A 144,179-nucleotide genomic window follows, 5' to 3' on the forward strand; every position below is an offset into this window, starting at 1 on the left:
GTGGAAAAAACGTACAAAACAAGAAATTGGAGACATCAAGATTTTGGACGAATTTTTTAAGAATTTTCAAATTTTCAGAAAGGAGGTTCCGTATAAGGTCAAAAATTACATACTCAGAACTTCACCAAACTTTGCAGGGATACATTGGATGTCAAGACACGTGGAAAAAACGTACAAAACAAGAGATTGGGGTCATCAAGATTTTGGACGGATTTTTTAGGAATTTCCAAATTTTCAGATGGGAGGTTCCAGATAAGGTCAAAAACTACATACTCAGATCTTCACCAAACTTTGCAGTGATACATTGGATGTCAAGACACGTGGAAAAAACGTACAAAACAAGAGATTGGAGACATCAAGATTTTGAATGAATTTTTTAAGAATTTTTAAATTTTCAGATAGGAGGTTCCATATAAGGTCAAAAACTACATACTCAGATCTTCACCAAACATTGCAGGAATACAATGGATGTCAAGACACGTGGAAAAAATGTACAAAACAAGAGATTGGAGACATCAAGATTTTCGACGGATTTTTTAAGAATTTTCAAATTTTCAGATGGGAGGTTCCAGATAAGGTCTAAAACGACATACTCAGATCTTCACCAAACTTTGCATGGATACATTGGATGTCAAGACACGTGGAAAAAACATACAAAACATAGGATTGGGGACATCAAGATTTTGGTCGAATTTTTTAAGAATTTTCAAATTTTCAGATAGGAGGTTCCATATAAGGTCAAAAACTACATACTCAGATCTTCACCAAACTATGCAGGGATACATTGGATGTCAAGACACGTGGAAAAAACGTACAAAACAAGAGATTGGAGACATCAAGATTTCGGACGAATTTTTTAAGAATTTTCAAATTTTCAGATAGGAGGTTCCAGATAAGGTCAAAAACTACATACTCAGATCTTCACCAAACTTTGCAGGGACACATTGGATGTCAAGACACGTGGAAAAAACGTACAAAACAAGAGATTGGAGACATCAAGATTTTTGACGAATTTTTGAGGAATTTTCAAATTTTCAGAAATGAGGTTCCAGATAAGGTCAAAAACTACATACTCAGATCTTCACCAAACTTTGCAGGGATACATTGGTTGTCAAGACACGTGGGGAAAACATACAAACCAAGAGATTGGAGACATCAAGATTTTGGACGAATTTTTTAAGAATTTTCAAATTTTCAGATAGGAGGTTCCATATAAGGTCAAAAACTACATACTCAGATCTTCACCAAACTTTGCAGGGATACATTGGATGTCAAGACACGTGGGAAAAACGTACAAAACAAGAGATTGGAGACATCAAGATTTTGGACGAATTTTTTAAGAATTTTCAAATTTTCAGAAAGGATGTTCCAGATAAGGTCAAAAACTACATACTCAGATCTTCACCAAACTTTGCAGGGATACATTGGATGTCAAGACACGTGGAAAAAACATACAAAACATAGGATTGGGGACATCAAGATTTTGGTCAAATTTTTTAAGAATTTTCAAATTTTCAGATAGGAGGTTCCATATAACGTCAAAAACTACATACTCAGATCTTCACCAAACATTGCAGGGATACATTGGATGTCAAGACACGTGGAAAAACGTACAAAACAAGAGATTGGAGACATCAAGATTTCGGACGAATTTTTTAAGAATTTTCAAATTTTCAGATAGGAGGTTCCAGATAAGATCAAAAACTACATACTCAGATCTTCACCAAACTTTGCAGGGATACATTGGATGTCAAGACACGTGGGAAAACATACAAAACATAGGATTGGGGACATCAAGATTTTGGTCAAATTTTTTAAGAATTTTCAAATTTTCAGATAGGAGGTTCCATATAAGGTCAAAAACTACATACTCAGATCTTCACCAAACATTGCAGGGATACATTGGATGTCAAGACACGTGGAAAAAACGTACAAAACAAGCGATTGGAGACATCAAGATTTTCGACGAATTTTTTAAGAATTTTCAAATTTTCAGATGGGAGGTTCCAGATAAGGTCAAAAACGACATACTCAGATCTTCACCAAACTTTGCATGGATACATTGGATGTCAAGACACGTGGAAAAAACGTACAAAACAGAAGATTGGAGACATCAAGATTTTGAACGAATTTTTTAAGAATTTTCAAATTTTCAGATAGGAGGTTCCATTAAGGTCAAAAACTACATACTCAGATCTTCACCAAACTTTGCAGGGATACATTGGATGTCAAGACACGTGGGTAAAACATACAAACCAAGAGATTGGAGACATAAAGATTTTGGACGAATTTTTTAAGAATTTTCAAATTTTCAGATAGGAGATTCCATATAAGGTCAAAAACTACATACTCAGATCTTCACCAAACTTTGCAGGGATACATTGGATGTCAAGACACGTGGAAAAAACGTACAAAACAAGAGATTGGAGACATCAAGATTTTGGACGAATTTTTTAAGAATTTTCAAATTTTCAGAAAGGATGTTCCAGATAAGGTCAAAAACGACATACTCAGATCTTCACCAAACTTTGCAGGGATACATTGGATGTCAAGACACGTGGAAAAAACATACAAAACATAGGATTGGGGACATCAAGATTTTGGTCAAATATTTTAAGAATTTTCAAATTTTCAGATAGGAGGTTCCATATAAGGTCAAAAACTACATACTCAGATCCTCGCCAAACATTGCAGGGATACATTGGATGTCAAGACACGTGGAAAAACGTACAAAACAAGAGATTGGAGACATCAAGATTTTCGACGAATTTTTTAAGAATTTTCAAATTTTCAGATAGGAGGTTCCAGATAAGGTCAAAAACTACATACTCAGATCTTCACCAAACTTTGCAGGGATACATTAGATGTCAAGACACGTGGGAAAACATACAAAACATAGGATTGGGGACATCAAGATTTTGGTCAAATTTTTTAAGAATTTTCAAATTTTCAGATAGGAGGTTCCATATAAGGTCAAAAACTACATACTCAGATCTTCACCAAACATTGCAGGGATACATTGGATGTCAAGACACGTGGAAAAAACGTACAAAACAAGCGATTGGAGACATCAAGATTTTCGACGAATTTTTTAAGAATTTTCAAATTTTCAGATGGGAGGTTCCAGATAAGGTCAAAAACGACATACTCAGATCTTCACCAAACTTTGCATGGATACATTGGATGTCAAGACACGTGGAAAAAACATACAAAACATAGAATTGGGGACATCAAGATTTTGGTCGAATTTTTTAAGAATTTTCAAATTTTCAGATAGGAGGTTCCATATAAGGTCAAAAACGACATACTCAGATCTTCACCAAACTTTGCATGGATACATTGGATGTCAAGACACGTGGAAAAAACGTACAAAACAAGAGATTGGAGACATCAAGATTTTGGACGAATTTTTGAGGAATTTTCAAATTTTCAGAAATGAGGTTCCAGATAAGGTCAAAAACTACATACTCAGATCTTCACCAAACTTTGCAGGGATACATTGGATGTCAAGACACGTGGGGAAAACATACAATCCAAGAGATTGGAGACATCAAGATTTTGGACGAATTTTTTAAGAATTTTCAAATTTTCAGATAGGAGGTTCCATATAAGGTCAAAAACTACATACTCAGATCTTCACCAAACTTTGCAGGGATACATTGGATGTCAAGACACGTGGGAAAAACGTACAAAAGAAGAGATTGGAGACATCAAGATTTTGGACGAATTTTTTAAGAATTTTCAAATTTTCAGAAAGGATGTTCCAGATAAGGTCAAAAACTACATACTCAGATCTTCACCAAACTTTGCAGGGATACATTGGATGTCAAGACACGTGGAAAAAACATACAAAACATAGGATTGGGGACATCAAGATTTTGGTCAAATTTTTTAAGAATTTTCAAATTTTCAGATAGGAGGTTCCATATAACGTCAAAAACTACATACTCAGATCTTCACCAAACATTGCAGGGATACATTGGATGTCAAGACACGTGGAAAAACGTACAAAACAAGAGATTGGAGACATCAAGATTTCGGACGAATTTTTTAAGAATTTTCAAATTTTCAGATAGGAGGTTCCAGATAAGATCAAAAACTACATACTCAGATCTTCACCAAACTTTGCAGGGATACATTGGATGTCAAGACACGTGGGAAAACATACAAAACATAGGATTGGGGACATCAAGATTTTGGTCAAATTTTTTAAGAATTTTCAAATTTTCAGATAGGAGGTTCCATATAAGGTCAAAAACTACATACTCAGATCTTCACCAAACATTGCAGGGATACATTGGATGTCAAGACACGTGGAAAAAACGTACAAAACAAGAGATTGGAGACATCAAGATTTTGGAAGAATTTTTGAAGAATTTTCAAATTTTCAGATAGGAGGTTCCAGATAAGGTCAAAAACTACATACTCAGATCTTCACCAAACGTTGCAGGGATACTTTGGATGTCAAGACGCGTGGAAAAAACGTACAAAACAAGAGATTGGAGACATCAAGATTTTCGACGAATTTTTTAAGAATTTTCAAATTTTCAGATGGGAGGTTCCATGTAAGGTCAAAAACGACATACTCAGATCTTCACCAAACTTTGCATGGATACATTTGATGTCAAGACACGTGGAAAAAACGTACAAAACAAGAAATTGGAGACATCAAGATTTTGGACGAATTTTTTAAGAATTTTCAAATTTTCAGAAAGGAGGTTCCGTATAAGGTCAAAAATTACATACTCAGAACTTCACCAAACTTTGCAGGGATACATTGGATGTCAAGACACGTGGAAAAAACGTACAAAACAAGAGATTGAGGTCATCAAGATTTTGGACGGATTTTTTAGGAATTTCCAAATTTTCAGATGGGAGGTTCCAGATAAGGTCAAAAACTACATACTCAGATCTTCACCAAACTTTGCAGTGATACATTGGATGTCAAGACACGTGGAAAAAACGTACAAAACAAGAGATTGGAGACATCAAGATTTTGAATGAATTTTTTAAGAATTTTTAAATTTTCAGATAGGAGGATCCATATAAGGTCAAAAACTACATACTCAGATCTTCACCAAACATTGCAGGAATACAATGGATGTCAAGACACGTGGAAAAAATGTACAAAACAAGAGATTGGAGACATCAAGATTTTCGACGGATTTTTTAAGAATTTTCAAATTTTCAGATGGGAGGTTCCAGATAAGGTCTAAAACGACATACTCAGATCTTCACCAAACTTTGCATGGATACATTGGATGTCAAGACACGTGGAAAAAACATACAAAACATAGGATTGGGGACATCAAGATTTTGGTCGAATTTTTTAAGAATTTTCAAATTTTCAGATAGGAGGTTCCATATAAGGTCAAAAACTACATACTCAGATCTTCACCAAACTATGCAGGGATACATTGGATGTCAAGACACGTGGAAAAAACGTACAAAACAAGAGATTGGAGACATCAAGATTTCGGACGAATTTTTTAAGAATTTTCAAATTTTCAGATAGGAGGTTCCAGATAAGGTCAAAAACTACATACTCAGATCTTCACCAAACTTTGCAGGGACACATTGGATGTCAAGACACGTGGAAAAAACGTACAAAACAAGAGATTGGAGACATCAAGATTTTTGACGAATTTTTGAGGAATTTTCAAATTTTCAGAAATGAGGTTCCAGATAAGGTCAAAAACTACATACTCAGATCTTCACCAAACTTTGCAGGGATACATTGGTTGTCAAGACACGTGGGGAAAACATACAAACCAAGAGATTGGAGACATCAAGATTTTGGACGAATTTTTTAAGAATTTTCAAATTTTCAGATAGGAGGTTCCATATAAGGTCAAAAACTACATACTCAGATCTTCACCAAACTTTGCAGGGATACATTGGATGTCAAGACACGTGGGAAAAACGTACAAAACAAGAGATTGGAGACATCAAGATTTTGGACGAATTTTTTAAGAATTTTCAAATTTTCAGAAAGGATGTTCCAGATAAGGTCAAAAACTACATACTCAGATCTTCACCAAACTTTGCAGGGATACATTGGATGTCAAGACACGTGGAAAAAACATACAAAACATAGGATTGGGGACATCAAGATTTTGGTCAAATTTTTTAAGAATTTTCAAATTTTCAGATAGGAGGTTCCATATAACGTCAAAAACTACATACTCAGATCTTCACCAAACATTGCAGGGATACATTGGATGTCAAGACACGTGGAAAAACGTACAAAACAAGAGATTGGAGACATCAAGATTTCGGACGAATTTTTTAAGAATTTTCAAATTTTCAGATAGGAGGTTCCAGATAAGATCAAAAACTACATACTCAGATCTTCACCAAACTTTGCAGGGATACATTGGATGTCAAGACACGTGGGAAAACATACAAAACATAGGATTGGGGACATCAAGATTTTGGTCAAATTTTTTAAGAATTTTCAAATTTTCAGATAGGAGGTTCCATATAAGGTCAAAAACTACATACTCAGATCTTCACCAAACATTGCAGGGATACATTGGATGTCAAGACACGTGGAAAAAACGTACAAAACAAGCGATTGGAGACATCAAGATTTTCGACGAATTTTTTAAGAATTTTCAAATTTTCAGATGGGAGGTTCCAGATAAGGTCAAAAACGACATACTCAGATCTTCACCAAACTTTGCATGGATACATTGGATGTCAAGACACGTGGAAAAAACGTACAAAACAGAAGATTGGAGACATCAAGATTTTGAACGAATTTTTTAAGAATTTTCAAATTTTCAGATAGGAGGTTCCATTAAGGTCAAAAACTACATACTCAGATCTTCACCAAACTTTGCAGGGATACATTGGATGTCAAGACACGTGGGTAAAACATACAAACCAAGAGATTGGAGACATCAAGATTTTGGACGAATTTTTTAAGAATTTTCAAATTTTCAGATAGGAGGTTCCATATAAGGTCAAAAACTACATACTCAGATCTTCACCAAACTTTGCAGGGATACATTGGATGTCAAGACACGTGGAAAAAACGTACAAAACAAGAGATTGGAGACATCAAGATTTTGGACGAATTTTTTAAGAATTTTCAAATTTTCAGAAAGGATGTTCCAGATAAGGTCAAAAACGACATACTCAGATCTTCACCAAACTTTGCAGGGATACATTGGATGTCAAGACACGTGGAAAAAACATACAAAACATAGGATTGGGGACATCAAGATTTTGGTCAAATATTTTAAGAATTTTCAAATTTTCAGATAGGAGGTTCCATATAAGGTCAAAAACTACATACTCAGATCCTCGCCAAACATTGCAGGGATACATTGGATGTCAAGACACGTGGAAAAACGTACAAAACAAGAGATTGGAGACATCAAGATTTTCGACGAATTTTTTAAGAATTTTCAAATTTTCAGATAGGAGGTTCCAGATAAGGTCAAAAACTACATACTCAGATCTTCACCAAACTTTGCAGGGATACATTGGATGTCAAGACACGTGGGAAAACATACAAAACATAGGATTGGGGACATCAAGATTTTGGTCAAATTTTTTAAGAATTTTCAAATTTTCAGATAGGAGGTTCCATATAAGGTCAAAAACTACATACTCAGATCTTCACCAAACATTGCAGGGATACATTGGATGTCAAGACACGTGGAAAAAACGTACAAAACAAGCGATTGGAGACATCAAGATTTTCGACGAATTTTTTAAGAATTTTCAAATTTTCAGATGGGAGGTTCCAGATAAGGTCAAAAACGACATACTCAGATCTTCACCAAACTTTGCATGGATACATTGGATGTCAAGACACGTGGAAAAAACATACAAAACATAGAATTGGGGACATCAAGATTTTGGTCGAATTTTTTAAGAATTTTCAAATTTTCAGATAGGAGGTTCCATATAAGGTCAAAAACGACATACTCAGATCTTCACCAAACTTTGCATGGATACATTGGATGTCAAGACACGTGGAAAAAACGTACAAAACAAGAGATTGGAGACATCAAGATTTTGGACGAATTTTTGAGGAATTTTCAAATTTTCAGAAATGAGGTTCCAGATAAGGTCAAAAACTACATACTCAGATCTTCACCAAACTTTGCAGGGATACATTGGATGTCAAGACACGTGGGGAAAACATACAAACCAAGAGATTGGAGACATCAAGATTTTGGACGAATTTTTTAAGAATTTTCAAATTTTCAGATAGGAGGTTCCATATAAGGTCAAAAACTACATACTCAGATCTTCACCAAACTTTGCAGGGATACATTGGATGTCAAGACACGTGGGAAAAACGTACAAAAGAAGAGATTGGAGACATCAAGATTTTGGACGAATTTTTTAAGAATTTTCAAATTTTCAGAAAGGATGTTCCAGATAAGGTCAAAAACTACATACTCAGATCTTCACCAAACTTTGCAGGGATACATTGGATGTCAAGACACGTGGAAAAAACATACAAAACATAGGATTGGGGACATCAAGATTTTGGTCAAATTTTTTAAGAATTTTCAAATTTTCAGATAGGAGGTTCCATATAACGTCAAAAACTACATACTCAGATCTTCACCAAACATTGCAGGGATACATTGGATGTCAAGACACGTGGAAAAACGTACAAAACAAGAGATTGGAGACATCAAGATTTCGGACGAATTTTTTAAGAATTTTCAAATTTTCAGATAGGAGGTTCCAGATAAGATCAAAAACTACATACTCAGATCTTCACCAAACTTTGCAGGGATACATTGGATGTCAAGACACGTGGGAAAACATACAAAACATAGGATTGGGGACATCAAGATTTTGGTCAAATTTTTTAAGAATTTTCAAATTTTCAGATAGGAGGTTCCATATAAGGTCAAAAACTACATACTCAGATCTTCACCAAACATTGCAGGGATACATTGGATGTCAAGACACGTGGAAAAAACGTACAAAACAAGCGATTGGAGACATCAAGATTTTCGACGAATTTTTTAAGAATTTTCAAATTTTCAGATGGGAGGTTCCAGATAAGGTCAAAAACGACATACTCAGATCTTCACCAAACTTTGCATGGATACATTGGATGTCAAGACACGTGGAAAAAACGTACAAAACAGAAGATTGGAGACATCAAGATTTTGAACGAATTTTTTAAGAATTTTCAAATTTTCAGATAGGAGGTTCCATTAAGGTCAAAAACTACATACTCAGATCTTCACCAAACTTTGCAGGGATACATTGGATGTCAAGACACGTGGGTAAAACATACAAACCAAGAGATTGGAGACATCAAGATTTTGGACGAATTTTTTAAGAATTTTCAAATTTTCAGATAGGAGGTTCCATATAAGGTCAAAAACTACATACTCAGATCTTCACCAAACTTTGCAGGGATACATTGGATGTCAAGACACGTGGAAAAATCGTACAAAACAAGAGATTGGAGACATCAAGATTTTGGACGAATTTTTTAAGGTTTTTTCAAATTTTCAGAAAGGATGTTCAAGATAAGGTCAAAAACGACATACTCAGATCTTCACCAAACTTTGCAGGGATACATTGGATGTCAAGACACGTGGAAAAAACATACAAAACATAGGATTGGGGACATCAAGATTTTGGTCAAATTTTTTAAGAATTTTCAAATTTTCAGATAGGAGGTTCCATATAAGGTCAAAAACTACATACTCAGATCTTCGCCAAACATTGCAGGGATACATTGGATGTCAAGACACGTGGAAAAACGTACAAAACAAGAGATTGGAGACATCAAGATTTTCGACGAATTTTTTAAAAATTTTCAAATTTTCAGATAGGAGGTTCCAGATAAGGTCAAAAACTACATACTCAGATCTTCACCAAACTTTGCAGGGATACATTGGATGTCAAGACACGTGGGAAAACATACAAAACATAGGATTGGGGACATCAAGATTTTGGTCAAATTTTTTAAGAATTTTCAAATTTTCAGATAGGAGGTTCCATATAAGGTCAAAAACTACATACTCAGATCTTCACCAAACATTGCAGGGATACATTGGATGTCAAGACACGTGGAAAAAACGTACAAAACAAGAAATTGGAGAAATCAAGATTTTGGACGAATTTTTTAAGAATTTTCAAATTTTCAGAAAGGAGGTTCCATAAAAAGTAAAAAACTACATACTCAGATCTTCACCGAACTTTGCAGGGATACATTGGATGTCAAGACACGTGGAAAAAACATACAAAACATAGGATTGGGGACATCAAGATTTTGGTCAAATTTTTGAAGAATTTTCAAATTTTCAGATAGGAGGTTCCATATAAGGTCAAAAACTACATACTCAGATCTTCACCAAACATTGCAGGGATACATTGGATGTCAAGACACGTGGAAAAAACGTACAAAACAAGAGATTGGAGACATCAAGATTTTGGACGAATTTTTGAAGAATTTTCAAATTTTCAGATAGGAGGTTCCAGATAAGGTCAAAAACTACATACTCAGATCTTCACCAAACGTTGCAGGGATACTTTGCATGTCAAGACACGTGGAAAAAACGTACAAAACAAGAGATTGGAGACATCAAGATTTTCGACGAATTTTTTAAGAATTTTCAAATTTTCAGATGGGAGGTTCCATGTAAGGTCAAAAACGACATACTCAGATCTTCACCAAACTTTGCATGGATACATTTGATGTCAAGACACGTGGAAAAAACGTACAAAACAAGAAATTGGAGACATCAAGATTTTGGACGAATTTTTTAAGAATTTTCAAATTTTCAGAAAGGAGGTTCCGTATAAGGTCAAAAACTACATACTCAGAACTTCACCAAACTTTGCAGGGATACATTGGATGTCAAGACACGTGGAAAAACGTACAAAACAAGAGATTGGAGACATCAAGATTTCGGACGAATTTTTTAAGAATTTTCAAATTTTCAGATAGGACGTTCCAGATAAGATCAAAAACTACATACTCAGATCTTCACCAAACTTTGCAGGGATACATTGGATGTCAAGACACGTGGGAAAACATACAAAACATAGGATTGGGGACATCAAGATTTTGGTCAAATTTTTTAAGAATTTTCAAATTTTCAGATAGGAGGTTCCATATAAGGTCAAAAACTACATACTCAGATCTTCACCAAACATTGCAGGGATACATTGGATGTCAAGACACGTGGAAAAAACGTACAAAACAAGCGATTGGAGACATCAAGATTTTCGACGAATTTTTTAAGAATTTTCAAATTTTCAGATGGGAGGTTCCAGATAAGGTCAAAAACGACATACTCAGATCTTCACCAAACTTTGCATGGATACATTGGATGTCAAGACACGTGGAAAAAACGTACAAAACAGAAGATTGGACACATCAAGATTTTGAACGAATTTTTTAAGAATTTTCAAATTTTCAGATAGGAGGTTCCATTAAGGTCAAAAACTACATACTCAGATCTTCACCAAACTTTGCAGGGATACATTGGATGTCAAGACACGTGGGGAAAACATACAAACCAAGAGATTGGAGACATCAAGATTTTGGACGAATTTTTTAAGAATTTTCAAATTTTCAGATAGGAGGTTCCATATAAGGTCAAAAACTACATACTCAGATCTTCACCAAACTTTGCAGGGATACATTGGATGTCAAGACACGTGGAAAAAACGTACAAAACAAGAGATTGGAGACATCAAGATTTTGGACGAATTTTTTAAGAATTTTCAAATTTTCAGAAAGGATGTTCCAGATAAGGTCAAAAACGACATACTCAGATATTCACCAAACTTTGCAGGGATACATTGGATGTCAAGACACGTGGAAAAAACATACAAAACATAGGATTGGGGACATCAAGATTTTGGTCAAATTTTTTAAGAATTTTCAAATTTTCAGATAGGAGGTTCCATATAAGGTCAAAAACTACATACTCAGATCTTCGCCAAACATTGCAGGGATACATTGGATGTCAAGACACGTGGAAAAACGTACAAAACAAGAGATTGGAGACATCAAGATTTTCGACGAATTTTTTAAGAATTTTCAAATTTTCAGAAATGAGGTTCCAGATAAGGTCAAAAATTACATACTCAGATCTTCACCAAACTTTGCAGGGATACATTGGATGTCAAGACACGTGGGAAAACATACAAAACATAGGATTGGGGACATCAAGATTTTGGTCAAATTTTTTAAGAATTTTCAAATTTTCAGATAGGAGGTTCCATATAAGGTCAAAAACTACATACTCAGATCTTCACCAAACATTGCAGGGATACATTGGATGTCAAGACACGTGGAAAAAACGTACAAAACAAGAAATTGGAGACATCAAGATTTTGGACGAATTTTTTAAGAATTTTCAAATTTTCAGAAAGGAGGTTCCATATAAAGTAAAAAACTACAAACTCAGATCTTCACCGAACTTTGCAGGGATACATTGGATGTCAAGACACGTGGAAAAAACATACAAAACATAGGATTGGGGACATCAAGATTTTGGTCAAATTTTTTAAGAATTTTCAAATTTTCAGATAGGAGGTTCCATATAAGGTCAAAAACTACATACTCAGATCTTCACCAAACGTTGCAGGGATACTTTGGATGTCAAGACGCGTGGAAAAAACGTACAAAACAAGAGATTGGAGACATCAAGATTTTGGAAGAATTTTTGAAGAATTTTCAAATTTTCAGATAGGAGGTTCCAGATAAGGTCAAAAACTACATACTCAGATCTTCACCAAACGTTGCAGGGATACTTTGGATGTCAAGACGCGTGGAAAAAACGTACAAAACAAGAGATTGGAGACATCAAGATTTTCGACGAATTTTTTAAGAATTTTCAAATTTTCAGATGGGAGGTTCCATGTAAGGTCAAAAACGACATACTCAGATCTTCACCAAACTTTGCATGGATACATTTGATGTCAAGACACGTGGAAAAAACGTACAAAACAAGAAATTGGAGACATCAAGATTTTGGACGAATTTTTTAAGAATTTTCAAATTTTCAGAAAGGAGGTTCCGTATAAGGTCAAAAATTACATACTCAGAACTTCACCAAACTTTGCAGGGATACATTGGATGTCAAGACACGTGGAAAAAACGTACAAAACAAGAGATTGGGGTCATCAAGATTTTGGACGGATTTTTTAGGAATTTCCAAATTTTCAGATGGGAGGTTCCAGATAAGGTCAAAAACTACATACTCAGATCTTCACCAAACTTTGCAGTGATACATTGGATGTCAAGACACGTGGAAAAAACGTACAAAACAAGAGATTGGAGACATCAAGATTTTGAATGAATTTTTTAAGAATTTTTAAATTTTCAGATAGGAGGTTCCATATAAGGTCAAAAACTACATACTCAGATCTTCACCAAACATTGCAGGAATACAATGGATGTCAAGACACGTGGAAAAAATGTACAAAACAAGAGATTGGAGACATCAAGATTTTCGACGGATTTTTTAAGAATTTTCAAATTTTCAGATGGGAGGTTCCAGATAAGGTCTAAAACGACATACTCAGATCTTCACCAAACTTTGCATGGATACATTGGATGTCAAGACACGTGGAAAAAACATACAAAACATAGGATTGGGGACATCAAGATTTTGGTCGAATTTTTTAAGAATTTTCAAATTTTCAGATAGGAGGTTCCATATAAGGTCAAAAACTACATACTCAGATCTTCACCAAACTATGCAGGGATACATTGGATGTCAAGACACGTGGAAAAAACGTACAAAACAAGAGATTGGAGACATCAAGATTTCGGACGAATTTTTTAAGAATTTTCAAATTTTCAGATAGGAGGTTCCAGATAAGGTCAAAAACTACATACTCAGATCTTCACCAAACTTTGCAGGGACACATTGGATGTCAAGACACGTGGAAAAAACGTACAAAACAAGAGATTGGAGACATCAAGATTTTTGACGAATTTTTGAGGAATTTTCAAATTTTCAGAAATGAGGTTCCAGATAAGGTCAAAAACTACATACTCAGATCTTCACCAAACTTTGCAGGGATACATTGGTTGTCAAGACACGTGGGGAAAACATACAAACCAAGAGATTGGAGACATCAAGATTTTGGACGAATTTTTTAAGAATTTTCAAATTTTCAGATAGGAGGTTCCATATAAGGTCAAAAACTACATACTCAGATCTTCACCAAACTTTGCAGGGATACATTGGATGTCAAGACACGTGGGAAAAACGTACAAAACAAGAGATTGGAGACATCAAGATTTTGGACGAATTTTTTAAGAATTTTCAAATTTTCAGAAAGGATGTTCCAGATAAGGTCAAAAACTACATACTCAGATCTTCACCAAACTTTGCAGGGATACATTGGATGTCAAGACACGTGGAAAAAACATACAAAACATAGGATTGGGGACATCAAGATTTTGGTCAAATTTTTTAAGAATTTTCAAATTTTCAGATAGGAGGTTCCATATAACGTCAAAAACTACATACTCAGATCTTCACCAAACATTGCAGGGATACATTGGATGTCAAGACACGTGGAAAAACGTACAAAACAAGAGATTGGAGACATCAAGATTTCGGACGAATTTTTTAAGAATTTTCAAATTTTCAGATAGGAGGTTCCAGATAAGATCAAAAACTACATACTCAGATCTTCACCAAACTTTGCAGGGATACATTGGATGTCAAGACACGTGGGAAAACATACAAAACATAGGATTGGGGACATCAAGATTTTGGTCAAATTTTTTAAGAATTTTCAAATTTTCAGATAGGAGGTTCCATATAAGGTCAAAAACTACATACTCAGATCTTCACCAAACATTGCAGGGATACATTGGATGTCAAGACACGTGGAAAAAACGTACAAAACAAGCGATTGGAGACATCAAGATTTTCGACGAATTTTTTAAGAATTTTCAAATTTTCAGATGGGAGGTTCCAGATAAGGTCAAAAACGACATACTCAGATCTTCACCAAACTTTGCATGGATACATTGGATGTCAAGACACGTGGAAAAAACGTACAAAACAGAAGATTGGAGACATCAAGATTTTGAACGAATTTTTTAAGAATTTTCAAATTTTCAGATAGGAGGTTCCATTAAGGTCAAAAACTACATACTCAGATCTTCACCAAACTTTGCAGGGATACATTGGATGTCAAGACACGTGGGTAAAACATACAAACCAAGAGATTGGAGACATCAAGATTTTGGACGAATTTTTTAAGAATTTTCAAATTTTCAGATAGGAGGTTCCATATAAAGTCAAAAACTACATACTCAGATCTTCACCAAACTTTGCAGGGATACATTGGATGTCAAGACACGTGGAAAAAACGTACAAAACAAGAGATTGGAGACATCAAGATTTTGGACGAATTTTTTAAGAATTTTCAAATTTTCAGAAAGGATGTTCCAGATAAGGTCAAAAACGACATACTCAGATCTTCACCAAACTTTGCAGGGATACATTGGATGTCAAGACACGTGGAAAAAACATACAAAACATAGGATTGGGGACATCAAGATTTTGGTCAAATATTTTAAGAATTTTCAAATTTTCAGATAGGAGGTTCCATATAAGGTCAAAAACTACATACTCAGATCCTCGCCAAACATTGCAGGGATACATTGGATGTCAAGACACGTGGAAAAACGTACAAAACAAGAGATTGGAGACATCAAGATTTTCGACGAATTTTTTAAGAATTTTCAAATTTTCAGATAGGAGGTTCCAGATAAGGTCAAAAACTACATACTCAGATCTTCACCAAACTTTGCAGGGATACATTGGATGTCAAGACACGTGGGAAAACATACAAAACATAGGATTGGGGACATCAAGATTTTGGTCAAATTTTTTAAGAATTTTCAAATTTTCAGATAGGAGGTTCCATATAAGGTCAAAAACTACATACTCAGATCTTCACCATACATTGCAGGGATACATTGGATGTCAAGACACGTGGAAAAAACGTACAAAACAAGCGATTGGAGACATCAAGATTTTCGACGAATTTTTTAAGAATTTTCAAATTTTCAGATGGGAGGTTCCAGATAAGGTCAAAAACGACATACTCAGATCTTCACCAAACTTTGCATGGATACATTGGATGTCAAGACACGTGGAAAAAACATACAAAACATAGAATTGGGGACATCAAGATTTTGGTCGAATTTTTTAAGAATTTTCAAATTTTCAGATAGGAGGTTCCATATAAGGTCAAAAACGACATACTCAGATCTTCACCAAACTTTGCATGGATACATTGGATGTCAAGACACGTGGAAAAAACGTACAAAACAAGAGATTGGAGACATCAAGATTTTGGACGAATTTTTGAGGAATTTTCAAATTTTCAGAAATGAGGTTCCAGATAAGGTCAAAAACTACATACTCAGATCTTCACCAAACTTTGCAGGGATACATTGGATGTCAAGACACGTGGGGAAAACATACAAACCAAGAGATTGGAGACATCAAGATTTTGGACGAATTTTTTAAGAATTTTCAAATTTTCAGATAGGAGGTTCCAGATAAGGTCAAAAACTACATACTCAGATCTTCACCAAACTTTGCAGGGATACATTGGATGTCAAGACACGTGTAAAAAACGTACAAAACAAGAGATTGGGGTCATCAAGATTTTGGACGGATTTTTTAGGAATTTTCAAATTTTCAGAAATGCGGTTCCATTTAAGGTCAAAAACTACATACTCAGATCTTCACCAAACTTTGCAGGGATACATTGGATGTCAAGACACGTGGAAAAAACGTACAAAACAAGAGATTGGAGACATCAAGATTTTGGACGAATTTTTTAAGAATTTTCAAATTTTCAGAAATGCGGTTCCAGATAAGGTCAAAAACTACATACTCAGATCTTCACCAAACTTTGCAGGGATACATTGGATGTCAAGTGACGTGGAAAAATCGTACAAAACAAGAGATTGGAGACATCAAGATTTTGGAAGAATTTTTTAAGAATTTTCAAATTTTCAGATGGGAGGTTCCATATAAGGTCAAAAACTACATACTCAGATCTTCACCAAACTTTGCAGGGATACATTGGATGTCAAGACACGTGGAAAAAACATACAAGACCTAGGACTGGGGACATCAAGATTTTGGTCAAATTTTTTAAGAATTTTCAAATTTTCAGGTTCCATATAAGGTCAAAAACTACATACTCAGATCTTCACCAAACTTTGCAGGAATACATTGGATGTTAAGACACGTGGAAAAAACGTACAAAACAAGAGATTGGAGACATCAAGATTTTGGACGAATTTTTTAAGAATTTTCAAATTTTCAGAAATGCGGTTCCAGATAAGGTCAAAAACTACATACTCAGATCTTCACCAAACTTTGCAGGGATACATTGGATGTCAAGACACGTGGAAAAAACGCACAAAACAAGGGATTGGGGTCATCAAGATTTTGGACGGATTTTTTAGGAATTTTCAAATTTTCAGATGGGATGTTCCAGATAAGGTCAAAAACTACATACTCAGATCTTCACCAAACTTTGCAGGGATACATTGGATGTCAAGACACGTGGAAAAACGTACAAAACAAGAGATTGGGGTCATCAAGATTTTGGACGGATTTTTTAAGAATTTTCAAATTTTCAGATGGGAGGTTCCAGATAAGGTCAAAAACGACATACTCAGATCTTCACCAAACTTTGCAGGAATACATTGGATGTCAAGACACGTGGAAAAAACATACAAAACATAAGATTCGGGACATCAAGATTTTGGTCGAATTTTTTAAGAATTTTCAAATTTTCAGATAGGAGGTTACATATAAGGTAAAAAACTACATACTCAGATCTTCACCGAACTTTGCAGGGATACATTGGATGTCAAGACACGTGGAAAAAACATACAAATCATAGGATTGGGGACATCAAGATTTTGGTCAATTTTTTTAAGAATTTTCAAATTTTCAGATAGGAGGATCCATATAAGGTCAAAAACTACATACTCAGATCTTCACCAAACATTGCAGGGATACATTGGATGTCAAGACACGTGGAAAAAACGTACAAAACAAGAGATTGGAGACATCAAGATTTTGGACGAATTTTTGAAGAATTTTCAAATTTTCAGATAGGAGGTTTAAGGTCAAAAACTACATACTCAGATCTTCACCAAACTTTGCAGGGATACATTGGATGTCAAGACACGTGGAAAAAACGTACAAAACAAGAGATTGGAGACATCAAGATTTTCGTCGAATTTTTTAAGAATTTTCAAATTTTCAGATGGGAGGTTCCAGATAAGGTCAAAAACGACATACTCAGATCTTCACCAAACTTTGCATGGATACATTGGATGTCAAGACACGTGGAAAAAACGTACAAAACAAGAAATTGGAGACATCAAGATTTTGGACGAATTTCTTAAGAATTTTCAAATTTTCAGAAAGGAGGTTCCGTATAAGGTCAAAAACTACATACTCAGATCTTCACCAAACTTTGCAGGGATACATTGGATGTCAAGACACGTGGAAAAAACATACAAAACATAGGATTGGGGACATCAAGATTTTGGTCGAATTTTTTAAGAATTTTCAAATTTTCAGAAAGGAGGTTCCATATAAGGTCAAAAACTACATACTCAGATCTTCACCAAACTTAGCAGGGATACATTGGATGTCAAGACACGTGGAAAAAACATACAAGACATAGGATTGGGGACATCAAGATTTTGGTCAAATTTTTTAAGAATTTTCAAATTTTCAGATAGGAGGTTCCATATAAGGTCAAAAACTACATACTCAGATCTTCACCAAACATTGCAGGAATACAATGGATGTCAAGACACGTGGAAAAAATGTACAAAACAAGAGATTGGAGACATCAAGATTTTCGACGGATTTTTTAAGAATTTTCAAATTTTCAGATGGGAGGTTCCAGATAAGGTCAAAAACGACATACTCAGATCTTCACCAAACTTTGCATGGATACATTGGATGTCAAGACACGTGGAAAAAACATACAAAACATAGGATTGGGGACATCAAGATTTTGGTCGAATTTTTTAAGAATTTTCAAATTTTCAGATAGGAGGTTCCATATAAGGTCAAAAACTACATACTCAGATCTTCACCAAACTATGCAGGGATACATTGGATGTCAAGACACGTGGAAAAAACGTACAAAACAAGAGATTGGAGACATAAAGATTTTGGACGAATTTTTTAAGAATTTTCAAATTTTCAGATAGGAGGTTCCATATAACGTCAAAAACTACATACTCAGATCTTCACCAAACATTGCAGGGATACATTGGATGTCAAGACACGTGGAAAAACGTACAAAACAAGAGATTGGAGACATCAAGATTTCGGACAAATTTTTTAAGAATTTTCAAATTTTCAGATAGGAGGTTCCAGATAAGATCAAAAACTACATACTCAGATCTTCACCAAACTTTGCAGGGATACATTGGATGTCAAGACACGTGGGAAAACATACAAAACATAGGATTGGGGACATCAAGATTTTGGTCAAATTTTTTAAGAATTTTCAAATTTTCAGATAGGAGGTTCCATATAAGGTCAAAAACTACATACTCAGATCTTCACCAAACATTGCAGGGATACATTGGATGTCAAGACACGTGGAAAAAACGTACAAAACAAGCGATTGGAGACATCAAGATTTTCGACGAATTTTTTAAGAATTTTCAAATTTTCAGATGGGAGGTTCCAGATAAGGTCAAAAACGACATACTCAGATCTTCACCAAACTTTGCATGGATACATTGGATGTCAAGACACGTGGAAAAAACGTACAAAACAGAAGATTGGAGACATCAAGATTTTGAACGAATTTTTTAAGAATTTTCAAATTTTCAGATAGGAGGTTCCATTAAGGTCAAAAACTACATACTCAGATCTTCACCAAACTTTGCAGGGATACATTGGATGTCAAGACACGTGGGTAAAACATACAAACCAAGAGATTGGGGACATCAAGATTTTGGTCAAATTTTTTAAGAATTTTCAAATTTTCAGATAGGAGGTTCCAGATAAGGTCAAAAACTACATACTCAGATCTTCACCAAACTTTGCAGGGATACATTGGATGTCAAGACACGTGGGGAAAACATACAAACCAAGAGATTGGAGACATCAAGATTTTGGACGAATTTTTTAAGAATTTTCAAATTTTCAGATAGGAGGTTCCAGATAAGGTCAAAAACTACATACTCAGATCTTCACCAAACTTTGCAGGGATACATTGGATGTCAAGACACGTGGAAAAAACGTACAAAACAAGAGATTGGGGTCATCAAGATTTTGGACGGATTTTTTAGGAATTTTCAAATTTTCAGAAATGCGGTTCCATTTAAGGTCAAAAACTACATACTCAGATCTTCACCAAACTTTGCAGGGATACATTGGATGTCAAGACACGTGGAAAAAACGTACAAAACAAGAGATTGGAGACATCAAGATTTTGGACGAATTTTTTAAGAATTTTCAAATTTTCAGAAATGCGGTTCCAGATAAGGTCAAAAACTACATACTCAGATCTTCACCAAACTTTGCAGGGATACATTGGATGTCAAGTGACGTGGAAAAATCGTACAAAACAAGAGATTGGAGACATCAAGATTTTGGAAGAATTTTTTAAGAATTTTCAAATTTTCAGATGGGAGGTTCCATATAAGGTCAAAAACTACATACTCAGATCTTCACCGAACTTTGCAGGGATACATTGGATGTCAAGACACGTGGAAAAAACATACAAGACCTAGGACTGGGGACATCAAGATTTTGGTCAAATTTTTTAAGAATTTTCAAATTTTCAGGTTCCATATAAGGTCAAAAACTACATACTCAGATCTTCACCAAACTTTGCAGGAATACATTGGATGTTAAGACACGTGGAAAAAACGTACAAAACAAGAGATTGGAGACATCAAGATTTTGGACGAATTTTTTAAGAATTTTCAAATTTTCAGAAATGCGGTTCCAGATAAGGTCAAAAACTACATACTCAGATCTTCACCAAACTTTGCAGGGATACATTGGATGTCAAGACACGTGGAAAAAACGCACAAAACAAGGGATTGGGGTCATCAAGATTTTGGACGGATTTTTTAGGAATTTTCAAATTTTCAGATGGGATGTTCCAGATAAGGTCAAAAACTACATACTCAGATCTTCACCAAACTTTGCAGGGATACATTGGATGTCAAGACACGTGGAAAAACGTACAAAACAAGAGATTGGGGTCATCAAGATTTTGGACGGATTTTTTAAGAATTTTCAAATTTTCAGATGGGAGGTTCCAGATAAGGTCAAAAACGACATACTCAGATCTTCACCAAACTTTGCAGGAATACATTGGATGTCAAGACACGTGGAAAAAACATACAAAACATAAGATTCGGGACATCAAGATTTTGGTCGAATTTTTTAAGAATTTTCAAATTTTCAGATAGGAGGTTACATATAAGGTAAAAAACTACATACTCAGATCTTCACCGAACTTTGCAGGGATACATTGGATGTCAAGACACGTGGAAAAAACATACAAATCATAGGATTGGGGACATCAAGATTTTGGTCAATTTTTTTAAGAATTTTCAAATTTTCAGATAGGAGGATCCATATAAGGTCAAAAACTACATACTCAGATCTTCACCAAACATTGCAGGGATACATTGGATGTCAAGACACGTGGAAAAAACGTACAAAACAAGAGATTGGAGACATCAAGATTTTGGACGAATTTTTGAAGAATTTTCAAATTTTCAGATAGGAGGTTTAAGGTCAAAAACTACATACTCAGATCTTCACCAAACTTTGCAGGGATACATTGGATGTCAAGACACGTGGAAAAAACGTACAAAACAAGAGATTGGAGACATCAAGATTTTCGTCGAATTTTTTAAGAATTTTCAAATTTTCAGATGGGAGGTTCCAGATAAGGTCAAAAACGACATACTCAGATCTTCACCAAACTTTGCATGGATACATTGGATGTCAAGACACGTGGAAAAAACGTACAAAACAAGAAATTGGAGACATCAAGATTTTGGACGAATTTCTTAAGAATTTTCAAATTTTCAGAAAGGAGGTTCCGTATAAGGTCAAAAACTACATACTCAGATCTTCACCAAACTTTGCAGGGATACATTGGATGTCAAGACACGTGGAAAAAACATACAAAACATAGGATTGGGGACATCAAGATTTTGGTCGAATTTTTTAAGAATTTTCAAATTTTCAGAAAGGAGGTTCCATATAAGGTCAAAAACTACATACTCAGATCTTCACCAAACTTAGCAGGGATACATTGGATGTCAAGACACGTGGAAAAAACATACAAGACATAGGATTGGGGACATCAAGATTTTGGTCAAATTTTTTAAGAATTTTCAAATTTTCAGATAGGAGGTTCCATATAAGGTCAAAAACTACATACTCAGATCTTCACCAAACATTGCAGGAATACAATGGATGTCAAGACACGTGGAAAAAATGTACAAAACAAGAGATTGGAGACATCAAGATTTTCGACGGATTTTTTAAGAATTTTCAAATTTTCAGATGGGAGGTTCCAGATAAGGTCAAAAACGACATACTCAGATCTTCACCAAACTTTGCATGGATACATTGGATGTCAAGACACGTGGAAAAAACATACAAAACATAGGATTGGGGACATCAAGATTTTGGTCGAATTTTTTAAGAATTTTCAAATTTTCAGATAGGAGGTTCCATATAAGGTCAAAAACTACATACTCAGATCTTCACCAAACTATGCAGGGATACATTGGATGTCAAGACACGTGGAAAAAACGTACAAAACAAGAGATTGGAGACATAAAGATTTTGGACGAATTTTTTAAGAATTTTCAAATTTTCAGATAGGAGGTTCCATATAACGTCAAAAACTACATACTCAGATCTTCACCAAACATTGCAGGGATACATTGGATGTCAAGACACGTGGAAAAACGTACAAAACAAGAGATTGGAGACATCAAGATTTCGGACAAATTTTTTAAGAATTTTCAAATTTTCAGATAGGAGGTTCCAGATAAGATCAAAAACTACATACTCAGATCTTCACCAAACTTTGCAGGGATACATTGGATGTCAAGACACGTGGGAAAACATACAAAACATAGGATTGGGGACATCAAGATTTTGGTCAAATTTTTTAAGAATTTTCAAATTTTCAGATAGGAGGTTCCATATAAGGTCAAAAACTACATACTCAGATCTTCACCAAACATTGCAGGGATACATTGGATGTCAAGACACGTGGAAAAAACGTACAAAACAAGCGATTGGAGACATCAAGATTTTCGACGAATTTTTTAAGAATTTTCAAATTTTCAGATGGGAGGTTCCAGATAAGGTCAAAAACGACATACTCAGATCTTCACCAAACTTTGCATGGATACATTGGATGTCAAGACACGTGGAAAAAACGTACAAAACAGAAGATTGGAGACATCAAGATTTTGAACGAATTTTTTAAGAATTTTCAAATTTTCAGATAGGAGGTTCCATTAAGGTCAAAAACTACATACTCAGATCTTCACCAAACTTTGCAGGGATACATTGGATGTCAAGACACGTGGGTAAAACATACAAACCAAGAGATTGGGGACATCAAGATTTTGGTCAAATTTTTTAAGAATTTTCAAATTTTCAGATAGGAGGTTCCAGATAAGGTCAAAAACTACATACTCAGATCTTCACCAAACTTTGCAGGGATACATTGGATGTCAAGACACGTGGAAAAAACGCACAAAACAAGGGATTGGGGTCATCAAGATTTTGGACGGATTTTTTAGGAATTTTCAAATTTTCAGATGGGATGTTCCAGATAAGGTCAAAAACTACATACTCAGATCTTCACCAAACTTTGCAGGGATACATTGGATGTCAAGACACGTGGAAAAACGTACAAAACAAGAGATTGGGGTCATCAAGATTTTGGACGGATTTTTTAAGAATTTTCAAATTTTCAGATGGGAGGTTCCAGATAAGGTCAAAAACGACATACTCAGATCTTCACCAAACTTTGCAGGAATACATTGGATGTCAAGACACGTGGAAAAAACATACAAAACATAAGATTCGGGACATCAAGATTTTGGTCGAATTTTTTAAGAATTTTCAAATTTTCAGATAGGAGGTTCCATATAAGGTAAAAAACTACATACTCAGATCTTCACCGAACTTTGCAGGGATACATTGGATGTCAAGACACGTGGAAAAAACATACAAATCATAGGATTGGGGACATCAAGATTTTTGTCAATTTTTTTAAGAATTTTCAAATTTTCAGATAGGAGGATCCATATAAGGTCAAAAACTACATACTCAGATCTTCACCAAACATTGCAGGGATACATTGGATGTCAAGACACGTGGAAAAAACGTACAAAACAAGAGATTGGAGACATCAAGATTTTGGACGAATTTTTGAAGAATTTTCAAATTTTCAGATAGGAGGTTTAAGGTCAAAAACTACATACTCAGATCTTCACCAAACTTTGCAGGGATACATTGGATGTCAAGACACGTGGAAAAAACGTACAAAACAAGAGATTGGAGACATCAAGATTTTCGTCGAATTTTTTAAGAATTTTCAAATTTTCAGATGGGAGGTTCCAGATAAGGTCAAAAACGACATACTCAGATCTTCACCAAACTTTGCATGGATACATTGGATGTCAAGACACGTGGAAAAAACGTACAAAACAAGAAATTGGAGACATCAAGATTTTGGACGAATTTCTTAAGAATTTTCAAATTTTCAGAAAGGAGGTTCCGTATAAGGTCAAAAACTACATACTCAGATCTTCACCAAACTTTGCAGGGATACATTGGATGTCAAGACACGTGGAAAAAACATACAAAACATAGGATTGGGGACATCAAGATTTTGGTCGAATTTTTTAAGAATTTTCAAATTTTCAGAAAGGAGGTTCCATATAAGGTCAAAAACTACATACTCAGATCTTCACCAAACTTAGCAGGGATACATTGGATGTAAAGACACTTGGAAAAAACATACAAGACATAGGATTGGGGACATCAAGATTTTGGTCAAATTTTTTAAGAATTTTCAAATTTTCAGATAGGAGGTTCCATATAAGGTCAAAAACTACATACTCAGATCTTCACCAAACATTGCAGGAATACAATGGATGTCAAGACACGTGGAAAAAATGTACAAAACAAGAGATTGGAGACATCAAGATTTTCGACGGATTTTTTAAGAATTTTCAAATTTTCAGATGGGAGGTTCCAGATAAGGTCAAAAACGACATACTCAGATCTTCACCAAACTTTGCATGGATACATTGGATGTCAAGACACGTGGAAAAAACATACAAAACATAGGATTGGGGACATCAAGATTTTGGTCGAATTTTTTAAGAATTTTCAAATTTTCAGATAGGAGGTTCCATATAAGGTCAAAAACTACATACTCAGATCTTCACCAAACTATGCAGGGATACATTGGATGTCAAGACACGTGGAAAAAACGTACAAAACAAGAGATTGGAGACATAAAGATTTTGGACGAATTTTTTAAGAATTTTCAAATTTTCAGATAGGAGGTTCCATATAACGTCAAAAACTACATACTCAGATCTTCACCAAACATTGCAGGGATACATTGGATGTCAAGACACGTGGAAAACGTACAAAACAAGAGATTGGAGACATCAAGATTTCGGACGAATTTTTTAAGAATTTTCAAATTTTCAGATAGGAGGTTCCAGATAAGATCAAAAACTACATACTCAGATCTTCACCAAACTTTGCAGGGATACATTGGATGTCAAGACACGTGGGAAAACATACAAAACATAGGATTGGGGACATCAAGATTTTGGTCAAATTTTTTAAGAATTTTCAAATTTTCAGATAGGAGGTTCCATATAAGGTCAAAAACTACATACTCAGATCTTCACCAAACATTGCAGGGATACATTGGATGTCAAGACACGTGGAAAAAACGTACAAAACAAGCGATTGGAGACATCAAGATTTTCGACGAATTTTTTAAGAATTTTCAAATTTTCAGATGGGAGGTTCCAGATAAGGTCAAAAACGACATACTCAGATCTTCACCAAACTTTGCATGGATACATTGGATGTCAAGACACGTGGAAAAAACGTACAAAACAGAAGATTGGAGACATCAAGATTTTGAACGAATTTTTTAAGAATTTTCAAATTTTCAGATAGGAGGTTCCATTAAGGTCAAAAACTACATACTCAGATCTTCACCAAACTTTGCAGGGATACATTGGATGTCAAGACACGTGGGTAAAACATACAAACCAAGAGATTGGAGACATCAAGATTTTGGACGAATTTTTTAAGAATTTTCAAATTTTCAGATAGGAGGTTCCATATAAGGTCAAAAACTACATACTCAGATCTTCACCAAACTTTGCAGGGATACATTGGATGTCAAGACACGTGGAAAAAACGTACAAAACAAGAGATTGGAGACATCAAGATTTTGGACGAATTTTTTAAGAATTTTCAAATTTTCAGAAAGGATGTTCCAGATAAGGTCAAAAACGACATACTCAGATCTTCACCAAACTTTGCAGGGATACATTGGATGTCAAGACACGTGGAAAAAACATACAAAACATAGGATTGGGGACATCAAGATTTTGGTCAAATATTTTAAGAATTTTCAAATTTTCAGATAGGAGGTTCCATATAAGGTCAAAAACTACATACTCAGATCCTCGCCAAACATTGCAGGGATACATTGGATGTCAAGACACGTGGAAAAACGTACAAAACAAGAGATTGGAGACATCAAGATTTTCGACGAATTTTTTAAGAATTTTCAAATTTTCAGATAGGAGGTTCCATATAAGGTCAAAAACTACATACTCAGATCTTCACCAAACTTTGCAGGGATACATTGGATGTCAAGACACGTGGGAAAACATACAAAACATAGGATTGGGGACATCAAGATTTTGGTCAAATTTTTTAAGAATTTTCAAATTTTCAGATAGGAGGTTCCATATAAGGTCAAAAACTACATACTCAGATCTTCACCAAACATTGCAGGGATACATTGGATGTCAAGACACGTGGAAAAAACGTACAAAACAAGCGATTGGAGACATCAAGATTTTCGACGAATTTTTTAAGAATTTTCAAATTTTCAGATGGGAGGTTCCAGATAAGGTCAAAAACGACATACTCAGATCTTCACCAAACTTTGCATGGATACATTGGATGTCAAGACACGTGGAAAAAACATACAAAACATAGAATTGGGGACATCAAGATTTTGGTCGAATTTTTTAAGAATTTTCAAATTTTCAGATAGGAGGTTCCATATAAGGTCAAAAACGACATACTCAGATCTTCACCAAACTTTGCATGGATACATTGGATGTCAAGACACGTGGAAAAAACGTACAAAACAAGAGATTGGAGACATCAAGATTTTGGACGAATTTTTGAGGAATTTTCAAATTTTCAGAAATGAGGTTCCAGATAAGGTCAAAAACTACATACTCAGATCTTCACCAAACTTTGCAGGGATACATTGGATGTCAAGACACGTGGGGAAAACATACAAACCAAGAGATTGGAGACATCAAGATTTTGGACGAATTTTTTAAGAATTTTCAAATTTTCAGATAGGAGGTTCCAGATAAGGTCAAAAACTACATACTCAGATCTTCACCAAACTTTGCAGGGATACATTGGATGTCAAGACACGTGGAAAAAACGTACAAAACAAGAGATTGGGGTCATCAAGATTTTGGACGGATTTTTTAGGAATTTTCAAATTTTCAGAAATGCGGTTCCATTTAAGGTCAAAAACTACATACTCAGATCTTCACCAAACTTTGCAGGGATACATTGGATGTCAAGACACGTGGAAAAAACGTACAAAACAAGAGATTGGAGACATCAAGATTTTGGACGAATTTTTTAAGAATTTTCAAATTTTCAGAAATGCGGTTCCAGATAAGGTCAAAAACTACATACTCAGATCTTCACCAAACTTTGCAGGGATACATTGGATGTCAAGTGACGTGGAAAAATCGTACAAAACAAGAGATTGGAGACATCAAGATTTTGGAAGAATTTTTTAAGAATTTTCAAATTTTCAGATGGGAGGTTCCATATAAGGTCAAAAACTACATACTCAGATCTTCACCAAACTTTGCAGGGATACATTGGATGTCAAGACACGTGGAAAAAACATACAAGACCTAGGACTGGGGACATCAAGATTTTGGTCAAATTTTTTAAGAATTTTCAAATTTTCAGGTTCCATATAAGGTCAAAAACTACATACTCAGATCTTCACCAAACTTTGCAGGAATACATTGGATGTTAAGACACGTGGAAAAAACGTACAAAACAAGAGATTGGAGACATCAAGATTTTGGACGAATTTTTTAAGAATTTTCAAATTTTCAGAAATGCGGTTCCAGATAAGGTCAAAAACTACATACTCAGATCTTCACCAAACTTTGCAGGGATACATTGGATGTCAAGACACGTGGAAAAAACGCACAAAACAAGGGATTGGGGTCATCAAGATTTTGGACGGATTTTTTAGGAATTTTCAAATTTTCAGATGGGATGTTCCAGATAAGGTCAAAAACTACATACTCAGATCTTCACCAAACTTTGCAGGGATACATTGGATGTCAAGACACGTGGAAAAACGTACAAAACAAGAGATTGGGGTCATCAAGATTTTGGACGGATTTTTTAAGAATTTTCAAATTTTCAGATGGGAGGTTCCAGATAAGGTCAAAAACGACATACTCAGATCTTCACCAAACTTTGCAGGAATACATTGGATGTCAAGACACGTGGAAAAAACATACAAAACATAAGATTCGGGACATCAAGATTTTGGTCGAATTTTTTAAGAATTTTCAAATTATCAGATAGGAGGTTCCATATAAGGTAAAAAACTACATACTCAGATCTTCACCGAACTTTGCAGGGATACATTGGATGTCAAGACACGTGGAAAAAACATACAAATCATAGGATTGGGGACATCAAGATTTTGGTCAATTTTTTTAAGAATTTTCAAATTTTCAGATAGAAGGATCCATATAAGGTCAAAAACTACATACTCAGATCTTCACCAAACATTGCAGGGATACATTGGATGTCAAGACACGTGGAAAAAACGTACAAAACAAGAGATTGGAGACATCAAGATTTTGGACGAATTTTTGAAGAATTTTCAAATTTTCAGATAGGAGGTTTAAGGTCAAAAACTACATACTCAGATCTTCACCAAACTTTGCAGGGATACATTGGATGTCAAGACACGTGGAAAAAACGTACAAAACAAGAGATTGGAGACATCAAGATTTTCGTCGAATTTTTTAAGAATTTTCAAATTTTCAGATGGGAGGTTCCAGATAAGGTCAAAAACGACATACTCAGATCTTCACCAAACTTTGCATGGATACATTGGATGTCAAGACACGTGGAAAAAACGTACAAAACAAGAAATTGGAGACATCAAGATTTTGGACGAATTTCTTAAGAATTTTCAAATTTTCAGAAAGGAGGTTCCGTATAAGGTCAAAAACTACATACTCAGATCTTCACCAAACTTTGCAGGGATACATTGGATGTCAAGACACGTGGAAAAAACATACAAAACATAGGATTGGGGACATCAAGATTTTGGTCGAATTTTTTAAGAATTTTCAAATTTTCAGAAAGGAGGTTCCATATAAGGTCAAAAACTACATACTCAGATCTTCACCAAACTTAGCAGGGATACATTGGATGTCAAGACACGTGGAAAAAACATACAAGACATAGGATTGGGGACATCAAGATTTTGGTCAAATTTTTTAAGAATTTTCAAATTTTCAGATAGGAGGTTCCATATAAGGTCAAAAACTACATACTCAGATCTTCACCAAACATTGCAGGAATACAATGGATGTCAAGACACGTGGAAAAAATGTACAAAACAAGAGATTGGAGACATCAAGATTTTCGACGGATTTTTTAAGAATTTTCAAATTTTCAGATGGGAGGTTCCAGATAAGGTCAAAAACGACATACTCAGATCTTCACCAAACTTTGCATGGATACATTGGATGTCAAGACACGTGGAAAAAACATACAAAACATAGGATTGGGGACATCAAGATTTTGGTCGAATTTTTTAAGAATTTTCAAATTTTCAGATAGGAGGTTCCATATAAGGTCAAAAACTACATACTCAGATCTTCACCAAACTATGCAGGGATACATTGGATGTCAAGACACGTGGAAAAAACGTACAAAACAAGAGATTGGAGACATCAAGATTTTGGACGAATTTTTGAAGAATTTTCAAATTTTCAGATAGGAGGGTCCAGATAAGGTCAAAAACTACATACTCAGATCTTCACCAAACGTTGCAGGGATACTTTGCATGTCAAGACACGTGGAAAAAACGTACAAAACAAGAGATTGGATACATCAAGATTTTCGACGAATTTTTTAAGAATTTTCAAATTTTCAGATGGGAGGTTCCAGATAAGGTCAAAAACGACATACTCAGATCTTCACCAAACTTTGCATGGATACATTGGATGTCAAGACACGTGGAAAAGACGTACAAAACAAGAAATTGGAGACATCAAGATTTCTGACGAATTTTTTAAGAATTTTCAAATTTTCAGAAAGGAGGTTCCGTATAATGTCAAAAACTACATACTCAGATCTTCACCAAATTTTGCAGGGATACATTGGATGTCAAGACACGTGGAAAAAACGTACAAAACAAGAGATTGGGGTCATCAAGATTTTGGACGGATTTTTTAGGAATTTTCAAATTTTCAGATGGGAGGTTCCAGATAAGGTCAAAAACTACATACTCAGATCTTCACCAAACTTTGCAGGGATACATTGGATGTCAAGACACGTGGAAAAAACGTACAAAACAAGAGATTGGAGACATCAAGATTTTCGACGAATTTTTTAAGAATTTTCAAATTTTCAGATGGGAGGTTCCAGATAAGGTCAAAAACGACATACTCAGATCTTCACCAAATTTTGCATGGATACATTGGATGTCAAGACACGTGGGAAAAACGTACAAAACAAGAAATTGGAGACATCAAGATTTTGTACGAATTTTTTAAGAATTTTCAAATTTTCAGAAAGGAGGTTCCGTATAAGGTCAAAAACCACATAATCAGATCTTCACCAAACTTTGCAGGGATACATTGGATGTCAAGACACGTGGAAAAAACGTACAAAACAAGAGATTGGGGTCATCAAGGTTTTGGACGGATTTTTTAGGAATTTTCAAATTTTCAGATGGGAGGTTCCAGATAAGATCAAAAACTACATACTCAGATCTTCACCAAACTTTGCAGGGATACATTGGATGTCAAGACACGTGGAAAAAACGTACAAAACAAGAGATTGGAGACATCAAGATTTTGAACGAATTTTTTAAGAATTTTCAAATTTTCAGATAGGAGGTTCCATATAAGGTCAAAAACTACATACTCAGATCTTCACCAAACATTGCAGGGATACATTGGATGTCAAGACACGTGGAAAAAATGTACAAAACAAGAGATTGGAGACATCAAGATTTTCGACGGATTTTTTAAGAATTTTCAAATTTTCAGATAGGAGGTTCCATATAAGGTCAAAAACTACATACTCAGATCTTCACCAAACTTAGCAGGGATACATTGGATGTCAAGACACGTGGAAAAAACATACAAGACATAGGATTGGGGACATCAAGATTTGGTCAAATTTTTTAAGAATTCTCAAATTTTCAGATAGGAGGTTCCATATAAGGTCAAAAACTACATACTCAGATCTTCACCAAACATTGCAGGGATACATTGGATGTCAAGACACGTGGAAAAAATGTACAAAACAAGAGATTGGAGACATCAAGATTTTCGACGGATTTTTTAAGAATTTTTAAATTTTCAGATGGGAGGTTCCAGATAAGGTCAAAAACGACATGCTCAGATCTTCTCCAAACTTTGCATGGATACATTGAATGTCAAGACACGTGGAAAAAACATACAAAACATAGGTTTGGGGACATCAAGATTTTGGTCGAATTTTTTAAGAATTTTCAAATTTTCAGATAGGAGGTTCCATATAAGGTCAAAAACTACATACTCAGATCTTCACCAAACTTTGCAGGGATACATTGGATGTCAAGACACGTGGAAAAAACGTACAAAACAAGAGATTGGAGACATCAAGATTTTGGACGAATTTTTTAAGAATTTTCAAATTTTCAGATAGGAGGTTCCAGATAAGGTCAAAAACGACATACTCAGATCTTCACCAAACTTTGCAGGGATACATTGGATGTCAAGACACGTGGAAAAAACATACAAGACCTAGGATTGGGGACATCAAGATTTTGGTCAAATTTTTTAAGAATTTTCAAATCTTCAGGTTCCATATCAGGTCAAAAACTACATACTCAGATCTTCACCAAACTTTGCAGGGATACATTGGATGTCAAGACACGTGGAAAAAACGTACAAAACAAGAGATTGGAGACATCAAAATTTTGGACGAATTTTTTAAGAATTTTCAAATTTTCAGATAGGAGGTTCCATATAAGGTCAAAAACTACATACTCAGATCTTCACCAAACATTGCAGGGATACATTGGAGGTCAAGACACGTGGAAAAAACGTACAAAACAAGAGATTGGAGACATCAATATTTTGGACGAATTTTTAAAAGTTTTCAAATTTTCAGATGGGAGGTTCCAGATAAGGTCTAAAACTACATACTGAGATCTTCACCAAACTTTACTGGGATACATTGGATGTCAAGACACGTGGAAAAAACATACAAAACATAGGATTGGGGATATCAAGATTTTGGTCAAATTTTTTAAGAATTTTCAAATTTTCAGATAGGAGGTTCCATATAAGGTCAAAAACTACATACTCAGATCTTCACCAAACATTGCAGGGATACATTGGATGTCAAGACACGTGGAAAAAACGTACAAAACAAGAGATTGGAGACATCAAGATTTTGGACGAATTTTTGAAGAATTTTCAAATTTTTAGATAGGAGGGTCCAGATAAGGTCAAAAACTACATACTCAGATCTTCACCAAACGTTGCAGGGATACTTTGCATGTCAAGACACGTGGAAAAAACGTACAAAACAAGAGATTGGATACATCAAGATTTTCGACGAATTTTTTAAGAATTTTCAAATTTTCAGATGGGAGGTTCCATATCAGGTCAAAAACGACATACTCAGATCTTCACCAAACTTTGCATGGATACATTGGATGTCAAGACACGTGGAAAAGACGTACAAAACAAGAAATTGGTGACATCAAGATTTCTGACGAATTTTTTAAGAATTTTCAAATTTTCAGAAAGGAGGTTCCGTATAAGGTCAAAAACTACATACTCAGATCTTCACCAAACTTTGCAGGGATACATTGGATGTCAAGACACGTGGAAAAAACGTACAAAACAAGAGATTGGGGTCATCAAGATTTTGGACGGATTTTTTAGGAATTTTCAAATTTTCAGATGGGAGGTTCCAGATAAGGTCAAAAACTACATACTCAGATCTTCACCAAACATTGCAGTGATACATTGGATGTCAAGACACGTGGAAAAAACGTACAAAACAAGAGATTGGAGACATCAAGATTTTGGACGAATTTTTTAAGAATTTTCAAATTTTCAGATAGGAGGTTCCAGATAAGGTCAAAAACTACATACTCAGATCTTCACCAAACGTTGCAGGGATACTTTGCATGTCAAGACACGTGGAAAATACGTACAAAACAAGAGATTGGAGACATCAAGATTTTCGACGAATTTTTTAAGAATTTTCAAATTTTCAGATGGGAGGTTCCAGATAAGGTCAAAAACGACATACTCAGATCTTCATCAAACTTTGCATGGATACATTGGATGTCAAGACACGTGGGAAAAACGTACAAAACAAGAAATTGGAGACATCAAGATTTTGGACGAATTTTTTAAGAATTTTCAAATTTTCAGAAAGGAGCTTCCGTATAAGGTCAAAAACCACATAATCAGATCTTCACCAAACTTTGCAGGGATACATTGGATGTCAAGACACGTGGAAAAAACGTACAAAACAAGAGATTGGGGTCATCAAGATTTTGGACGGATTTTTTAGGAATTTTCAAATTTTCAGATGGGAGGTTCCAGATAAGATCAAAAACTACATACTCAGATCTTCACCAAACTTTGCAGGGATACATTGGATGTCAAGACACGTGGAAAAAACGTACAAAACAAGAGATTGGAGACATCAAGATTTTGAACGAATTTTTTAAGAATTTTCAAATTTTCATATAGGAGGTTCCATATAAGGTCAAAAACTACATACTCAGATCTTCACCAAACATTGCAGGGATACATTGGATGTCAAGACACGTGGAAAAAATGTACAAAACAAGAGATTGGAGACATCAAGATTTTCGACGGATTTTTTAAGAATTTTCAAATTTTCAGATAGGAGGTTCTATACAAGGTCAAAAACTACATACTCATATCTTCACCCAACTTAGCAGGGATACATCGGATGTCAAGACACGTGGAAAAAACATACAAGACATAGGATTGGGGACATCAAGATTTGGTCAAATTTTTTAAGAATTCTCAAATTTTCAGATAGGAGGTTCCATATAAGGTCAAAAACTACATACTCAGATCTTCACCAAACATTGCAGGGATACATTGGATGTCAAGACACGTGGAAAAAATGTACAAAACAAGAGATTGGAGACATCAAGATTTTCGACGGATTTTTTAAGAATTTTTAAATTTTCAGATGGGAGGTTCCAGATAAGGTCAAAAACGACATGCTCAGATCTTCTCCAAACTTTGCATGGATACATTGGATGTCAAGACACGTGGAAAAAACATACAAAACATAGGTTTGGGGACATCAAGATTTTGGTCAAATTTTTAAGAATTTTCAAATTTTCAGGTTCCATATAAGGTCAAAAACTACATACTCAGATCTTCACCAAACTATGCAGGAATACATTGGATGTTAAGACACGTGGAAAAAACGTACAAAACAAGAGATTGGAGACATCAAGATTTTGGACGAATTTTTTAAGAATTTTCGAATTTTCAGAAATGCGGTTCCAGATAAGGTCAAAAACTACATACTCAGATCTTCACCAAACTTTGCAGGGATACATTGGATGTCAAGACACGTGGAAAAAACGTACAAAACAAGGGATTGGGGTCATCAAGATTTTGGACGGATTTTTTAGGAATTTTCAAATTTTCAGATGGGAGGTTCCAGATAAGGTCAAAAACTACATACTCAGATCTTCACCAAACTTTGCAGGGATACATTGGATGTCAAGACACGTGGAAAAAACGTACAAAACAAGAGATTGGGGTCATCAAGATTTTGGACGGATTTTTTAAGAATTTTCAAATTTTCAGATGGGAGATTCCAGATAAGGTCAAAAACGACATACTCAGATCTTCACCAAACTTTGCAGGAATACATTGGATGTCAAGACATGTGGAAAAAACATACAAAACATAAGATTCGGGTCATCAAGATTTTGGTCGAATTTTTTAAGAATTTTCAAATTTTCAGATAGGATGTTCCATATAAGGTAAAAAACTACATACTCAGATCTTCACCGAACTTTGCAGGGATACATTGGATGTCAAGACACGTGGAAAAAACATACAAAACATAGGATTGGGGACATGAAGATTTTGGTCAAATTTTTGAAGAATTTTCAAATTTTCAGATAGGAGGTTCCATATAAGGTCAAAAACTACATACTCAGATCTTCACCAAACATTGCAGGGATACATTGGATGTCAAGACACGTGGAAAAAACGTACAAAACAAGAGATTGGAGACATCAAGATTTTGGACGAATTTTTGAAGAATTTTCAAATTTTCAGATAGGAGGTTCCAGATAAGGTCAAAAACTACATACTCAGATCTTCACCAAACGTTGCAGGGATACTTTGCATGTCAAGACACGTGGAAAAAACGTACAAAACAAGAGATTGGAGACATCAAGATTTTCGACGAATTTTTTAAGAATTTTCAAATTTTCAGATGGGAGGTTCCATGTAAGGTCAAAAACGACATACTCAGATCTTCACCAAACTTTGCATGGATACATTTGATGTCAAGACACGTGGAAAAAACGTACAAAACAAGAAATTGGAGACATCAAGATTTTGGACGAATTTTTTAAGAATTTTCAAATTTTCAGAAAGGAGGTTCCGTATAAGGTCAAAAACTACATACTCAGAACTTCACCAAACTTTGCAGGGATACATTGGATGTCAAGACACGTGGAAAAAACGTACAAAACAAGAGATTGGGGTCATCAAGATTTTGGACGGATTTTTTAGGAATTTTCAAATTTTCAGATGGGAGGTTCCAGATAAGGTCAAAAACTACATACTCAGATCTTCACCAAACTTTGCAGTGATACATTGGATGTCAAGACACGTGGAAAAAACGTACAAAACAAGAGATTGGAGACATCAAGATTTTGAACGAATTTTTTAAGAATTTTCAAATTTTCAGATAGGAGGTTCCATATAAGGTCAAAAACTACATACTCAGATCTTCACCAAACTTTGCATGGATACATTGGATGTCAAGACACGTGGAAAAAACATACAAAACATAGGATTGGGGACATCAAGATTTTGGTCGAATTTTTTAAGAATTTTCAAATTTTCAGATAGGAGGTTCCATATAAGGTCAAAAACTACATACTCAGATCTTCCCCAAACTTAGCAGGGATACATTGGATGTCAAGACACGTGGAAAAAACATACAAGACATAGGATTCTGGACATCAAGATTTTGGTCAAATTTTTTAAGAATTTTCAAATTTTCAGATAGGAGGTTCCATATAAGGTCAAAAACTACATACTCAGATCTTCACCAAACATTGCAGGAATACAATGGATGTCAAGACACGTGGAAAAAATGTACAAAACAAGAGATTGGAGACATCAAGATTTTCGACGGATTTTTTAAGAATTTTCAAATTTTCAGATAGGAGGTTCCAGATAAGGTCAAAAACTACATACTCAGATCTTCACCAAACGTTGCAGGGATACTTTGCATGTCAAGACACGTGGAAAAAACGTACAAAACAAGAGATTGGAGACATCAAGATTTTCGACGAATTTTTTAAGAATTTTCAAATTTTCAGATGGGAGGTTCCATGTAAGGTCAAAAACGACATACTCAGATCTTCACCAAACTTTGCATGGATACATTTGATGTCAAGACACGTGGAAAAAACGTACAAAACAAGAAATTGGAGACATCAAGATTTTGGACGAATTTTTTAAGAATTTTCAAATTTTCAGAAAGGAGGTTCCGTATAAGGTCAAAAACTACATACTCAGAACTTCACCAAACTTTGCATGGATACATTTGATGTCAAGACACGTGGAAAAAACGTACAAAACAAGAAATTGGAGACATCAAGATTTTGGACGAATTTTTTAAGAATTTTCAAATTTTCAGATAGGAGGTTCTATACAAGGTCAAAAACTACATACTCATATCTTCACCCAACTTAGCAGGGATACATCGGATGTCAAGACACGTGGAAAAAACATACAAGACATAGGATTGGGGACATCAAGATTTGGTCAAATTTTTTAAGAATTCTCAAATTTTCAGATAGGAGGTTCCATATAAGGTCAAAAACTACATACTCAGATCTTCACCAAACATTGCAGGGATACATTGGATGTCAAGACACGTGGAAAAAATGTACAAAACAAGAGATTGGAGACATCAAGATTTTCGACGGATTTTTTAAGAATTTTTAAATTTTCAGATGGGAGGTTCCAGATAAGGTCAAAAACGACATGCTCAGATCTTCTCCAAACTTTGCATGGATACATTGGATGTCAAGACACGTGGAAAAAACATACAAAACATAGGTTTGGGGACATCAAGATTTTGGTCAAATTTTTAAGAATTTTCAAATTTTCAGGTTCCATATAAGGTCAAAAACTACATACTCAGATCTTCACCAAACTATGCAGGAATACATTGGATGTTAAGACACGTGGAAAAAACGTACAAAACAAGAGATTGGAGACATCAAGATTTTGGACGAATTTTTTAAGAATTTTCGAATTTTCAGAAATGCGGTTCCAGATAAGGTCAAAAACTACATACTCAGATCTTCACCAAACTTTGCAGGGATACATTGGATGTCAAGACACGTGGAAAAAACGTACAAAACAAGGGATTGGGGTCATCAAGATTTTGGACGGATTTTTTAGGAATTTTCAAATTTTCAGATGGGAGGTTCCAGATAAGGTCAAAAACTACATACTCAGATCTTCACCAAACTTTGCAGGGATACATTGGATGTCAAGACACGTGGAAAAAACGTACAAAACAAGAGATTGGGGTCATCAAGATTTTGGACGGATTTTTTAAGAATTTTCAAATTTTCAGATGGGAGATTCCAGATAAGGTCAAAAACGACATACTCAGATCTTCACCAAACTTTGCAGGAATACATTGGATGTCAAGACATGTGGAAAAAACATACAAAACATAAGATTCGGGTCATCAAGATTTTGGTCGAATTTTTTAAGAATTTTCAAATTTTCAGATAGGATGTTCCATATAAGGTAAAAAACTACATACTCAGATCTTCACCGAACTTTGCAGGGATACATTGGATGTCAAGACACGTGGAAAAAACATACAAAACATAGGATTGGGGACATGAAGATTTTGGTCAAATTTTTGAAGAATTTTCAAATTTTCAGATAGGAGGTTCCATATAAGGTCAAAAACTACATACTCAGATCTTCACCAAACATTGCAGGGATACATTGGATGTCAAGACACGTGGAAAAAACGTACAAAACAAGAGATTGGAGACATCAAGATTTTGGACGAATTTTTGAAGAATTTTCAAATTTTCAGATAGGAGGTTCCAGATAAGGTCAAAAACTACATACTCAGATCTTCACCAAACGTTGCAGGGATACTTTGCATGTCAAGACACGTGGAAAAAACGTACAAAACAAGAGATTGGAGACATCAAGATTTTCGACGAATTTTTTAAGAATTTTCAAATTTTCAGATGGGAGGTTCCATGTAAGGTCAAAAACGACATACTCAGATCTTCACCAAACTTTGCATGGATACATTTGATGTCAAGACACGTGGAAAAAACGTACAAAACAAGAAATTGGAGACATCAAGATTTTGGACGAATTTTTTAAGAATTTTCAAATTTTCAGAAAGGAGGTTCCGTATAAGGTCAAAAACTACATACTCAGAACTTCACCAAACTTTGCAGGGATACATTGGATGTCAAGACACGTGGAAAAAACGTACAAAACAAGAGATTGGGGTCATCAAGATTTTGGACGGATTTTTTAGGAATTTTCAAATTTTCAGATGGGAGGTTCCAGATAAGGTCAAAAACTACATACTCAGATCTTCACCAAACTTTGCAGTGATACATTGGATGTCAAGACACGTGGAAAAAACGTACAAAACAAGAGATTGGAGACATCAAGATTTTGAACGAATTTTTTAAGAATTTTCAAATTTTCAGATAGGAGGTTCCATATAAGGTCAAAAACTACATACTCAGATCTTCACCAAACTTTGCATGGATACATTGGATGTCAAGACACGTGGAAAAAACATACAAAACATAGGATTGGGGACATCAAGATTTTGGTCGAATTTTTTAAGAATTTTCAAATTTTCAGATAGGAGGTTCCATATAAGGTCAAAAACTACATACTCAGATCTTCCCCAAACTTAGCAGGGATACATTGGATGTCAAGACACGTGGAAAAAACATACAAGACATAGGATTCTGGACATCAAGATTTTGGTCAAATTTTTTAAGAATTTTCAAATTTTCAGATAGGAGGTTCCATATAAGGTCAAAAACTACATACTCAGATCTTCACCAAACATTGCAGGAATACAATGGATGTCAAGACACGTGGAAAAAATGTACAAAACAAGAGATTGGAGACATCAAGATTTTCGACGGATTTTTTAAGAATTTTCAAATTTTCAGATAGGAGGTTCCAGATAAGGTCAAAAACTACATACTCAGATCTTCACCAAACGTTGCAGGGATACTTTGCATGTCAAGACACGTGGAAAAAACGTACAAAACAAGAGATTGGAGACATCAAGATTTTCGACGAATTTTTTAAGAATTTTCAAATTTTCAGATGGGAGGTTCCATGTAAGGTCAAAAACGACATACTCAGATCTTCACCAAACTTTGCATGGATACATTTGATGTCAAGACACGTGGAAAAAACGTACAAAACAAGAAATTGGAGACATCAAGATTTTGGACGAATTTTTTAAGAATTTTCAAATTTTCAGAAAGGAGGTTCCGTATAAGGTCAAAAACTACATACTCAGAACTTCACCAAACTTTGCAGGGATACATTGGATGTCAAGACACGTGGAAAAAACGTACAAAACAAGAGATTGGGGTCATCAAGATTTTGGACGGATTTTTTAGGAATTTTCAAATTTTCAGATGGGAGGTTCCAGATAAGGTCAAAAACTACATACTCAGATCTTCACCAAACTTTGCAGTGATACATTGGATGTCAAGACACGTGGAAAAAACGTACAAAACAAGAGATTGGAGACATCAAGATTTTGAACGAATTTTTTAAGAATTTTCAAATTTTCAGATAGGAGGTTCCATATAAGGTCAAAAACTACATACTCAGATCTTCACCAAACTTTGCATGGATACATTGGATGTCAAGACACGTGGAAAAAACATACAAAACATAGGATTGGGGACATCAAGATTTTGGTCGAATTTTTTAAGAATTTTCAAATTTTCAAATAGGAGGTTCCATATAAGGTCAAAAACTACATACTCAGAACTTCCCCAAACTTAGCAGGGATACATTGGATGTCAAGACACGTGGAAAAAACATACAAGACATAGGATTCTGGACATCAAGATTTTGGTCAAATTTTTTAAGAATTTTCAAATTTTCAGATAGGAGGTTCCATATAAGGTCAAAAACTACATACTCAGATCTTCACCAAACATTGCAGGAATACAATGGATGTCAAGACACGTGGAAAAAATGTACAAAACAAGAGATTGGAGACATCAAGATTTTCGACGGATTTTTTAAGAATTTTCAAATTTTCAGATGGGAGGTTCCAGATAAGGTCAAAAACGACATACTCAGATCTTCACCAAACTTTGCATGGATACAAAACATGTCAGAACACCTGGAAAAAACATACATAACATAGGATTGGGGACATCAAGATTTTGGTCGAATTTTTTAAGAATTTTCAAATTTTCAGAAATGAGGTGCCAGATAAAGTCAAAAACTACATACTCAGATCTTCACCAAACTTTGCAGGGATACATTGGATGTCAAGACACGTGGAAAAAACGTACAAAACAAGAGATTGGAGACATCAAGATTTTGGACGAATTTTTTAAGAATTTTCAAATTTTCAGATAGGAGGTTCCAGATGAGGTCAAAAACTACATACTCAGATCTTCACCAAACTTTGCAGGAATACTTTGCATGTCAAGACACGTGGAAAAAACGTACAAAACAAGAGATCGGAGACATCAAGATTTTCGACGAATTTTTTAAGAATTTTCAAATTTTCAGATAGGAGGTTCCAGATAAGGTCAAAAACGACATACTCAGATATTCACCAAACTTTGCAGGGATACATTGGATGTCAAGACACGTGGAAAAAACGTACAAAACAAGAGATTGGAGACATCAAGATTTTGGACGAATTTTTTAAGAATTTTCAAATTTTCAGAAAGGATGTTCCAGATAAGGTCAAAAACGACATACTCAGATCTTCACCAAACTTTGCAGGGATACATTGCAGGTCGAGACACGTGGAAAAAACGTACAAAACAAGAGATTGGAGACAACAAGATTTTGGACGAATTTTTTAAAAATTTTCAAATTTTCAGATAGGAGGTTCCAGATAAGGTCAAAAACTACATACTCAGATCTTCACCAAACTTTGCAGGGATACATTGGATGTCAAGACACGTGGAAAAAACATACAAAACATAGGATTGGGGATATCAAGATTTTGGTCAAATTTTTTAAGAATTTTCAAATTTTCAGATAGGAGGTTCCATATAAGGTCAAAAACTACATACTCAGATCTTCACCAAACATTGCAGGGATACATTGGATGTCAAGACACGTGGAAAAAACGTACAAAACAAGAGATTGGATTCATCAAGATTTTCGACGAATTTTTGAAGAATTTTCAAATTTTCAGATAGGAGGTTCCAGATAAGGTCAAAAACTACATACTCAGATCTTCACAAAACGTTGCAGGGATACTTTTCATGTCAAGACACGTGGAAAAAACGTACAAACAAGAGATTGGAGACATCAAGATTTTCGACGATTTTTTTAAGAATTTTCAAATTTTCAGATGGGAGGTTCCAGATAAGGTCAAAAACGACATACTCAGATCTTCACCAAACTTTGCAGGGATACATTGGATGTCAAGACACGTGGAAAAAACGTACAAAACAAGAGATTGGGGTCATCAAGATTTTGGACGGATTTTTTAGGAATTTTCAAATTTTCAGATGGGAGGTTCCAGATAAGGTCAAAAACTACATACTCAGATCTTCACCAAACTTTGCAGGGATACATTGGATGTCAAGACACGTGGAAAAAACGTACAAAACAGAAGATTGGAGACATCAAGATTTTGAACGAATTTTTTAAGAATTTTCAAATTTTCAGATAGGAGGTTCCATTAAGGTCAAAAACTACATACTCAGATCTTCACCAAACTTTGCATGGATACATTGGATGTCAAGACACGTGGAAAAAACATACAAAACATAGGATTGGGGACATCAAGATTTTGGTCGAATTTTTTAAGAATTTTCAAATTTTCAGATAGGAGGTTCCATATAAGGTCAAAAACTACATACTCAGATCTTCACCAAACTTTGCAGGGATACATTGGATGTCAAGACACGTGGAAAAAACATACAAAACATAGGATTGGGGACATCAAGATTTTGGTCAAATTTTTGAAGAATTTTCAAATTTTCAGATAGGAGGTTCCATATAAGGTCAAAAACTACATACTCAGATCTTCACCAAACATTGCAGGGATACATTGGATGTCAAGACACGTGGAAAAAACGTACAAAACAAGAGATTGGAGACATCAAGATTTTGGACGAATTTTTGAAGAATTTTCAAATTTTCAGATAGGAGGTTCCAGATAAGGTCAAAAACTACATACTCAGATCTTCACCAAACGTTGCAGGGATACTTTGCATGTCAAGACACGTGGAAAAAACGTACAAAACAAGAGATTGGAGACATCAAGATTTTCGACGAATTTTTTAAGAATTTTCAAATTTTCAGATGGGAGGTTCCATGTAAGGTCAAAAACGACATACTCAGATCTTCACCAAACTTTGCATGGATACATTTGATGTCAAGACACGTGGAAAAAACGTACAAAACAAGAAATTGGAGACATCAAGATTTTGGACGAATTTTTTAAGAATTTTCAAATTTTCAGAAAGGAGGTTCCGTATAAGGTCAAAAACTACATACTCAGAACTTCACCAAACTTTGCAGGGATACATTGGATGTCAAGACACGTGGAAAAAACGTACAAAACAAGAGATTGGGGTCATCAAGATTTTGGACGGATTTTTTAGGAATTTTCAAATTTTCAGATGGGAGGTTCCAGATAAGGTCAAAAACTACATACTCAGATCTTCACCAAACTTTGCAGTGATACATTGGATGTCAAGACACGTGGAAAAAACGTACAAAACAAGAGATTGGAGACATCAAGATTTTGAACGAATTTTTTAAGAATTTTCAAATTTTCAGATAGGAGGTTCCATATAAGGTCAAAAACTACATACTCAGATCTTCACCAAACTTTGCATGGATACATTGGATGTCAAGACACGTGGAAAAAACATACAAAACATAGGATTGGGGACATCAAGATTTTGGTCGAATTTTTTAAGAATTTTCAAATTTTCAGATAGGAGGTTCCATATAAGGTCAAAAACTACATACTCAGATCTTCCCCAAACTTAGCAGGGATACATTGGATGTCAAGACACGTGGAAAAAACATACAAGACATAGGATTCTGGACATCAAGATTTTGGTCAAATTTTTTAAGAATTTTGAAATTTTCAGATAGGAGGTTCCATATAAGGTCAAAAACTACATACTCAGATCTTCACCAAACATTGCAGGAATACAATGGATGTCAAGACACGTGGAAAAAATGTACAAAACAAGAGATTGGAGACATCAAGATTTTCGACGGATTTTTTAAGAATTTTCAAATTTTCAGATGGGAGGTTCCAGATAAGGTCAAAAACGACATACTCAGATCTTCACCAAACTTTGCATGGATACATTGGATGTCAAGACACGTGGAAAAAACATACAAAACATAGGATTGGGGACATCAAGATTTTGGTCGAATTTTTTAAGAATTTTCAAATTTTCAGATAGGAGGTTCCATATAAGGTCAAAAACTACATACTCAGATCTTCACCAAACTATGCAGGGATACATTGGATGTCAAGACACGTGGAAAAAACGTACAAAACAAGAGATTGGAGACATCAAGATTTCGGACGAATTTTTTAAGAATTTTCAAATTTTCAGATAGGAGGTTCCAGATAAGGTCAAAAACTACATACTCAGATCTTCACCAAACTTTGCAGGGACACATTGGATGTCAAGACACGTGGAAAAAACGTACAAAACAAGAGATTGGAGACATCAAGATTTTTGACGAATTTTTGAGGAATTTTCAAATTTTCAGAAATGAGGTTCCAGATAAGGTCAAAAACTACATACTCAGATCTTCACCAAACTTTGCAGGGATACATTGGTTGTCAAGACACGTGGGGAAAACATACAAACCAAGAGATTGGAGACATCAAGATTTTGGACGAATTTTTTAAGAATTTTCAAATTTTCAGATAGGAGGTTCCATATAAGGTCAAAAACTACATACTCAGATCTTCACCAAACTTTGCAGGGATACATTGGATGTCAAGACACGTGGGAAAAACGTACAAAACAAGAGATTGGAGACATCAAGATTTTGGACGAATTTTTTAAGAATTTTCAAATTTTCAGAAAGGATGTTCCAGATAAGGTCAAAAACTACATACTCAGATCTTCACCAAACTTTGCAGGGATACATTGGATGTCAAGACACGTGGAAAAAACATACAAAACATAGGATTGGGGACATCAAGATTTTGGTCAAATTTTTTAAGAATTTTCAAATTTTCAGATAGGAGGTTCCATATAACGTCAAAAACTACATACTCAGATCTTCACCAAACATTGCAGGGATACATTGGATGTCAAGACACGTGGAAAAACGTACAAAACAAGAGATTGGAGACATCAAGATTTCGGACGAATTTTTTAAGAATTTTCAAATTTTCAGATAGGAGGTTCCAGATAAGATCAAAAACTACATACTCAGATCTTCACCAAACTTTGCAGGGATACATTGGATGTCAAGACACGTGGGAAAACATACAAAACATAGGATTGGGGACATCAAGATTTTGGTCAAATTTTTTAAGAATTTTCAAATTTTCAGATAGGAGGTTCCATATAAGGTCAAAAACTACATACTCAGATCTTCACCAAACATTGCAGGGATACATTGGATGTCAAGACACGTGGAAAAAACGTACAAAACAAGCGATTGGAGACATCAAGATTTTCGACGAATTTTTTAAGAATTTTCAAATTTTCAGATGGGAGGTTCCAGATAAGGTCAAAAACGACATACTCAGATCTTCACCAAACTTTGCATGGATACATTGGATATCAAGACACGTGGAAAAAACGTACAAAACAGAAGATTGGACACATCAAGATTTTGAACGAATTTTTTAAGAATTTTCAAATTTTCAGATAGGAGGTTCCATTAAGGTCAAAAACTACATACTCAGATCTTCACCAAACTTTGCAGGGATACATTGGATGTCAAGACACGTGGGGAAAACATACAAACCAAGAGATTGGAGACATCAAGATTTTGGACGAATTTTTTAAGAATTTTCAAATTTTCAGATAGGAGGTTCCATATAAGGTCAAAAACTACATACTCAGATCTTCCCCAAACTTAGCAGGGATACATTGGATGTCAAGACACGTGGAAAAAACATACAAGACATAGGATTCTGGACATCAAGATTTTGGTCAAATTTTTTAAGAATTTTCAAATTTTCAGATTGGAGGTTCCATATAAGGTCAAAAACTACATACTCAGATCTTCACCAAACATTGCAGGAATACAATGGATGTCAAGACACGTGGAAAAAATGTACAAAACAAGAGATTGGAGACATCAAGATTTTCGACGGATTTTTTAAGAATTTTCAAATTTTCAGATGGGAGGTTCCAGATAAGGTCAAAAACGACATACTCAGATCTTCACCAAACTTTGCATGGATACATTGGATGTCAAGACACGTGGAAAAAACATACAAAACATAGGATTGGGGACATCAAGATTTTGGTCGAATTTTTTAAGAATTTTCAAATTTTCAGATAGGAGGTTCCATATAAGGTCAAAAACTACATACTCAGATCTTCACCAAACTATGCAGGGATACATTGGATGTCAAGACACGTGGAAAAAACGTACAAAACAAGAGATTGGAGACATCAAGATTTCGGACGAATTTTTTAAGAATTTTCAAATTTTCAGATAGGAGGTTCCAGATAAGGTCAAAAACTACATACTCAGATCTTCACCAAACTTTGCAGGGACACATTGGATGTCAAGACACGTGGAAAAAACGTACAAAACAAGAGATTGGAGACATCAAGATTTTTGACGAATTTTTGAGGAATTTTCAAATTTTCAGAAATGAGGTTCCAGATAAGGTCAAAAACTACATACTCAGATCTTCACCAAACTTTGCAGGGATACATTGGTTGTCAAGACACGTGGGGAAAACATACAAACCAAGAGATTGGAGACATCAAGATTTTGGACGAATTTTTTAAGAATTTTCAAATTTTCAGATAGGAGGTTCCATATAAGGTCAAAAACTACATACTCAGATCTTCACCAAACTTTGCAGGGATACATTGGATGTCAAGACACGTGGGAAAAACGTACAAAACAAGAGATTGGAGACATCAAGATTTTGGACGAATTTTTTAAGAATTTTCAAATTTTCAGAAAGGATGTTCCAGATAAGGTCAAAAACTACATACTCAGATCTTCACCACACTTTGCAGGGATACATTGGATGTCAAGACACGTGGAAAAAACATACAAAACATAGGATTGGGGACATCAAGATTTTGGTCAAATTTTTTAAGAATTTTCAAATTTTCAGATAGGAGGTTCCATATAACGTCAAAAACTACATACTCAGATCTTCACCAAACATTGCAGGGATACATTGGATGTCAAGACACGTGGAAAAACGTACAAAACAAGAGATTGGAGACATCAAGATTTCGGACGAATTTTTTAAGAATTTTCAAATTTTCAGATAGGAGGTTCCAGATAAGATCAAAAACTACATACTCAGATCTTCACCAAACTTTGCAGGGATACATTGGATGTCAAGACACGTGGGAAAACATACAAAACATAGGATTGGGGACATCAAGATTTTGGTCAAATTTTTTAAGAATTTTCAAATTTTCAGATAGGAGGTTCCATATAAGGTCAAAAACTACATACTCAGATCTTCACCAAACATTGCAGGGATACATTGGATGTCAAGACACGTGGAAAAAACGTACAAAACAAGCGATTGGAGACATCAAGATTTTCGACGAATTTTTTAAGAATTTTCAAATTTTCAGATGGGAGGTTCCAGATAAGGTCAAAAACGACATACTCAGATCTTCACCAAACTTTGCATGGATACATTGGATATCAAGACACGTGGAAAAAACGTACAAAACAGAAGATTGGACACATCAAGATTTTGAACGAATTTTTTAAGAATTTTCAAATTTTCAGATAGGAGGTTCCATTAAGGTCAAAAACTACATACTCAGATCTTCACCAAACTTTGCAGGGATACATTGGATGTCAAGACACGTGGGGAAAACATACAAACCAAGAGATTGGAGACATCAAGATTTTGGACGAATTTTTTAAGAATTTTCAAATTTTCAGATAGGAGGTTCCATATAAGGTCAAAAACTACATACTCAGATCTTCACCAAACTTTGCAGGGATACATTGGATGTCAAGACACGTGGAAAAAACGTACAAAACAAGAGATTGGAGACATCAAGATTTTGGACGAATTTTTTAAGATTTTTTCAAATTTTCAGAAAGGATGTTCCAGATAAGGTCAAAAACGACATACTCAGATCTTCACCAAACTTTGCAGGGATACATTGGATGTCAAGACACGTGGAAAAAACATACAAAACATAGGATTGGGGACATCAAGATTTTGGTCAAATTTTTTAAGAATTTTCAAATTTTCAGATGGGAGGTTCCAGATAAGGTCAAAAACTACATACTCAGATCTTCACCAAACTTTGCAGTGATACATTGGATGTCAAGACACGTGGAAAAAACGTACAAAACAAGAGATTGGAGACATCAAGATTTTGAACGAATTTTTTAAGAATTTTCAAATTTTCAGATAGGAGGTTCCATATAAGGTCAAAAACTACATACTCAGATCTTCACCAAACTTTGCATGGATACATTGGATGTCAAGACACGTGGAAAAAACATACAAAACATAGGATTGGGGACATCAAGATTTTGGTCGAATTTTTTAAGAATTTTCAAATTTTCAGATAGGAGGTTCCATATAAGGTCAAAAACTACATACTCAGATCTTCCCCAAACTTAGCAGGGATACATTGGATGTCAAGACACGTGGAAAAAACATACAAGACATAGGATTCTGGACATCAAGATTTTGGTCAAATTTTTTAAGAATTTTCAAATTTTCAGATAGGAGGTTCCATATAAGGTCAAAAACTACATACTCAGATCTTCACCAAACATTGCAGGAATACAATGGATGTCAAGACACGTGGAAAAAATGTACAAAACAAGAGATTGGAGACATCAAGATTTTCGACGGATTTTTTAAGAATTTTCAAATTTTCAGATAGGAGGTTCCAGATAAGGTCAAAAACTACATACTCAGATCTTCACCAAACGTTGCAGGGATACTTTGCATGTCAAGACACGTGGAAAAAACGTACAAAACAAGAGATTGGAGACATCAAGATTTTCGACGAATTTTTTAAGAATTTTCAAATTTTCAGATGGGAGGTTCCATGTAAGGTCAAAAACGACATACTCAGATCTTCACCAAACTTTGCATGGATACATTTGATGTCAAGACACGTGGAAAAAACGTACAAAACAAGAAATTGGAGACATCAAGATTTTGGACGAATTTTTTAAGAATTTTCAAATTTTCAGAAAGGAGGTTCCGTATAAGGTCAAAAACTACATACTCAGAACTTCACCAAACTTTGCAGGGATACATTGGATGTCAAGACACGTGGAAAAAACGTACAAAACAAGAGATTGGGGTCATCAAGATTTTGGACGGATTTTTTAGGAATTTTCAAATTTTCAGATGGGAGGTTCCAGATAAGGTCAAAAACTACATACTCAGATCTTCACCAAACTTTGCAGTGATACATTGGATGTCAAGACACGTGGAAAAAACGTACAAAACAAGAGATTGGAGACATCAAGATTTTGAACGAATTTTTTAAGAATTTTCAAATTTTCAGATAGGAGGTTCCATATAAGGTCAAAAACTACATACTCAGATCTTCACCAAACTTTGCATGGATACATTGGATGTCAAGACACGTGGAAAAAACATACAAAACATAGGATTGGGGACATCAAGATTTTGGTCGAATTTTTTAAGAATTTTCAAATTTTCAGATAGGAGGTTCCATATAAGGTCAAAAACTATATACTCAGATCTTCCCCAAACTTAGCAGGGATACATTGGATGTCAAGACACGTGGAAAAAACATACAAGACATAGGATTCTGGACATCAAGATTTTGGTCAAATTTTTTAAGAATTTTCAAATTTTCAGATAGGAGGTTCCATATAAGGTCAAAAACTACATACTCAGATCTTCACCAAACATTGCAGGAATACAATGGATGTCAAGACACGTGGAAAAAATGTACAAAACAAGAGATTGGAGACATCAAGATTTTCGACGGATTTTTTAAGAATTTTCAAATTTTCAGATGGGAGGTTCCAGATAAGGTCAAAAACGACATACTCAGATCTTCACCAAACTTTGCATGGATACAAAACATGTCAGAACACCTGGAAAAAACATACATAACATAGGATTGGAGACATCAAGATTTTGGACGAATTTTTTAAGAATTTTCAAATTTTCAGAAAGGATGTTCCAGATAAGGTCAAAAACTACATACTCAGATCTTCACCAAACTTTGCAGGGATACATTGGATGTCAAGACACGTGGAAAAAACATACAAAACATAGGATTGGGGACATCAAGATTTTGGTCAAATTTTTTAAGAATTTTCAAATTTTCAGATAGGAGGTTCCATATAACGTCAAAAACTACATACTCAGATCTTCACCAAACATTGCAGGGATACATTGGATGTCAAGACACGTGGAAAAACGTACAAAACAAGAGATTGGAGACATCAAGATTTCGGACGAATTTTTTAAGAATTTTCAAATTTTCAGATAGGAGGTTCCAGATAAGATCAAAAACTACATACTCAGATCTTCACCAAACTTTGCAGGGATACATTGGATGTCAAGACACGTGGGAAAACATACAAAACATAGGATTGGGGACATCAAGATTTTGGTCAAATTTTTTAAGAATTTTCAAATTTTCAGATAGGAGGTTCCATATAAGGTCAAAAACTACATACTCAGATCTTCACCAAACATTGCAGGGATACATTGGATGTCAAGACACGTGGAAAAAACGTACAAAACAAGCGATTGGAGACATCAAGATTTTCGACGAATTTTTTAAGAATTTTCAAATTTTCAGATGGGAGGTTCCAGATAAGGTCAAAAACGACATACTCAGATCTTCACCAAACTTTGCATGGATACATTGGATATCAAGACACGTGGAAAAAACGTACAAAACAGAAGATTGGACACATCAAGATTTTGAACGAATTTTTTAAGAATTTTCAAATTTTCAGATAGGAGGTTCCATTAAGGTCAAAAACTACATACTCAGATCTTCACCAAACTTTGCAGGGATACATTGGATGTCAAGACACGTGGGGAAAACATACAAACCAAGAGATTGGAGACATCAAGATTTTGGACGAATTTTTTAAGAATTTTCAAATTTTCAGATAGGAGGTTCCATATAAGGTCAAAAACTACATACTCAGATCTTCACCAAACTTTGCAGGGATACATTGGATGTCAAGACACGTGGAAAAAACGTACAAAACAAGAGATTGGAGACATCAAGATTTTGGACGAATTTTTTAAGATTTTTTCAAATTTTCAGAAAGGATGTTCCAGATAAGGTCAAAAACGACATACTCAGATCTTCACCAAACTTTGCAGGGATACATTGGATGTCAAGACACGTGGAAAAAACATACAAAACATAGGATTGGGGACATCAAGATTTTGGTCAAATTTTTTAAGAATTTTCAAATTTTCAGATGGGAGGTTCCAGATAAGGTCAAAAACTACATACTCAGATCTTCACCAAACTTTGCAGTGATACATTGGATGTCAAGACACGTGGAAAAAACGTACAAAACAAGAGATTGGAGACATCAAGATTTTGAACGAATTTTTTAAGAATTTTCAAATTTTCAGATAGGAGGTTCCATATAAGGTCAAAAACTACATACTCAGATCTTCACCAAACTTTGCATGGATACATTGGATGTCAAGACACGTGGAAAAAACATACAAAACATAGGATTGGGGACATCAAGATTTTGGTCGAATTTTTTAAGAATTTTCAAATTTTCAGATAGGAGGTTCCATATAAGGTCAAAAACTACATACTCAGATCTTCCCCAAACTTAGCAGGGATACATTGGATGTCAAGACACGTGGAAAAAACATACAAGACATAGGATTCTGGACATCAAGATTTTGGTCAAATTTTTTAAGAATTTTCAAATTTTCAGATAGGAGGTTCCAGATAAGGTCAAAAACTACATACTCAGATCTTCACCAAACATTGCAGGAATACAATGGATGTCAAGACACGTGGAAAAAATGTACAAAACAAGAGATTGGAGACATCAAGATTTTCGACGGATTTTTTAAGAATTTTCAAATTTTCAGATAGGAGGTTCCAGATAAGGTCAAAAACTACATACTCAGATCTTCACCAAACGTTGCAGGGATACTTTGCATGTCAAGACACGTGGAAAAAACGTACAAAACAAGAGATTGGAGACATCAAGATTTTCGACGAATTTTTTAAGAATTTTCAAATTTTCAGATGGGAGGTTCCATGTAAGGTCAAAAACGACATACTCAGATCTTCACCAAACTTTGCATGGATACATTTGATGTCAAGACACGTGGAAAAAACGTACAAAACAAGAAATTGGAGACATCAAGATTTTGGACGAATTTTTTAAGAATTTTCAAATTTTCAGAAAGGAGGTTCCGTATAAGGTCAAAAACTACATACTCAGAACTTCACCAAACTTTGCAGGGATACATTGGATGTCAAGACACGTGGAAAAAACGTACAAAACAAGAGATTGGGGTCATCAAGATTTTGGACGGATTTTTTAGGAATTTTCAAATTTTCAGATGGGAGGTTCCAGATAAGGTCAAAAACTACATACTCAGATCTTCACCAAACTTTGCAGTGATACATTGGATGTCAAGACACGTGGAAAAAACGTACAAAACAAGAGATTGGAGACATCAAGATTTTGAACGAATTTTTTAAGAATTTTCAAATTTTCAGATAGGAGGTTCCATATAAGGTCAAAAACTACATACTCAGATCTTCACCAAACTTTGCATGGATACATTGGATGTCAAGACACGTGGAAAAAACATACAAAACATAGGATTGGGGACATCAAGATTTTGGTCGAATTTTTTAAGAATTTTCAAATTTTCAGATAGGAGGTTCCATATAAGGTCAAAAACTACATACTCAGATCTTCCCCAAACTTAGCAGGGATACATTGGATGTCAAGACACGTGGAAAAAACATACAAGACATAGGATTCTGGACATCAAGATTTTGGTCAAATTTTTTAAGAATTTTCAAATTTTCAGATAGGAGGTTCCATATAAGGTCAAAAACTACATACTCAGATCTTCACCAAACATTGCAGGAATACAATGGATGTCAAGACACGTGGAAAAAATGTACAAAACAAGAGATTGGAGACATCAAGATTTTCGACGGATTTTTTAAGAATTTTCAAATTTTCAGATGGGAGGTTCCAGATAAGGTCAAAAACGACATACTCAGATCTTCACCAAACTTTGCATGGATACAAAACATGTCAGAACACCTGGAAAAAACATACATAACATAGGATTGGGGACATCAAGATTTTGGTCGAATTTTTTAAGAATTTTCAAATTTTCAGAAATGAGGTGCCAGATAAAGTCAAAAACTACATACTCAGATCTTCACCAAACTTTGCAGGGATACATTGGATGTCAAGACACGTGGAAAAAACGTACAAAACAAGAGATTGGAGACATCAAGATTTTGGACGAATTTTTTAAGAATTTTCAAATTTTCAGATAGGAGGTTCCAGATGAGGTCAAAAACTACATACTCAGATCTTCACCAAACTTTGCAGGAATACTTTGCATGTCAAGACACGTGGAAAAAACGTACAAAACAAGAGATCGGAGACATCAAGATTTTCGACGAATTTTTTAAGAATTTTCAAATTTTCAGATAGGAGGTTCCAGATAAGGTCAAAAACGACATACTCAGATATTCACCAAACTTTGCAGGGATACATTGGATGTCAAGACACGTGGAAAAAACGTACAAAACAAGAGATTGGAGACATCAAGATTTTGGACGAATTTTTTAAGAATTTTCAAATTTTCAGAAAGGATGTTCCAGATAAGGTCAAAAACGACATACTCAGATCTTCACCAAACTTTGCAGGGATACATTGCAGGTCGAGACACGTGGAAAAAACGTACAAAACAAGAGATTGGAGACAACAAGATTTTGGACGAATTTTTTAAAAATTTTCAAATTTTCAGATAGGAGGTTCCAGATAAGGTCAAAATCTACATACTCAGATCTTCACCAAACTTTGCAGGGATACATTGGATGTCAAGACACGTGGAAAAAACATACAAAACATAGGATTGGGGATATCAAGATTTTGGTCAAATTTTTTAAGAATTTTCAAATTTTCAGATAGGAGGTTCCATATAAGGTCAAAAACTACATACTCAGATCTTCACCAAACATTGCAGGGATACATTGGATGTCAAGACACGTGGAAAAAACGTACAAAACAAGAGATTGGATTCATCAAGATTTTCGACGAATTTTTGAAGAATTTTCAAATTTTCAGATAGGAGGTTCCAGATAAGGTCAAAAACTACATACTCAGATCTTCACAAAACGTTGCAGGGATACTTTTCATGTCAAGACACGTGGATAAAACGTACAAAACAAGAGATTGGAGACATCAAGATTTTCGACGATTTTTTTAAGAATTTTCAAATTTTCAGATGGGAGGTTCCAGATAAGGTCAAAAACGACATACTCAGATCTTCACCAAACTTTGCAGGGATACATTGGATGTCAAGACACGTGGAAAAAACGTACAAAACAAGAGATTGGGGTCATCAAGATTTTGGACGGATTTTTTAGGAATTTTCAAATTTTCAGATGGGAGGTTCCAGATAAGGTCAAAAACTACATACTCAGATCTTCACCAAACTTTGCAGGGATACATTGGATGTCAAGACACGTGGAAAAAACGTACAAAACAGAAGATTGGAGACATCAAGATTTTGAACGAATTTTTTAAGAATTTTCAAATTTTCAGATAGGAGGTTCCATTAAGGTCAAAAACTACATACTCAGATCTTCACCAAACTTTGCATGGATACATTGGATGTCAAGACACGTGGAAAAAACATACAAAACATAGGATTGGGGACATCAAGATTTTGGTCGAATTTTTTAAGAATTTTCAAATTTTCAGATAGGAGGTTCCATATAAGGTCAAAAACTACATACTCAGATCTTCACCAAACTTTGCAGGGATACATTGGATGTCAAGACACGTGGAAAAAACATACAAAACATAGGATTGGGGACATCAAGATTTTGGTCAAATTTTTGAAGAATTTTCAAATTTTCAGATAGGAGGTTCCATATAAGGTCAAAAACTACATACTCAGATCTTCACCAAACATTGCAGGGATACATTGGATGTCAAGACACGTGGAAAAAACGTACAAAACAAGAGATTGGAGACATCAAGATTTTGGACGAATTTTTGAAGAATTTTCAAATTTTCAGATAGGAGGTTCCAGATAAGGTCAAAAACTACATACTCAGATCTTCACCAAACGTTGCAGGGATACTTTGCATGTCAAGACACGTGGAAAAAACGTACAAAACAAGAGATTGGAGACATCAAGATTTTCGACGAATTTTTTAAGAATTTTCAAATTTTCAGATGGGAGGTTCCATGTAAGGTCAAAAACGACATACTCAGATCTTCACCAAACTTTGCATGGATACATTTGATGTCAAGACACGTGGAAAAAACGTACAAAACAAGAAATTGGAGACATCAAGATTTTGGACGAATTTTTTAAGAATTTTCAAATTTTCAGAAAGGAGGTTCCGTATAAGGTCAAAAACTACATACTCAGAACTTCACCAAACTTTGCAGGGATACATTGGATGTCAAGACACGTGGAAAAAACGTACAAAACAAGAGATTGGGGTCATCAAGATTTTGGACGGATTTTTTAGGAATTTTCAAATTTTCAGATGGGAGGTTCCAGATAAGGTCAAAAACTACATACTCAGATCTTCACCAAACTTTGCAGTGATACATTGGATGTCAAGACACGTGGAAAAAACGTACAAAACAAGAGATTGGAGACATCAAGATTTTGAACGATTTTTTTAAGAATTTTCAAATTTTCAGATAGGAGGTTCCATATAAGGTCAAAAACTACATACTCAGATCTTCACCAAACTTTGCATGGATACATTGGATGTCAAGACACGTGGAAAAAACATACAAAACATAGGATTGGGGACATCAAGATTTTGGTCGAATTTTTTAAGAATTTTCAAATTTTCAGATAGGAGGTTCCATATAAGGTCAAAAACTACATACTCAGATCTTCCCCAAACTTAGCAGGGATACATTGGATGTCAAGACACGTGGAAAAAACATACAAGACATAGGATTCTGGACATCAAGATTTTGGTCAAATTTTTTAAGAATTTTCAAATTTTCAGATAGGAGGTTCCATATAAGGTCAAAAACTACATACTCAGATCTTCACCAAACATTGCAGGAATACAATGGATGTCAAGACACGTGGAAAAAATGTACAAAACAAGAGATTGGAGACATCAAGATTTTCGACGGATTTTTTAAGAATTTTCAAATTTTCAGATGATAGGTTCCAGATAAGGTCAAAAACGACATACTCAGATCTTCACCAAACTTTGCATGGATACATTGGATGTCAAGACACGTGGAAAAAACATACAAAACATAGGATTGGGGACATCAAGATTTTGGTCGAATTTTTTAAGAATTTTCAAATTTTCAGATAGGAGGTTCCATATAAGGTCAAAAACTACATACTCAGATCTTCACCAAACTATGCAGGGATACATTGGATGTCAAGACACGTGGAAAAAACGTACAAAACAAGAGATTGGAGACATCAAGATTTCGGACGAATTTTTTAAGAATTTTCAAATTTTCAGATAGGAGGTTCCAGATAAGGTCAAAAACTACATACTCAGATCTTCACCAAACTTTGCAGGGACACATTGGATGTCAAGACACGTGGAAAAAACGTACAAAACAAGAGATTGGAGACATCAAGATTTTTGAAGAATTTTTGAGGAATTTTCAAATTTTCAGAAATGAGGTTCCAGATAAGGTCAAAAACTACATACTCAGATCTTCACCAAACTTTGCAGGGATACATTGGTTGTCAAGACACGTGGGGAAAACATACAAACCAAGAGATTGGAGACATCAAGATTTTGGACGAATTTTTTAAGAATTTTCAAATTTTCAGATAGGAGGTTCCATATAAGGTCAAAAACTACATACTCAGATCTTCACCAAACTTTGCAGGGATACATTGGATGTCAAGACACGTGGGAAAAACGTACAAAACAAGAGATTGGAGACATCAAGATTTTGGACGAATTTTTTAAGAATTTTCAAATTTTCAGAAAGGATGTTCCAGATAAGGTCAAAAACTACATACTCAGATCTTCACCAAACTTTGCAGGGATACATTGGATGTCAAGACACGTGGAAAAAACATACAAAACATAGGATTGGGGACATCAAGATTTTGGTCAAATTTTTTAAGAATTTTCAAATTTTCAGATAGGAGGTTCCATATAACGTCAAAAACTACATACTCAGATCTTCACCAAACATTGCAGGGATACATTGGATGTCAAGACACGTGGAAAAACGTACAAAACAAGAGATTGGAGACATCAAGATTTCGGACGAATTTTTTAAGAATTTTCAAATTTTCAGATAGGAGGTTCCAGATAAGATCAAAAACTACATACTCAGATCTTCACCAAACTTTGCAGGGATACATTGGATGTCAAGACACGTGGGAAAACATACAAAACATAGGATTGGGGACATCAAGATTTTGGTCAAATTTTTTAAGAATTTTCAAATTTTCAGATAGGAGGTTCCATATAAGGTCAAAAACTACATACTCAGATCTTCACCAAACATTGCAGGGATACATTGGATGTCAAGACACGTGGAAAAAACGTACAAAACAAGCGATTGGAGACATCAAGATTTTCGACGAATTTTTTAAGAATTTTCAAATTTTCAGATGGGAGGTTCCACATAAGGTCAAAAACGACATACTCAGATCTTCACCAAACTTTGCATGGATACATTGGATATCAAGACACGTGGAAAAAACGTACAAAACAGAAGATTGGACACATCAAGATTTTGAACGAATTTTTTAAGAATTTTCAAATTTTCAGATAGGAGGTTCCATTAAGGTCAAAAACTACATACTCAGATCTTCACCAAACTTTGCAGGGATACATTGGATGTCAAGACACGTGGGGAAAACATACAAACCAAGAGATTGGAGACATCAAGATTTTGGACGAATTTTTTAAGAATTTTCAAATTTTCAGATAGGAGGTTCCATATAAGGTCAAAAACTACATACTCAGATCTTCACCAAACTTTGCAGGGATACATTGGATGTCAAGACACGTGGAAAAAACGTACAAAACAAGAGATTGGAGACATCAAGATTTTGGACGAATTTTTTAAGATTTTTTCAAATTTTCAGAAAGGATGTTCCAGATAAGGTCAAAAACGACATACTCAGATCTTCACCAAACTTTGCAGGGATACATTGGATGTCAAGACACGTGGAAAAAACATACAAAACATAGGATTGGGGACATCAAGATTTTGGTCAAATTTTTTAAGAATTTTCAAATTTTCAGATAGGAGGTTCCATATAAGGTCAAAAACTACATACTCAGATCTTCGCCAAACATTGCAGGGATACATTGGATGTCAAGACACGTGGAAAAACGTACAAAACAAGAGATTGGAGACATCAAGATTTTCGACGAATTTTTTAAGAATTTTCAAATTTTCAGATAGGAGGTTCCAGATAAGGTCAAAAACTACATACTCAGATCTTCACCAAACTTTGCAGGGATACATTGGATGTCAAGACACGTGGGAAAACATACAAAACATAGGATTGGGGACATCAAGATTTTGGTCAAATTTTTTAAGAATTTTCAAATTTTCAGATAGGAGGTTCCATATAAGGTCAAAAACTACATACTCAGATCTTCACCAAACATTGCAGGGATACATTGGATGTCAAGACACGTGGAAAAAACGTACAAAACAAGAAATTGGAGAAATCAAGATTTTGGACGAATTTTTTAAGAATTTTCAAATTTTCAGAAAGGAGGTTCCATATAAAGTAAAAAACTACATACTCAGATCTTCACCGAACTTTGCAGGGATACATTGGATGTCAAGACACGTGGAAAAAACATACAAAACATAGGATTGGGGACATCAAGATTTTGGTCAAATTTTTGAAGAATTTTCAAATTTTCAGATAGGAGGTTCCATATAAGGTCAAAAACTACATACTCAGATCTTCACCAAACATTGCAGGGATACATTGGATGTCAAGACACGTGGAAAAAACGTACAAAACAAGAGATTGGAGACATCAAGATTTTGGACGAATTTTTGAAGAATTTTCAAATTTTCAGAAAGGAGGTTCCGTATAAGGTCAAAAATTACATACTCAGATCTTCACCAAAAGTTGCAGGGATACTTTGCATGTCAAGACACGTGGAAAAAACGTACAAAACAAGAGATTGGAGACATCAAGATTTTCGACGAATTTTTTAAGAATTTTCAAATTTTCAGATGGGAGGTTCCATGTAAGGTCAAAAACGACATACTCAGATCTTCACCAAACTTTGCATGGATACATTTGATGTCAAGACACGTGGAAAAAACGTACAAAACAAGAAATTGGAGACATCAAGATTTTGGACGAATTTTTTAAGAATTTTCAAATTTTCAGAAAGGAGGTTCCGTATAAGGTCAAAAACTACATACTCAGAACTTCACCAAACTTTGCAGGGATACATTGGATGTCAAGACACGTGGAAAAACGTACAAAACAAGAGATTGGAGACATCAAGATTTCGGAAGAATTTTTTAAGAATTTTCAAATTTTCAGATAGGAGGTTCCAGATAAGATCAAAAACTACATACTCAGATCTTCACCAAACTTTGCAGGGATACATTGGATGTCAAGACACGTGGGAAAACATACAAAACATAGGATTGGGGACATCAAGATTTTGGTCAAATTTTTTAAGAATTTTCAAATTTTCAGATAGGAGGTTCCATATAAGGTCAAAAACTACATACTCAGATCTTCACCAAACATTGCAGGGATACATTGGATGTCAAGACACGTGGAAAAAACGTACAAAACAAGCGATTGGAGACATCAAGATATTCGACGAATTTTTTAAGAATTTTCAAATTTTCAGATGGGAGGTTCCAGATAAGGTCAAAAACGACATACTCAGATCTTCACCAAACTTTGCATGGATACATTGGATGTCAAGACACGTGGAAAAAACGTACAAAACAGAAGATTGGACACATCAAGATTTTGAACGAATTTTTTAAGAATTTTCAAATTTTCAGATAGGAGGTTCCATTAAGGTCAAAAACTACATACTCAGATCTTCACCAAACTTTGCAGGGATACATTGGATGTCAAGACACGTGGGGAAAACATACAAAAAAAGAGATTGGAGACATCAAGATTTTGGACGAATTTTTTAAGAATTTTCAAATTTTCAGATAGGAGGTTCCATATAAGGTCAAAAACTACATACTCAGATCTTCACCAAACTTTGCAGGGATACATTGGATGTCAAGACACGTGGAAAAAACGTACAAAACAAGAGATTGGAGACATCAAGATTTTGGACGAATTTTTTAAGAATTTTCAAATTTTCAGAAAGGATGTTCCAGATAAGGTCAAAAACGACATACTCAGATCTTCACCAAACTTTGCAGGGATACATTGGATGTCAAGACACGTGGAAAAAACATACAAAACATAGGATTGGGGACATCAAGATTTTGGTCAAATTTTTTAAGAATTTTCAAATTTTCAGATAGGAGGTTCCATATAAGGTCAAAAACTACATACTCAGATCTTCGCCAAACATTGCAGGGATACATTGGATGTCAAGACACGTGGAAAAACGTACAAAACAAGAGATTGGAGACATCAAGATTTTCGACGAATTTTTTAAGAATTTTCAAATTTTCAGATAGGAGGTTCCAGATAAGGTCAAAAATTACATACTCAGATCTTCACCAAACTTTGCAGGGATACATTGGATGTCAAGACACGTGGGAAAACATACAAAACATAGGATTGGGGACATCAAGATTTTGGTCAAATTTTTTAAGAATTTTCAAATTTTCAGATAGGAGGTTCCATATAAGGTCAAAAACTACATACTCAGATCTTCACCAAACATTGCAGGGATACATTGGATGTCAAGACACGTGGAAAAAACGTACAAAACAAGAAATTGGAGACATCAAGATTTTGGACGAATTTTTTAAGAATTTTCAAATTTTCAGAAAGGAGGTTCCATATAAAGTAAAAAACTACATACTCAGATCTTCACCGAACTTTGCAGGGATACATTGGATGTCAAGACACGTGGAAAAAACATACAAAACATAGGATTGGGGACATCAAGATTTTGGTCAAATTTTTGAAGAATTTTCAAATTTTCAGATAGGAGGTTCCATATAAGGTCAAAAACTACATACTCAGATCTTCACCAAACATTGCAGGGATACATTGGATGTCAAGACACGTGGAAAAAACGTACAAAACAAGAGATTGGAGACATCAAGATTTTGGAAGAATTTTTGAAGAATTTTCAAATTTTCAGATAGGAGGTTCCAGATAAGGTCAAAAACTACATACTCAGATCTTCACCAAACGTTGCAGGGATACTTTGCATGTCAAGACGCGTGGAAAAAACGTACAAAACAAGAGATTGGAGACATCAAGATTTTCGACGAATTTTTTAAGAATTTTCAAATTTTCAGATGGGAGGTTCCATGTAAGGTCAAAAACGACATACTCAGATCTTCACCAAACTTTGCATGGATACATTTGATGTCAAGACACGTGGAAAAAACGTACAAAACAAGAAATTGGAGACATCAAGATTTTGGACGAATTTTTTAAGAATTTTCAAATTTTCAGAAAGGAGGTTCCGTATAAGGTCAAAAATTACATACTCAGAACTTCACCAAACTTTGCAGGGATACATTGGATGTCAAGACACGTGGAAAAAACGTACAAAACAAGAGATTGGGGTCATCAAGATTTTGGACGGATTTTTTAGGAATTTTCAAATTTTCAGATGGGAGGTTCCAGATAAGGTCAAAAACTACATACTCAGATCTTCACCAAACTTTGCAGTGATACATTGGATGTCAAGACACGTGGAAAAAACGTACAAAACAAGAGATTGGAGACATCAAGATTTTGAACGATTTTTTTAAGAATTTTCAAATTTTCAGATAGGAGGTTCCATATAAGGTCAAAAACTACATACTCAGATCTTCACCAAACTTTGCATGGATACATTGGATGTCAAGACACGTGGAAAAAACATACAAAACATAGGATTGGGGACATCAAGATTTTGGTCGAATTTTTTAAGAATTTTCAAATTTTCAGATAGGAGGTTCCATATAAGGTCAAAAACTACATACTCAGATCTTCCCCAAACTTAGCAGGGATACATTGGATGTCAAGACACGTGGAAAAAACATACAAGACATAGGATTCTGGACATCAAGATTTTGGTCAAATTTTTTAAGAATTTTCAAATTTTCAGATAGGAGGTTCCATATAAGGTCAAAAACTACATACTCAGATCTTCACCAAACATTGCAGGAATACAATGGATGTCAAGACACGTGGAAAAAATGTACAAAACAAGAGATTGGAGACATCAAGATTTTCGACGGATTTTTTAAGAATTTTCAAATTTTCAGATGATAGGTTCCAGATAAGGTCAAAAACGACATACTCAGATCTTCACCAAACTTTGCATGGATACATTGGATGTCAAGACACGTGGAAAAAACATACAAAACATAGGATTGGGGACATCAAGATTTTGGTCGAATTTTTTAAGAATTTTCAAATTTTCAGATAGGAGGTTCCATATAAGGTCAAAAACTACATACTCAGATCTTCACCAAACTATGCAGGGATACATTGGATGTCAAGACACGTGGAAAAAACGTACAAAACAAGAGATTGGAGACATCAAGATTTCGGACGAATTTTTTAAGAATTTTCAAATTTTCAGATAGGAGGTTCCAGATAAGGTCAAAAACTACATACTCAGATCTTCACCAAACTTTGCAGGGACACATTGGATGTCAAGACACGTGGAAAAAACGTACAAAACAAGAGATTGGAGACATCAAGATTTTTGAAGAATTTTTGAGGAATTTTCAAATTTTCAGAAATGAGGTTCCAGATAAGGTCAAAAACTACATACTCAGATCTTCACCAAACTTTGCAGGGATACATTGGTTGTCAAGACACGTGGGGAAAACATACAAACCAAGAGATTGGAGACATCAAGATTTTGGACGAATTTTTTAAGAATTTTCAAATTTTCAGATAGGAGGTTCCATATAAGGTCAAAAACTACATACTCAGATCTTCACCAAACTTTGCAGGGATACATTGGATGTCAAGACACGTGGGAAAAACGTACAAAACAAGAGATTGGAGACATCAAGATTTTGGACGAATTTTTTAAGAATTTTCAAATTTTCAGAAAGGATGTTCCAGATAAGGTCAAAAACTACATACTCAGATCTTCACCAAACTTTGCAGGGATACATTGGATGTCAAGACACGTGGAAAAAACATACAAAACATAGGATTGGGGACATCAAGATTTTGGTCAAATTTTTTAAGAATTTTCAAATTTTCAGATAGGAGGTTCCATATAACGTCAAAAACTACATACTCAGATCTTCACCAAACATTGCAGGGATACATTGGATGTCAAGACACGTGGAAAAACGTACAAAACAAGAGATTGGAGACATCAAGATTTCGGACGAATTTTTTAAGAATTTTCAAATTTTCAGATAGGAGGTTCCAGATAAGATCAAAAACTACATACTCAGATCTTCACCAAACTTTGCAGGGATACATTGGATGTCAAGACACGTGGGAAAACATACAAAACATAGGATTGGGGACATCAAGATTTTGGTCAAATTTTTTAAGAATTTTCAAATTTTCAGATAGGAGGTTCCATATAAGGTCAAAAACTACATACTCAGATCTTCACCAAACATTGCAGGGATACATTAGATGTCAAGACACGTGGAAAAAACGTACAAAACAAGAGATTGGAGACATCAAGATTTTGGACGAATTTTTTAAGAATTTTCAAATTTTCAGAAAGGATGTTCCAGATAAGGTCAAAAACGACATACTCAGATCTTCACCAAACTTTGCAGGGATACATTGGATGTCAAGACACGTGGAAAAAACATACAAAACATAGGATTGGGGACATCAAGATTTTGGTCAAATATTTTAAGAATTTTCAAATTTTCAGATAGGAGGTTCCATATAAGGTCAAAAACTACATACTCAGATCCTCGCCAAACATTGCAGGGATACATTGGATGTCAAGACACGTGGAAAAACGTACAAAACAAGAGATTGGAGACATCAAGATTTTCGACGAATTTTTTAAGAATTTTCAAATTTTCAGATAGGAGGTTCCAGATAAGGTCAAAAACTACATACTCAGATCTTCACCAAACTTTGCAGGGATACATTGGATGTCAAGACACGTGGGAAAACATACAAAACATAGGATTGGGGACATCAAGATTTTGGTCAAATTTTTTAAGAATTTTCAAATTTTCAGATAGGAGGTTCCATATAAGGTCAAAAACTACATACTCAGATCTTCACCAAACATTGCAGGGATACATTGGATGTCAAGACACGTGGAAAAAACGTACAAAACAAGCGATTGGAGACATCAAGATTTTCGACGAATTTTTTAAGAATTTTCAAATTTTCAGATGGGAGGTTCCAGATAAGGTCAAAAACGACATACTCAGATCTTCACCAAACTTTGCATGGATACATTGGATGTCAAGACACGTGGAAAAAACATACAAAACATAGAATTGGGGACATCAAGATTTTGGTCGAATTTTTTAAGAATTTTCAAATTTTCAGATAGGAGGTTCCATATAAGGTCAAAAACGACATACTCAGATCTTCACCAAACTTTGCATGGATACATTGGATGTCAAGACACGTGGAAAAAACGTACAAAACAAGAGATTGGAGACATCAAGATTTTGGACGAATTTTTGAGGAATTTTCAAATTTTCAGAAATGAGGTTCCAGATAAGGTCAAAAACTACATACTCAGATCTTCACCAAACTTTGCAGGGATACATTGGATGTCAAGACACGTGGGGAAAACATACAAACCAAGAGATTGGAGACATCAAGATTTTGGACGAATTTTTTAAGAATTTTCAAATTTTCAGATAGGAGGTTCCATATAAGGTCAAAAACTACATACTCAGATCTTCACCAAACTTTGCAGGGATACATTGGATGTCAAGACACGTGGGAAAAACGTACAAAAGAAGAGATTGGAGACATCAAGATTTTGGACGAATTTTTTAAGAATTTTCAAATTTTCAGAAAGGATGTTCCAGATAAGGTCAAAAACTACATACTCAGATCTTCACCAAACTTTGCAGGGATACATTGGATGTCAAGACACGTGGAAAAAACATACAAAACATAGGATTGGGGACATCAAGATTTTGGTCAAATTTTTTAAGAATTTTCAAATTTTCAGATAGGAGGTTCCATATAACGTCAAAAACTACATACTCAGATCTTCACCAAACATTGCAGGGATACATTGGATGTCAAGACACGTGGAAAAACGTACAAAACAAGAGATTGGAGACATCAAGATTTCGGACGAATTTTTTAAGAATTTTCAAATTTTCAGATAGGAGGTTCCAGATAAGATCAAAAACTACATACTCAGATCTTCACCAAACTTTGCAGGGATACATTGGATGTCAAGACACGTGGGAAAACATACAAAACATAGGATTGGGGACATCAAGATTTTGGTCAAATTTTTTAAGAATTTTCAAATTTTCAGATAGGAGGTTCCATATAAGGTCAAAAACTACATACTCAGATCTTCACCAAACATTGCAGGGATACATTGGATGTCAAGACACGTGGAAAAAACGTACAAAACAAGCGATTGGAGACATCAAGATTTTCGACGAATTTTTTAAGAATTTTCAAATTTTCAGATGGGAGGTTCCAGATAAGGTCAAAAACGACATACTCAGATCTTCACCAAACTTTGCATGGATACATTGGATGTCAAGACACGTGGAAAAAACGTACAAAACAGAAGATTGGAGACATCAAGATTTTGAACGAATTTTTTAAGAATTTTCAAATTTTCAGATAGGAGGTTCCATTAAGGTCAAAAACTACATACTCAGATCTTCACCAAACTTTGCAGGGATACATTGGATGTCAAGACACGTGGGTAAAACATACAAACCAAGAGATTGGAGACATCAAGATTTTGGACGAATTTTTTAAGAATTTTCAAATTTTCAGATAGGAGGTTCCATATAAGGTCAAAAACTACATACTCAGATCTTCACCAAACTTTGCAGGGATACATTGGATGTCAAGACACGTGGAAAAAACGTACAAAACAAGAGATTGGAGACATCAAGATTTTGGACGAATTTTTTAAGATTTTTTCAAATTTTCAGAAAGGATGTTCCAGATAAGGTCAAAAACGACATACTCAGATCTTCACCAAACTTTGCAGGGATACATTGGATGTCAAGACACGTGGAAAAAACATACAAAACATAGGATTGGGGACATCAAGATTTTGGTCAAATTTTTTAAGAATTTTCAAATTTTCAGATAGGAGGTTCCATATAAGGTCAAAAACTACATACTCAGATCTTCGCCAAACATTGCAGGGATACATTGGATGTCAAGACACGTGGAAAAACGTACAAAACAAGAGATTGGAGACATCAAGATTTTCGACGAATTTTTTAAGAATTTTCAAATTTTCAGATAGGAGGTTCCAGATAAGGTCAAAAACTACATACTCAGATCTTCACCAAACTTTGCAGGGATACATTGGATGTCAAGACACGTAGGAAAACATACAAAACATAGGATTGGGGACATCAAGATTTTGGTCAAATTTTTTAAGAATTTTCAAATTTTCAGATAGGAGGTTCCATATAAGGTCAAAAACTACATACTCAGATCTTCACCAAACATTGCAGGGATACATTGGATGTCAAGACACGTGGAAAAAACGTACAAAACAAGAAATTGGAGAAATCAAGATTTTGGACGAATTTTTTAAGAATTTTCAAATTTTCAGAAAGGAGGTTCCATATAAAGTAAAAAACTACATACTCAGATCTTCACCGAACTTTGCAGGGATACATTGGATGTCAAGACACGTGGAAAAAACATACAAAACATAGGATTGGGGACATCAAGATTTTGGTCAAATTTTTGAAGAATTTTCAAATTTTCAGATAGGAGGTTCCATATAAGGTCAAAAACTACATACTCAGATCTTCACCAAACATTGCAGGGATACATTGGATGTCAAGACACGTGGAAAAAACGTACAAAACAAGAGATTGGAGACATCAAGATTTTGGACGAATTTTTGAAGAATTTTCAAATTTTCAGATAGGAGGTTCCAGATAAGGTCAAAAACTACATACTCAGATCTTCACCAAACGTTGCAGGGATACTTTGCATGTCAAGACACGTGGAAAAAACGTACAAAACAAGAGATTGGAGACATCAAGATTTTCGACGAATTTTTTAAGAATTTTCAAATTTTCAGATGGGAGGTTCCATGTAAGGTCAAAAACGACATACTCAGATCTTCACCAAACTTTGCATGGATACATTTGATGTCAAGACACGTGGAAAAAACGTACAAAACAAGAAATTGGAGACATCAAGATTTTGGACGAATTTTTTAAGAATTTTCAAATTTTCAGAAAGGAGGTTCCGTATAAGGTCAAAAACTACATACTCAGAACTTCACCAAACTTTGCAGGGATACATTGGATGTCAAGACACGTGGAAAAACGTACAAAACAAGAGATTGGAGACATCAAGATTTCGGACGAATTTTTTAAGAATTTTCAAATTTTCAGATAGGAGGTTCCAGATAAGATCAAAAACTACATACTCAGATCTTCACCAAACTTTGCAGGGATACATTGGATGTCAAGACACGTGGGAAAACATACAAAACATAGGATTGGGGACATCAAGATTTTGGTCAAATTTTTTAAGAATTTTCAAATTTTCAGATAGGAGGTTCCATATAAGGTCAAAAACTACATACTCAGATCTTCACCAAACATTGCAGGGATACATTGGATGTCAAGACACGTGGAAAAAACGTACAAAACAAGCGATTGGAGACATCAAGATTTTCGACGAATTTTTTAAGAATTTTCAAATTTTCAGATGGGAGGTTCCAGATAAGGTCAAAAACGACATACTCAGATCTTCACCAAACTTTGCATGGATACATTGGATGTCAAGACACGTGGAAAAAACGTACAAAACAGAAGATTGGACACATCAAGATTTTGAACGAATTTTTTAAGAATTTTCAAATTTTCAGATAGGAGGTTCCATTAAGGTCAAAAACTACATACTCAGATCTTCACCAAACTTTGCAGGGATACATTGGATGTCAAGACACGTGGGGAAAACATACAAACCAAGAGATTGGAGACATCAAGATTTTGGACGAATTTTTTAAGAATTTTCAAATTTTCAGATAGGAGGTTCCAGATAAGGTCAAAAACTACATACTCAGATCTTCACCAAACTTTGCAGGGATACATTGGATGTCAAGACACGTGGAAAAAACGTACAAAACAAGAGATTGGAGACATCAAGATTTTGGACGAATTTTTTAAGAATTTTCAAATTTTCAGAAAGGATGTTCCAGATAAGGTCAAAAACGACATACTCAGATCTTCACCAAACTTTGCAGGGATACATTGGATGTCAAGACACGTGGAAAAAACATACAAAACATAGGATTGGGGACATCAAGATTTTGGTCAAATTTTTTAAGAATTTTCAAATTTTCAGATAGGAGGTTCCATATAAGGTCAAAAACTACATACTCAGATCTTCGCCAAACATTGCAGGGATACATTGGATGTCAAGACACGTGGAAAAACGTACAAAACAAGAGATTGGAGACATCAAGATTTTCGACGAATTTTTTAAGAATTTTCAAATTTTCAGATAGGAGGTTCCAGATAAGGTCAAAAATTACATACTCAGATCTTCACCAAACTTTGCAGGGATACATTGGATGTCAAGACACGTGGGAAAACATACAAAACATAGGATTGGGGACATCAAGATTTTGGTCAAATTTTTTAAGAATTTTCAAATTTTCAGAAAGGATGTTCCAGATAAGGTCAAAAACGACATACTCAGATCTTCACCAAACTTTGCAGGGATACATTGGATGTCAAGACACGTGGAAAAAACATACAAAACATAGGATTGGGGACATCAAGATTTTGGTCAAATTTTTTAAGAATTTTCAAATTTTCAGATAGGAGGTTCCATATAAGGTCAAAAACTACATACTCACATCTTCGCCAAACATTGCAGGGATACATTGGATGTCAAGACACGTGGAAAAACGTACAAAACAAGAGATTGGAGACATCAAGATTTTCGACGAATTTTTTAAGAATTTTCAAATTTTCAGATAGGATGTTCCAGATAAGGTCAAAAATTACATACTCAGATCTTCACCAAACTTTGCAGGGATACATTGGATGTCAAGACACGTGGGAAAACATACAAAACATAGGATTGGGGACATCAAGATTTTGGTCAAATTTTTTAAGAATTTTCAAATTTTCAGATAGGAGGTTCCATATAAGGTCAAAAACTACATACTCAGATCTTCACCAAACATTGCAGGGATACATTGGATGTCAAGACACGTGGAAAAAACGTACAAAACAAGAAATTGGAGACATCAAGATTTTGGACGAATTTTTTAAGAATTTTCAAATTTTCAGAAAGGAGGTTCCATATAAAGTAAAAAACTACATACTCAGATCTTCACCGAACTTTGCAGGGATACATTGGATGTCAAGACACGTGGAAAAAACATACAAAACATAGGATTGGGGACATCAAGATTTTGGTCAAATTTTTGAAGAATTTTCAAATTTTCAGATAGGAGGTTCCATATAAGGTCAAAAACTACATACTCAGATCTTCACCAAACATTGCAGGGATACATTGGATGTCAAGACACGTGGAAAAAACGTACAAAACAAGAGATTGGAGACATCAAGATTTTGGAAGAATTTTTGAAGAATTTTCAAATTTTCAGATAGGAGGTTCCAGATAAGGTCAAAAACTACATACTCAGATCTTCACCAAACGTTGCAGGGATACTTTGGATGTCAAGACGCGTGGAAAAAACGTACAAAACAAGAGATTGGAGACATCAAGATTTTCGACGAATTTTTTAAGAATTTTCAAATTTTCAGATGGGAGGTTCCATGTAAGGTCAAAAACGACATACTCAGATCTTCACCAAACTTTGCATGGATACATTTGATGTCAAGACACGTGGAAAAAACGTACAAAACAAGAAATTGGAGACATCAAGATTTTGGACGAATTTTTTAAGAATTTTCAAATTTTCAGAAAGGAGGTTCCGTATAAGGTCAAAAATTACATACTCAGAACTTCACCAAACTTTGCAGGGATACATTGGATGTCAAGACACGTGGAAAAAACGTACAAAACAAGAGATTGGGGTCATCAAGATTTTGGACGGATTTTTTAGGAATTTTCAAATTTTCAGATGGGAGGTTCCAGATAAGGTCAAAAACTACATACTCAGATCTTCACCAAACTTTGCAGTGATACATTGGATGTCAAGACACGTGGAAAAAACGTACAAAACAAGAGATTGGAGACATCAAGATTTTGAATGAATTTTTTAAGAATTTTCAAATTTTCAGATAGGAGGTTCCATATAAGGTCAAAAACTACATACTCAGATCTTCACCAAACATTGCAGGAATACAATGGATGTCAAGACACGTGGAAAAAATGTACAAAACAAGAGATTGGAGACATCAAGATTTTCGACGGATTTTTTAAGAATTTTCAAATTTTCAGATGGGAGGTTCCAGATAAGGTCTAAAACGACATACTCAGATCTTCACCAAACTTTGCATGGATACATTGGATGTCAAGACACGTGGAAAAAACATACAAAACATAGGATTGGGGACATCAAGATTTTGGTCGAATTTTTTAAGAATTTTCAAATTTTCAGATAGGAGGTTCCATATAAGGTCAAAAACTACATACTCAGATCTTCACCAAACTATGCAGGGATACATTGGATGTCAAGACACGTGGAAAAAACGTACAAAACAAGAGATTGGAGACATCAAGATTTCGGACGAATTTTTTAAGAATTTTCAAATTTTCAGATAGGAGGTTCCAGATAAGGTCAAAAACTACATACTCAGATCTTCACCAAACTTTGCAGGGACACATTGGATGTCAAGACACGTGGAAAAAACGTACAAAACAAGAGATTGGAGACATCAAGATTTTTGACGAATTTTTGAGGAATTTTCAAATTTTCAGAAATGAGGTTCCAGATAAGGTCAAAAACTACATACTCAGATCTTCACCAAACTTTTCAGGGATACATTGGTTGTCAAGACACGTGGGGAAAACATACAAACCAAGAGATTGGAGACATCAAGATTTTGGACGAATTTTTTAAGAATTTTCAAATTTTCAGATAGGAGGTTCCATATAAGGTCAAAAACTACATACTCAGATCTTCACCAAACTTTGCAGGGATACATTGGATGTCAAGACACGTGGGAAAAACGTACAAAACAAGAGATTGGAGACATCAAGATTTTGGACGAATTTTTTAAGAATTTTCAAATTTTCAGAAAGGATGTTCCAGATAAGGTCAAAAACTACATACTCAGATCTTCACCAAACTTTGCAGGGATACATTGGATGTCAAGACACGTGGAAAAAACATACAAAACATAGGATTGGGGACATCAAGATTTTGGTCAAATTTTTTAAGAATTTTCAAATTTTCAGATAGGAGGTTCCATATAACGTCAAAAACTACATACTCAGATCTTCACCAAACATTGCAGGGATACATTGGATGTCAAGACACGTGGAAAAACGTACAAAACAAGAGATTGGAGACATCAAGATTTCGGACGAATTTTTTAAGAATTTTCAAATTTTCAGATAGGAGGTTCCAGATAAGATCAAAAACTACATACTCAGATCTTCACCAAACTTTGCAGGGATACATTGGATGTCAAGACACGTGGGAAAACATACAAAACATAGGATTGGGGACATCAAGATTTTGGTCAAATTTTTTAAGAATTTTCAAATTTTCAGATAGGAGGTTCCATATAAGGTCAAAAACTACATACTCAGATCTTCACCAAACATTGCAGGGATACATTGGATGTCAAGACACGTGGAAAAAACGTACAAAACAAGCGATTGGAGACATCAAGATTTTCGACGAATTTTTTAAGAATTTTCAAATTTTCAGATGGGAGGTTCCAGATAACGTCAAAAACGACATACTCAGATCTTCACCAAACTTTGCATGGATACATTGGATGTCAAGACACGTGGAAAAAACGTACAAAACAGAAGATTGGAGACATCAAGATTTTGAACGAATTTTTTAAGAATTTTCAAATTTTCAGATAGGAGGTTCCATTAAGGTCAAAAACTACATACTCAGATCTTCACCAAACTTTGCAGGGATACATTGGATGTCAAGACACGTGGGTAAAACATACAAACCAAGAGATTGGAGACATCAAGATTTTGGACGAATTTTTTAAGAATTTTCAAATTTTCAGATAGGAGGTTCCATATAAGGTCAAAAACTACATACTCAGATCTTCACCAAACTTTGCAGGGATACATTGGATGTCAAGACACGTGGAAAAAACGTACAAAACAAGAGATTGGAGACATCAAGATTTTGGACGAATTTTTTAAGAATTTTCAAATTTTCAGAAAGGATGTTCCAGATAAGGTCAAAAACGACATACTCAGATCTTCACCAAACTTTGCAGGGATACATTGGATGTCAAGACACGTGGAAAAAACATACAAAACATAGGATTGGGGACATCAAGATTTTGGTCAAATATTTTAAGAATTTTCAAATTTTCAGATAGGAGGTTCCATATAAGGTCAAAAACTACATACTCAGATCCTCGCCAAACATTGCAGGGATACATTGGATGTCAAGACACGTGGAAAAACGTACAAAACAAGAGATTGGAGACATCAAGATTTTCGACGAATTTTTTAAGAATTTTCAAATTTTCAGATAGGAGGTTCCAGATAAGGTCAAAAACTACATACTCAGATCTTCACCAAACTTTGCAGGGATACATTGGATGTCAAGACACGTGGGAAAACATACAAAACATAGGATTGGGGACATCAAGATTTTGGTCAAATTTTTTAAGAATTTTCAAATTTTCAGATAGGAGGTTCCATATAAGGTCAAAAACTACATACTCAGATCTTCACCAAACATTGCAGGGATACATTGGATGTCAAGACACGTGGAAAAAACGTACAAAACAAGCGATTGGAGACATCAAGATTTTCGACGAATTTTTTAAGAATTTTCAAATTTTCAGATGGGAGGTTCCAGATAAGGTCAAAAACGACATACTCAGATCTTCACCAAACTTTGCATGGATACATTGGATGTCAAGACACGTGGAAAAAACATACAAAACATAGAATTGGGGACATCAAGATTTTGGTCGAATTTTTTAAGAATTTTCAAATTTTCAGATAGGAGGTTCCATATAAGGTCAAAAACGACATACTCAGATCTTCACCAAACTTTGCATGGATACATTGGATGTCAAGACACGTGGAAAAAACGTACAAAACAAGACATTGGAGACATCAAGATTTTGGACGAATTTTTGAGGAATTTTCAAACTTTCAGAAATGAGGTTCCAGATAAGGTCAAAAACTACATACTCAGATCTTCACCAAACTTTGCAGGGATACATTGGATGTCAAGACACGTGGGGAAAACATACAAACCAAGAGATTGGAGACATCAAGATTTTGGACGAATTTTTTAAGAATTTTCAAATTTTCAGATAGGAGGTTCCAGATAAGGTCAAAAACTACATACTCAGATCTTCACCAAACTTTGCAGGGATACATTGGATGTCAAGACACGTGGAAAAAACGTACAAAACAAGAGATTGGGGTCATCAAGATTTTGGACGGATTTTTTAGGAATTTTCAAATTTTCAGAAATGCGGTTCCATTTAAGGTCAAAAACTACATACTCAGATCTTCACCAAACTTTGCAGGGATACATTGGATGTCAAGACACGTGGAAAAAACGTACAAAACAAGAGATTGGAGACATCAAGATTTTGGACGAATTTTTTAAGAATTTTCAAATTTTCAGAAATGCGGTTCCAGATAAGGTCAAAAACTACATACTCAGATTTTCACCAAACTTTGCAGGGATACATTGGATGTCAAGTGACGTGGAAAAATCGTACAAAACAAGAGATTGGAGACATCAAGATTTTGGAAGAATTTTTTAAGAATTTTCAAATTTTCAGATGGGAGGTTCCATATAAGGTCAAAAACTACATACTCAGATCTTCACCAAACTTTGCAGGGATACATTGGATGTCAAGACACGTGGAAAAAACATACAAGACCTAGGACTGGGGACATCAAGATTTTGGTCAAATTTTTTAAGAATTTTCAAATTTTCAGGTTCCATATAAGGTCAAAAACTACATACTCAGATCTTCACCAAACTTTGCAGGAATACATTGGATGTTAAGACACGTGGAAAAAACGTACAAAACAAGAGATTGGAGACATCAAGATTTTGGACGAATTTTTTAAGAATTTTCAAATTTTCAGAAATGCGGTTCCAGATAAGGTCAAAAACTACATACTCAGATCTTCACCAAACTTTGCAGGGATACATTGGATGTCAAGACACGTGGAAAAAACGCACAAAACAAGGGATTGGGGTCATCAAGATTTTGGACGGATTTTTTAGGAATTTTCAAATTTTCAGATGGGATGTTCCAGATAAGGTCAAAAACTACATACTCAGATCTTCACCAAACTTTGCAGGGATACATTGGATGTCAAGACACGTGGAAAAACGTACAAAACAAGAGATTGGAGACATCAAGATTTTCGACGAATTTTTTAAGAATTTTCAAATTTTCAGATAGGAGGTTCCAGATAAGGTCAAAAACTACATACTCAGATCTTCACCAAACTTTGCAGGGATACATTGGATGTCAAGACACGTGGGAAAACATACAAAACATAGGATTGGGGACATCAAGATTTTGGTCAAATTTTTTAAGAATTTTCAAATTTTCAGATAGGAGGTTCCATATAAGGTCAAAAACTACATACTCAGATCTTCACCAAACATTGCAGGGATACATTGGATGTCAAGACACGTGGAAAAAACGTACAAAACAAGCGATTGGAGACATCAAGATTTTCGACGAATTTTTTAAGAATTTTCAAATTTTCAGATGGGAGGTTCCAGATAAGGTCAAAAACGACATACTCAGATCTTCACCAAACTTTGCATGGATACATTGGATGTCAAGACACGTGGAAAAAACATACAAAACATAGAATTGGGGACATCAAGATTTTGGTCGAATTTTTTAAGAATTTTCAAATTTTCAGATAGGAGGTTCCATATAAGGTCAAAAACGACATACTCAGATCTTCACCAAACTTTGCATGGATACATTGGATGTCAAGACACGTGGAAAAAACGTACAAAACAAGAGATTGGAGACATCAAGATTTTGGACGAATTTTTGAGGAATTTTCAAATTTTCAGAAATGAGGTTCCAGATAAGGTCAAAAACTACATACTCAGATCTTCACCAAACTTTGCAGGGATACATTGGATGTCAAGACACGTGGGGAAAACATACAAACCAAGAGATTGGAGACATCAAGATTTTGGACGAATTTTTTAAGAATTTTCAAATTTTCAGATAGGAGGTTCCAGATAAGGTCAAAAACTACATACTCAGATCTTCACCAAACTTTGCAGGGATACATTGGATGTCAAGACACGTGGAAAAAACGTACAAAACAAGAGATTGGGGTCATCAAGATTTTGGACGGATTTTTTAGGAATTTTCAAATTTTCAGAAATGCGGTTCCATTTAAGGTCAAAAACTACATACTCAGATCTTCACCAAACTTTGCAGGGATACATTGGATGTCAAGACACGTGGAAAAAACGTACAAAACAAGAGATTGGAGACATCAAGATTTTGGACGAATTTTTTAAGAATTTTCAAATTTTCAGAAATGCGGTTCCAGATAAGGTCAAAAACTACATACTCAGATCTTCACCAAACTTTGCAGGGATACATTGGATGTCAAGTGACGTGGAAAAATCGTACAAAACAAGAGATTGGAGACATCAAGATTTTGGAAGAATTTTTTAAGAATTTTCAAATTTTCAGATGGGAGGTTCCATATAAGGTCAAAAACTACATACTCAGATCTTCACCAAACTTTGCAGGGATACATTGGATGTCAAGACACGTGGAAAAAACATACAAGACCTAGGACTGGGGACATCAAGATTTTGGTCAAATTTTTTAAGAATTTTCAAATTTTCAGGTTCCATATAAGGTCAAAAACTACATACTCAGATCTTCACCAAACTTTGCAGGAATACATTGGATGTTAAGACACGTGGAAAAAACGTACAAAACAAGAGATTGGAGACATCAAGATTTTGGACGAATTTTTTAAGAATTTTCAAATTTTCAGAAATGCGGTTCCAGATAAGGTCAAAAACTACATACTCAGATCTTCACCAAACTTTGCAGGGATACATTGGATGTCAAGACACGTGGAAAAAACGCACAAAACAAGGGATTGGGGTCATCAAGATTTTGGACGGATTTTTTAGGAATTTTCAAATTTTCAGATGGGATGTTCCAGATAAGGTCAAAAACTACATACTCAGATCTTCACCAAACTTTGCAGGGATACATTGGATGTCAAGACACGTGGAAAAACGTACAAAACAAGAGATTGGGGTCATCAAGATTTTGGACGGATTTTTTAAGAATTTTCAAATTTTCAGATGGGAGGTTCCAGATAAGGTCAAAAACGACAAACTCAGATCTTCACCAAACTTTGCAGGAATACATTGGATGTCAAGACACGTGGAAAAAACATACAAAACATAAGATTCGGGACATCAAGATTTTGGTCGAATTTTTTAAGAATTTTCAAATTTTCAGATAGGAGGTTCCATATAAGGTAAAAAACTACATACTCAGATCTTCACCGAACTTTGCAGGGATACATTGGATGTCAAGACACGTGGAAAAAACATACAAATCATAGGATTGGGGACATCAAGATTTTGGTCAATTTGTTTAAGAATTTTCAAATTTTCAGATAGGAGGATCCATATAAGGTCAAAAACTACATACTCAGATCTTCACCAAACATTGCAGGGATACATTGGATGTCAAGACACGTGGAAAAAACGTACAAAACAAGAGATTGGAGACATCAAGATTTTGGACGAATTTTTGAAGAATTTTCAAATTTTCAGATAGGAGGTTTAAGGTCAAAAACTACATACTCAGATCTTCACCAAACTTTGCAGGGATACATTGGATGTCAAGACACGTGGAAAAAACGTACAAAACAAGAGATTGGAGACATCAAGATTTTCGTCGAATTTTTTAAGAATTTTCAAATTTTCAGATGGGAGGTTCCAGATAAGGTCAAAAACGACATACTCAGATCTTCACCAAACTTTGCATGGATACATTGGATGTCAAGACACGTGGAAAAAACGTACAAAACAAGAAATTGGAGACATCAAGATTTTGGACGAATTTCTTAAGAATTTTCAAATTTTCAGAAAGGAGGTTCCGTATAAGGTCAAAAACTACATACTCAGATCTTCACCAAACTTTGCAGGGATACATTGGATGTCAAGACACGTGGAAAAAACATACAAAACATAGGATTGGGGACATCAAGATTTTGGTCGAATTTTTTAAGAATTTTCAAATTTTCAGAAAGGAGGTTCCATATAAGGTCAAAAACTACATACTCAGATCTTCACCAAACTTAGCAGGGATACATTGGATGTCAAGACACGTGGAAAAAACATACAAGACATAGGATTGGGGACATCAAGATTTTGGTCAAATTTTTTAAGAATTTTCAAATTTTCAGATAGGAGGTTCCATATAAGGTCAAAAACTACATACTCAGATCTTCACCAAACATTGCAGGAATACAATGGATGTCAAGACACGTGGAAAAAATGTACAAAACAAGAGATTGGAGACATCAAGATTTTCGACGGATTTTTTAAGAATTTTCAAATTTTCAGATGGGAGGTTCCAGATAAGGTCAAAAACGACATACTCAGATCTTCACCAAACTTTGCATGGATACATTGGATGTCAAGACACGTGGAAAAAACATACAAAACATAGGATTGGGGACATCAAGATTTTGGTCGAATTTTTTAAGAATTTTCAAATTTTCAGATAGGAGGTTCCATATAAGGTCAAAAACTACATACTCAGATCTTCACCAAACTATGCAGGGATACATTGGATGTCAAGACACGTGGAAAAAACGTACAAAACAAGAGATTGGAGACATAAAGATTTTGGACGAATTTTTTAAGAATTTTCAAATTTTCAGATAGGAGGTTCCATATAACGTCAAAAACTACATACTCAGATCTTCACCAAACATTGCAGGGATACATTGGATGTCAAGACACGTGGAAAAACGTACAAAACAAGAGATTGGAGACATCAAGATTTCGGACGAATTTTTTAAGAATTTTCAAATTTTCAGATAGGAGGTTCCAGATAAGATCAAAAACTACATACTCAGATCTTCACCAAACTTTGCAGGGATACATTGGATGTCAAGACACGTGGGAAAACATACAAAACATAGGATTGGGGACATCAAGATTTTGGTCAAATTTTTTAAGAATTTTCAAATTTTCAGATAGGAGGTTCCATATAAGGTCAAAAACTACATACTCAGATCTTCACCAAACATTGCAGGGATACATTGGATGTCAAGACACGTGGAAAAAACGTACAAAACAAGCGATTGGAGACATCAAGATTTTCGACGAATTTTTTAAGAATTTTCAAATTTTCAGATGGGAGGTTCCAGATAAGGTCAAAAACGACATACTCAGATCTTCACCAAACTTTGCATGGATACATTGGATGTCAAGACACGTGGAAAAAACGTACAAAACAGAAGATTGGAGACATCAAGATTTTGAACGAATTTTTTAAGAATTTTCAAATTTTCAGATAGGAGGTTCCATTAAGGTCAAAAACTACATACTCAGATCTTCACCAAACTTTGCAGGGATACATTGGATGTCAAGACACGTGGGTAAAACATACAAACCAAGAGATTGGGGACATCAAGATTTTGGTCAAATTTTTTAAGAATTTTCAAATTTTCAGATAGGAGGTTCCAGATAAGGTCAAAAACTACATACTCAGATCTTCACCAAACTTTGCAGGGATACATTGGATGTCAAGACACGTGGAAAAAACGCACAAAACAAGGGATTGGGGTCATCAAGATTTTGGACGGATTTTTTAGGAATTTTCAAATTTTCAGATGGGATGTTCCAGATAAGGTCAAAAACTACATACTCAGATCTTCACCAAACTTTGCAGGGATACATTGGATGTCAAGACACGTGGAAAAACGTACAAAACAAGAGATTGGGGTCATCAAGATTTTGGACGGATTTTTTAAGAATTTTCAAATTTTCAGATGGGAGGTTCCAGATAAGGTCAAAAACGACATACTCAGATCTTCACCAAAGTTTGCAGGAATACATTGGATGTCAAGACACGTGGAAAAAACATACAAAACATAAGATTCGGGACATCAAGATTTTGGTCGAATTTTTTAAGAATTTTCAAATTTTCAGATAGGAGGTTCCATATAAGGTAAAAAACTACATACTCAGATCTTCACCGAACTTTGCAGGGATACATTGGATGTCAAGACACGTGGAAAAAACATACAAATCATAGGATTGGGGACATCAAGATTTTGGTCAATTTTTTTAAGAATTTTCAAATTTTCAGATAGGAGGATAAATATAAGGTCAAAAACTACATACTCAGATCTTCACCAAACATTGCAGGGATACATTGGATGTCAAGACACGTGGAAAAAACGTACAAAACAAGAGATTGGAGACATCAAGATTTTGGACGAATTTTTGAAGAATTTTCAAATTTTCAGATAGGAGGTTTAAGGTCAAAAACTACATACTCAGATCTTCACCAAACTTTGCAGGGATACATTGGATGTCAAGACACGTGGAAAAAACGTACAAAACAAGAGATTGGAGACATCAAGATTTTCGTCGAATTTTTTAAGAATTTTCAAATTTTCAGATAGGAGGTTCCAGATAAGGTCAAAAACGACATACTCAGATCTTCACCAAACTTTGCATGGATACATTGGATGTCAAGACACGTGGAAAAAACGTACAAAACAAGAAATTGGAGACATCAAGATTTTGGACGAATTTCTTAAGAATTTTCAAATTTTCAGAAAGGAGGTTCCGTATAAGGTCAAAAACTACATACTCAGATCTTCACCAAACTTTGCAGGGATACATTGGATGTCAAGACACGTGGAAAAAACATACAAAACATAGGATTGGGGACATCAAGATTTTGGTCGAATTTTTTAAGAATTTTCAAATTTTCAGAAAGGAGGTTCCATATAAGGTCAAAAACTACATACTCAGATCTTCACCAAACTTAGCAGGGATACATTGGATGTAAAGACACTTGGAAAAAACATACAAGACATAGGATTGGGGACATCAAGATTTTGGTCAAATTTTTTAAGAATTTTCAAATTTTCAGATAGGAGGTTCCATATAAGGTCAAAAACTACATACTCAGATCTTCACCAAACATTGCAGGAATACAATGGATGTCAAGACACGTGGAAAAAATGTACAAAACAAGAGATTGGAGACATCAAGATTTTCGACGGATTTTTTAAGAATTTTCAAATTTTCAGATGGGAGGTTCCAGATAAGGTCAAAAACGACATACTCAGATCTTCACCAAACTTTGCATGGATACATTGGATGTCAAGACACGTGGAAAAAACATACAAAACATAGGATTGGGGACATCAAGATTTTGGTCGAATTTTTTAAGAATTTTCAAATTTTCAGATAGGAGGTTCCATATAAGGTCAAAAACTACATACTCAGATCTTCACCAAACTATGCAGGGATACATTGGATGTCAAGACACGTAAAAAAAACGTACAAAACAAGAGATTGGAGACATAAAGATTTTGGACGAATTTTTTAAGAATTTTCAAATTTTCAGATAGGAGGTTCCATATAACGTCAAAAACTACATACTCAGATCTTCACCAAACATTGCAGGGATACATTGGATGTCAAGACACGTGGAAAAACGTACAAAACAAGAGATTGGAGACATCAAGATTTCGGACGAATTTTTTAAGAATTTTCAAATTTTCAGATAGGAGGTTCCAGATAAGATCAAAAACTACATACTCAGATCTTCACCAAACTTTGCAGGGATACATTGGATGTCAAGACACGTGGGAAAACATACAAAACATAGGATTGGGGACATCAAGATTTTGGTCAAATTTTTTAAGAATTTTCAAATTTTCAGATAGGAGGTTCCATATAAGGTCAAAAACTACATACTCAGATCTTCACCAAACATTGCAGGGATACATTGGATGTCAAGACACGTGGAAAAAACGTACAAAACAAGCGATTGGAGACATCAAGATTTTCGACGAATTTTTTAAGAATTTTCAAATTTTCAGATGGGAGGTTCCAGATAAGGTCAAAAACGACATACTCAGATCTTCACCAAACTTTGCATGGATACATTGGATGTCAAGACACGTGGAAAAAACGTACAAAACAGAAGATTGGAGACATCAAGATTTTGAACGAATTTTTTAAGAATTTTCAAATTTTCAGATAGGAGGTTCCATTAAGGTCAAAAACTACATACTCAGATCTTCACCAAACTTTGCAGGGATACATTGGATGTCAAGACACGTGGGTAAAACATACAAACCAAGAGATTGGAGACATCAAGATTTTGGACGAATTTTTTAAGAATTTTCAAATTTTCAGATAGGAGGTTCCATATAAGGTCAAAAACTACATACTCAGATCTTCACCAAACTTTGCAGGGATACATTGGATGTCAAGACACGTGGAAAAAACGTACAAAACAAGAGATTGGAGACATCAAGATTTTGGACGAATTTTTTAAGAATTTTCAAATTTTCAGAAAGGATGTTCCAGATAAGGTCAAAAACGACATACTCAGATCTTCACCAAACTTTGCAGGGATACATTGGATGTCAAGACACGTGGAAAAAACATACAAAACATAGGATTGGGGACATCAAGATTTTGGTCAAATATTTTAAGAATTTTCAAATTTTCAGATAGGAGGTTCCATATAAGGTCAAAAACTACATACTCAGATCCTCGCCAAACATTGCAGGGATACATTGGATGTCAAGACACGTGGAAAAACGTACAAAACAAGAGATTGGAGACATCAAGATTTTCGACGAATTTTTTAAGAATTTTCAAATTTTCAGATAGGAGGTTCCAGATAAGGTCAAAAACTACATACTCAGATCTTCACCAAACTTTGCAGGGATACATTGGATGTCAAGACACGTGGGAAAACATACAAAACATAGGATTGGGGACATCAAGATTTTGGTCAAATTTTTTAAGAATTTTCAAATTTTCAGATAGGAGGTTCCATATAAGGTCAAAAACTACATACTCAGATCTTCACCAAACATTGCAGGGATACATTGGATGTCAAGACACGTGGAAAAAACGTACAAAACAAGCGATTGGAGACATCAAGATTTTCGACGAATTTTTTAAGAATTTTCAAATTTTCAGATGGGAGGTTCCAGATAAGGTCAAAAACGACATACTCAGATCTTCACCAAACTTTGCATGGATACATTGGATGTCAAGACACGTGGAAAAAACATACAAAACATAGAATTGGGGACATCAAGATTTTGGTCGAATTTTTTAAGAATTTTCAAATTTTCAGATAGGAGGTTCCATATAAGGTCAAAAACGACATACTCAGATCTTCACCAAACTTTGCATGGATACATTGGATGTCAAGACACGTGGAAAAAACGTACAAAACAAGAGATTGGAGACATCAAGATTTTGGACGAATTTTTGAGGAATTTTCAAATTTTCAGAAATGAGGTTCCAGATAAGGTCAAAAACTACATACTCAGATCTTCACCAAACTTTGCAGGGATACATTGGATGTCAAGACACGTGGGGAAAACATACAAACCAAGAGATTGGAGACATCAAGATTTTGGACGAATTTTTTAGGAATTTTCAAATTTTCAGATAGGAGGTTCCAGATAAGGTCAAAAACTACATACTCAGATCTTCACCAAACTTTGCAGGGATACATTGGATGTCAAGACACGTGGAAAAAACGTACAAAACAAGAGATTGGGGTCATCAAGATTTTGGACGGATTTTTTAGGAATTTTCAAATTTTCAGAAATGCGGTTCCATTTAAGGTCAAAAACTACATACTCAGATCTTCACCAAACTTTGCAGGGATACATTGGATGTCAAGACACGTGGAAAAAACGTACAAAACAAGAGATTGGAGACATCAAGATTTTGGACGAATTTTTTAAGAATTTTCAAATTTTCAGAAATGCGGTTCCAGATAAGGTCAAAAACTACATACTCAGATCTTTACCAAACTTTGCAGGGATACATTGGATGTCAAGTGACGTGGAAAAATCGTACAAAACAAGAGATTGGAGACATCAAGATTTTGGAAGAATTTTTTAAGAATTTTCAAATTTTCAGATGGGAGGTTCCATATAAGGTCAAAAACTACATACTCAGATCTTCACCAAACTTTGCAGGGATACATTGGATGTCAAGACACGTGGAAAAAACATACAAGACCTAGGACTGGGGACATCAAGATTTTGGTCAAATTTTTTAAGAATTTTCAAATTTTCAGGTTCCATATAAGGTCAAAAACTACATACTCAGATCTTCACCAAACTTTGCAGGAATACATTGGATGTTAAGACACGTGGAAAAAACGTACAAAACAAGAGATTGGAGACATCAAGATTTTGGACGAATTTTTTAAGAATTTTCAAATTTTCAGAAATGCGGTTCCAGATAAGGTCAAAAACTACATACTCAGATCTTCACCAAACTTTGCAGGGATACATTGGATGTCAAGACACGTGGAAAAAACGCACAAAACAAGGGATTGGGGTCATCAAGATTTTGGACGGATTTTTTAGGAATTTTCAAATTTTCAGATGGGATGTTCCAGATAAGGTCAAAAACTACATACTCAGATCTTCACCAAACTTTGCAGGGATACATTGGATGTCAAGACACGTGGAAAAACGTACAAAACAAGAGATTGGGGTCATCAAGATTTTGGACGGATTTTTTAAGAATTTTCAAATTTTCAGATGGGAGGTTCCAGATAAGGTCAAAAAGGACATACTCAGATCTTCACCAAACTTTGCAGGAATACATTGGATGTCAAGACACGTGGAAAAAACATACAAAACATAAGATTCGGGACATCAAGATTTTGGTCGAATTTTTTAAGAATTTTCAAATTTTCAGATAGGAGGTTCCATATAAGGTAAAAAACTACATACTCAGATCTTCACCGAACTTTGCAGGGATACATTGGATGTCAAGACACGTGGAAAAAACATACAAATCATAGGATTGGGGACATCAAGATTTTGGTCAATTTTTTTAAGAATTTTCAAATTTTCAGATAGGAGGATCCATATAAGGTCAAAAACTACATACTCAGATCTTCACCAAACATTGCAGGGATACATTGGATGTCAAGACACGTGGAAAAAACGTACAAAACAAGAGATTGGAGACATCAAGATTTTGGACGAATTTTTGAAGAATTTTCAAATTTTCAGATAGGAGGTTTAAGGTCAAAAACTACATACTCAGATCTTCACCAAACTTTGCAGGGATACATTGGATGTCAAGACACGTGGAAAAAACGTACAAAACAAGAGATTGGAGACATCAAGATTTTCGTCGAATTTTTTAAGAATTTTCAAATTTTCAGATGGGAGGTTCCAGATAAGGTCAAAAACGACATACTCAGATCTTCACCAAACTTTGCATGGATACATTGGATGTCAAGACACGTGGAAAAAACGTACAAAACAAGAAATTGGAGACATCAAGATTTTGGACGAATTTCTTAAGAATTTTCAAATTTTCAGAAAGGAGGTTCCGTATAAGGTCAAAAACTACATACTCAGATCTTCACCAAACTTTGCAGGGATACATTGGATGTCAAGACACGTGGAAAAAACATACAAAACATAGGATTGGGGACATCAAGATTTTGGTCGAATTTTTTAAGAATTTTCAAATTTTCAGAAAGGAGGTTCCATATAAGGTCAAAAACTACATACTCAGATCTTCACCAAACTTAGCAGGGATACATTGGATGTCAAGACACGTGGAAAAAACATACAAGACATAGGATTGGGGACATCAAGATTTTGGTCAAATTTTTTAAGAATTTTCAAATTTTCAGATAGGAGGTTCCATATAAGGTCAAAAACTACATACTCAGATCTTCACCAAACATTGCAGGAATACAATGGATGTCAAGACACGTGGAAAAAATGTACAAAACAAGAGATTGGAGACATCAAGATTTTCGACGGATTTTTTAAGAATTTTCAAATTTTCAGATGGGAGGTTCCAGATAAGGTCAAAAACGACATACTCAGATCTTCACCAAACTTTGCATGGATACATTGGATGTCAAGACACGTGGAAAAAACATACAAAACATAGGATTGGGGACATCAAGATTTTTGTCGAATTTTTTAAGAATTTTCAAATTTTCAGATAGGAGGTTCCATATAAGGTCAAAAACTACATACTCAGATCTTCACCAAACTATGCAGGGATACATTGGATGTCAAGACACGTGGAAAAAACGTACAAAACAAGAGATTGGAGACATAAAGATTTTGGACGAATTTTTTAAGAATTTTCAAATTTTCAGATAGGAGGTTCCAGATAAGGTCAAAAACTACATACTCAGATCTTCACCAAACTTTGCAGGGACACATTGGATGTCAAGACACGTGGAAAAAACGTACAAAACAAGAGATTGGAGACATCAAGATTTTGGACGAATTTTTGAGGAATTTTCAAATTTTCAGAAATGAGGTTCCAGATAAGGTCAAAAACTACATACTCAGATCTTCACCAAACTTTGCAGGGTTACATTGGATGTCAAGACACGTGGGGAAAACATACAAACCAAGAGATTGGAGACATCAAGATTTTGGACGAATTTTTTAAGAATTTTCAAATTTTCAGATAGGAGGTTCCATATAAGGTCAAAAACTACATACTCAGATCTTCACCAAACTTTGCAGGGATACATTGGATGTCAAGACACGTGTAAAAAACATACAAAACATAGGATTGGGGACATCAAGATTTTGGTCAAATTTTTTAAGAATTTTCAAATTTTCAGATAGGAGGTTCCAGATAAGGTCAAAAACTACATACTCAGATCTTCACCAAACTTTGCAGGGATACATTGGATGTCAAGACACGTGGGAAAAACATACAAAACATAGGATTGGGGACATCAAGATTTTGGTCAAATTTTTAAAGAATTTTCAAATTTTCAGATAGGAGGTTCCATATAAGGTCAAAAACTACATACTCAGATCTTCACCAAACATTGCAGGGATACATTGGATGTCAAGACACGTGGAAAAAACGTACAAAACAAGCGATTGGAGACATCAAGATTTTCGACGAATTTTTTAAGAATTTTCAAATTTTCAGATGGGAGGTTCCAGATAAGGTCAAAAACGACATACTCAGATCTTCACCAAACTTTGCATGGATACATTGGATGTCAAGACACGTGGAAAAAACGTACAAAACAGAAGATTGGAGACATCAAGATTTTGAACGAATTTTTTAAGAATTTTCAAATTTTCAGATAGGAGGTTCCATTAAGGTCAAAAACTACATACTCAGATCTTCACCAAACTTTGCAGGGATACATTGGATGTCAAGACACGTGGGGAAAACATACAAACCAAGAGATTGGAGACATCAAGATTTTGGACGAATTTTTTAAGAATTTTCAAATTTTCAGATAGGAGGTTCCATATAAGGTCAAAAACTACATACTCAGATCTTCACCAAACTTTGCAGGGATACATTGGATGTCAAGACACGTGGAAAAAACGTACAAAACAAGAGATTGGAGACATCAAGATTTTGGACGAATTTTTTAAGAATTTTCAAATTTTCAGATAGGAGGTTCCATATAACGTCAAAAACTACATACTCAGATCTTCACCAAACATTGCAGGGATACATTGGATGTCAAGACACGTGGAAAAACGTACAAAACAAGAGATTGGAGACATCAAGATTTCGGACGAATTTTTTAAGAATTTTCAAATTTTCAGATAGGAGGTTCCAGATAAGATCAAAAACTACATACTCAGATCTTCACCAAACTTTGCAGGGATACATTGGATGTCAAGACACGTGGGAAAACATACAAAACATAGGATTGGGGACATCAAGATTTTTGTCAAATTTTTTAAGAATTTTCAAATTTTCAGATAGGAGGTTCCATATAAGGTCAAAAACTACATACTCAGATCTTCACCAAACATTGCAGGGATACATTGGATGTCAAGACACGTGGAAAAAACGTACAAAACAAGCGATTGGAGACATCAAGATTTTCGACGAATTTTTTAAGAATTTTCAAATTTTCAGATGGGAGGTTCCAGATAAGGTCAAAAACGACATACTCAGATCTTCACCAAACTTTGCATGGATACATTGGATGTCAAGACACGTGGAAAAAACGTACAAAACAGAAGATTGGAGACATCAAGATTTTGAACGAATTTTTTAAGAATTTTCAAATTTTCAGATAGGAGGTTCCATTAAGGTCAAAAACTACATACTCAGATCTTCACCAAACTTTGCAGGGATACATTGGATGTCAAGACACGTGGGTAAAACATACAAACCAAGAGATTGGAGACATCAAGATTTTGGACGAATTTTTTAAGAATTTTCAAATTTTCAGATAGGAGGTTCCATATAAGGTCAAAAACTACATACTCAGATCTTCACCAAACTTTGCAGGGATACATTGGATGTCAAGACACGTGGAAAAAACGTACAAAACAAGAGATTGGAGACATCAAGATTTTGGACGAATTTTTTAAGAATTTTCAAATTTTCAGAAAGGATGTTCCAGATAAGGTCAAAAACGACATACTCAGATCTTCACCAAACTTTGCAGGGATACATTGGATGTCAAGACACGTGGAAAAAACATACAAAACATAGGATTGGGGACATCAAGATTTTGGTCAAATATTTTAAGAATTTTCAAATTTTCAGATAGGAGGTTCCATATAAGGTCAAAAACTACATACTCAGATCCTCGCCAAACATTGCAGGGATACATTGGATGTCAAGACACGTGGAAAAACGTACAAAACAAGAGATTGGAGACATCAAGATTTTCGACGAATTTTTTAAGAATTTTCAAATTTTCAGATAGGAGGTTCCAGATAAGGTCAAAAACTACATACTCAGATCTTCACCAAACTTTGCAGGGATACATTGGATGTCAAGACACGTGGGAAAACATACAAAACATAGGATTGGGGACATCAAGATTTTGGTCAAATTTTTTAAGAATTTTCAAATTTTCAGATAGGAGGTTCCATATAAGGTCAAAAACTACATACTCAGATCTTCACCAAACATTGCAGGGATACATTGGATGTCAAGACACGTGGAAAAAACGTACAAAACAAGCGATTGGAGACATCAAGATTTTCGACGAATTTTTTAAGAATTTTCAAATTTTCAGATGGGAGGTTCCAGATAAGGTCAAAAACGACATACTCAGATCTTCACCAAACTTTGCATGGATACATTGGATGTCAAGACACGTGGAAAAAACATACAAAACATAGAATTGGGGACATCAAGATTTTGGTCGAATTTTTTAAGAATTTTCAAATTTTCAGATAGGAGGTTCCATAAGTAGTTATGTTCCCGGATATAGTCCGATAAATCAATTGATTGGAAAAGATCGATGAAAGATCAATTGATGATAAAGGGCAGTGGACAAGCAAGCATTGTTTATTTTTGGATGGAGGCCAGAAATGGGCGGGGTTTGAGATATGTGGATGGGTTTTGATTGGTTTGTGGGGTATGGGGAGATGGTGGCGTGGGCTGGTGAGTGAGAGTGTTGCCCGAGAAAGGTGAAAGGTTACAGATGAACGGTTGGAATGACGAAATCAGGATGTGAGTGTGGGACTGTTGGGTGATATGGAAGTGGGGTAGAACAAAGGAGGTATTGTGGACGGTGTAAAGGTTGGAGATAAAGTTCGTTGTATGTTTCCGGGAGATGTTTGTGCGTGTTTATCAATAGTGGCGTCATTGTATGTGTGGTCGGTATAGGGTAACGACCGTATAGGGTAACGACCGATGGAGGGAGAAGTGAAAAAGGAAAAAGTTGTGGAGAAACAGGGAGTAAATAAAGTAAATAGAAAAAAAGTACAATTTGCGGAAGGGGATAGTGTGTATAGTATTCCGGGGTGGGAAGAGGATAGGAGGGGTACGTGGGCGTTGGATGCTTTGCGCGAGAGGATGCGCAGAGAAAATAGGTGCGTGATAAGCAAGGAGGATGAGGTATATAAGGACAATTGATCTGTTTATGTTTACATCACAGTGAGCACCCTGTGTGACCATCGTCTTCTTCCAAAGATCCCAGAGACTACCTTTCAGAGTCGATTTCGAAGTGATTTACCAGGTATATAACGGTATCCGGAGGTAAGTATAAAAATGGGTATAGTATCGTGGATGATGAAATTTATTGGAGGAATGATCGGGATGACTTCATCTCCTGATCGATCAGAGAAACCGGTAACTAGACAGAGTTCTCGTCCGTTACCGACTCCTCCACAATCACCACGATCATCGATACGGTCAGGAATGTTGTCGAAAAAAGAGACATATGTGAATGTCCCTAAATATTTTACGGAGAATGAATTTCGAAAGGTGTGGGAAGAAAAGAACGCTGCCCAACACGGGTACGAAAATATTAAACGTTATAGAAAGAACAGTATCGATGATGCTGGTGAATTGTCGAGGAAGAGAAAACGTGATATGTATAATGTAAAGTGTAATCCTATGTATGGGTATACAGAGTGTTCTCCCGAAAAGACTGTGTATCAGACATATCCTGTAACAGTTAATAGATCAAAGAAATTTAAAAGTTGTAAATCGGAAATATTTGGACATCAGAATACAAAATATATTATTTTTGACGCCCCTGTAAGGTTCAGAGAATCCTTTTTAATTACCGTCTACAATCAAAATTTAGTGTCTGAAACGTTTTTGGAAGTTGAAAATAACGGTTTTCCGATCAGTATGCGTTTTATTAATAATCGCAGAGCAGGTTTATGTGAGACACACTATCTGTTCGAAAGAGCACCTGTATACGGGCATTTGTCGTACGGTATATGGACGAGTCGTGTAGCTAGTGAAATAGCGACACACGGATACAATGCAGGACCTTTTATTTTAGTATCAGGGCTTTCCTCATTGGATTGTATCTGTATAGAAACAGAATCGGAATTAAATTCGGAGTATTTAGATACATCTGAGTTACATGCTCCTCCACGTTGCCGGGCAACAAAATATATCATGATGGCGAATGAAAGACTGAATTGCGACCGTACCGATGTCGAATTGACACGGTACGAAAATTTGGAAAATCTGCTGAATAACGAAATTCCTCAATTATATAGGGTTGGCTGCCACGGTAAGTATATGATGGTAGATCATTGTGATGTTGCAACGTTAATGCAGATATTTCGGAGAGAGTACCGAGAATCTGTATTAACACTGGGGGAGATATTCCGGTGGTTTCGATACAGTGTGTCCCCTGAGGACCTGATAGGTGAAATATTAGGAGTAAAAGGCCCTACATTGGATCTGGAAGAATTATCGGATTATTGTTACAATCCATTACGACGTGATGATGTAAGAAATAAATATTTTTTTTATTTCTAGCCTTCACAAAGTAGAAGAAAAATTCAACAGAACTTTGACCCCACCTCACCGTGAATTCCCTAACATCATCGAGGAGACCGATACATCAGAAGTGGAAGACGTGTAAAATAAAAGGTGAGAAAAAATATTACCTATATTTATTGATAGATTATAAGTCGCCGTCCTCTTCATCCGTGATATCTATAATGGAAGGTGTAATAGGAGGAGACGGTGACGCCGCAGCAGGAGAAGGTGGCGTAGCAGCAGGGGACGGTGGCGTAGCAACACGAGGGACCGGCACAACGGCGGGAGGAACAGGCACAGCAGGAGGGGGTTGCACAGCAGCAGCAGGAGGAGGAGGTGGTGCAACAACACCATTCCGGACGAGTTCCAGGAGAGGCTCCGGTACCAACCCGAAGAACTGAACGCCTCGTTCTTCGTGGATACGACGGAGCCTGAAAAAAAGAAGGGAGTTAGAATAATAATATTTCATATTCACACATAAATCGGAAGTTGTATAGATAGGGTGATGATGTAATAGATATAATTGAAAAAATATATTACCTTTCCTGGATCTCGCCGATCTCTGCCTCCAACTCTCTCCTAAACTCTTCCCGCCTGGCTAGGAATCCGTTGTTCGCGGTAACGGCACGTTGGAGTGTTTCCACGAAACGGTGTCCGATACCCTCTAATTCAGCGCCCAAACGGTCACCAGTTGTCTGCGCCTCCACATCGACTCCTGCCACTCTATCCGTGTACCGGCGAAATGCCCTCTGCATGTTTCGGATTTCTTCCTGCACATCGGCGTTAGCCATATACAGAAGGAAGGTCTCTAAAAGAGCCAACCCCCGATTGTTCTAAAACAAAAATGTATAACTGTAATCAAGGTGTACGTGCGATATATCTAACATATTTTCTTTATATTTTCAGATATGGCATCCCTACCATTTGAATTCAATGTATTGCATGGGAATCTTAAAGATGCAGAACATTCCGGGGAACGAAGGAATCTGTGGAGCAAGGTCCAAGCTCGCCAAGTGGAGAGACAGATCGCATGCTACATAGATTTCTGCGAGGAGAACGGGTTAGCAGAGAACCTGATGAAGAACCTGGAGGAGGTCTGCCGTGATATGGAAGTCCAAATCGACACGCTCACTAAAATGTTTAGTTACATATCAGAAAAAAAGAACACGTCCCCAGTATTTGGGGATTTTTTGGAAAATGTAAAACAGGCACAGTATGTGCCATCTCATTTATCCCTTCGTGTATGTTTCGAAATGATGGAGGTTTTCAAAAATATTAGAAAACAAAAAACTGAGGAGACAAAAAAGAACGATGAAAAGGAGATGGAGAGTAAAATGTCAGAACTTCTAAAGAAAAGAAAATTGGACAAATAAATACTAACACCACTAATACACTAACACTTTTGTCCGATTTTCGTTTGTCTACACCCGAAAAATTAAATGAGAAAGTGTATAGGTGATTTAGTAAATGAAATGTATATATTTTAAAATATAACTAGATGGATATGAAATGTTTGTAATAAAATATAATCAGAAAATATGTTATTTTTATATTAATATGAAATACCTGTATGTTAATTACGTTTTTCTCATAATACATTGGTGACATAGCTGTTTTATAATCAGAGTTCCGGATCTGCTATTCCATAAAAATGGTTCGAATCCGATTTTACTATGGTGACATGTCTCATAATTAAGGTCCCGGGTTCGATACCTGGTAAAAATACACAGTAATTCGAACTCTTGATTTTGATTGGTTGTTTAAAGTCCACTTTATGTACAGTAAGGCTAATCGGGACTGGACCTACAGTTTAAAGTGGAATCCGAAATGTGTCTCCACCGGGAATCGAATCCGGGACCTTGATTACAAAAGGTAAAAATACACAGCAATTGGAACTCTTGATTTTGATTGGTTGTTAAAAGTCCACTTTATGCACATTAAGACTAATCGGAACTAGACCTACAATTTAAAGTGGGATCCGAAATGTGTCTCCACCGGGAATCGAATCCGGGACCCTTAATTACAAGACGACGACGTTACCACTGTGTCATCGGGGAGGTCTAACAATTCGAACCCCGGTGTAAACTGGAGGTCTAGTTGTGATTAGTCTCTTTACATAAAATAAGTTAGAAACAGACAAACATGCAAATTACTTACCAAGTTTCCGTTCTCCATTTCTGTTCTGCTACAGACGATAAATGTGAAGAAAGACTGCTATAAATATTCCATATATATTGACGGTATAGTTTGATCCAAATTTTGTAACATCCTCCGTGTATCATTTAAAGGTTAGCGGTCAAATTATAATCGGGAATCTGGAAACATATTTTACAAGTTGTTTTGACATTTTAAGGTTATAGAGGTCACGTAGCAGTTAGTGGGAAACATATTTTACAAACTGTTTTGACGTTCTCTGAAAGTATCTCTATGTATCATTCTAAAGGTTAGAGGTTACGCAGCAATTGGCAGTCTCGAGAAGGTTCTTTGTCACATTTGAGAGTATTGAGAAATAATGAAGGAGTCGATAAACTCTCGAGTCTTTTTCATTCTCCGGTGTTTATAAATTCTGTGTTTCAATATCTCGGTAGACGTAGTAATGTTTAAAAGTTAAGGATGAAATTGTAATCAACAGTTTTGAGATGAGGGTTAAAGGTTTACAAGAAGAATAAACCCTAAGGAGGTTATTTGCGGTCGATCTTTTACGAAACTACACAGAACAGACACTTTAAAATATGGAACCTTGTGTGAAATGATGTTTATTGAAAACCAGGGCAGGCCCGGGGCCCCTAGGAAATGATGAATAACGATTCCTGAAGTTATGACTGCATGTTAAAACCAGGGCCGGTCCGGACCCTTGGGAAATGGTGAATAACCATTGTAACGTTATTTCTGTATGCATATCGAAAACCAGGGCCGGCCCGGGCCCCCTAGGAAATGATGAATAACGATTGTTGAAGTTATCACTGCATGTTAAAACCGGGGCCGGTCCGGACCCTTGGGAAATGGTGAATAACCATCGTAACGTTATTTCTGTATGTATATCGAAAACCAGGGCCGGCCCGGGCCCTCTAGGAAATGATGAATAACGATTCCTGAAGTTATCACTGTCTGTTAAAACCAGTGCCGGTCCGGACCCTTGGGAAATGGTGAATAACCATCGTAACGTTATTTCTGTATGTATATCGAAAACCAGGGCCGGCCCGGGCCCTCTAGGAAATGATGAATAACGATTCCTGAAGTTATCACTGTCTGTTAAAACCAGGGCCGATCCGGACCCTTGGGAAATGGTGAATAACCATCGTAACGTTATTTCTGTATGTATATCGAAAACCAGGGCCGGCCCGGACCCCCTAGGAAATGATGAACAACGTTTAGTGAAGTTATCACTGTATGTTAAAACCAGGGCCGGTCCGGACCCTTGGGAAATGGTGAATAACCATCGTAACGTTATTTCTGTATGTATATCGAAAACCAGGGCCGGCCCGGACCCCCTAGGAAATGATGAACAACGTTTAGTGAAGTTATCACTGTATGTTAAAACCAGGGCCGGTCCGGACCCTTGGGAAATGGTGAATAACCATCGTAACGTTATTTCTGTATGTATATCGAAAACCAGGGCCGGCCCGGACCCTTTGGAAAATGGTGAATGACCTTTGACCCCGACCTTTAATTTTTTTGAACTTTTTGATTTTTTTTTTTTTGAACTTTTTTTTTTGAACTTTTTTTTTTTTTTTTTGGATTTTTTTTTTTTTTTTGGATTTTTTTTTTTTTTTTTTTGGCAAATTTCCAAATCGTTATATCTCCGTGCCTAATTGAGATAGAAGGATGATCGATAGGTCGTTGAACTCGGAATAAAGTCCTCTTTCTATTGGAAAAGGTTTCATCATTCTAGGATCAACAGTTTCCTACTTCCTTTATTACCAATCGAAGACTCCCCTTCCGACCACTCTACTAAAAGGTCTCGATGTGCAGATTCCAAATCTGTAACGGTTTTCAGGCTAACTCGATCAGCAACACGACTATGCCCCTTTGAAATGTTTAGGTTTTCTGAAATTTTGCCAAGTTTTAGGTTATCAGGCAATTCGACCTCTGCAATTGTTGTTCTATTTTATTACAAATATCTTTTCATTATCGAAGACTTTAACCTTGTTTATAGATAAGAACCAGGAAACCGTTACACATTTCTAGAAAGTTTACAATACAACCAGCAAACCGTTAGATAAATCATTAAAACAAAAGGGGTCGTAGATACCGGAAAGATTGTTACTCATTTCCTGGAAACCTATAAATCAGACAGTAAAACCGTTAGAATCAGTATTGTGATGCTGAGGTATATAACATAGACACCCTCTTTCGTGAGTAGTTTCTGGAATACTATTATTCTCCTATCATGGACTTACAGTTATCTGCTGACGAATTGTTAGTGTTATATCGTAACGGGTATTACAAAACAGCTGACCAGTTACGGAAACTACTGGCGTACATCGCACAAAGGATAATTGAAGGAGAGAGTGTCTCTTTAGTTGAAGAGTATGATCAATTACTACGGGCAGTAACAACAACAACAACAACAACAACAACAACAACAACAACACCCGAACTTTTCGGAAAAGGAGTATCATCGCCACCGAATATTCACACATCCGATACTGCATCATCTCAAGGAACTTCAAGGAATGCCGTATCCAGACCAGACCCGGAACCTCTACCTGGACCGTCTTGGAGAGAGGACCCCTTACCGACAGTTGAACAGTCACCTCAGAATATTTCTGAATCACATAGAAGAGGTAAGAAAAGAAAACGTGATACAATACCTCGTGAACACATAGGAAATATATTGTTACACAATATTCAGGAGCGTGAATACCCTAAATTTCGTTCCAAGGGACAACGTGTGGAATTCAGTTTCTCACATCCTCCAGAAAATGTTGACCCTCATAGTTGGATTCGTCAAGGTGTTGAAAACCTTCTCACCTATGTGAAAAAGAATGCTAAGGACGGAGATAAAATAGGTTTAACACTATCTAACATATCCGACCCAAATGTAAAAGATATTTATATCGGATGGCATAGAAGTGATCAGTTACATAGTGATATGGTATGGACTGTTATGCATAAAATACTACAAAGTGCAAAAACATTTTCAAGTACAGACCGTTTAATTTTACGGGCTGACCGTGTTGATATACCTGTCGGAGGAGGAGGAGACGGTAAGCGTGCCTATTGTTTACCAAATTATATCCTAAGTACATTGAAGAGAAGTGTTGTCAGTGTACCAAATAGAAAACAACCTCTTTGTTTAGCTGAAGCTTTGGTTATAGGGAAAGCCTATGTAGATAAAGATCCATCGTATACACAATACAGAAAAAATAGAAATCTTCTTAGACCTGTTTTTGAACTAATGCGAAAGGCAGGTGTAAATCTAACAGACAATACGTGTGTCGGAAGTGGAATTCCTGAACTCAAAAAATTTCAGCAAGTTCTTACAGAATATAAAATCACTGTGTACAATAACCTTCGTGATGTTAAAGATATTCTTTTTGAAGGAGAGGTCGAGAATGTCTCCAAATACATATATCTTCTATACGACAGTACTCGGCAGCATTACGATGTTATTGTGAACCGTGTTGGAGCTTTTGCAGCAAAACAGGAATGCCAGGGATGTAACGAACTTATATTTTGTAAACCACATATTCATCAGTGCAAACAAATGTGTTCCATGTGCCGCGCAATCCCTCCATGCGTACCTGAAACAGGAGTTTATAAAACATGTCAAACATGTCACAGAATTTTCAAAAATGAGAAATGTTTTACAAATCATGTTTCTACACTATTTCGAAACGGTACAGTATGTAGTGAAATCCAACAGTGTCCTCGATGTTTTAGAATTGTTCTCACAAATAATTCGTATGAGAAAGTACATAGGTGTAACATGAAATACTGTACTGTCTGTAACTGTGTGAAACCTATAAATCATATGTGTTACATGTCCATTCCAAAAGCTAAACAGAATTCGAAATTTCTATTTGTGTTTTATGATTTCGAATGTTATACTGATATTCCGTACTGCGATAAAGAAAAAACTTTTCTTCATGTTCCGAATCTGATCGTGGTACAAACAGCCTGCCATGCATGTCATAACGAAGAGGATTTAGCAGTTTCGTGTTCTGTCTGTGGTACAAGACAGTTTATATTCTGGGATGATCCTGTAGAAACATTTCTCTCCTATCTCGAACTGCAACATAAGTTTTCCAATATAACTATTTGTGCACACAATGCACGAGGTTATGATTGCACGTTTATATTGAGAAAAATGTTGGAAAAAGGGATGAAACCTCGTATAATCTTGGATGGAACCAAAATCATCAGTATGACGTACCAAAATCTCTACTTTATCGACAGTCTTAATTATGTTCAAACGAATCTTGCAGGGTTTTCAAAACTGTTCGGTCTTCCAGTGCAGAAAGGATATTATCCGCATTTGTGGAACACATACAAAAATCGAAATTACATAGGACCTACACCTCCTCCTTCTGCATACGGATATGAATATATGAAAACAATTGAAGATCAGACAAATTTCATGTCTTGGTATGATACTGAATGCAAAAAAAATATGCCTTTCAACAACAAAACAGAACTACTCCAATATTGTATTAAAGATGTTACTTTGTTAAGACAAGGATGTCTGAAACTGAGACAGAATTTTCTGGATATATGTAAAATAGATATTTTTAGGAATTGTATCACTATAGCATCAGCATGTTCATTAATTTACAGACATAAATTTATGCCCGCTGACACTATAGGAATAATTCCTAAAGGAGGTTACCATCATGCAGATAAAATGTCAAAATTTGCGTTGAAATGGTTGACCTATGTTGAAGAACAAAATAACATAATACTTCTCCACGGCGGACGTACTCGTGAAAAATATGTTTTAGGAGGACGTTATAAAGTAGATGGATATCACGAGGAGACAAATACAGTGTACGAAGCGCTTGGTTGCTTCTGGCACGGCTGCAGACGATGCATATCAACAAACAGGGATATGTATCCTAAAGATATCACGGAAGATGAAAACACCCAGGAAAATGACGGTCAAACTAATAGTGACATGCTAAACACTGCAGCTTTTAGATACGAAACAACATGTCGTAAACTTGCAGCTTTACGTTCTGAAGGTTACCATGTTGTCACAATGTGGGAATGCGATTTTGATAGAATATTAAAAACTGATCCTGAACTCGATAGACATCTATCTACACACCCTATTGTCTGCTGTATTCCTTTAAATCCAAGAGATGCCTTATATGGCGGAAGAGTTGAAACAGTCAGAACTTATTACAGAATCAAAGAAAATGAGAAATTACAATACAACGATTTTACAAGTTTGTACCCTTATGTGAACAAATATTGTACCTATCCTGTAAGGCATCCTACCATATTTTTAGGAAATTCTATTCCTCCAGTCGATGAAGTTTTAAACATGGAAGGACTTGTTAAATGTACAATTCTACCCCCTAAAACCCTTCTCCACCCTGTTTTACCCTCCAAAATAAATGGAAAACTGATGTTTGTATTATGTAAAGAATGTGCTATCACACTAAAATGTGAAGGTATTTGTGAACATTCAGATGAACAGCGTGCACTTTCAGGAACTTGGGTTATCGCAGAAGTACGTAAAGCTTGCAGTTTAGGTTACAGAATGTTGGAGATGTCGGAAGTGTGGAAATATGAAACATCTATGTACAATCCTGTTACACAAACTGGAGGACTGTTTGCTGAGTATGTCAACACATTTTTGAAAATAAAACAGGAAGCTAGTGGGTGGCCTACTTGGTGTCAAAACAGAATGGATAAAGAAAAATACCTACAGGACTACTTTGATAAAGATGGGATTCTATTGGAGGAAGACAATATTGAGATCAATCCTGGAAAACGTACTTTGGCTAAACTTTGTCTTAATTCTTTATGGGGCAAATTTTGTCAACGAGATAACCTTTCCCAAACATCTATTATCAAGGAGTCGAAAGATTTCCTCGATAAAATGACCGATCCTAATATAATTATCGGAGGAGTTATATTTATCAATCAGGATACTGTTATAGTAAACTGGAAATATGTTGAAGAGGCAATCACCCTGAACAGAAAAGTAAACGTTCCTATTGCAGCTTTTACGACATGTCATGCTCGTTTGAAATTGTATGAACTTCTTGAAAAATTGGATGACAGGGTATGTTATTGTGACACAGATTCGGTGATTTACATAGATAGTCCTGAAATGGAATATCATCCCCGAACAGGTGATAAATTAGGGGATCTCACCGATGAATTAAGTGATTTCGGTCCAGATGCAATTTGTGAAGAGTTTGTCTCAACAGGACCAAAAAGTTACAGTATGAAAATTAAAAAACCTCTTTCTGAACCCCAATATATCTGTAAAGTTAAAGGGATCACTTTAAACACTTCCACATCAAAATTGGTCAACTTTGATACTATGTGTGATATGATGAACAATGAAAAATCTGACGTTACAGTAGAAAATATCTTTAGAATTAGAAGAACAAAACAGTTTCAAGTTATCAGTACAAATGAAAAGAAAATGTTTCAGCCAGTATTAATGAAACGTTTTTTTGACCACCGACATTTATCATTTCCTTTCGGATACCGTACAGATTAGGTTATAAATATGTCTGTAATCCTAATCTGTAATAGGTATTGTAATAGGTTTTAGGTCCAAAGTTCAAGTTTTTGTTTCAGTGTATTTAATATTGTATACTTGTATTATATAATCTTGTACAAAATAAATATAAAATGTAGTAATAGTCTGGTAAACCGTCATTTTCTTTCAAGTTCCTGGATACAAATCTGTAAAATTTTTGCTTAATATAAAATGTTTCCTAAACTTATCCATCCTTTTACAATGATGGTTTGTGGAGCATCAGGAAGTGGAAAAACTACTTTTGTAACAAAACTTGTCAATTCTATTTTTTCTTTTATCGAAAAACCTGTTAAAAAAATAGTGTGGTGTTACGATCAGGAAAATAGTATCCCAAAAAATATTGGTGATGTGGAATATCATAAAGGAATTGTTAATTGGCAATCATGGAACGGAAAAACTCCTACCCTTATAGTGCTAGATGATCTTATGATGGCTGCTGAAGGAGAAAAAGTTGCAGATCTTTTTACGAAAGGTAGTCACCACAAAAATATTTCAGTTGTTTTTATAACACAGAATCTTTTTCACCAAGGAAAAAATTGTAGAGATATTTCTTTGAACGTAAAACATTTTGTTATAAGTAGATAGTAAATATGCCTTTGACTGCAACTCTGAGTTCTTGACTAAACGACTACAAAAAGTTGAAAAACTCACTTTCTCTCCCCGTTCCGCGCCTCATTTATTACGCTGACGACGTTTCACGGGCGCAAAAAGGCAGTGATGAGTGAAAGAGGAGCTCTCCTCTTCTCCTCCTCTCCTCTTCTCATCTTCTTATTTTCTCATTTTCTCATTTTCTCATTTTCTCATCTTCTCATTTTCTTATTTTCTCATTTTCTCATCTTCTTATTTTCTCATTTTCTCATCTTCTCATCTTCTCATTTTTTAAGGACCAAATGTTTGTAGATCGTGATCTTCGTAAACCTCTCTTCTCATCCTCTTATTTTCTCATCCTCTCATTCTCTCATTCTCTTATTCTCTCTACCTTTAGAACATTGTCGTCAATATTAGAGATGAAGTTGGAGTGCTGGAATCAAGGGGGCCAAATGTTTGTAGATCGTGATCTTCGTAAACCTCTCTTCTCATCCTCTTATTTTCTCATCCTCTCATTCTCTCATTTTCTCTACCTTTAGAACATTGTCGTCAATATTAGAGATGAAGTTGGAGTGCTGGAATCAAGGGGACCAAATGTTTATATATGGTGATCTTCGTAAACCTCTCTCGGGGGGGAAGGATGTGGCATATACACACGCGTGCGCTCTCATCTTCTCATTTTCTTATTCTCTTATTCTCTTATTTTTGAAAGATGAGTGTATTTTATCGTAATTTTCCAAGTCTGGGACCAAATGTTTATGTATTGCGACCTACGTAAACCTCTCCTCTCATCTTCTCATCTTCTCATTTTGAAAAATGAGTGCACCTTATCGTAATTTTCCAAGTCCGGAGCCAAATGTTTATATATATCGTGATTTTCGTAAACCTCTCCTCTGATCTTCTTATTTTTGAAAGACGAGTGTATTTTATCGTAATTTTCCAAGTCCGGGACCAAATGTTTATGTATTGCGACCTACGTAAACCTTTCTCTCTCGGGGAGGGAACGATGTGCCACACACATACGTGCGCGCGTGCGTATGCCTCTTATTATTTTCCGTATTGTGGCACAAGCAAACAAAATAATAATTGTTGTTTTTTTAGGATCCCTGGCCCCTATATAACCTCGCCGGGGGTGCATGGTGGCGACGAAATCATCACGAGTTTAGATTTGTACTGTAAATATTGTCAAAAATTTAATCAATATTGTTTATTCTCGATACTAGAATCTTACATAAATTATTCTCTAAAAACAAAAATCGATAATCCTATGCCAAGCCCCCAAGGCACTCAGAGAATTTCTAATGTTCGCGTGGATAGCGACACTCGGTAGAATTTTTCCTGTCCCACTGTGGAGCAATTGTGTTTCGTCGCCCAATGTAACATTTTCATCACGGACCAAACTATCCACAGCAACCCCTCCCCGAACCCATTCACCTTGCATCCTCTTTCGCCCGAAGAGATTCTATTTTTTTTCAGCTTTCCCACGGTTCTGAATGAAGAATCCATCACATCCCCGATAACAATAGAATCAGGGGGGGAATATGACGGAAGCAAACACAGCAGCAACTTCCGCTTTTTGAGTTTTATACTGGGAATCGTTTGTTTCACACACCACACCCTGACGGGGCGTGGAATAGAGGCCGAGGGGAAATGATCGACAATACATACATGGGTGGAACTATCAACGTCCCGTTTATTGTTATTTGTCCCCGCAGGATATTGTGCGCATCACAAAAGTTTTTTGTTGAAAAAAAAATATAGCATGAATAAATGAATCAGCCAACAAGGGTTTTATTTGCTAGAATATTAACTATAGCTCTCATTGTGTTTTCACCAAAGAGAGTTGCGTGGAGTAGGAAGGAGAGAAGGAGAAAAAAAGGAGTTCCTATATAACCTACCAGTTTTTTTGTACGTCATTATCATAGTGAACGTCAATCGTGGCAGTTCAGTATTCTTAATTGTTTATCTGGCAGTATACATATATATCATCGTGGAAGTTTTAGTGAGCTACAAGTTTTATTTTGAAGTCTCTCTATCTCTCTTGAAAGGTGAACGTCAATCGTGGCAGTTCAGTATTCTTAATTGTTTATCTGGCAGTATACATATATCATATATCATCGTGGAAGTTTTAGTGAGCTACAAGTTTTTATTTTGAAGTTTCTCTCCACCTCTCTTGAAAGGTAAGTTTTTATTTTCATGATATATTAATATTTTTGTTTTGTGTCTGACACACACATATTCAGAGGAGTCATAAAAATTGACACACACTTACATGTCGTATATTTTTAACCCCCTACAACAGTGCACACACACATACATACATACATACTGTTTGCGTCTAATATATATGTGGAAGGAAAAAATATCTAGCATTTTTCAACTTTTTTTTCTTCTGTTTCAGTGCGCTTTCCACTACCACCACCACAATCCCCCCCCAAAAAATTTCTCTGTATATATATAAATAACAGAAAGAAAAAATGGAACCGCAACCAGGTCCCTCCGGTCTTTGCGTTAAAGTGGCATGTCGCAACTGCGGAATATTAATTTCTAAACGTAATATTGCCAGGCATTTGAAAAAATGTCGTCGACCGGATCATGATGTTGTAGTCCCGCCGGCAAAGAAATCTCGCACTGATGGGCATGAAGGCGGTGCTTTGAATAAAAGTGCACGGATCATGACCTATAAATCTGGAAGCGATGAAAAGTATGACTCGAGCATCTTCCTCGACAACGTGAAATCTCTGGTAGTCGATAAATTACGTGATTGCCTCGTCAATGTTGCAATTAAAATTCATCTCGTCTTGACCTTGCTGTATGAGAAAGTTGTCTCGTCCGAGTCAAGTACTTTTAGCTTTTACGTAGGGTGTGAAAGCTTACACGATGACAATAACGAGAATCTTGACGAGATAGTGACACGGCTATTTGAGCACTTAACACAAAAACAAGAAGAGTTTGAAGGTAGAGGAAGTGGGTGGAGTCTTTGCGGTCACAACCACATGTTAGAACTTCGAGTCTGCAATTTCAAACCATTACGCAGCGCTCAAAAAAAAAACAAAAAAACAAAAAAAACAAAATGCAGTGTTGAACATACAAAGTAATGATCAGAAGAGTTTCCTATGGTCTGTTATCGCCGCATTACACCCAGCTAATAATGTTAACCCCGAACGTCTGTCCAATTACAGAGGATACGAGGGAAGATACGAGAATATGATGAGAGGAATTTCCTATCCTGTGCCCCTGAATAAGATCAATCAATTTTTAAAAAACTATAGAGAGGAAAAAGGAGAAGATATCGATATTTCTGTGTTTGGGGTTGACGATTCCGGCAATATTCGTGTGTTAAGACCTGCTAGAAGCCAGAATAATGTAATTCGACTCTTGCTTGTAGATGGGCGTTACAGTTTAATTAGGAATTTCTCACGATTAGTAGGAAGACAGATCACCAAGGATCACGATAAGATCGAAATTTGCGATCGGTGCTTGAGAATTTTTCGCGGGGGTAAGAAGATGAAAGAACAGCACAAGTGTTTTGGCTCCGTGAATGCAGAACCCGAAGATGTCATGCCGGAACCCGGAACCAAGATGAAATTTCAGAAACACCAGGCTCTTCTCCACCATCCCGTCGTCCTTTATGCCGACTTTGAAAGCTTCCAAGTTCCCATGACGTCTTGCGACCCTGATCCCTCTACCTCAAGCACGACCCAAATTTTTCACCACGAGCCTTGCAGTTTCTCCATCTACGGAGAAAAATTGAATGATGTCATCTTGTATTGCGGACCCGATGCGGCAAAACATTTTGTTGAGAAGATAGCGGAATGCGCGAGAGGACTTGCACCCAGCCTGAAAGGCTCTTACGTTTCTCCACCCGCTCTCACAACAGAACAACAACAGAGACATGACACGGCGACAAGATGCGAGGAGTGTAACCAGACTTTCACCGCCGAAAATTACAAGGTTGTCCACCATAACCACCAGAATGGATTATTTCTAAGCACCATCTGTAATTCATGCAATCTCAAGATTAAGGAGTCGCATTTTGTTGCTGTGTTTCTGCACTACACGGAGAAGTACGACACGCATCTCTTCGTCAAAGAGCTCCACAACATAACTTCTCGAATCAGCATCATTCCGAGAACGAGCGAGAAGTACATCGCGGTGAGAGTGTGGATCCCTCTCGAAGAAGGAAAAAGTGTGGAAGTGCGAATCCTGGACTCTTACAATTTCCTGTCCTCCAGCCTCGCAAGCCTTGCATCTCAACTTGGCGACGAAGATCTTGTGGCCACCAAGCAAAAATGTTTTTCGGGGAGAGATGAGAATTTGAATCTGTTGCGTCGCAAGGGCGTCTACCCCTACGAGTACGTCAACAATTTCGACAAATTTGACGAGACGGAACTTCCACCCCGGGAGGTATTTTATTCTTCTCTCACGGAGGACGTCTGTTCCGAAGAGGACTACGAACACGCTCGTAGTGTGTGGACGGCATTCAATTGCCAAACTTTTCGCGATTATCACGATCTTTATCTGAAATTGGACGTGACACTTCTGATGGATATTTTCGAATCGTTTCGTAAGAGATGCATCACGATATACAAGTTGGATCCTGCGTATTTCTTCACCACGCCGGGATTGACTTGGGAATCGATGATGAAATACACCAAGGTGGAACTGGGACTCATCGCAGAGAAGGAACAGTATGCTTTCATGGAGAGTGCGATACGCGGTGGCATCGTCCAATGTCCCCGACGCCATGCTCAGGCAAACAATTCTCATACGCCTGGTTACGATGCATCGAAGCCCAACACCTATATTGTCTACTGGGATGTCAACAACCTGTACGGCCACTCCATGTCCCAGTGTCTTCCCATCAGCGACTACGCGTGGATGACCGAAGAGGAACTCTCCTGCGAGGATTTTCTCAACTGGAGCGAAGATAACGAATGGGGCTGTTTCTTGGAAGTGGATCTCGATTATCCCGAAACACTTCACGAGAAACATCATGGATTGGCCCTGGCCCCCTCCAAAAAGAAGCCACCTGGAGGATCGGAGCCAAAACTCATACTAAGCATGGAGAACAAGCGGAATTACGTTCTGCACTACCGACTCCTCCAATTTTACATAAGTCACGGCTTGCAGTTGAAGAAAGTTCATAGAGGATTGAAGTTCCGACAGAGCAAGTGGCTCGAACCGTACATAGCCGAGAACACGCGACGCAGAGCGCAATCGACATCGCCTGCAGACAAGGATCTGTACAAACTGTTCAATAACGCCATCTACGGCAAGACGATGGAGAACGTGCGTAATTACATCGACGCAATGTTGGTCACGGACGAAAAGAAATTTGAAAAGATCGTCGCGTCCCCCTACTTCAAAAACTTCACTATTTTCGACGAGAATCTAGTATTCGTCGAGAGGAGCAAGAAGCAGGTGAAGCTCAACAAGCCGATTGCCATAGGTGCTACTGTCCTTGAACTATCAAAATTGCACATGTACCAATCGTACTACGATCAGTTTCAACCTTTTTATGGAGATAACATCCAAATATGCTACATTGACACGGATAGCTTCATTTTTCTAATCCAAACACCAAGCCTCGAACATGATCTGACTAAGATGAAGCATCTGTTTGATTTTAGCAACTTACCATCAGGCCATCACTTGCATTCGGCAGAAAACAAAATGACGATTGGAAAATACAAAGATGAAGTTGGCGGGGAGTACATCAGCGAATTTGCAGGGCTTCGTGCCAAAATGTACTGTGTAAAGATTACAGAAGAAAAAGAGATCAAGAAGGCGAAGGGGGTGGGAAAAATAAGTACCAGCAAATTTAGCATGCATGACTACAAAGAATGCCTTTTTCATGGTAAAAGGCAACTCAGCACCGATCATCGCATTGCAAGTAAATTGCATGATTTGTACACGACGCGCGTAACCAAAGTAGCATTGGATGCAAGGGACAACAAGTTACGTGTTCTCAATTGTCAAATCCACACGCGAGAGTGGGGGTACTACAATGGAAGCGATAAATGTGACGTGTGTTAACCGTAACCCCATAGCCATGAAGTCCGCTGTGTTTTTGAAGAAGAATAGCATAGGGAGGAAAAGAATAAAAGTGGGAGCCCTCGGGCGATAAAAAATAAGAGTTGAATTTAATGAGCCTCACTTTGGAACGGGCTTAACAACATAATAACAGGTTGCAACTTTTCATCGCCCGAGGGCTCCCACTTTCATTCTTTCTCTCCGTATATTTTGAAGAATAGCAAAGGCACGTCTTAAATAACTAACAAGGACAATGAATCTCTTTGGTTTTCGCAAAGAAAGCAAGATGGACACTTCTTCACCGAATTCTAATAACCTCTTACCTCCCGTGTTATCTAAACTCAATGGTCTACTAATTGTACATCTTAATAGTATATGGATGGAAATAAATAACGATGTGGGCAAGATGTTTTACGTCTTCAATAACAATTTACATTTCTATGAAATTCCGATCGACGGGAAACTTCAAATCACCGTGAATCCGGAGAACACAGGCGAAATCAAAATTTCTACCGGCAAGAACATTTTTCGAATGAAGCACGACAAGATACTTTCTAACATTACGTACGATGTGTCTGCAGGAGATTATCTTTACGTGGAACTCCTCGGAGACTACGACAAACTTATTCCTCTCTTCGTAGAATTACGAATCGTCTATTCTATTATAAATAACCGTTAACCAAAAATGCCTAACGACATTTTCGGCAACACCAAGCGTGTGGACCATGCAGAAGAGATTCTCATGTTGGACATTCGAGTTAAGAAGTTGAGGACTGATTTGATCGCTTTGCAGGAAACCTTAAACAAAAATTTAGAGTCGGAAATCGCTACGCTCCAAACGCAATGTCTCGACCCTATTCTGAAAATCGATTCCGAACTGAAAACGCTGATAAAAAATTATGTCGACGTACCTTCTTACGACAGCGTTCAAAATATACAGTTGAACGTGGATTCGCTTCAAAATGATTTGGCCAAATTACAACAATTTCAATCGAAAAATGAAGATTTGGAAAAATTGAAACTCGAAATCGAAGAACGAACTTCCGCAATAGAAAAGAATTTCTCTGAACTTCAAACTGTGGTGAACGATATAGACGCAGAACGCTTGCATGTCGTCGTTTCCAAATTACAAGAAGAATTCACCAGCACGTTGGAAGAAATTAAATCCAAGTTGCAGACTTTGGAAGATACAATGACGAACCTACCATCGTCGGACGAACTGCAGGTCATCGGTAAAAGCGTTGCGAACATAAAAATTCAACTGGAGGCCTATCAAGATTTCGAACACATTCAAACCACCATTGCTACGCTTCAGGCGTCTCTGGAGTTGATCAACGAAGAAATTAAAAATATTCACGCTGAAGCAAGTGTGTTGACGAGTATTCAGGACACGTTAAGCACAGTTCAGCAGAAGATCCAATATTTGGAAAATTTGAACGTCGAATCCAATCTTCCTCATTTTCATCACGTACTGGACAACATACAGGGTGACTTGGAATCGTTACGAACGAGCGTGCCTTCGAGCGAAGATTTGGAAAAATTGAAAACGGCGGTGACGGCACTATCCGATTCGAGTGACATCAAAAGTTCGTTGAGCGATCTCGAGAGTAAAGTGGCCAATCTCCCTACCTCCAAAGAATTACATGCTTTGAAAAGAAACATATCACGTATGCTGAAACGACTGGAAACGGAAACGACGAACGTGGAACAGATTCGAGACGAACTTGCTTCGCTGGTGTCGACGCTACCCACTTCGCAGAGCGTTGCCGACCTTCACACGCAGTTTACAGAGATGCGAAGCATCGTGAACGATCTTACCGAGAAGAGCTCGAAATTGAATCAAGTCGAGAACCTTCAGAACATTGTGGTCAACATCAGAGATCAAGTTGGAGTGCTGGAATCAACGCAGGAATCAACACTGACCTCTTTCGGTGCCAAGTTGCAAGAACTCAACGAAAGCTACAAGCAGTTGAACGTGGAAGTGAAAATCAAACCGTCATTTTCTACCGTAACGGATACCATAGTCGAACATTTGTTGCCCGTACAAAACACACTGGGTCAGCTTCACAGCAACCTCGTTAGCGTCGACACTAAATTCGCTAAACTGCATTCTCTGCAAGCCATCGAAATCAACAGCGTACCCAATCAACAGAGAATCTCCACCTTCGTCGAAGGTAACAAACTGTACATGCTACATCCTTATCATCCGTACTACAAGTTTCTCCTCGATGGCACGATTCAGATAAACGAATTTTCGTACTGGTCTCACGGCAGAAAAGCTAGTGTTCCCACCATGACTTTGATATCGAATCGTGGTGTCCAGAAAGCAGGAAACATTCCTCTGGCACGTTGGAACGAAACGCGCAACATATATGAAATACACGAAGACGAAGATCTCACCGTTTTCGACGTGAGTGCCGGCGATAAGCTGATCGTTCAAAACACGAGCGAAGTACCACCCTCTTTGAATCCCATCACGCTGGTGCTTCTCTTCAAACGTAATCTCTAAAAATAATAAAAATGTCTAGGCAAGCCATCGTCCAAGAATTGCATAAACCTGCACGCCGCAACTACAAACGTTTGGCTGTGGTAACCAAGAGAATCGATGACCTCTGGGAAAGCGACCTCGTCGAAATGAGTAGCGGCAAGTTAAAAAACGTGCATAAATTGAACAAGGGTAACAAGTACCTCCTCACTGTCATAGACACGTTTTCGAAATTCGCATGGGCTCTACCTTTGAAGGCGAAAACAGGAACGTGTGTCACGGAAGCATTCAAGACAATTTTTCGCGAAAGCGGCGGCAGACAACCACGGTTTCTGCACACGGACAAAGGGAAGGAATTTTACAATGCCGTATTCCAAAAGTTTATTCGGAAACACAACGTTCAACATTACTCGACCTTCAGTGACGTCAAGGCCAGCATCGTGGAAAGATTCAATCGCACTCTGAAATCGCGCATGTGGTCACGCTTCACGCTTCAGGGAAGCTACAAGTGGGTCACTATTCTTCCGGAACTTGTTAACGAGTATAATCACACACGGCACGCAACGATAGGCATGAAGCCAGCCGACGTTACCAGGTCTGACGAGCAACGTTTAATTTCTAGCGTTTACTGTCCAAAGTACACGCCCACGACAAAAAAGGCTAAATACAAAATTGGAGAACAGGTGAGGGTTAGTAAATTGAAGCGAGCGTTTGACAGGGGTTTCACACGAAACTGGAGCACCGAACTTTTTACCGTGGTTCGAGTTCTACCCGGGAACCGTCACACGTATATAATAAAGGACAGTGGCGGTGAAATTTTATTGGGGCGCTTCTATGAAGAGGAACTCTCTAAAACTAAATACCCCGACACGTACCTTATTGAAAAAGTTTTGCGCAAGAGAGGCAACAAATTTTTGGTGAAATGGCTGGGACTTCCGGAAACAAGTTGGATCGATTCAAACGAAGTGATTCTATGAGTACGTGGAATGTTGTGAAACGTTTACCTAATTCGGAAAGTCAAACGAGAAAAAAAAAGAACGGCGAATTGCTTCCTGACAGCATCCGTTGTCTGATCGTAGGTCCTTCAGGGTGTGGGAAAACAACACTGCTCGTGGACAATTTTCTCCTCGCACCGAATTGGTTAGATTGGAAGAACAGGCACCTGTACGTGTTCTCGAAAAGTTTGGAGCAATCCAAATACCAGCAACTGATGAAACTGTACGATGGTCTGGACATTGCAACGTTCGCCTCGGAAATAAAACCACTTGACGATTGTCGTGAAAATTCAGTCGTTGTGTTCGACGACGCCATCCTGGAAAATCAAAATGAAATTCGCAACTTTTTCACGCAAGGTCGTCACAAAGGAATGGATTGCTTCTACCTAGCTCAAACGTTTTCCAAAATTCCAAAACAGTTAGTACGCGACAATGCTAATTTCATATGTTTGTTTCGTCAAGATCACACCAACCTCAAGCACGCGTACGATGACTACGTAGGCGGGGACATGAACTACAATCAATTTTCGGAAGGCTGCTCTTCTTGCTGGAACGGTGGCGATTTCGGATTCGTGACGATCGACATGACGAGGAAACCCAACGACGGAAAATACAGAAACAAAATCAACGACTTTCTAAACGTTGCAACGTTGTGAGAAACGACGTATATAAATAACGTCATGACGAAACGAAAAATTGAAGACGAAAATCTCAAGCTTCGCGATTACCTTGCGAAACGCTTCAAAGGTTGGAAATCCGAGAATCGCGGATTCTACGAAGAGAAGAAACGTCAGGATCAACCTGTGATCGATGCCATCAGCGGTCTAGGTAAAGAAATTAAAAGTGTCACGGAACAAAATAAAAATTTGATTAATGAACTCGTACCGCTCGCAGCTAAAAGTTACACCGTACCCACGCCTATTTCGAGCATTCCTTCGACGCCGTTCGAACTGAAGGATGCACCGGCACGACGTCGAGCCATAGGCAGCACGTCGTCGTCTTCGGATAAAATCGAGTTGGGACCTTTGGCACGAGACTACCTGAGCACGGGGAAATTCGACAAGGATGAAGTGTTCGGATTGTATCCCAGCATGGAAACCAGCGAAGGTGGCGGTGTGGTGTGGAAGATTGGGAAATCGAAGGTGACCTTCGAAGGCAACGACATTAAAGTCAATTTAGGCGACAAGGATAGTTGGAACAGGTATCCGGGTACGGTGGGACTGTGGGAACTCGTCGCCAAAAAGCAGCCGAAAGATTACACCGACGAAGATTACCAAAGTTACAAGGACATTCTGATCATGACGGATGCCTTGTACCAGAACAACGACGCCTCGCAGAATAGGGTGAAATCGAGTAGCGGCGAGAAGTACAGGAATCTCATCAAACCGATTTGGAACCAGGTCAAAACAGGCAGCGGCGTCAAACGCTACAACACGTTACCCAAAGAATTCGTTTGGGTGGACGACGTTAGGAAACTCGTGGACCGATTGTTGGTGATAGCCGGCGAAGAGAATGCAGGCAACCGTAATTTCTACAACGAGAAGGTTGGCATCGTGGACATGATCAGCACGAAACTTTCCAACTTCATCGTGAACGATGACAAGGGCATAGGTTACCTAATCAAAATCATCAACACGCTGCCTCCTAAATTTTGGAACGTGGCCGAAGGAAAGGGGCTTGTGAACGACATCATCAACAAGTTACCTTTCGAGATGCATCTACCTGGCTACCAGTACTGCGGACCGGGTACCAAACTCGAGAAAAGATTGGAGAGAGGAGACAAGGGTGTGAATCCGTTGGACGCGGCATGCAAAGATCACGACATCGCCTACAACACCACGCAGACGGATCTGGATGCACGTCACGAAGCAGACAGAAAGTTAGAGCACGCAGCTTTCGAAAGATTCATCAGCAGAGACGCATCATTGGGTGAACGGGTCGCCGCACTGGGTACCACCATCGCCATGAACACGAAACAAAAATTGGGGTGGGGTATATAAATAACATACAGTAAAAAATAAACATGTCTCGTATAACTGATTTGCCACCCGAGCTACTATCTAAAATATTCAAAAAGATAGTAAACGGAGATGTTAATAAACTTCTAATCATGGCAAGAACAACGCCGGAATTTCGCATCCCTTGTGAAATGGTTCTCAAGGACCATCTTCGGGAGATCAGTGGCCTGAGGTGCGGTGATCTTAACATTCTGCTTTCGGCTGCAGGGGAGAAATTAAACGATAGGTTGGACGAACTGCACGAGGCAATGCAGGGAAGAAGACGGTATACTGATGATTGGTACAAGTCTATGCAGGAGAGGGAAGATATCACTACGCACATCATCGCGTTCTCCGAAGCACGAACTTTCTTCCTCTGTTAAAAAAAAAATAATATATATACGTGTCAAAAAAACTTGATATATAAATAACACACATCGTGAAAAAAAAAACAATTAAATTTCTCTAACACACGCACTAAAAATTTTCTCTTCTTCGATATGACAACTGAAAAAATAAGTGAGCTCCAAGCATTAAAACAAATGCTAAATTTGTCATTTGAGTATGTAAAAATTCGGGAATTGGAAGTCGACAAATCTTACACGATAACTTCCGGTTCAATCGTTTCTACCCAGTATGGTCCCAAGGTACGCCTGTTGCTCAACGCACAATACAGTCTATTTTTACCAGATCGATACGCTAACATGTTATCGGATGAGAAGCTATCTATTTTAATCGAGAACAAAACTCGAATCGTCTACAAGGGGACAAAGGAACTTCTTGGCAAGAAAACGAAGCACGTAATAGAATTTGTGTAACGACTGCGGGGCCTTGAAAATATATAAATAACATACCGTAAAAAAACTACACAAGAAAAAATCTCAGAATATATATAAATAACATACCGTGAAAATAACACATAGAGCATCAACATGAAGCCCAAGGGTGTCGTGTACCAGATACCATACTCCAATCTTAAAAATCTAGGTACCATTGATGGGTTACTCACCAAGAAACAACGCGAGAAGAAACGTTCTTGCTTGTCGAAAGGACATGGAATGAAATTGCTGCTCAGCACACCTCAATTGAAAAGGTTGCAGCGTTCGCGGAAACAGCAAAAGATCGGAGGTTTCATATTCAGCATCCCGGCCATCCTGGCAGCATTGGGGGCCGTTGGAAGTTTGGCCGGCGGAAGTGCCGCCATTGCGAAAACCGTCATCGACTCGAAGAAGAACAAGGCAGAATTGGAAGAACAGAAACGTCACAACCTGGCCATGGAGAAGAAGGGGAAAGGTATAACCAAAAAACAAAAAAGCAACCTCGATGCTTTGAAGAAATATAAAAAAAAGAAACAGAAGCACTCACCAACCGAGACATTGAATCTCTGATCGAACCGTTACAAATCAAACACTTCAGAGGAGTTTTTATGTCCGACTCGTTACCTTCAAGCGTGAAAAGAAGAGAATGTGGAGTAGTCAACTTGGACGGTCAAGAAAATCCAGGCACGCATTGGATTTGTTACCACAAAAATGATGATAAAGCATTCGTTTTCGATTCTTTCGGAGGTGTTCCACCTACAAATTTAATTCATTATCTGAAAACGAGCAAAACCTCTATATACTACAACGACGAACGCATTCAAGATTTCGGAGACGTGAACTGCGGCCATCTCTGCCTCTCCGTGCTCGCGTTTCTCTCTAAAATAAATAACCCTACGGTCGAAGATTTCCAGAAAGTACTGTGGAACCTGAAACAGCATCACTAGGATGGGCGTGTTCCATCTCACGAGCGAATCTTCAATCTTGAAACTCACGCTGCACGACGACATTGTCTATCCTAAATCCGTGGCTCTGCGTGCATTCTACAGCATGTACCTCATACCTAATGTTACGCAGCACAACAACAAAATTAGCGTCGGAAGCGAACACATCGTCGTCACGCCAGGACAATACAATCTTTCCACTTTGCAAGCTCAGTTACCCAAAGGCACGTACCTTTCTCAAAATTCGGTCACTCACAGAGTGGAAATCCTGTCGGCGACAGAGACCGTGGACCTGGGCACCATAGGAGAACTTTTAGGTTTCGAGAACAACACAAAACTCGAAGCTGGCATCAAGCACGTAGCAACAAACATTCCTAAATTTTTGGCCATAGAGACTCTGAACGTACACTGCAACGTGGCAGAAGGAATGATCACGAAATCCTCGGACGGATTGTTAGGAAGTCACAAGCAGACGGGAATCATCGCCACTTTCAAACCAAGTTCCGAATTCATGGAACCGATCATCTACACGCCCTCTTCGCCGATCTATTTTCCAGTATGTCGCAACCGCATAGACGACATAGAGTTGGTGGTGACGAACGAGAAAGGAGACGTGGTAGATTTCGCAGGTGCAACAACTACTGCCATCGTGGAGATCAACGTATAATAAATAACCATACATGTAAAATGGAGCAAATCGAAAGTTACGAATTGCAATCTTTCCCTCCCAACCGTCGCACGTTCGCCAATCTCAACGAGGCGAACAGGGAGATCGAATACGACGTTGACGTAGGCGATGGGTTCATTCATCCTCACAGAGCGGACCTCTACCTTCAATTCGACGTGGTGAAGAAAGAAAGCGGAGACACGTTTCCCGCAGCAGCAAACTTGATACTCGTAGACAACTTCGTGCCTCACCTGTTCTCGCAGGTGGAGGTGAGGAAACACAACACCGTCATCGACAGAATAGATTATCCAGGCATCACGTCGACGGCGGTGGGAACTTTGAAATTATCCAAAACGGATGCAGCATACTATCAAGCAGGAGGATTCGAAGCCGGGACCAAAATATCGACGAAAAGTCACACGGTGCTCTTTCCCATGCGTCTGCTGCCTGGTTTCTTCTCGGACTACAAGGAGATCATGTGGAAGGGAGGACTGCGCGTTACGTTTCGAAGAGCGGCCAACGACAACGACGCACTGATGCGATACGCTACTTTGGGTCCGGACGGCACCACGCCGATAGCCAACACTTTACCCGAAGCAGCGAAATGTGTCATCCGAAGCATGGAATTAAGAATGCCGGTGGTGGAATACGAAACGAACTACGCCCTCAAGTACAAAGCGGAGATCTTGAAAAGTCCGCAGGTGCCGATTCACTTTCACGGTTACCAGTGCGTGCAAAAGATGGCGTCCGGAAGTCACATGGAATTCGACGTGACAACGCAGTTCAACAACATACAGTTCGACATGCCAGATTTCGTCGTAGTGCTCTTTCAGACCGGGAGGGACAAAAATCAGGAAAAAGATTCCAGCAAATTCGACGACTGCAAGATCAAGAACGTTTATCTGAAGAATGGACGCAACGAAGTGTTCCCGCGCGAGAATTACAATCTTGACGTGACCAAAAACGATTACCTCAAACTTTACGAAGCGTTTTCGGCTTACAAACGCGTGACCGAGGGAAGTGTGGACATGTACTACACGCCCAGCGAATTCAAAGCACGGAGACCCATGACCGTCATCAACACATCTAAGAGAAAGCAGGTGGTGGTCAACGATCGAACCAACATCAAGGTCGTCTGCGAGTTCCACGATGCCTTGCCCGAGGATACCCTATGCAGTGTCATCCTGATTGCAGAGAAGTCCTTCGCCTACGACGTGAAGAATGAGAGGGTCACAGAGCAGTTTTAACAAGTTTTTTAACATCTATTTTCTTGCACAATAAGAAATTTTCTGCACTAGCACAATCAGTTACAATGGCACAATACGAATTTCACTAGTTCAGATCAGTTACAAATGTCAATTTCATTAGCAATCAGCTACAATATCTTTTTGCACTATAGCACGAGACATTCAGAAAATTTGCACAAAAAAAATTGTTGTTGTTTTTACACGTGAAAATTAACAATAAAATTTCTTTTTTATCGTTTCAGATGCTGTCGAAACATCAAAAACATATACACACACTAGAAAATAAGCATGCAACTTTATTTGTAACACACACACATACATTCTCCATCTTCATCAAGAAAATATTATAATAAACATAATCATTTTTATCTATCTCATAATAAAACTCTATATCCAAAAAATATCACAACATCAAATAACACTAGAGTCGTTAGTACACGTTGCATGCATTACGGAGGTCCTCTGTAGGGTTTCATGGAAGTTTGGGGGGGAAAAAAAAAAACACGTGAAACTCTACAGAGGTGCGGTAATCTATAACCGCAGCCATTAGAAAACTTTTACATTTTTGGTTGGGCACCACGCACCCTGGCGAGGTTATAGGGGCCAGGCATTCTAAAAAACAACAATTATTATTTGTTTGTTTGTTTGTGTTACAATACATAAGCGCGCGCACGTATGTGTGTGGCACATCGTTCCCTCCCCGAGAGAGAAAGGTTTACGTAGGTCGCAATACATAAACATTTGGTCCCGGACTTGGAAAATTACGATAAAATACACTCGTCTTTCAAAAATAAGAAGATCAGAGGAGAGGTTTACGAAAATCACGATATATATAAACATTTGGCTCCGGACTTGGAAAATTACGATAAGGTGCACTCATTTTTCAAAATGAGAAGATGAGAAGATGAGAGGAGAGGTTTACGTAGGTCGCAATACATAAACATTTGGTCCCAGACTTGGAAAATTACGATAAAATACACTCATCTTTCAAAAATAAGAGAATAAGAGAATAAGAAAATGAGAAGATGAGAGCGCACGCGTGTGTATATGCCACATCCTTCCCCCCCGAGAGAGGTTTACGAAGATCACCATATATAAACATTTGGTCCCCTTGATTCCAGCACTCCAACTTCATCTCTAATATTGACGACAATGTTCTAAAGGTAGAGAAAATGAGAGAATGAGAGGATGAGAAAATAAGAGGATGAGAAGAGAGGTTTACGAAGATCACGATCTACAAACATTTGGCCCCCTTGATTCCAGCACTCCAACTTCATCTCTAATATTGACGACAATGTTCTAAAGGTAGAGAGAATAAGAGAATGAGAGAATGAGAGGATGAGAAAATAAGAGGATGAGAAGAGAGGTTTACGAAGATCACGATCTACAAACATTTGGTCCTTAAAAAATGAGAAGATGAGAAGATGAGAAAATGAGAAAATAAGAAGATGAGAAAATGAGAAAATAAGAAAATGAGAAGATGAGAAAATGAGAAAATGAGAAAATGAGAAAATAAGAAGATGAGAAGAGGAGAGGAGGAGAAGAGGAGAGCTCCTCTTTCACTCATCACTGCCTTTTTGCGCCCGTGAAACGTCGTCAGCGTAATAAATGAGGCGCGGAACGGGGAGAGAAAGTGAGTTTTTCAACTTTTTGTAGTCGTTTAGTCAAGAACTCAGAGTTGCAGTCAAAGGCATATTTACTATCTACTGTTATATTTAAAAATCCACGAGATATGAACCAATTTACTGTTTTTGCACGACAACTTCAACCTCATCGCATGAAGGAACTTGAAAAAGTATATATAGATGCAACAATAGAACCTCACAGTTATTTGTATATTGATCTTTCCCAGTCAACACCGGATCCTTTACGTTATCAAACAGATATTTTTAATACAGATCATTCAACCATATATCTTCCTCAGGAATGCCTGAAACCTCGAGATGAAGAAAACGAGGAAGAGACGTACCAACTTACGTTCTAAACAGAATATCTCTTTTAAAACACATTCACCTTTTTTGCACATATTGAAAAATTCCCCAACAAAAGTTCGTAAAACATTATTGAAAAGTGCTCCCAAAAAAACAATCCGTTTTATAAGTGAATGTTGTCTGAATGTTTTAAAAGGCAATATAAAACTTCGGCCGTCTGTAAAGCATCGTCTAACACCTTACAAAACTGTTTTACGTAGACTTGTAAAACCTAAAGTAAATATCGAGAAACGAAGAAAAATTCTTGTTCAAAGAGGAGGGTTTCTACCCCTACTTTTAGGATCTCTATTATCAGGTCTTCTAGGAACTCTCATTCCACATTAATAATGACACCTGTTTACAAAAAAATGATTGTTCTTTCACCAGAACAATTGACACGTATTCGCGGTTCCGAACAGTCTATAAATCAAAAATTATCTGTTCTGGATAAAAAAATGAACGAAATTTTTAAAATGAAAAATATACCAGATGACCAAAAATGGCGTCTTTATAGAAAAGAATTGGATGAGTATTTATGGTTGAGTCGAAAATCGAAAGAACCATTAGAGATTCCTATTATCCAGGATAATGGTGATTCTAGTATTTCACCAGGATCAACATATTTTCCTCCAAACCTGGTAGAAACATTACCACGTAATACAAGACAACAGTTAGAAAATATTATTGATGAGTATCAATCTACAGCCCAACGTCTAATCGAAAAAGATCAGGAAAAAACGCTTCCGGAACCGAGATCTTTAAATTTTTCATCGTCATCATCACCAACGGAGATTCCTGGTCCGTCTCGTAAACGAAAACCTGCGAAAAAAAAGAAGAAAAATGTTGTCTTACGTGTTTCCAGAAAAACTTCACCATTTTTGAGAACACCTGATGCATACAAACTCGTTCCTTTAAGAAAAAGTCGTAGACAGAGAGACCAATCATGGGAGTCCCTAAAGTAAAACATGATAAAATTCTTGCTAGAATATATTACGATCCTCAACACAGAGCCTCATTTTCATCTGTGGATCGTTTATGGAAAGCTGTACGAGATAGGAATATATCTCGTGATACAGTAAAAAATTGGTTAATGCACCAGGAAACATACACTCTCCACAAAAGTGCACGAAAAAGGTTTCCTCGAAACCATTACAATGTATGGAACATAGATATGCTCTGGGAAGCCGATCTTAACGATATGACATCGATACAAAAACATAACGACGGATTTAAATATCTCCTAACAGTGATCGATGTATTTTCAAAATATGCTTATGCATTACCCCTAAAAAATAAAACAAGTAATTCTGTAACCGAAGCTTTCAGAACCATTTTTGAACAAAGCAAAAGAAAACCTGCCACATTACAGACAGATCAAGGAACAGAATTTACGAATTCTGTGTTCCAGAATTTTCTGAAAAATGAACAAGTAGACTTTTCGATCGCAATTAACCACCCTGTAAAAGCAAGTATAGTGGAACGTTTTAACCGAACGTTAAAAGAACGAATGTGGAAATATTTTACAGCAAAACAGACAAGACGTTACATAGATATTTTACCTCAACTTCTTGAAGGTTACAATACTGCGATCCATCGTTCCATAGGAATGGCACCTCAAGATGTAAACGAAACTAATGTTTACACAGTGTGGAAACATCTCAATAGACACAACAACCGTATCTCACACACAATTTCAGATTTGAAAGTTGGGGACATTGTGCGAATTTCTGTTGTTAAAGGACATTTCGAAAAAGGATACGAACAATCGTGGTCACGAGAACTTTTTAAGATTCATTCCGTCGTTCAACGGCAGCCGGTACCTGTTTACATATTGGACGACTTAAATGGTGAACCTGTAAAAGGAACATTTTACAAACAGGAGGTTCAGAAAGTATATTCGAATCCTGACGAAGAGTATAAAATCGATAAAATTTTAAAAACACGAGGTAAAGGTAAAAATTTAGAATACCTTGTTCGTTGGCTGGGTTATCCCTCCAGTTTTGATTCATGGATCAAGGCATCATCGCTAAAACCGATAGCAGACAACTAAACCTCAATATATATCGAAATATATCACCATTTCGAATCAGTGAGTTCTTCTTGTTCAGTCAGAATGGATGATAATTTCTACATCTACCTCCCATCGTCTTCATCAGAAAAATATTTTTCAAACAACACATTAACTCATTTTACTGTAAAATTGGCAAAACGTATCGATCTGCCTCCAGATTTGTGGGAAGTCGGTTTATCAGAATTATGTCATTCAACTCTTTATGATAACGTTCTGGAAACAGATTCAGGACAACTAACATTTCCTGTTCGAACATACACAAATGTTGACGACTTGATTTCGTCGATCGTAACTTCCCTTCCCGATAATCGAGAAATACGAAAATCTGTGCTTTACAAATTCTGGCATCTTCTGGCTGACCCGCAATGGAGTTCATTCGAGTCATCTGTTTCTACAGATAACACACTATATATTAACGATCAACCGTTTTATTTTCCTGCAGCTACTTATACAATAGATGATCTTATTTATTTCCTGAAAACCAACCCTGCAAATGTAGCTATTCCTACTCATCTTCGATTCTATTTTAAAGCTGCCGTATATAAACACTTGTCCGAAACAGGAATGCTCGACCCTGAACCCGATGCCTCTGTAGACAATACAATAACACCAATAGATTTAACAGACGACTATGCTAAATTTCGATATGATATATTAAAATCTATCTACTCTTCGCACGTAATATCTAATAACGTTGTCGATAAAAATCCTTACATATTTGTATATTCAGATATTGTAAAACAACAGTTGGTCGGTGAAGAAATGATACGTCTTTTACGTCTTACTCGAAAACAATGTTCAGAAGTAGATACCACATGTACGATACCTGTAGCTCATCACACATTCAATCCGATTCACTATGTTTCTCTGGATAAAAGTTCTTTTGAAACAATAGAAATTACTTTAAACGATCAAAAAGGAAACTTTTTACCTTTAAGAAACGGTTCCGTTCCTACTATCGCTGTTTTACATTTTCGTAAAAAAACAAAATCCTTTTAAAAAACCGACATAACACTATTTTCTCAGTCTATATTGGTAAACGAATGAGTCATCATGAATTCGCAAGCAGAATATTACACAACCCAAATACATGGAGGAATCGGACCCATTTTTCGTTCTAACAGAATTCAGAAAGGAAGAGGATTAGGTTCTCTTTTTGCTGGACTTTTCAGAATGGTGAAACCTCTTCTCTGGAGTGGTGCAAAAGCTATCGGAAAAGAAGCTTTAAAAACTGGTGCTAATATTGTTACAGATATTGCAACAAGTCAGCAAACCCCGAAAACTATTGTTCGTCAGCGAATACGTGAAGCCGGTCAGAATCTTAAAACTAGAGCACAACAAAAAATCGATTCTCTGACAGGTTCGGGTATAAGAAGAAGAATTGCAAGAAAAAATACCCATTCGGTGTTAAAACGTTCAGGTACCCGTGCTAGAACCTCGAGAATCAAGAAAAAACGTACATCCGTAAAACGTCGAAAAACATCATCGAAATCTAGGAAAACACGTAAAAGAAAAATCAGACAAAATATCAAAGTCAGAGATATTTTTACATCATGATACAGAACAGCACCTGGGTAATTTCACAGTTCGACCTTTTTCAGAAAAAACATACTATTCCGTACAAACCTATTGCTTTCTTCGATAACCAGAATGTAACTTCGTTTCTCGAACCTGTCTATCTTCGCTTACAGCTGAAGATGATTAAACAAAATGGAAGTCGTATAAGAACTCTACCGTCCGATAAAAAATCGATTCTCTGACAGGTTCGGGTATAAGAAGAAGAATTACAAGAAAAAATACTCATTCGATGTTAAAACATTCAGGTACCCGTGTTAGAACCTCGAGGATCAGAAAAATCAGACAGACTATCAAAGTCAAAAATATTTTTACACAATGATGCAGGACAACACGTGTATGATTTCACAGTTCGATCTTTTTCGGAAAAAACCTATTCAACAAAATGTCGAAAAAACCTACACTGTTACCTACAAACCTATTGCATCCATCGATAACCAGAACGTGATACCATTTCTCATACCTGCAACAGCAACAGATTTTCTGGATCTTGCATCTGTTTATCTTCGTTTACAGGTGGAGATGGTCAAACAAGATGGGAGTCGTATGAGTGCTTTGCCGACCGATAATGCAACCACAAAAAATTGTGGGGTAGTAAATTATCTCCTCAATACTATATTTTCACAATGTAACGTTGCTATCAACGGTATATCTGTAACAAATGCTGACAACAATTATGCATACAAATCGATTTTTGAGGTACTTCTCAATTACGGTACTGATGCTGCAAATACACATCTTACTAATGCTTTATGGTACCTGGACACGCCTGGAAACCAAGATAAAATCACAACCAATAACGAAGGTTTCACCACCCGAAAAAATTTTTTCCAATACGTTCCGTCATCAGGAAATCCTATGGAAGTAACAGCCGAAATGGAACTTATGGGAAAACTCCACATAGATTTTTTCAATCAGCCTAAATATCTACTCAATGGTGTGGAAGTACGTATCGAACTTATCAAGTCACGTGATGCTTTTTATATCTGGGGAGATCAAGATTCACCTAGCGTACAAATAAAAATTTTAAAAGCTGCTCTCGAAATAAATCACGTCATTCCTACTCCTAGCACCAGTTTGGCTATAGACAGAGCACTTTCTTACGCTCCTGCACATTATCCGTTCACAAGAAGTATTATCAAGGCATACTCTTACGTTGCAGGAACGCAGCAGATTTCTATCGACAATGCTTTTCAAGGTCCTTTTCCGAATGTTATTCTTTTTACTATGGTATCCACCGCCAGCTTTCTCGGAGACAGTAAAAAAAATCCGTTCGACTTTAGAAGTTTTAACCTATCTTCTTTCCATCTTGTAAAAAATGGAGAGCTCACACCTTCTGAACCTTTACGAATCAGTACAGGAGGAAATAGCGGTTTAGTAACATGTGCCTACCAAACTCTCTTTTCCGGCACAGGTATCCATCACAATAATTATGGACATCAGATAACAAGGAAGATGTTTGAAAACGGATCATTTTTTCTAATTTACGACATTACACCAGATTTTTCAGGAAACGATACACACATCAGTCTACAGGAACAAGGTACCTTAGGAGTAGAAATGCAGTTTTCTCCACAACTGTCGGAAAATGTTACCTGTCTTCTCTATGCTGAATTCGAAGTGGCCTTGGATGTGACAAAAGACAGAGGTGCTATCCTTCACTAATAAACCTAACAATTTTACTCTATAAATTTGGTGTATTCCTGTTTTCTGCCACAGAAACCTACCTGTATCGTAATAGAAAAAGACTATCGTGTTTGTGTACTTTATTATAAACGTATCCGACATGAACACATCACAGATCAGACATATTTTATCTCACAATTGTTCCACCAAAACAATTTTTTGTGGTGTTTACCCGAGAGATCTTCTGCCTCGAACGTTCTCCACCCCTGCTTTGATAATCGCAAACACGGATACTTCTGATTCCGAAGGAACACACTGGGTTGCTTTCTATTTCGACAAAAACAATAAGGCAGAATATTTTGATTCATACGGTTTCCACCCCTATTACCCAGAATTCATAACATTCTTGAACCGTCATTCCTCTATTTGGACTCACAATAATACCCCCTTACAAGGAATATTTGCTACAACTTGCGGACATTACTGTTGTGTGTATGCTTATTATAAAGCACATCACGTCACAACCAGGGATTTCATCCGGATATTCCCACCGGGTGTCAGTAAAGATGAATATATTTTACACCGTTTTCGTCAGATCTTCAAATGTTTACCGCATTCAAAGTGTCCTAAAGGAGCACAAGTGTGTCGTTCCATCAAACCAGTTCGGGAGTGTATAAGGTGATTTCTATATAAAATATGTATGATGATTCTGCTCACTCTCAGTATCATCTTGACACCTTTAGTGAAAACATCATGGAACCGGTCAAAAATTCTACAATGGAAAAACATGATCAGCTTCTAGACCGTATTACTCATAAGGATGGTGTTTCTAGATGTAGAAAACGTAGACGTCTGCCCCCTACCAAAATTGAGATTCCTGTTATAAAAACTGAACCGATCGAGAGTGAACCGGATGTGACAAAGGATTGCGATTTCATGAAAATACGTCAAGAAAACAGTTCTTCCCAAAATAAAACCGAATGTTCGGAACTGCACAACATAGATGTCTGTTTGGATCTTTATCTTGCAAATATATACTTTCTGAACACAGAAAAAACCAAATATGTAGCAGTAGGATTCGAAAAACAAACACCTTTCAATCTGGTATGGGAGTTTTCGCAACAAGGAAGATTACCCGTACGAATTAATTCTTCACAGATTAGAGAATTGTGTGTTTTGAAATCTGATGTACTTAATTACATCGAAACAGGTCGACGATTTAATTATCTCGTCACAGGGAATGTTACTGTCAGTGCTGTAAATTTTTTCGGAAAACGTTGTATTTCCATGTATCAACATTCCTCACCGGATGCTTTTATTTTTACACCCCCGGAACTACATTTATTTTTTTGTGAACTTTTCACACCCTTAAGAAAATTAACGAACGAACGTTATCATAAATTACAGCCACATATACAGACTTTTGTACATTGTATCGAAAAGAATATGTTTTCAGAAAGAAAAGAAGTACCGGAAAACCTGATAAGCCATTTTCACGTTCTCTGGTACAACGAATTGATGATTGAAATATATCTTCAACACAATCTTGGACATTCATTGATATTATAAATAATTTTATTATCCATTATGTATTTTTACTGTAAATGTATATCTTTATATGTATATTATTAAATTGTAAGTAAAACATTTGAAAAAAGGTTAAACATTTTTTTATTTTTCTCTATTACAGTAGAAATGGTACATTTTCCAAACATTTTCAACTGCACAGGTTTTGTTCACATTTTTTGATTCACTATGTTCTCTACATTTCTTTTTCTCTACCGAAAGTTTCACACTCTCCAATTTTGGACACCCAAATTCTTCAATATTATCTACGGTTAACGTACTCATACGTTTTTCTCCGATACATTTTTCCAACCATTTAGTTTTTTCAGTACCTTTAACATACACATTTTCATTTACAAGTACAGAATATAAAAGATCTCCTAACTTCTCATACGGTACCCAACCATTTTCCCAGGAGAGTCCGTGTTTGTTTGCACGGAGCCAATAATTCACACGACGATATTTTTCACTTAACAAATGTAGACCATATGGAGGTTTTACTAAATAATCAAATGTACATTCAAAAGGAGACTTCAATATTCCGACTTCTTTCCACACAAATTCACCGTCTTTTCCTCGTAAACCTTGAACGTCCAAAAAACATACATCCATTGTTCAACAGGTAAAAACTGTCAATGTATTTTTAATAGATCCACGACATATAGCACACTTATCGAGTTGTGAGGCACAGGATCGACAACTGACAAAATGTCTGCACGGGAGAAACACTATATCGCAAACATTCAAAAAACAGATTTTACAAATCATTACAGAATCTGCATTTTTTTCAATAACTTTTTTTGCAGACTTTTCTCTATTAGCACAATATTGACATTCGACCTTATAATGTAGTAATGCAACACTTTGTATAAAACTACAATGGGGCACTGCTGCCAGATGTCTTATAACAGGACAATCTTCCGGTGTCCAATCACAAAAGCCATAAAAACAATATGAACACAGTACTCTATCACCGTGGCCTGAATAGTAACATCCTGCAGTCACTAACTCTTCAGGTGTCTGTTGTAATCCTACAGGCCACTTTTCGTAAGTTTTGTATCGAGAATCGACTGATAGGTAGTTATTACAATGCCCCGAAAATCGGTAGCAGGGGTAACTGAACACTTTCATAAATCAGCCAAAGAAAAACAATCTGATACAATAGGTGATGGGGTTCCAGGTATTGGTGATAACGGTACCGGCACAGTATCTTCTACATCACTATCGAACAGAGCTCTGGAAAAACCAAGACGATTCGAAGATAACACTGGAAAACAGGGGTGTCCTTCTAATTTACGTAGTAGAGAACGGTTGCAGGTAGTACACCACAAAATAGTTTTGTTCACTAACACGGCAAGCCACTCTTTCACTCTTTGTTTTAAAGCTTCAGCAATCTCATCTTCATCCTTCCTCTGAATGAGTTCACACGAACATTTGTGACTGGGAAATCCTGTTCTCTCATCCGTAAACTTTTTTCTTTCCACTATCTCCTTCAACGTCTCGCAGGAATGATGGACTGCTTCTCCCGATCTATTGAACAGGTAACATCCGCACCATGGAGCTTCACGTAGTGCTACGTACATAAACGGGAACTGTTTCAACACTCGCTGTACAGCCTCACGATCGGTATCGATATCGCCGCAGGATTCTATGACTTCCCAAAACTCATCGTAACTTATCTCGTAGAAATTCAGAGCTTTCTCCGGAAACGTTATGTAATACTCTGCCATTGTGACACACTCTCGTTCTTTTTATACCGTCTACATATATATACCCTTCTTCCTATTACGTCATTTTCCTTAAACATGTCCAAATAAATACTTTTTGTATTCTTAAATTAATACAACGATCTTTGAATCAAATGAGTCAGCAACATTTTCCCGGCTTCTCAAAGACAGGTTGTTGACCTCTATACTGAATGCGTCATTAAATTCGAAAACCTAAATCAACCTCTGTACCGAAAAACAAACATAATAAAATAAAAAACAACAGTAAAACATTCCCCATCCGTTATCTATACCCTTTTAACCTCTATCTCAAACTCCACACATTTTTGGAACCCTGCCAAAAATAACAATATCTGCTTGTTCACTCGAACATTAACCCGAGCCGGGAATTTTCGGTCACGTGACTTTCACGTGATTTTGGCGGGAAATTCTCAGAATCGACCCGAATCAACAATTTCCTATCACGTGATTTTCACGTGATTCACACAACATTTTCTAAACCTCAACCTCTTATCTATAACCTTTCACCTTTCTCAGACAACATTTTAATCATCATTCAACTGACTCAGTAATTTCCTGTTGAAATCAAGCTCGGGAATTTCCCGTTCCGGGGTCAAAAAACTCTTCAACCAATCAAAACTCAAAACACCTATGACGTCATCATCTCCTCATCCAAACAACCAATCAAATCTCTCACCCATATCTCAAACCCCGCCCATTTCTGGCCTCCATCCAAAAATAAACAATGCTTGCTTGTCCACTGCCCTTTATCATCAATTGATCTTTCATCAATCTTTTCCAATCAATTGATTTATCGGACTATATCCGGGAACATAACTACTCCATATAAGGTGAAAAACGACATACTCAGATCTTCACCAAACTTTGCATGGATACATTGGATGTCAAGACACGTGGAAAAAACGTACAAAACAAGAGATTGGAGACATCAAGATTTTGGACGAATTTTTGAGGAATTTTCAAATTTTCAGAAATGAGGTTCCAGATAAGGTCAAAAACTACATACTCAGATCTTCACCAAACTTTGCAGGGATACATTGGATGTCAAGACACGTGGGGAAAACATACAAACCAAGAGATTGGAGACATCAAGATTTTGGACGAATTTTTTAAGAATTTTCAAATTTTCAGATAGGAGGTTCCAGATAAGGTCAAAAACTACATACTCAGATCTTCACCAAACTTTGCAGGGATACATTGGATGTCAAGACACGTGGAAAAAACGTACAAAACAAGAGATTGGGGTCATCAAGATTTTGGACGGATTTTTTAGGAATTTTCAAATTTTCAGAAATGCGGTTCCATTTAAGGTCAAAAACTACATACTCAGATCTTCACCAAACTTTGCAGGGATACATTGGATGTCAAGACACGTGGAAAAAACGTACAAAACAAGAGATTGGAGACATCAAGATTTTGGACGAATTTTTTAAGAATTTTCAAATTTTCAGAAATGCGGTTCCAGATAAGGTCAAAAACTACATACTCAGATCTTCACCAAACTTTGCAGGGATACATTGGATGTCAAGTGACGTGGAAAAATCGTACAAAACAAGAGATTGGAGACATCAAGATTTTGGAAGAATTTTTTAAGAATTTTCAAATTTTCAGATGGGAGGTTCCATATAAGGTCAAAAACTACATACTCAGATCTTCACCAAACTTTGCAGGGATACATTGGATGTCAAGACACGTGGAAAAAACATACAAGACCTAGGACTGGGGACATCAAGATTTTGGTCAAATTTTTTAAGAATTTTCAAATTTTCAGGTTCCATATAAGGTCAAAAACTACATACTCAGATCTTCACCAAACTTTGCAGGAATACATTGGATGTTAAGACACGTGGAAAAAACGTACAAAACAAGAGATTGGAGACATCAAGATTTTGGACGAATTTTTTAAGAATTTTCAAATTTTCAGAAATGCGGTTCCAGATAAGGTCAAAAACTACATACTCAGATCTTCACCAAACTTTGCAGGGATACATTGGATGTCAAGACACGTGGAAAAAACGCACAAAACAAGGGATTGGGGTCATCAAGATTTTGGACGGATTTTTTAGGAATTTTCAAATTTTCAGATGGGATGTTCCAGATAAGGTCAAAAACTACATACTCAGATCTTCAACAAACTTTGCAGGGATACATTGGATGTCAAGACACGTGGAAAAACGTACAAAACAAGAGATTGGGGTCATCAAGATTTTGGACGGATTTTTTAAGAATTTTCAAATTTTCAGATGGGAGGTTCCAGATAAGGTCAAAAACGACATACTCAGATCTTCACCAAACTTTGCAGGAATACATTGGATGTCAAGACACGTGGAAAAAACATACAAAACATAAGATTCGGGACATCAAGATTTTGGTCGAATTTTTTAAGAATTTTCAAATTTTCAGATAGGAGGTTCCATATAAGGTAAAAAACTACATACTCAGATCTTCACCGAACTTTGCAGGGATACATTGGATGTCAAGACACGTGGAAAAAACATACAAATCATAGGATTGGGGACATCAAGATTTTGGTCAATTTTTTTAAGAATTTTCAAATTTTCAGATAGGAGGATCCATATAAGGTCAAAAACTACATACTCAGATCTTCACCAAACATTGCAGGGATACATTGGATGTCAAGACACGTGGAAAAAACGTACAAAACAAGAGATTGGAGACATCAAGATTTTGGACGAATTTTTGAAGAATTTTCAAATTTTCAGATAGGAGGTTTAAGGTCAAAAACTACATACTCAGATCTTCACCAAACTTTGCAGGGATACATTGGATGTCAAGACACGTGGAAAAAACGTACAAAACAAGAGATTGGAGACATCAAGATTTTCGTCGAATTTTTTAAGAATTTTCAAATTTTCAGATGGGAGGTTCCAGATAAGGTCAAAAACGACATACTCAGATCTTCACCAAACTTTGCATGGATACATTGGATGTCAAGACACGTGGAAAAAACGTACAAAACAAGAAATTGGAGACATCAAGATTTTGGACGAATTTCTTAAGAATTTTCAAATTTTCAGAAAGGAGGTTCCGTATAAGGTCAAAAACTACATACTCAGATCTTCACCAAACTTTGCAGGGATACATTGGATGTCAAGACACGTGGAAAAAACATACAAAACATAGGATTGGGGACATCAAGATTTTGGTCGAATTTTTTAAGAATTTTCAAATTTTCAGAAAGGAGGTTCCATATAAGGTCAAAAACTACATACTCAGATCTTCACCAAACTTAGCAGGGATACATTGGATGTCAAGACACGTGGAAAAAACATACAAGACATAGGATTGGGGACATCAAGATTTTGGTCAAATTTTTTAAGAATTTTCAAATTTTCAGATAGGAGGTTCCATATAAGGTCAAAAACTACATACTCAGATCTTCACCAAACATTGCAGGAATACAATGGATGTCAAGACACGTGGAAAAAATGTACAAAACAAGAGATTGGAGACATCAAGATTTTCGACGGATTTTTTAAGAATTTTCAAATTTTCAGATGGGAGGTTCCAGATAAGGTCAAAAACGACATACTCAGATCTTCACCAAACTTTGCATGGATACATTGGATGTCAAGACACGTGGAAAAAACATACAAAACATAGGATTGGGGACATCAAGATTTTGGTCGAATTTTTTAAGAATTTTCAAATTTTCAGATAGGAGGTTCCATATAAGGTCAAAAACTACATACTCAGATCTTCACCAAACTATGCAGGGATACATTGGATGTCAAGACACGTGGAAAAAACGTACAAAACAAGAGATTGGAGACATAAAGATTTTGGACGAATTTTTTAAGAATTTTCAAATTTTCAGATAGGAGGTTCCAGATAAGGTCAAAAACTACATACTCAGATCTTCACCAAACTTTGCAGGGACACATTGGATGTCAAGACACGTGGAAAAAACGTACAAAACAAGAGATTGGAGACATCAAGATTTTGGACGAATTTTTGAGGAATTTTCAAATTTTCAGAAATGAGGTTCCAGATAAGGTCAAAAACTACATACTCAGATCTTCACCAAACTTTGCAGGGATACATTGGATGTCAAGACACGTGGGGAAAACATACAAACCAAGAGATTGGAGACATCAAGATTTTGGACGAATTTTTTAAGAATTTTCAAATTTTCAGATAGGAGGTTCCATATAAGGTCAAAAACTACATACTCAGATCTTCACCAAACTTTGCAGGGATACATTGGATGTCAAGACACGTGTAAAAAACATACAAAACATAGGATTGGGGACATCAAGATTTTGGTCAAATTTTTTAAGAATTTTCAAATTTTCAGATAGGAGGTTCCATATAAGGTCAAAAACTACATACTCTGATCTTCACCAAACATTGCAGGGATACATTGGATGTCAAGACACGTGGAAAAACGTACAAAACAAGAGATTGGAGACATCAAGATTTCGGACGAATTTTTTAAGAATTTTCAAATTTTCAGATAGGAGGTTCCAGATAAGGTCAAAAACTACATACTCAGATCTTCACCAAACTTTGCAGGGATACATTGGATGTCAAGACACGTGGGAAAAACATACAAAACAGAGGATTGGGGACATCAAGATTTTGGTCAAATTTTTTAAGAATTTTCAAATTTTCAGATAGGAGGTTCCATATAAGGTCAAAAACTACATACTCAGATCTTCACCAAACATTGCAGGGATACATTGGATGTCAAGACACGTGGAAAAAACGTACAAAACAAGCGATTGGAGACATCAAGATTTTGGTCGAATTTTTTAAGAATTTTCAAATTTTCAGATGGGAGGTTCCAGATAAGGTCAAAAACGACATACTCAGATCTTCACCAAACTTTGCAGGGATACATTGGTTGTCAAGACACGTGGGGAAAACATACAAACCAAGAGATTGGAGACATCAAGATTTTGGACGAATTTTTTAAGAATTTTCAAATTTTCAGATAGGAGGTTCCATATATGGTCAAAAACTACATACTCAGATCTTCACCAAACTTTGCAGGGATACATTGGATGTCAAGACACGTGGGAAAAACGTACAAAACAAGAGATTGGAGACATCAAGATTTTGGACGAATTTTTTAAGAATTTTCAAATTTTCAGAAAGGATGTTCCAGATAAGGTCAAAAACTACATACTCAGATCTTCACCAAACTTTGCAGGGATACATTGGATGTCAAGACACGTGGAAAAAACATACAAAACATAGGATTGGGGACATCAAGATTTTGGTCAAATTTTTTAAGAATTTTCAAATTTTCAGATAGGAGGTTCCATATAACGTCAAAAACTACATACTCAGATCTTCACCAAACATTGCAGGGATACATTGGATGTCAAGACACGTGGAAAAACGTACAAAATAAGAGATTGGAGACATCAAGATTTCGGACGAATTTTTTAAGAATTTTCAAATTTTCAGATAGGAGGTTCCAGATAAGATCAAAAACTACATACTCAGATCTTCACCAAACTTTGCAGGGATACATTGGATGTCAAGACACGTGGGAAAACATACAAAACATAGGATTGGGGACATCAAGATTTTGGTCAAATTTTTTAAGAATTTTCAAATTTTCAGATAGGAAGTTCCATATAAGGTCAAAAACTACATACTCAGATCTTCACCAAACATTGCAGGGATACATTGGATGTCAAGACACGTGGAAAAAACGTACAAAACAAGCGATTGGAGACATCAAGATTTTCGACGAATTTTTTAAGAATTTTCAAATTTTCAGATTAGAGGTTCCAGATAAGGTCAAAAACGACATACTCAGATCTTCACCAAACTTTGCATGGATACATTGGATGTCAAGACACGTGGAAAAAACGTACAAAACAGAAGATTGGAGACATCAAGATTTTGAACGAATTTTTTAAGAATTTTCAAATTTTCAGATAGGAGGTTCCATTAAGGTCAAAAACTACATACTCAGATCTTCACCAAACTTTGCAGGGATACATTGGATGTCAAGACACGTGGGGAAAACATACAAACCAAGAGATTGGAGACATCAAGATTTTGGACTAATTTTTTAAGAATTTTCAAATTTTCAGATAGGAGGTTCCATATAAGGTCAAAAACTACATACTCAGATCTTCACCAAACTTTGCAGGGATACATTGTATGTCAAGACACGTAAAAAAAACGTACAAAACAAGAGATTGGAGACATCAAGATTTTGGACGAATTTTTTAAGAATTTTCAAATTTTCAGAAAGGATGTTCCAGATAAGGTCAAAAACGACATACTCAGATCTTCACCAAACTTTGCAGGGATACATTGGATGTCAAGACACGTGGAAAAAACATACAAAACATAGGATTGGGGACATCAAGATTTTGGTCAAATTTTTTAAGAATTTTCAAATTTTCAGATAGGAGGTTCCATATAAGGTCAAAAACTACATACTCAGATCCTCGCCAAACATTGCAGGGATACATTGGATGTCAAGACACGTGGAAAAACGTACAAAACAAGAGATTGGAGACATCAAGATTTTCGACGAATTTTTTAAGAATTTTCAAATTTTCAGATAGGAGGTTCCAGATAAGGTCAAAAACTACATACTCAGATCTTCACCAAACTTTGCAGGGATACATTGGATGTCAAGACACGTGGGAAGACATACAAAACATAGGATTGGGGACATCAAGATTTTGGTCAAATTTTTTAAGAATTTTCAAATTTTCAGATAGGAGGTTCCATATAAGGTCAAAAACTACATACTCAGATCTTCACCAAACATTGCAGGGATACATTGGATGTCAAGACACGTGGAAAAAACGTACAAAACAAGCGATTGGAGACATCAAGATTTTCGACGAATTTTTTAAGAATTTTCAAATTTTCAGATGGGAGGTTCCAGATAAGGTCAAAAACGACATACTCAGATCTTCACCAAACTTTGCATGGATACATTGGATGTCAAGACACGTGGAAAAAACATACAAAACATAGAATTGGGGACATCAAGATTTTGGTCGAATTTTTTAAGAATTTTCAAATTTTCAGATAGGAGGTTCCATATAAGGTCAAAAACGACATACTCAGATCTTCACCAAACTTTGCATGGATACATTGGATGTCAAGACACGTGGAAAAAACGTACAAAACAAGAGATTGGAGACATCAAGATTTTGGACGAATTTTTGAGGAATTTTCAAATTTTCAGAAATGAGGTTCCAGATAAGGTCAAAAACTACATACTCAGATCTTCACCAAACTTTGCAGGGATACATTGGATGTCAAGACACGTGGGGAAAACATACAAACCAAGAGATTGGAGACATCAAGATTTTGGACGAATTTTTTAAGAATTTTCAAATTTTCAGATAGGAGGTTCCAGATAAGGTCAAAAACTACATACTCAGATCTTCACCAAACTTTGCAGGGATACATTGGATGTCAAGACACGTGGAAAAAACGTACAAAACAAGAGATTGGGGTCATCAAGATTTTGGACGGATTTTTTAGGAATTTTCAAATTTTCAGAAATGCGGTTCCATTTAAGATCAAAAACTACATACTCAGTTCTTCACCAAACTTTGCAGGGATACATTGGATGTCAAGACACGTGGAAAAAACGTACAAAACAAGAGATTGGAGACATCAAGATTTTGGACGAATTTTTTAAGAATTTTCAAATTTTCAGAAATGCGGTTCCAGATAAGGTCAAAAACTACATACTCAGATCTTCACCAAACTTTGCAGGGATACATTGGATGTCAAGTGACGTGGAAAAATCGTACAAAACAAGAGATTGGAGACATCAAGATTTTGGAAGAATTTTTTAAGAATTTTCAAATTTTCAGATGGGAGGTTCCATATAAGGTCAAAAACTACATACTCAGATCTTCACCAAACTTTGCAGGGATACATTGGATGTCAAGACACGTGGAAAAAACATACAAGACCTAGGACTGGGGACATCAAGATTTTGGTCAAATTTTTTAAGAATTTTCAAATTTTCAGGTTCCATATAAGGTCAAAAACTACATACTCAGATCTTCACCAAACTTTGCAGGAATACATTGGATGTTAAGACACGTGGAAAAAACGTACAAAACAAGAGATTGGAGACATCAAGATTTTGGACGAATTTTTTAAGAATTTTCAAATTTTCAGAAATGCGGTTCCAGATAAAGTCAAAAACTACATACTCAGATCTTCACCAAACTTTGCAGGGATACATTGGATGTCAAGACACGTGGAAAAAACGCACAAAACAAGGGATTGGGGTCATCAAGATTTTGGACGGATTTTTTAGGAATTTTCAAATTTTCAGATGGGATGTTCCAGATAAGGTCAAAAACTACATACTCAGATCTTCACCAAACTTTGCAGGGATACATTGGATGTCAAGACACGTGGAAAAACGTACAAAACAAGAGATTGGGGTCATCAAGATTTTGGACGGATTTTTTAAGAATTTTCAAATTTTCAGATGGGAGGTTCCAGATAAGGTCAAAAACGACATACTCAGATCTTCACCAAACTTTGCAGGAATACATTGGATGTCAAGACACGTGGAAAAAACATACAAAACATAAGATTCGGGACATCAAGATTTTGGTCGAATTTTTTAAGAATTTTCAAATTTTCAGATAGGAGGTTCCATATAAGGTAAAAAACTACATACTCAGATCTTCACCGAACTTTGCAGGGATACATTGGATGTCAAGACACGTGGAAAAAACATACAAATCATAGGATTGGGGACATCAAGATTTTGGTCAATTTTTTTAAGAATTTTCAAATTTTCAGATAGGAGGATCCATATAAGGTCAAAAACTACATACTCAGATCTTCACCAAACATTGCAGGGATACATTGGATGTCAAGACACGTGGAAAAAACGTACAAAACAAGAGATTGGAGACATCAAGATTTTGGACGAATTTTTGAAGAATTTTCAAATTTTCAGATAGGAGGTTTAAGGTCAAAAACTACATACTCAGATCTTCACCAAACTTTGCAGGGATACATTGGATGTCAAGACACGTGGAAAAAACGTACAAAACAAGAGATTGGAGACATCAAGATTTTCGTCGAATTTTTTAAGAATTTTCAAATTTTCAGATGGGAGGTTCCAGATAAGGTCAAAAACGACATACTCAGCTCTTCACCAAACTTTGCATGGATACATTGGATGTCAAGACACGTGGAAAAAACGTACAAAACAAGAAATTGGAGACATCAAGATTTTGGACGAATTTCTTAAGAATTTTCAAATTTTCAGAAAGGAGGTTCCGTATAAGGTCAAAAACTACATACTCAGATCTTCACCAAACTTTGCAGGGATACATTGGATGTCAAGACACGTGGACAAAAGGTACAAAACAAGAGATTGGGGTCATCAAGATTTTGGACTGATTTTTTAGGAATTTTCAAATTTTCTGATAGGAGGTTCCATATAAGGTCAAAAACTACATACTCAGATCTTCACCAAACTTTGCATGGATACATTGGATGTCAAGACACGTGGAAAAAACATACAAAACATAGGATTGGGGACATCAAGATTTTGGTCGAATTTTTTAAGAATTTTCAAATTTTCAGAAAGGAGGTTCCATATAAGGTCAAAAACTACATACTCAGATCTTCACCAAACTTAGCAGGGATACATTGGATGTCAAGACACGTGGAAAAAACATACAAGACATAGGATTGGGGACATCAAGATTTTGGTCAAATTTTTTAAGAATTTTCAAATTTTCAGATAGGAGGTTCCATATAAGGTCAAAAACTACATACTCAGATCTTCACCAAACATTGCAGGAATACAATGGATGTCAAGACACGTGGAAAAAATGTACAAAACAAGAGATTGGAGACATCAAGATTTTCGACGGATTTTTTAAGAATTTTCAAATTTTCAGATGGGAGGTTCCAGATAAGGTCAAAAACGACATACTCAGATCTTCACCAAACTTTGCATGGATACATTGGATGTCAAGACACGTGGAAAAAACATACAAAACATAGGATTGGGGACATCAAGATTTTGGTCGAATTTTTTAAGAATTTTCAAATTTTCAGATAGGAGGTTCCATATAAGGTCAAAAACTACATACTCAGATCTTCACCAAACTATGCAGGGATACATTGGATGTCAAGACACGTGGAAAAAACGTACAAAACAAGAGATTGGAGACATAAAGATTTTGGACGAATTTTTTAAGAATTTTCAAATTTTCAGATAGGAGGTTCCAGATAAGGTCAAAAACTACATACTCAGATCTTCACCAAACTTTGCAGGGACACATTGGATGTCAAGACACGTGGAAAAAACGTACAAAACAAGAGATTGGAGACATCAAGATTTTGGACGAATTTTTGAGGAATTTTCAAATTTTCAGAAATGAGGTTCCAGATAAGGTCAAAAACTACATACTCAGATCTTCACCAAACTTTGCAGGGATACATTGGATGTCAAGACACGTGGGGAAAACATACAAACCAAGAGATTGGAGACATCAAGATTTTGGACGAATTTTTTAAGAATTTTCAAATTTTCAGATAGGAGGTTCCATATAAGGTCAAAAACTACATACTCAGATCTTCACCAAACTTTGCAGGGATACATTGGATGTCAAGACACGTGTAAAAAACATACAAAACATAGGATTGGGGACATCAAGATTTTGGTCAAATTTTTTAAGAATTTTCAAATTTTCAGATAGGAGGTTCCATATAAGGTCAAAAACTACATACTCAGATCTTCACCAAACATTGCAGGGATACATTGGATGTCAAGACACGTGGAAAAACGTACAAAACAAGAGATTGGAGACATCAAGATTTCGGATGAATTTTTTAAGAATTTTCAAATTTTCAGATAGGAGGTTCCAGATAAGGTCAAAAACTACATACTCAGATCTTCACCAAACTTTGCAGGGATACATTGGATGTCAAGACACGTGGGAAAAACATACAAAACATAGGATTGGGGACATCAAGATTTTGGTCAAATTTTTTAAGAATTTTCAAATTTTCAGATAGGAGGTTCCATATAAGGTCAAAAACTACATACTCAGATCTTCACCAAACATTGCAGGGATACATTGGATGTCAAGACACGTGGAAAAAACGTACAAAACAAGCGATTGGAGACATCAAGATTTTGGTCGAATTTTTTAAGAATTTTCAAATTTTCAGATGGGAGGTTCCAGATAAGGTCAAAAACGACATACTCAGATCTTCACCAAACTTTGCATGGATTCATTGGATGTCAAGACACGTGGAAAAAACGTACAAAACATAGAATTGGGGACATCAAGATTTTGGTCGAATTTTTTAAAAATTTTCAAATTTTCAGATAGGAGGTTCCATATAAGGTCAAAAACTACATACTCAGATCTTCACCAAACTTTGCATGGATACATTGGATGTCAAGACACGTGGAAAAAACGTACAAAACAAGAGATTGGAGACATCAAGATTTTGGACGAATTTTTTAAGAATTTTCAAATTTTCAGATAGGAGGTTCCAGATAAGGTCAAAAACTACATACTCAGATCTTCACCAAACTTTGCAGGGATACATTGGATGTCAAGACACGTGGAAAAAACGTACAAAACAAGAGATTGGGGTCATCAAGATTTTGGACGGATTTTTTAGGAATTTTCAAATTTTCAGATGGGAGGTTCCAGATAAGGTCAAAAACTACATACTCAGATCTTCACCAAACTTTACAGGGATACATTGGATGTCAAGACACGTGGAAAAACGTACAAAACAAGAGATTGGAGACGTCAAGATTTTGGACGAATTTTTTAAGAATTTTCAAATTTTCAGATAGGAGGTTCCAGATAAGGTCAAAAACTACATACTCAGATCTTCACCAAACTTTGCAGGGATACATTGGATGTCAAGACACGTTTGAAAAAACGTACAAAACAAGAGATTGGGGTCATCAAGATTTTGGACGGATTTTTTAGGAATTTTCAAATTTTCAGAAATGCGGTTCCAGATAAGGTCAAAAACTACATACTCAGATCTTCACCAAACTTTGCAGGGATACATTGGATGTCAAGACACGTGGAAAAAACGTACAAAACAAGAGATTTGAGACATCAAGATTTTGGACGAATTTTTTAAGAATTTTCAAATTTTCAGAAATGCGGTTCCAGATAAGGTCAAAAACTACATACTCAGATCTTCACCAAACTTTGCAGGGATACATTGGATGTCAAGTGACGTGGAAAAAACGTACAAAACAAGAGATTGGAGACATCAAGATTTTGGAAGAATTTTTTAAGAATTTTCAAATTTTCAGGTTCCATATAAGGTCAAAAACTACATACTCAGATCTTCACCAAACTTTGCAGGAATACATTGGATGTTAAGACACGTGGAAAAAACGTACAAAACAAGAGATTGGAGACATCAAGATTTTGGACGAATTTTTTAAGAATTTTCAAATTTTCAGAAATGCGGTTCCAGATAAGGTCAAAAACTACATACTCAGATCTTCACCAAACTTTGCAGGGATACATTGGATGTCAAGACACGTGGAAAAAACGTACAAAACAAGGGATTGTGGTCATCAAGATTTTGGACGGATTTTTTAGGAATTTTCAAATTTTCAGATGGGAGGTTCCAGATAAGGTCAAAAACTACATACTCAGATCTTCACCAAACTTTGCAGGGATACATTGGATGTCAAGACACGTGGAAAAACGTACAAAACAAGAGATTGGGGTCATCAAGATTTTGGACGGATTTTTTAAGAATTTTCAAATTTTCAGATGGGAGGTTCCAGATAAGGTCAAAAACGACATACTCAGATCTTCACCAAACTTTGTAGGAATACATTGGATGTCAAGACACGTTTGAAAAAACGTACAAAACAAGAGATTGGGGTCATCAAGATTTTGGACGGATTTTTTAGGAATTTTCAAATTTTCAGAAATGCGGTTCCAGATAAGGTCAAAAACTACATACTCAGATCTTCACCAAACTTTGCAGGGATACATTGGATGTCAAGACACGTGGAAAAAACGTACAAAACAAGAGATTTGAGACATCAAGATTTTGGACGAATTTTTTAAGAATTTTCAAATTTTCAGAAATGCGGTTCCAGATAAGGTCAAAAACTACATACTCAGATCTTCACCAAACTTTGCAGGGATACATTGGATGTCAAGTGACCTGGAAAAAACGTACAAAACAAGAGATTGGAGACATCAAGATTTTGGAAGAATTTTTTAAGAATTTTCAAATTTTCAGGTTCCATATAAGGTCAAAAACTACATACTCAGATCTTCACCAAACTTTGCAGGAATACATTGGATGTTAAGACACGTGGAAAAAACGTACAAAACAAGAGATTGGAGACATCAAGATTTTGGACGAAATTTTTTAAGAATTTTCAAATTTTCAGAAATGCGGTTCCAGATAAGGTCAAAAACTACATACTCAGATCTTCACCAAACTTTGCAGGGATACATTGGATGTCAAGACACGTGGAAAAACGTACAAAACAAGAGATTGGAGACGTCAAGATTTTGGACGAATTTTTTAAGAATTTTCAAATTTCCAGAAAGGATGTTCCAGATAAGGTCAAAAACTACATACTGAGATCTTCACCAAACTTTGCAGGGATACATTGGATGTCAAGACACGTGGAAAAAACGTACAAAACAAGAGATTGGAGACATCAAGATTTTGAACGAATTTTTTAAGAATTTTCAAATTTTCAGATAGGAGGTTCCATATAAGGTCAAAAACTACACTCAGATTTTCACCAAACTTTGCATGGATACATTGGATGTCAAGACACGTGGAAAAAACATACAAAACATAGGATTGGGGACATCAAGATTTTGGTCAAATTTTTTAAGAATTTTCAAATTTTCAGATAGGAGGTTCCATATAAGGTCAAAAACTACATACTCAGATCTTCATCAAACATTGCAGGGATACATTGGATGTCAAGACACGTGGAAAAAACGTACAAAACAAGCGATTGGAGACATCAAGATTTTCGACGAATTTTTTAAGAATTTTCAAATTTTCAGATGGGAGGTTCCAGATAAGGTCAAAAACGACATACTCAGATCTTCACCAAACTTTGAATGGATACATTGGATGTCAAGACACGTGGAAAAAACATACAAAACATAGAATTGGGGACATCAAGATTTTGGTCGAATTTTTTAAGAATTTTCAAATTTTCAGATAGGAGGTTCCATATAAGGTCAAAAACTACATACTCAGATCTTCACCAAACTTTGCATGGATACATTGGATGTCAAGACACGTAAAAAAAACGTACAAAACAAGAGATTGGAGACATCAAGATTTTGGACGAATTTTTGAGGAATTTTCAAATTTTCAGAAATGAGGTTCCAGATAAGGTCAAAAACTACATATTCAGATCTTCACCAAACTTTGCAGGGATACATTGGATGTCAAGACACGTGGGGAAAACATACAAACCAAGAGATTGGAGACATCAAGATTTTGGACGAATTTTTTAAGAATTTTCAAATTTTCAGATAGGAGGTTCCAGATAAGGTCAAAAACTACATACTCAGATCTTCACCAAACTTTGCAGGGATACATTGGATGTCAAGACACGTTTGAAAAAACGTACAAAACAAGAGATTGGGGTCATCAAGATTTTGGACGGATTTTTTAGGAATTTTCAAATTTTCAGAAATGCGGTTCCAGATAAGGTCAAAAACTACATACTCAGATCTTCACCAAACTTTGCAGGGATACATTGGATGTCAAGACACGTGGAAAAAACGTACAAAACAAGAGATTGGAGACATCAAGATTTTGGACGAATTTTTTAAGAATTTTCAAATTTTCAGAAATGCGGTTCCAGATAAGGTCAAAAACTACATACTCAGATCTTCACCAAACTTTGCAGGGATACATTGGATGTCAAGTGACGTGGAAAAAACGTACAAAACAAGAGATTGGAGACATCAAGATTTTGGAAGAATTTTTTAAGAATTTTCAAATTTTCAGATGGGAGGTTCCATATAAGGTCAAAAACTACATACTCAGATCTTCACCAAACTTTGCAGGGATACATTGGATGTAAAGACACGTGGAAAAAACATACAAGACCTAGGTTTGGGGACATCAAGATTTTGGTCAAATTTTTTAAGAATTTTCAAATTTTCAGGTTCCATATAAGGTCAAAAACTACATACTCAGATCTTCACCAAACTTTGCAGGAATACATTGGATGTTAAGACACGTGGAAAAAACGTACAAAACAAGAGATTGTGGTCATCAAGGTTTTGGACGGATTTTTTAGGAATTTTCAAATTTTCAGATGGGAGGTTCCAGATAAGGTCAAAAATGACATACTCAGATCTTCACCAAACTTTGCAGGAATACATTGGATGTCAAGACACGTGGAAAAACATACAAAACATAAGATTCGGGACATCAAGATTTTGGTCGAATTTTTTAAGAATTTTCAAATTTTCAGATAGGAGGTTCCATATAAGGTAAAAAACTACATACTCAGATCTTCACCGAACTTTGCAGGGATACATTGGATGTCAAGACACGTGGAAAAAACATACAAAACATAGGATTGGGGACATCAAGATTTTGGTCAAATTTTTTAAGAATTTTCAAATTTTCAGATAGGAGGTTCCATATAAGGTCAAAAACTACATACTCAGATCTTCACCAAACATTGCAGGGATACATTGGATGTCAAGACACGTGGAAAAAACGTACAAAACAAGAGATTGGAGACATCAAGATTTTGGACGAATTTTTGAAGAATTTTCAAATTTTCAGATAGGAGGTTTAAGGTCAAAAACTACATACTCAGATCTTCACCAAACGTTGCAGGGATACTTTGCATGTCAAGACACGTGGAAAAAACGTACAAAACAAGAGATTGGAGACATCAAGATTTTCGTCGAATTTTTTAAGAATTTTCAAATTTTCAGATGGGAGGTTCCAGATAAGGTTCAAAACGACATACTCAGATCTTCACCAAACTTTGCATGGATACATTGGATGTCAAGACACGTGGAAAAAACGTACAAAACAAGAAATTGGAGACATCAAGATTTTGGACGAATTTTTTAAGAATTTTCAAATTTTCAGAAAGGAGGTTCCGTATAAGGTCAAAAACTACATACTCAGATCTTCACCAAACTTTGCAGGGATACATTGGATGTCAAGACACGTGGAAAAAACGTACAAAACAAGAGATTGGGGTCATCAAGATTTTGGACGGATTTTTTAGGAATTTTCAAATTTTCAGATGGGAGGTTCCAGATAAGGTCAAAAACTACATACTCAGATCTTCACCAAACTTTGCAGTGATACATTGGATGTCAAGACACGTGGAAAAAACGTACAAAACAAGAGATTGGAGACATCAAGATTTTGAACGAATTTTTTAAGAATTTTCAAATTTTCAGATAGGAGGTTCCATATAAGGTCAAAAACTACATACTCAGATCTTCACCAAACTTTGCATGGATACATTGGATGTCAAGACACGTGGAAAAAACATACAAAACATAGGATTGGGGACATCAAGATTTTGGTCGAATTTTTTAAGAATTTTCAAATTTTCAGATAGGAGGTTCCATATAAGGTCAAAAACTACATACTCAGATCTTCAATAAACTTAGCAGGGATACATTGGATGTCAAGACACGTGGAAAAAACATACAAGACATAGGATTGGGGACATCAAGATTTTGGTCAAATTTTTTAAGAATTTTCAAATTTTCAGATAGGAGGTTCCATATAAGGTCAAAAACTACATACTCAGATCTTCACCAAACATTGCAGGAATACAATGGATGTCAAGACACGTGGAAAAAATGTACAAAACAAGAGATTGGAGACATCAAGATTTTCGACGGATTTTTTAAGAATTTTCAAATTTTCAGATGGGAGGTTCCAGATAAGGTCAAAAACGACATACTCAAATCTTCACCAAACTCTGCATGGATACATTGGATGTCAAGACACGTGGAAAAAACATACAAAACATAGGATTGGGGACATCAAGATTTTGGTCAAATTTTTTAAGAATTTTCAAATTTTCAGATAGGAGGTTCCATATAAGGTCAAAAACTACATACTCAGATCTTCACCAAACATTGCAGGGATACATTGGATGTCAAGACACGTGGAAAAAACGTACAAAACAAGCGATTGGAGACATCAAGATTTTCGACGAATTTTTTAAGAATTTTCAAATTTTCAGATGGGAGGTTCCAGATAAGGTCAAAAACGACATACTCAGATCTTCACCAAACTTTGCATGGATACATTGGATGTCAAGACACGTGAAAAAAACATACAAAACATAGAATTGGGGACATCAAGATTTTGGTCGAATTTTTTAAGAATTTTCAAATTTTCAGATAGGAGGTTCCATATAAGGTCAAAAACTACATACTCAGATCTTCACCAAACTTTGCATGGATACATTGGATGTCAAGACACGTAAAAAAAACGTACAAAACAAGAGATTGGAGACATCAAGATTTTGGACGAATTTTTGAGGAATTTTCAAATTTTCAGAAATGAGGTTCCAGATAAGGTCAAAAACTACATACTCAGAT

Source organism: Lepisma saccharinum, unplaced genomic scaffold (assembly GCF_977018435.1).
Source record: "Lepisma saccharinum unplaced genomic scaffold, izLepSacc3.1 HAP1_SCAFFOLD_286, whole genome shotgun sequence".
NCBI classification, from domain to species: Eukaryota; Metazoa; Arthropoda; class Insecta; order Zygentoma; family Lepismatidae; genus Lepisma; species Lepisma saccharinum.